A 110,805-nucleotide genomic window follows, 5' to 3' on the forward strand; every position below is an offset into this window, starting at 1 on the left:
CCCACAGTGTGTGTGTGATCCACAGGAGTGCACTGAAGAGTAAACTCATAGCACAGCTCTCTGCACTGAGAAAAACCTTAACGGTGCAGTGCCCTGGAGGGAGCTTGATCCTTTTTTAAACAGGTATGTGACATGTTTAAGAGCAAAGAAAGGACAGGACATCAAACACTTTAGAGCCTGAGCCTGCCATGGAATAGATTCCTGCAAAATACTGGGTGAGCTCCAGTCACTGATGAGTGTGAAAGCCAAGGATTTTAGCACATAACAAGATCAGCTCCTTAATAAAAGTAGTGTGATATGAGTAGAGCAAAATTCCCCTTCCTGAGCCAATAAAGAAAGGAAACATCTTCTCCAGGCATCTCTTGCACTCTGAGACACTCATTCTGTGTTTCTTTAGGCTCCTACTTTGATCCTCTGGACAAGAAGCTTCCGTCTTAAAAATCCTGAGCCTCTGTTCCCAGTCTGGTTGCTTCCAAAACGCTCCTTCCTCTCAGGCTGCTCAGTGGAGTGGCTTTTCTGATCACTCATTTCCTGGGACTGTGCCAGCCCTTTAAAGAGTCCACGTTCAATTGCTCCTCTGTGCCACTTTCTGGTCACCAAGGAAATGCCTCCAGCCATCAAGGAGGCAGTGCAGCTGATGAGGATGGTTCCAGCCAAATCCCTCAGCAGGAGGGTGAAAAGACACAGAAACTGCTCAGAAAGCCATGCTCAAAGTAAGAAGTGGTCACTTTAGGAGTATCCATTCACAGCTCCCCTCCAGCTTGCCTCTAGATCATAACATCCTTTAAAATAAATTTAAAGGATGCTGCTATTATGGTTTGGGGAATCTGGAAATAGGGGAAACTCTAGAGAAAAAATAAATCTAAATATACCTGTGAACCCCACAGGATATTTTCATATGTAGCTTGCAAAGATGTTGTATGAATGGCATAGTTGATATTGTGCCATTGATTAGCTGGGCACTGACTGAACCATCCACCCCACCCTATGGGGATGAAGGGCTGAATATTTTTGTTGTCATTATCATAATTCTGGCTTTCAGTTCCATGGACAAGGGCCAGAACTGGAACTCCAGCTCCAGCCACCCCAAACATGGGTGGTGTGAGGAAGCTGACCCACAACTGAGTTCCAAGCTTAGCAAATCTTTATCATGGCAGAAAACCCCAGGTGTGACCAACCTGGGGTCAGTCTCAGGCCTCACTTGAATCAGTGGGGTTTTGTCAGTGGCTAGATTTGGAGACAGGAGTGCTGGTTTGTGAATTTCAAGCCAGGATTGTATTTACAACTTGATTGTACCTTAAATTGGATACCTCGGTGTTCCTCAGTTTGTACCCTCTCCTAAGGACTTAGGTAGAAGCCAGCTACTTAAAAATGTTAAGTGTCTTGTTCTCAGCCATTGGGGAAAATGTTATGATCTTGTGCCCCATCTTCCACCCCTGTGGGATACACAACTCCATTATTAGATGTTCTCACTGCAAATGGTTTAGCAGGTTAGCCCCTCACTTCTGGAAGCACATAATGAATTTTGTGCTCTGAAGGATATTTACCCCTCTGACAGCAGCCTTTCACTCATTGGGAAATGAGTGAGGTGAGGGTGGAAGTCCTTAATGGGAATGTGTTATGAGGAGTTCTGCAGAGCCAGTGTTGTCTGTAGCTGGTTGTAGTCTATCTAATCTGGCAACCTTGTCCTCCCCAGGGACAGCTGAGGTTTCTCTGTCTGAAGATGACCCTTGTATTAAGGTGATGATTTTATTTGTGTCAGTACACAGAGGTTGGAGGTGGACAGAAAAAAGAGCTGCTACTTACAACCACCTCTGCTCCTTTTGCACTTGCACTGTGGCCAAACTTGAGTGGCTGTCAGCCACACACATGCCAAAGCACACTGAGTGCTGTGCTGGGGGGTGAAGGGAGCCAGAGCCAGCTGTGCAGCAGCTGCTGCCCTGGGGTGGGCTGTGTGCCTGCTCTGTGACACTGCCCAGTGTGTGCCTGCTCTGTGACACTGCTCAGGGTGTGACACTGCCTGCTGTGTGACACTGCTCAGTGTGTGCCTGCTGTGTGTGATACTGCTCAATGTGTGACACTGCTCAGGGTGTGACACTGCTTGGTGTGTGACACTGCTTGGTGTGTGACACTGCTCAGTGTGTCCCTGCTGTGTGACACTGCTCAGTGTGTGCCTGCTCTGTGACACTGCTCAGGGTGTGACACTGCTCAGTGTGTGCCTGCTGTGTGTGACACTGCCTGCTGTGTGACACTGCCCAGTGTGTGACACTGCCCAGTGTGTGCCTGCTGTGTGACACTGCTCAGGGTGTGACACTGCCTGCTGTATGACACTTCTTGGTGTGTGACACTGCTTGGTGTGTGACACTGCTTGGTGTGTCCCTGCTGTGTGACACTGCTCAGTGTGTGCCTGCCCAGTGACACTGCTTGGTGTGTGCCTGCTCAGTGACACTGCTTGGTGTGTGCCTGCTCAGTGACACTGCTGGCTGTGACCCCAGCACAGGGCTCTGACACCCATCCTGCTCTCTCCAACACTGAACCACGTTACTCTGCCCCTCTCCAGCTTTGCTTTCCATTTCCAAAGGCTTTAATCTTCTGATGAGTTTTGTGCTTGAGGATTCATTTCTTTGGGCATAGGTAGAGGAGAAGGAACACACTGAAAAATGAGCTTGTTATGAAGGTGTTTGGACTGCTCGTGCAGAGGATGGGTTGCCAGGAGGCAGAGGCAGACATTAGTGAACTTTCTGCTGCCTGGGACAGGGCAGGATATTGGGCAGATACTGGCAATTGAAACAGCTGTGTGGCAAGGAAGAGTAAGTGATGTATATTTTACTCTGGGGAACTCTACCAAGCCATATCAGTGTATCTCATCATGGGCTTTACTTTTTCCTTGCTCTGAAAGGATCACATTGTCAGCATCAGGAAAGGAATGCTAAACACTTGTGTTCCCGTGTCTCCTTGCACAGAACCCATTGCCATGTGCAAAAGATGCAGTGAGCTGAGGCACTTAGCATGAACTTTGAGGATTAAGGCTGTAATGTGGGAAAATGTTGGGCAGGTTTCCCTTGAGAGGCTCTCACAGTGTTCCTGCAATGCAAACCTCCTGCATGGCTGCAGGGCTGAGATAAGCAGTTCTGCCAAAAGAGTAGTTAACCAGATGAGAAGAAATCCACCTCAGTCTACAGGCAAGAGCCCCAAAGCCACTTGGATCTTGTGTTCACTGTAGTCTGAGCAAAAAGCCTTCCCCCTTGTCCTTGTTTAACCAAAACCAGCACATCCATGTACAAGCAGAGAGGTGGGCAGTGTTACTAGGCTTTGTTTACTGCTGAAGATTTCTTCCAAAACTCATCTTGTTTGTTTACTTTAAAATTCAGTGTTTAAGGCAGATTCCTTCTGTAGCCAGCAGAGAACAATGAGCACTTTTACTGGGTCCCATCTGAAGAGACATGTTTAAGATGGATTTGATGATTTGCTCCCTGGCTCTCTAGCCTTCCTAATGTTTAATGGGTATGATCCAGCCTGTTTCAATTTTGACATATTCAGTCAGGGGGTCTAGGCATTACTCATCTGGGTTAACAGTTCTCTCAGCTTACATTTTCCCCCTTATCTATGAAAAGCAAAGATTTATGTAGCTCAGCTGATGTGCAGTAGCTGAGTAAACCAGAGCAGCTCAGTTGAGTGTCTGAGAATGAGACACATTTAACTGCAATTTATAAAATACCAAAGGATGTACCTCTAGTTGCTTACACTTCATTACCTTCAGAAAGTGGGTAGTTGATGTTTATCATAGCTAATTAACAAACTGTGCAGTGGGAAGGCAACTCTAAAAGCCTTCTCATCCATCCTCTGCTGCAGCTACCTGTGCATAGATGTTTATGCCTGTAAAGATGTCAGTTGTTGGAGACATGCTGGCCCAATGCTTCATTATCTCAGTAGTCTGAAAGCTCTTCCTAAGCTGAAGCCCAATTTACCATGTCTTCGTGGGTGCTTGTTAGCATTTCAACATAGGTAATTAAACTAATGTATTCATGAACTACCAAATAAAGCAAAATATCCCAAAGGATGTTTAAGTGGACAAGGGAGAAGGGAGGTTGCAGTACATCTGCAGACATAACTAGATTCTGACAGTGTGAAGATGTGACTGTCCATAGTGTTAAAGAGATGCTTTAGGAAGTACTCTGTTTGTGGAAGGTTGGAACATTTACCTTTTTTTTAAGTCACTTTCCTTGGAAAAACTGCAAGTGACTTTGAGGGCTCTTCCAGTTCAAGTTAATGAATATTTAATTATAGAGCAATTTGAAAAGTAAGGAGAGCTTCAGCAAGGTGCTTTTTGCACCTGTACACCAGACTCTCTCTGGTCCTTGTGATGTGGTATTTGTTCAGTTAGAGTGATAGTCCCTTGGTGTTATAGATGGGAAGGAAGTTGTTTTAAAGCTCATTCCCAGGCAGAGCTTGCTGGAAGGGTGCAAATTCTTCAAAAGCTCATTAAATTATTACCTTCATCCTGGAGTGCACACTGCAAAACATTTGCCCCTGGTTCTTAATGCCACCATCCATTCAGACTTATCATTACAGGGCAGGTGATGGGATGTAATGTACTGCTGACAGTGCTGCCACAGGCTCCACACACCCCACAAATGTGGGAAGCTCAGGGCTCACATTCTTATGGCTCCCATTACTCCAAACCACTTTGCTGCCAGGTCAGAGCTTCCAGGCAGGGCAAGCAGTGTCCATTCAGCAGGGTCTGTCTCTTGAGGCACAGCAGAACATTAAACACATGGTGCTCAGCAGATTGGGTCTCCTCAGCAGCTTGGCTCTCCACACAGAGAAACCTGTTTGTCTGTCATTTCAAGGACTCTGGCTTTTTGCTTAGCACACAGAGACATAAATAGATCTTGTCTTAAGATATCAAAGCTGCTTTGGGTCCTATTTGTGGCAGAAGCTAACTGCTAATGGAATGAAAATCCATAAATGTTGTGGGCAGCTTTTATCACCCAAATGTTTAAAGAAGCTGTACCACAGACTGTGCTCAGTTGTTAACTGTAATTATCCTGGTAGCAGACATGAGAAGACTGAGAACAGGAGACTAAAATGCTGCTCAAACCAGCAGCACATGCAGATATAAGTTTTTCTTTGCCTCCTCCAAAGCTGCTTTCTAACAGCTGGGCTGTGCTGCCTCTGAAGTGCCCAGCACTGCCAGAATCCTTCAGAATCATATCAAAGCTTTTGGTAAACAGATTGAAGAGCTACTTAGCATACAGCATGTGCTATGGCTGCTCATTGTTTCTGAACCAGAAGGGCTCTGCATTTAATACAAACCTCTCACTGCTGATAAAGGCAAGCAATGGCTCTCTCTATGGCCAGGGGTGTGTAGGGGATTGAGTAATATTGCAGGTACAGGTTCTTGAGAAGCCAAGGCATGTGATGGCTGCTCCCAGCATGCTGGTTTGAGACCAGGAGGCAGCATGTGGGTTGTACACCCATGGTACAACCCTGCCCATGCACTTCTTGCATTCAGGAACTGAGAATTTCCCTGCACCAAATGAGTGGTGGCACACAAGAACATGAGGCCTTTTCCCTTTGCCCAGGCTGCAAATGAAAAGAAAAAACCAAGATTTCCTAGAATTATGTTTGTCTCTGGTGATTACATACACACTTGCATGCAATCAGAATTCTAAGCTACTTTGAGAAAGTATCTGGGCTTGCCATATCAGGATGAGATCTCTCTGCGTGGTGGGGTATATGAACACTCCAGATTAGAGTCTGAGTCTGGAAAGATGTTCCTCATTATTAGGGAGAAGAGGTGAGAGAATAATAAAAGTGATACAATCTAGAGGTTACAGAGTCTTTTTGTACTTGGAGTCTTCTCCAGACACGTCTGTAGCTTTGTGTGAGTTAATTAGAGCTCCTTGTGTCTGAGTTTCCTTAATGCACCACAAGAGAAATGCAGCCTAAGCTGGAAAGGGAGATCTATGTGTATGTTTTAGCCAAGTATCTCCAAAGTCTCTCACTCAAATAGAAAGTCAGTTTCAAAACAAGCTCAGCTGGACAGGGTAGAATGAAAGGCACAGAAATAGTGTCTCTGCTCCTGGAATGTACCCATGTCTGGGACTGAATGTTACAGCAGGGCTTTTTTCACAGCCTGGCACAGCAGCTCACAGTAGGGTAGAGGGATCATGCACTGCATACCTTTGAAGAAGAAATGGTGATGCAAATTTGAAGAATGTAATCTACCCATGCTGGAACTCAGAGATTACCTGCATAAGGAACTTCTTTCCTTCAGTTTGCACCCATGTTTGAGAGCCTTTCTCAAGTGTCTTTTGCCTCTGTGCTGTGGTGGCAGGAGACTGATTGCAGAGGGCTGTGAGGTGTTGGCAGGGCAGCTCCAGAAGCCTCTGTGGGTGAGTGTCTGCCTGCATCCAGCTGTGTTCTGCCCACTGCAGCTACTGCATCACCTCACTGCATGGAGGCATGGAGAAATACCTGCTCACACTTCCTTTGAAGTGGGCATCCCTCCAGAAAATCTGATGCAGTGTTTCTAAACTTGCTCTTTAGGTGGGAGCATGCCCTTGAATTTGGCCTCAAAAGGCAGAAGGGATCTTGCTACAAGATCACAGGACAGGGGCTCATGTGGTACCGATGGCTGCGGCACAAAGCATCAAGTGTATTCTAACACCAATTCTCTTTTTCAAGTACAAAATAAGAACTCAGAAAAACCTTGAAAATTGCTGTCTTCCCTTCCTCTTGACAGTACAATTCTAAGTCTGGATCTTCTGGCAGGTTGAGAATAAACTATCCCCTCTCTAAGCAGTAAACAATTATGCTATGGGACTGGAAATATGATAAGTATAGTAGCTAATGCTCAAATGGAACCAAACAAGTCCCCAAACCTAATATTACCAGGGTTAATCAGTTGGGAACACTTTCTATTAAATATAGAAACCACTTTTCCATCTCACAAGCCAGTTATAAATAAATACCTTTTCCCTTGTCTTTTTTTTTTTCTTTCAGGAAAGCCTGGCAGAGCCCCAGTGAGCCTGATCAGCCTCTGCTGTGGAGCTGAGTAAAGGCAGCTGCAAACAAACCAAATCCATGAGCAGGCTGACATGCTGCAGCCCAGCTGCAGGGCTGGGACACAAGTTTTCCCCCTCATTTCTCTCTGCCTGGGGGTGACAGGCCCTGAACAGGGCTGCAGTGGCCAAGGATGAGCAACATCCCTTTCTCCTGCCCATGGAGAGCACAGCGACGGGGAAAAGGAACTGGGAGCTTTGCTTGGTGTTTGGGAGAAAAAGGAGAAAAGTCATGGCTGAAACAGAACTGGAAAAGTTGTTGTTGCTGTTGGTTTTCAGTGAGGAGAGTTTGCTAGATTAGGACTGGCACAAATAAATGACACCATGAGCAAGAGTTTGCAGGTGTGCAAGGGAAGCCCCGTGTGAGTGCGTGGTAACTGATGGGGAGACACCCTCAGTATCTGCACTTTGAAGGGGAGTCTGGGTTCCATAATCTGCCTTTTTGTGCCTAATAACAGCAGCATCAGGACATTTATGTTACATTTATCAACTTTCAGAATACTACTTCAGTAAATCTTCCTGAGGAAGCTCGTAAATTGCTCAAGGATCTTTGGAGGAAATCTGACTCTGTTATTTTCCTGCTGCTAAAATGTCTTCCCTGCCACCCAGGCCACAGGCAGGTCCTGCTCTTAGAAGGGGATCTGTGACATTTGTGTGTGCCTGCTCCACGACAGGGGTAGGACACTGGGCCCCCAGGTGACCAAGGGCAGGCTGGGCAAAGAGCACAGTCTGAGGGTGGTCAGAGGTGTGTGCCAGACCTTGGTGCCTCCCACGGTTCCCAAAAGGTCCAAGTGCTGTCCTGTGGGAGTTCTTGCACTGAGATATCTGGGGATTAAAATACATTTGTAGAATAACCACGTGCAAGTCTTGAGACAGGGTACACAAAATGCACCTGCCTTGTTAGACAATTCCTTTGAAAAGGTGTTCCTGAAATCCTCTAACTATGCTTTTTAAAAGCCTAATTTTGGTAATGAATGTGTCCATGCTCAGACTCCATAGTCCTCTTTAAGCCCTGAGTTTTCTGCTAAGACTGCCAAGCCTGAGGCCATTTCTTACAGTGATCCTTGGGACACTTTGAGGGCATATTTTGTTTTGCTAAACAATATTGTTTGGTCTTCCCAGATCCTTTCTCAAGAAACCTTCAGCTTTTCTGGAAAGAGTTCACAGAGGAAAGTTTGTTGCTATTTGCAGCAGCAAACAGCTAAGAAATCAAAGGCAACAATTCATAACACAGATCAGCAAAAGGTAAGAATGGAACTGTTTCCTGAGGAAATATCCTGACAAACCAGAACGACATTTCAAAATGATATTTTTTAAGTCACTTAATAATATTCATTTCAGTACATCTGTGCCCTAAGGAATAAGTGTCTATATTTAATTCCTCTTAAGCAAGAGTCATTTGTCTGTAGGGAAAGGTTGCTTTGTTCATCTTCCTTGGGGGCAGTGACACAGCTCCAAAAACATTCAGTAGTATCCAAGTTTCTGCAAAACTGAGTGGTTTTGAAAGATGGTTTATTTTAAGAGCTATAAAAAAAAAATGAGTAGAAGGATCACTGGCTTACTTTGAGTATCAGTTCCAGGCAGAACTGAATGGAAGAAATTATGCTCTTGTTACCTACGTTGGGAGCTGCTGCATCCCAGCAGAAAGATTTCCTACTGCCACTTCCATCCTACTCAAGCACCTAAAAATCCTATTATGAGTGTCCTACACCAGGGCACTGCAAGTGTAAGTATTCTTGAATGGTTCTGCAAGGTATCTTGAAGTGATCACTGCAAACTGGGAAACTGAGAAACACTGAGTTCAGCTTTTACCTCATACAGGGAACTAATTGTAGGGCTTAGCATAAATACAGCCATCTTGTTTCTTAGCAAAGGTGCAGTTGTGCTAAATTAAACATGCTGAGATGACTAAGAATAATTATTCATCATGGTATCTTACAGAATTTTCAGGGGTCAGGAAGATGACTCCCTTTTTAATACTAAAAATAGCATTAGCTGAACAGAGCATATTTGATGTAGTCATGAGTAAACTTGGGAGATGAAGCAGAGTGAGTAACTGCCTGTTGGTAACTAGAAAAAAAAACTCTGCCCATGGCAAGGGTGTTGGAAATAGATGATCTTAATAATTCCTTCCAACTGTGATTCTGTGAAAACACTGATTTTATTTTTTTTCTCTCCTTCTTACTCAGTAGCCTGAGCTGTTGGTGGTGGTGAGAAATGTGCCCTGCAGAGGCAGCAAAGCACAGGTATGTTCCAGGAGAATGGAAAAAAGGCTGTGCTGTGTGTCACTGCTTGTGACAGTGTTATTAGTCAAAATAATGGAAGAGCTCAGAGGTGACTCATGAATGAAAATAACTGGGTAATTAACACCAGAGAACATTTATTTGGGAAAAAATGGGTCCCTTCAAATTAATCCAGTTAGGCTGACAGGTTACAGGCAGAGATCTATTACTGATGGGCTGAAGTGACACTGTTACACACTGGCAGCCTCCTGCTGCACAGGCAGACAACCAGAACTTCAGGTATGAAAATCCATGGGCCACTGTGCCAGGCTTTAAAGGTCTAACAGGGCTAAAATTGTCACTAGTTTGACAAAAAAAGTGTGATGCCATAGGGCAGATAGTTTGGTTCTCTCTGGATCCAGCACTACTGACCAGTACTGTGCTGTGTGAAAATCCACTCTCCCAATAGTGGTTTTTCACACTATTTGGAAAGTTTGTTAAGTGGAAGTTTTGGGGAGACCCACACAAGGAAGTGGAAGCTAATCTACTTGTCCTAATGTGAGGGACTCAAGGAGAATGACAAGAAGGGAAAGGCCAGCTTGGAAATGAGCTTATGCAGTCATAAAGATGTAACTAATTTCAGGGGCTGAAAGCTGAAATGGGTAAAATTTAGCCTCATAAAGCCTAAACAGAATATTCTAACATTCAGACATTCTAACAGAACATTCTAACAGAATTTCCAACAGAAATGCTCCAGTCAACCAGGAGCTAGTCTAAAGACTTGTGTGCTTTGAGTCACACAGGACAAGGGTCCTCCCTTGCCTTGCAGGATACCAACCATGGATGTGCTGAAACCACAGGGTTCCACTCTGGGATCTGAGCCTTGTAATAAGATTGGTGAGGTTTGCATTAAATAAAATATAAAATGAATACATTATAATCTGTTTCCTCCCATTTTGCTTCAGGGGCACTAACGGTGGGAAAATCACAAAGTGCTTGAATTGTTCCCAAGCTTGGGCAGTAGCCCACATCTCAGAGGCAAGAGGGCACATGAAACATTTCCTGTTTCCAAGCATTTCCTGTAGGGCCACCAGGTGCCTCTTTCCTGCAGTCCTGTGAGCTGTGCTGGTAACTCAGCATGGAGCTGGGTGAGGAAGGACAGACTCCCTAATGCATTTCTGTGCTTTTACTGTACTGTTCATGGTACTTGAGAGAGCCCAGTGATGTAAACACACCCAGATGTGAGAAACATGCCCTAGGCCTCTCTGCCATGCTGCTCTGGGAGTGCTGTGGAGCATTTCCATTCTGGGTTACCAGTTTCTGTGGGAAGGGGGCTGTTTGGACAATACTACCCACGTGTGCAGCAGGCCTGGCTGTGTGTCCTTAAAATAAAACAGCTGGATCCCATCCCTGGCTCACACTGGCATTTTCTGTTGTGTGGTGGCACTGGCACCATGAAATGTCAGCTCTCAAAATGGAAATGGCTGGCATTGTTTAGGACTGATTCCAGCAAATGCCTTTTGGATAGAAGCACTCTTTTGCTGCCCCTTCTCCCGTTACCTCGTGAGGAGAAGTATCTCAAATAGGTCATTGTTATGCATGGAGAGAGCCCTGTTCCCTAAGCTCCCTCGGTTTCCAAGTAAACGAGCTTTGGAGGTAAGTTAGCAAAAGAGGCTGATTCATTAGCAGCAGGGGAAATCTGGAGAGTGCTGGAGGGGAGCCCAGCTGCCCAGAGGGATTTACGTAGTGACATGCTTCTCAAATCTTCACAGAACAAGCTGAGTGATACACACACAGGCTTGAACTGTATCACAATCACATGCTTGCTAGGCTCAGTTCTTATCTCATGGGTTTCTCTGGAGAGTATCAGTTGCTCCAGTCCTTCACAGGGCTTTAAAATTGTAAGGGAAGAAGTCACAGTGAGGTGTCCTTTAATGTGAGAAAATTCTGTATCTGTTTTCTTTTCCAAATTAGGTCACCTTGTAAGGCAGTTCTGGATGGGGTTTGTCCCTGCAGTTCTGGAGGCTGTAAATAACATAGGTATTACAACATGCTTGACAGGGTTTCATTGCGCCATCACTACTCTGTCCGAATATCATATCTCAAATTAATAACAAATTAATTTTATCTGCTGAAAGACCCCAACTGTCACCCTGCTGCCCGGAATGAGATCATTCTGGGCAGCTACTCTCTTAGAGGAGGAATGGGGCCAGCACATTCTTCTGGCATCATTGCCGAGGGCAGCACAGGGATGAGTGCTCCCCTTTGTCCAAGCATCCGGAGCTCAGGGAGGAGAATTCATCTCTTTGGAGCATCTTCCACCTCTTGGTTGGCGTGTCAAGCACTGGTGCCAATTGGTGCCAGTGATGAGAAGGGCACTCCTCCACGAGATCAGAAGCAGAAACGCACAAACTGCTCTCACAGGGGACGCTGAGCAGCTGTGGGATTACAAAGATGGCTGGCCCCTCCTGACCCGGGCCAGATTTGAACCATTGACCTAGAAGTGAAAAGCTTGAAATCCCTGCACAAGCCACGGGATAAACAGGACTTGCAGAGCCCCATTCGCATTCAGTTGCTGCCATCTAATGGCAGATGGAGAGTGGAAAGGCCTCGAGCAATAGAAAGCAACATGAATATCACCCTTGGGACTCGGGTAGGTGGTAAAACCTGCGCAGATGGTTCTCATCAGAGTGCTGGGGAAGCGAGGGGAATTAGGCTGGTTTTATTCCTCTGAAGAATAGTTTGACAAAGGACTGCTGTGCTGCAGCTCAACACAGAAGTGTCCCACTACATACACCAGGTCTTCACACTGCTTGTGCTCTTCTCTGCTGGGTTGTTTGCGTACAGGAAACCTGAGGGAGAATCTGTTATTGTAGCCCGGCTTAACAACTGCCCCAAAGGTGATGGCAACTGAGAGCTGAGTGCCTACAACAAGGGGAGGCAATGGGAAGAAGAAGGTAGGAGATGGCACTTTTAATTTTTCTTAGTAACACTGGTGCACACAAAACACCTGGACTTTCCAGAACTTTGTATCAGAAGGAGAAGGAGGTAGAGATTAGAACAAAATTAACACAACTAACTAAAATTTATTTGGCCTGGCCTAGCAGACAATAAAGCTCACTTTCCTTCAAATATTACATAAAGGAAAACCAAAAAGATATTGTCTCCTTCTGCCCCTTTACCAGCTCCTGGAAGTTCCTGCTGTTTTCTCCCTCTAAACCCTCAGATTTATAATGTAAAAGGCATTGATCATGCACCAGTTTTGCACTGCCTGTGTCTGTCTATGCACATATCTCCAAATAATTCTTTTAAGCCATGCTAGCTAACACTGTCTCACAGAGGAGAAAGTCTAGAGAATGCATACTCCTCTATGCATCCCTGTGGGTATCCAGAGGCATGTCCCATGATGGGAATGCAGCCTGATGAGCCATGCAGCAGTCTCCAGCAGCCTCAACACAGCCCCACTGGTGACATGGGAGCTTGCAAGGCCCAGGAGTCCAACTGAATCTGTGACCAGGGCTAACTGAAATCATAAATCAAGATTTATATTTGAGAAATGTCTCCAGTAGTCCCTGGTCACCCAAGAAATGCTATTTCATAGGGGAAAACTGGGAAGGAAATTAAAAAAATCACATCTTCAGACAGAATACTGAAGAAAGCTGTAAAATTCCACTCTTCTTGGCTGAGGGAATAATTGCTGGAGAGAAAGTCCAGTTGTGAAGCAACACGGAGGTGACAATGGGAATACTAATGTTATTCTTTTTTCCCTGCTGAAGGAAACAGCCTTCAAAAGCCCTGTGGGGAGAAACAGAAATGAGGGTATTGAACCCTCCCCTTGTGACTGCTGGTGCTACCTGCAGCTCTGTGAGAGAGCAGAGGAAAGCAGCACATGTGCATTGCAACTCAGGGGGGAGATGATAAAACATTTTAGCGTGAGGTGGCTGAGCTTTGTGCCAACAGGCACTTCCCAGGCTGCAAGGAGCAGCTGAGCTGTCCTATCCAAAGGGTCACTGCAGCTCTGTTTGCAATCAAGGTCCAGCCACTGCTCCCTTACGTCAAAGCCAGGATCTGTCCAAACAGCATTGCTGCGCTTCCGAGAAAGTGCAGCTTTGTGCTGCTGCTGCTGCTGAAAGGCAGCCTACCCAAATATACCCCTGGGGATGCTCCAGGGACTGCAGCCTGGCACATCAGGTCATGGCACACGGCTCTGGCAGGGCTGGGAGCTCTCCTTGTGGCTGCAGCTCAGAGCCAGGTGTGAGATCCGTGCAGAACGCTCACATTCCCGGGCTGGAAGCGCTACCCAAGGGCCCTTGTCGATCAAGTTCCACCAGGAGACTTTGTGCTTGCTCTGTAGATATTTTAATTCGGAGCTCATTGGTAAAATGATAGGAGAATACACTTAACAGGTCTAAAACTGTCTTAGCAACGTTGTTACTTTTTAAAACCGCGTTCCTTCCCCTCTTGTTTCTCACACCAAGACGCCGTCTTCTGACCACTCTCAGGGAAGCATCAGTTGCAAAGTAAAGACGTAAAATTACACCAAGTGAGCTGAAATTTAAAGCCTTGCCCTTACAGAGTGACGTTCGGCAGGCACGGTGCACCCTCGACACGCAGCAGCTGCAGGGCTTCGTTACTGCCTCTCACAAAAACCTTCAACTCCTTTTGGTGTGCCCTGCTTTGAGCCAGGGGCACCATTTTATCTGTAAGAGCCCTTTAGCATAGCATGACATCTGAGAGACTTCAGCAGGATATGATTTTGCTCTGGTACTGAGGTATGATTTAATATCCTCAATTGTTCTGGAAATTTGAGCTGCATGATTCAGGAGACTTGCATGAGTATGGTCACTCCAGTGCTTAATGAGACTTATGTGCTTAAATGTGATGGACGCTGTAATCACATTTCTAACGCGCTGATTCAGACCGGGAGGGGGAGAAAACCCGAACCAAGGGGAGCTGTGCCCTGCCGGTGCCGGAGGCTTTCGCACAGGAAGCTCGCAACACGAACTCTGGCAAACGCCAAAACGAGGAGGGAAAAAACCCCGCCAACCAACCCAACAAAAAACACCCCGAAGAACCCAAACAGAGGAAGCGTCTTTCCGCAGCTCTCAATTGCCGCCTCCTGTTTACGCTGCCCACGCTGGAAGCTGTCACCCTTCCCCTACCACCCTGCCCGGGCCCCGGGGGGAGAGCGGGGAGCGCTCCGAGAGCGACACCCGGGGCACCGGGGGGCACCGGGGGGCACCAGTGGTACCGGCAGGGCCCGGAGCTGCTGCCGGCGTGGCGGGCGTGCGGCAGCGGCGCTGCGGGCTCGGCGCCGGGGCAGGACCGGCGGCTGCCACTCACGGCGCCGCCTCCGCCTCCCTCCGCGGGCGGGGGCCGGGCTCGAACCCGCGGCCGCCGCCGCCGCCGCCGCGCCCCGATGTGGCGGGAGCCGCCCGCGCTCGCAGCGCCCCGGCCGCGCCCGCGGGGACAGCCCCGGCCCCGGCAGCGCCCCCGCAGCACAGCCAGCCGGTAAGAGCACGGACGGACGGGCGCGGATCCCCCGCCCGCACTGCCGGACTGTCCTCCCCATCTTCCTGCCCATCCTCCCTCCCTCCCTCCCTCCACGCCCCAGCGGCTATTGGGGCCTCCCAGCTGTTCCCTCCGCTCTCCAGATGTTGGGGCTGGTCCTACCTGGGATAGCGCGGGGCCTCGGGGTGTTTCATCCTGAAAATGAGAGCATCGGGGAACATCTGGCGGAGGTTAATCCCGATGAGGGCTGGCAGGAGGTGATGGGTGAAAGACTTGGGGCGCTGCCTGGGCCAGCAGTATGAGTGACAGTTCCATCAAGAAAGGAGATTTGATGGCAGCAAAAGGGCTACTGGTTAGGATTTTGCATGTTTATTTTTTTCTTGTAAGATGCTGTGGGGTCATGGCAACTTCTCTGTAGATGGATGAGTCATGTAGTGCATGTGTGTCAACTAAGGCACAAAAGGAAGGAAAAGTATCCAGAGTAGCATGAAGACCAAAGAATTGTCTTGTTATTGAGGAGCTATGCTAAGAAGTAAGCATAGTCTCTAGTCACACAGTCACACACCTGGGTGCTAGTCCTTTGCTGGGCTGTGGGATGCTAGGATATAAGGAAGTCAGCTGCTCCCATTTCTTGGCTGGGGTCAGGTCCTGGAAAGGATTGCATTCTGCTGGGCTCATAAGTTCCTTGTGACTCCCAGTGTGAGAGCTGGCGGGTCAAGAGTTCAGGCCATGTGCAGCACTATTCTTCTGGGCATTCTCAGGGGAGCAGCCAGGATGCACAGCAAGCACTACAGCGTGAACACAGGCCTAGGAAGAGATGCTACTACAGAAAGGGAAATTGGTTCCACACTATACAAAGTTGAAGGCAAACTAAGTACTGGTATTGAGGCCAGCAGAGCATCCTGGGTTTGGGGAGAACGTGGTAGTTTGCCTTCAGTACCAAAGAATTTCCTGTCTCTCACCCACCTGATACTTCTTTTTATCTCATTGTTTCTGACTTTGTTTTTCAGAAAATCTGTGATCCAAGAAAGCCACCATGAAAGGTGAGGAAGCTCGGCAGAGGAGGAAAGAGGGCAGGCCCAGGAATGGAGAGCGACCCCGGCACAGAGGAAAGAGCAAGGGTAAACACAGGGAGAGCAGGCTGGGCAGCCAGGAGCCAGAGGATGCCTCTCTGCAGGCCCAGCAGAAGCTGCTGGCTGAGGAGAAAGCAGCCATGGCAAAGTCACAGGAAGAGTCAGCAATCTCAATTTGCCTGCAAGTGCTCCTGCCCTACCTCCTGGCTGGGCTTGGCATGGTCTTGGCAGGCATGGTTTTGGATTATGTTCAGGTAAGGGGAAGAAACTCACCTGACATACCTGCTGTGGGATAAGTGGGGGACTTCTCTTCACAGGCAGGGGATTTGCTCTGGGAATGGCATAGTAAGGGAGGATTTGCAGCAGTTTCCTATGCCAGCATGTCCCTCAAAGTCAGCTGTTATGTACTGTGCAGCTCTCAAGAGACATGTGGTGCTTTTCTGGTGCCTTTCCTCCTCTGGATAAAAAAGAGAACACGGCATTAAAGAGTACATAAGAATGATTAGGAATGTGGACTCCTAATTGATTAGTGATTAGGAATATGCAGAGGTCTCCCCTTGGTCCTGGGAAGAGGATGGGTGAGCACAGCCTGGGGTGGCACAGTGCTGTCCTGCAGCAGGCACAGAGGTGACATCACTCAGGGATGTAGCTCTGGACAGTCCTGCACCTGCTGCTTCCGTGCACAAGGCATCAGCCAGCCCAGCACTGTTAACATTTCCTACAACAGCTCAGCCCTGCCTGTGCACCATGCCCTTTTCTAAGGCCTCACAGCAGAAGACTTGAATTCCTTAAGTCCCATTTCTGACTCTGTGGGGATCAGGATGAGACCTTTCCTCCTATGGTGCACCAATACAGACCTTTAAGGCAATAATCAGCACCTAATTTTAGACAGTTTAAAGCTGATTATAAATTGCCATGCCTTTGCACTCTGGGTTCCTCTAACAGCATGCCTTTTTGTTAACCTTGTTATTTGACTAACTAGTGAGGTCAAACTACCCTGACCTATCTGATACAGGGACACAGAAGCTTCAGTGCTTACATTGACAACTTTCACGAATGTGGAGCTGTGTTCCTTTGTCATTAACCCAGGGCTGATCTCCTTGAGCTAGAAGAGCTAAAAAGGCTTAGTTAGGAGTGACACAGTATCCTTAACTGACCTCAGCTTGTACTTGATACCCAGCAGAATGTCTAGTCAGATCACAGAGCACCAGGCAAATGCACAACTTAGTGTCAAACTACTTTTTGTCTCCTTAGACATTATTCCCAAGAGTCTTGAACACTGAGCAGACACTTCTGTTTTTATTTTTTAGACTTTCTAGAGCTGCCTGTTCCAAAGGATCTCTGACATTAAATGTATGTTTCTTCCTACTGTGAGTTATTAATGTGTGAAATGGATTGCAGATGGGCTTATGATGTTGGAGGAGGACTTTTCCTTCAGTGTTTCTTCCTTGGGAGTTTTTTTTCCTAGGAGGAACTGAGCCACTAATATGAACAGAATGTGAGGCAGACCTCATTCTCCTCTGAAACTGCAAAAGTCTGTTTTCTGTTTTTGCAAATAGAGAGCTCACTAAAAGCCATCATAGCAGTGCTTAAAGTATGGGAAATCAACCCATGCAAAATGTCATAGGAAATGTGGCTTTTGGCAATGAGCACAGTGGCTGTTTGTGCATGACCATGGACTGTCTGAGCACATCTCAGCAAGGACTTGCTGCTGCCCTTCCTTCCTGAGCCAGTCCTGGCCTTTGCCTGGCTGCTGCTGTTGTTTCTGAGAGTCCCTGGGCCCCAGGCACTCTCCATCTGCCTGCTTCCATCTCCCCACAACAGTCCTCTTCTCTGCCCTTTGCTGAAGTGGGGAGGAGAAGAGCAAGGTTAGAAACAAAAATTCAGTGCTTGGTGTAGCAGAGAGCTCCCAGAGTCAGGAGTGGTGGTGCTGGAGCAGCTGGGATGTGCAGTCCCTGGAAAGCACCATCGGGTTCTCCTGTGAGCCTGTGGTGTTGGCAGCCCTGGCACGTTGTGAGAGCATTCTGGCATTTCTGTGTCTCCTTTGCAGGGATCACAAGGTAGGTATGAAACTCTGCTCTCTGACACTTGCTGTCTTTTTGTTCTGATTTTTGTGCTGTGCCAGTGGATGGGGGATCTAGATCAGGGTCAGGACTCACCCAAGAGGCTGTTTCTGCTTTTGCTCCTCTATGGCAGTGCTGCTTGTTGACTAGCTGACAACAGGAGGATGTATCTGTGTGCAGAGCAGGGCAGCAGTGCACCTCTCCAGGTTTTGCCATCTTGAGTGGCACAGCCATGAGCTGTTGGGTTTTTTTTTAGTTTTTTTTCACTAGCTAGTTACAACTGTTTCCCACTCTTGGGCAATGCTCTCTTTCTTCTCAAACCTGATGTATGTTTTCTGGACAAATAAAGTATATTTCTTTGCCAGGAAAATGTGATACATCTCTCTGCTGATAAATATGGTGTGGGTCTTTATCAGAGGCTCCTTAAATGCATAATAAAATGGCCCAGTGTACACACATGGGTCACCTGAACCAATTACCTCTCTGCATACTGATTTATCGGTTGAGGGCTTTTTATGGTGCTTGCTTAGAAGGAGAGAGATGGAGCGTGATAAACTCATAAACCCTGTCAGGCTGATGCTTTAGTACAGGATGTGTTGCTGCTGTGTGTTTTTTAATGTCATTTGAGTCATTCAGTCTCATTGATATTTCCTTTGCATTAATGCTTCTGCCTGTCATCAATCCAGTTAGCTGTTACAGTGACATATGGGACTAGGTAGGCACATTATTAGAACTGGAAAACCTATGGTTTTGTCCAGAAGTTTTGTCCAGAAATTGTCTTTTATTTCCTTGAAGCCTCTGTGAATGACTAACTAGAACTGGGCCTGCATACTGTCATTTCTCTCTTCCCAGCTGGTGTAAAGAGGTTGGGTCATGTGTGGTTATTACAGGATTTTTACTAACCTGGCTCTTCCAGATATCGTGGGATTTTTTTTCCAGTTAGATTAGCTGAGATGTGCTCTCCTGTTAGCTTTCAGCTAACTGGACCATACAGTGGTGGAGACACTGTATACACCAAGGCAGCTGGGAGGGGAGAAGGTTTTAGGGGCTGTACCAAAATAACAGCCTAGAAAGCAGCGAAGGACGGAGCCTCCGCAGCTCCCATTTGTTTTCTGCCTTGCTTCCAGGGACATCTGCTCTGTCACCTCAGCTGGTGTGAGCTCAGACCAAAGAAACACTGTCTGAATGGCCAAGAGCTTCCTCAGTTCCCAATTTAGCTGCGAGCATGTCATGTTCTCTCCAACTCCCCCGCAGTGCTGGGGACCCTGCCACAAGGACAGAGTCCACAAGCCATTAGCCTTTTCCTCTCTGCAAGGAATGTGAGGGAAGGGCTTGGTCCATCCTAAAAGGTGGTTTTTAAAGCTTTTTGACCCTCTGATTCAATTAGTTTCCCCAAAATAATTATTAGAAAGGAGCCCAGGCATAATACCATGACTCTCTTCCCTACATGCCTGACTTTGAGCTGAAGCCTTTACGGAGCAGGATACAAATTTTTTTTGCCGTATGTAGCCATGGTGCAACTCTGATTTTTGACGTTGTATAGGCTCCTTAACCATGGAGCTCTGGGGTGAGACCCCTCTCTCAAAGACAGTACTTCCCAGGAGCATGCAGGAGCAGCAGGTTTCACTTTAGAGTAGGAAGGGTGACCAGCTCACAGCGTGCCCTTTCTCTCCCTTGCCTGTTGTGCAGAGAGATTATGGAGCTACCTTAAATGAGCTGGGCTAGGACTCTTATCTCGGCCTTTACAAACTAGCAGAAAGTTGAAGTGATGACAGCAGATAAGGGTGCTCGCTTTTGAAGCTTATTGGCTGGTTCTCTGAACATTTTTCCCCCTGAGAGCCAGTCATTCAGAAGTGCAGCTGGCACAGCCTGATTGTTCTGTCCCACGGAGACCATGGAGCCGACACGAGGGGCCGGAGTCTAGGAGGGCAGATCCTGTGTCACCAGCCGGCTCAGCTGTGTCACCTGCCTGGGGCTGGGGTCTAGGAGGGCAGATCCTGTGTCACCAGCCGGCTCAGCTGTGTCACCTGCCTGGGGCTGGGGTCTAGGAGGGCAGATCCTGTGTCACCAGCCGGCTCAGCTGTGTCACCTGCCTGGGGCTGGGGTCTAGGAGGGCAGATCCTGTGTCACCAGCCGGCTCAGCTGTGTCACCTGCCTGGGGCTGGGGTCTAGGAGGGCAGATCCTGTGTCACCAGCCGGCTCAGCTGTGTCACCTGCCTGGGGTTGGGGTCTAGGAGGGCAGATCCTGTGTCACCAGCCGGCTCAGCTGTGTCACCTGCCTGGGGACAGGACCTGCGTAACGCCGCCGTCAGCTGAGAGAAACGTGGGCTCCTGCTCTGCTTGACCTTTCGTCACCTTGGAGAAGTGCAAAATGGATCGTGGTTGGTAATTCCCCACCTCCTCGGCCTCGGGACAGTGAGGAAAGTTCAGCAGTGCCTGTGGTGGGGGCGAGGAGCCGGGCTGGTTGGCAGCAGCTTACACATTAAACCCTCGCAGCGAACGCGCGCCGCGCTCTGACAAGAAATGTAACCCGAGGAGAAAGGACACCAGTGTGTTTGAGCACACTGAGGGATTCTTGTGTGACTTGTTACTCTTTCAGTGCTGTAGCCTGAGCAGGTCTTACTGGTTTTTACCGAAGTGGTGGGAGCTGAATGGGGTGTGGGCTCGTTTCTATTCGTCCACAAGCATCTCTACAATCTTCTCTTCTCTTTTTAAATTCCCCCCTGGATATAAATCAGAGAAATTGTGTCCATCGAGTTTGCTGCCACCTGGGCTCAACCCAGCTGAACCAATTTTGGAGGATACCCTTGCTGCAATCGTCTGGACGTGCTCCTAGGAGGAGAAGAAACTAAAGGAATTTGGCATCGTTGCTGTAGTTTGAGGAAAAACATTCCTTCTGGCTTTGGAGAGAGCTGCAAAGAGGATCTGTGTCATGTCCTGATCTCCCTCCATTTTCCTGCTGAGCATGGGGTAGCAGTGTGTGACCATGGTGGTCACCCAGTTACAGCTGGAACTGTGCTTCCATGGCAAGAAGCTGAGAGGTTTCACCTGCAAGTTGACCAGGTCAGCTAGTGGATTTCTCCCAGAGACTTCCTTCTCCATTGCCTCCCAGATTTTTGTGCCATTCCTCCTGGCTGGCTTGGGAATGGTAGCTGCTGGCCTCTTGATGGATGTTGTTCAAGTAGGTACCTGTAATTAGGGAACTTGCAGTGAGAGGGTGGGCTAAGGCTCTGACCTTGAGCATTTGAGCTTGTTTGTTTGTAATGAGTGTGGTCCTAGCAGCCACTCAGCAGTATGGCTGTAGGCTTTTTCTGTGCTGGAGGGACACCATCCACCTCCTTTAGATCAGTAGCTGGGTTCCTGGATCTGCTTAGATCCTTTAGTAGCTGGGTTCCTTGTGGTGTGGGATACTGGTTGTCAGAGGTCTCCCTAGCACTGCTCTGGGTGTGTTAGACAGGGTGCTCCCTTTTCTCTATGGAGCTGAACACTTTGGTAGTGACTCCTGTGAATCAGGCTGCAGCATATTCCCCTGTTGCATGATATCATTTCTTTCCTTCAAAAACTGCTGATAAGGAGATCTAGGTCAGGGTTGTTATTAACTACCTGTTTTACTTAGAGGCAAGTTCATGCTTTCAGTTCTTTGCAAACAACCTAATACAATCTTTGGTCTAGAAAGCGTTTAGATAGTGTGATGAGAGGCATGCCACCATAAAATGATTAGCCTTGCCTACAAACAGTGCTTCTTGGGCAGTTCCTGAGGTGGGTATAAATTTAGAATGACTTCCCCTGGCTGCCAGGGAGTGCTGCAGCATTTACACCATTGTGCCCCCCAACCAGGATCTGTCCCATCCGTGTCTCCTTTGTGCTGGTGGCACAAATAGAAATGCAAAATTTGATCTTGTTTGAGCATTTAATGCTGGTGGATTTACAAATCAAAAGGCTGGCAGAGTTTCCCAAGGATATATCCTACACTCTGAGCTCACTGGAATACATTGGATTCTCTGGCATTAATACCACAGGAGGAGCTAAATATGGATACTTGAATGTTTGGAAAGACAATACCTTGCTTGTTTTTTTCTTCCACTGGAAGAAACAAAGAAGGCAGAGAGGTTGAACTAAAGGGAGCATAAGGAATATCAAAGAAGGGTTAACTGGAGTGGCACAGGCTCTTTCTGGGCTGTTTTTGTCATCTCCACCTTGTGCTGTGCTTAGGCACAGACCTGTCGTGCAGCATTACAGAAGTTCTCAAACTACCCAAGATGTTATGTTGATAGTTAGCATTTGTCTCAAAGAAGGAGAAAGACACAGCACATACCCACTCTGTACCTTGGAGTGAGCAGGTCTTTGTCCAGAAGAAATCAATTCACTTGCTAAGAACTGAGCTGTGTTCAAAAATGTAACTGTATCCAGACTGATGGGAAACACAGGCCGTGTATGCATACCTTGCACCTGTCCTTTAAATGACAATGTGCAACCTAGTTTGTGTGTTTGCTCACTTGACTCATAGAAATGGGGTCAGGTGTAAACCACAACCACAGGAAGTGTATATTTTGGTGAAGTATGTTGAAATAGAAATGGTCAGTCCATGGGTTCAGCTCCCAGAGGAGGGAGCCCAGTGCATTGATGGCACAGGAGAGATGTTAGTGAGGTGAGCTGCCATGGTAGCAACAACCCCACAGCTAAAAACAAAACCAGTAGCTGGGAAAATGCAGAGATCTTAGTTTTTAAATGTTTAGGATATTGGTCTGTGCTTCTTTGTCTTTGAGCTGTTGATTTTCAACTTCCTGCAAGTGTGAGAGATAGAAACTCACAGTCCTGTCCAACTAAAACCTGACACCAAGTTTGTTTGCTTGAGGCCAGGTACCATGAGACTCATTGCCAGGCATGAGGGCTCACATACTGAAACTACAGGTTTTTCAAGTCCAGGAGTCTCAGGTTTGCCCATTTTCTAGTGGTTCTTCTGGCTGAGGAATGTTTTACCCTAGTGACTGCAAAACATTCTTAGGAAACTCTGTTTGCCTTGGACAGGGAGATATATGGGCAAGCTTAAGGATGGTATCTAGAGCATAGATAATACTGAGTTTAATCCTGCTGCCCTTCTTTTATTACATTCAAAATATCTTGAAATAACTTGGTTCTGTGTTGTGAGTCCAGCTGATGCTGTCTTTTGCAGGGCTTATATTGCTGTAAAGAGAACAAAGTGTAAATTGCTCATTTGTATCCTACCAAACTTGTCAGGATTTTGGCAGATTCTGATCTGCTCTGGGATGAAACCAAGAACTGTTCATATTCGTGTTTAAGAGAAAAATCAACAGAAGAGATTTATCTAGCCCAGTTGACTCTAAGGCTCAGACCTGGGTCTCCCATGCTGTAGGAAAAGGATGCCCAAAGAAGAAGATGTTTGCCATTTTCCCTTCCTGTGTGTGCAGGTGATTCAGTCTCTCTGCAGGGCTGATAGCAAGGCACAGGTTTTTTTCCTTCTGGACATTTCTGCCCCTGTTCCAGTGGTCCTTGGCTGCTGGTCCATCTGGATTCTGGGCTGGCTGGCATTGCTGGAGACCTTGCAGGGCCCTGCCAGTGTTTGGCCCACTTTTTTACAGTAAGGTGAAGAATCATATTGAAGCTGGCTGATCAGATTTCCAACCAGAGAATTCAGGAGGAAAGCTTCCCTTTCATTTTCCCTTTCCACGCCACTGGAGTGGGACACGGTCCAAATAAAAGTCACAGATATAAGATATCTCTGTCCTTTGTTGACAAAGGCCCATGAGATGATTAGCTTTGAAAAGGATTTTGAATTGGCTTGCATTTTGTACTCTAGGATATTTTGATCTTTTGGTTGACTTGTTCAGAGCCATGGAAAACCTCTGAGGCTTCTGAGCTGCTGCCATGGGAGATGGATGTCCTGGGGAGGTTACAGGACAGGCTGGGTCTGTGAGGACAGTGTGGGGAGCTGCAGCAGGGCTGCACTGGGGCTGGGGGCTGCACTGGGGCTGGGGGGCTGCACTGGGGCTGGGGGCTGCACTGGGGCTGGGGCTGTGACGGTGTTCACAGGGGTCCGAGGATGAGGGAAGAGAAGAGGATCTGACTCCATGTTTCAGAAGGCTTGATTTATTATTTTATGATATATATTATATTAAAACTATACTAAAAGAATAGAAGAAAGGATTTCATCAGAAGGCTAGCAAGGAATAGAAAAAGAATGAATAACAAAGACTTGTAGCTCGGACTCTCTGTCTCACAGCTGACTGTGATTGGCCATTAATTAGAAACAACCACATGAGACCAATCCCAGATGCACCTGTTGCATTCCACAGCAGCAGATAACCATTTCTTGCATTTTGTTCCTGAGGCCTCTCAGCTTCTCAGGAGGAAAAATCCTAAAGAAAGGATTTTCCATAAAAGATGTCTGTGGCACAGGGGGGCTGCACTGGGGCTGGCTCAGTGCATCCATGGTGAATAACCTCTCTTCCTCTGAGGGACCCCATAAGCAGATCCAGCTGCTTTGGGTAGAACATGGAATTTTTTATTAACCCATTATTAACCAAGCTTCTTCAGAGCTGAGTTTTAGGGCTGAAACTCCATTATGAAAATGTGAAATGGGAAAGAGTCTCTTTCTGGCGCTGTGTCTGCCTGTGTGGGTTTCCATGGAATGGTTTTGTTCTTTCTAGGCCAGCTTTTGTCTCAAGGGACAGACATTTCCTAGGCTTTGTCCAGGTGTCTTCATTCAGGCAGTTCCCTGCCTGCATGCTCCAAACTGCCCCCCTCAGCCACGCCTCCAGCTGACAGTCCTGCAAGGTGATGGCACAGGCATCATCTGTTTATTCTGTATTTCTGCAGTCACTAACACAATGGAGCCCTGGCTGCTGTGGTATAAATCATTAAGAATCTTTCCTTAGGCTCTCAGTGAGTCACTAATGAGACTCAAATAGAGGCAATTAAGTCAGCTTTTTTTTTATTAGCTCAGTTGTGTGATTATTAATTGTTCAGAGCTTTCAGGTGTAATTATATTTAAGGCAGAGTCCCAAAAAGTCATACCTCATATGCTGAAACTTCTGTTCTGATGGCCTGAGACCTGCAAAATCTATTATGTCACAAGGATTGGAGCTTACCTAGATATATCAAAGTTATATCTCCCAAAGGTGGCATGCACAGAAAATACAGACAGTTGAGTTTTTCTGTTGCTTTCTGTTTATGTCTTTTTATGTGCAAAATATGCAAGGTCTTAAGTATGAATTTCTGCATGCCTGTGCTTTAAATGATTGGGAGTTCTACATTGTGACTGTGAAGTCTGTGTTTTCTCCTCTTTCTTTTGAAGGTGTCAAAGATGTGTTTGGATCTTTATTCTTAATTAAAGAGAGAGGAGAGAGGGGGATGTGAATCTCTAAAAGAAATGTCCACCCCTAGCTTTTCTCAGGTACTTAAGTTCCATGTTAACAAATTTAAACAAAACTGTAATGTGCCAAATAAGGGGACAATTTTTGTGCAGTTGGTTGTTTATGCAACAGTAACATACCTTGAACATTTTTAAATGTGCCTGTTCCAGCACTGCCAGGAGAAGTGCCTTTTTTATATTGATAATAACGTTTTGCTGTTATCTGCACTTCTGAGGTGCCTTGCACCACATGCTCAGGACTGGCTCAGCCCCAATTTCATCCATCCATCCATCCTGACTGAGAAGGAAGCTGTGAGTTCTTCCCAGCAGAGAGACACCACCACCTTCCCACAGCTTCCCATGGCACAGCCAGAGAAAAACACCTCGATACAGGTGTTTATTATTACCCCCTGTATGTATTTCCTAGCAGGCTGGCAGCTGAATGTGTCACCATTTGCTGGGTCTGTCCAACCACCTGGGTATTCAGGTTTATAGAATCCCAGTGGATGTGAAAAAGGTGGGTAGGGATGTGCTGGTTTGTTTTGTCCTCCAGTGCCAGAATTCAGGACCACCATGGGTACCAGCCAGTGGCAAGTTGGAAAGAATGAACAAATTTATCTTCATGTGATGTGCAGCTAAACTGGGGAAATCTGTGCTACATGATGGCACATGGCTTGGAGGGGGGAGTTTGGATGAGGACCTGACAGAGAAAACCTTTCAGCACTGGGAAATGTGCAGAAAACCCCCAGCAGCTCAGTACCCTGTGGAGATAGTCAGAGTCTGGAAAATACACAGGAGAGTTTTCCCATTTGCTTGTTGTTTTTGTAGATTCTTGTTTTACACACCCAAATTGGATTCTTGGCAGAGCTAAGGATGGACCTTTGAAGTGACTCATTGCAGCCACCCTTTTTTCCTTGTATTCTGCTCTTAGATGTTGGGCTCGTTGCTTTTCCTTCATGCTGAGTGGCCCCATTCTGTGATTCCATCCTGATTTAAACCTCTCTGGCCACAGCAGGGCTTTGCCAACAGCCTTGAATGCACAGAGGAGGGATGAATTCTATTCCAAGGCACTGTGTGGTACAAAAATTAGGGAAGACATGTCAGTCAACTAAGTTTGTTATGTTTTCACATTGTCTCTGGTGTTGCAGCTGGTTCAGCAGCTTTGTACAGTTCAGCTTCAGAGGAGCAACAACAACCAAGATATTGGCCCAGCAGTTTGGCTTATGAGATATCTTAATTCAAAACCTTTTTCCTGCTGTAACTGGAAAAAGGTAACAGGAAGATTTAGGAACTGCTTGGTGGAGAAGAGATGCAAAAATCTCATTCCCTCCCCCCACCAGTCTTAGATGCTTGAGTAGAAGTTTGGTAAGAAAAGACAGACACAACTTCTTGTGAGATCATTTTCTACATCTTTGGTTTTGTTCTTATGAGTTTGGATGGCGGTAGAGGTTCCTGTTTCTGGTGTCAGTGCAAGGGATGGAGAACATGCTCCATTTAATTTGGTTTGTGAACTTTAATTATTTTTAATACTGGTCTTGGCTGATGCTAAAGAGCTTTTAATTGATGGGTTTCCAAAATGTAAAGGTTTTAGTTTATGGGTTTCCAAAATCTTCTGTTGCCCCTAGAAGGAAAGATCCTTCCCCATTAGGGCAGTGCTTTGTTGTGCACGAGATGAGGAAGAATACTGCAAGCTGAAAATTCCTTCCTTCCTTCCCTCCCAAAATGCAAAACATGGAATGCATCAGGGCAGCATCTGCCCCTGTGTGCACAGGACACCTGGAGGTGCTGAGACAAGACCCTGGGCTGCAGCAGCCCTGGCCTGGGCAGCATCACAGGCTGAGGTCCCTGCCTCTGTTTCCTTGCAGCACTGGGACGTGTTCCGGACCATTACAGAAGTTTTCATCCTGGTTCCTGCCCTGGTTGGCCTGAAGGGAAATCTGGAGATGACACTGGCATCCAGGCTCTCCACTGCTGTGAGTGTTAACAGGCTGGGTAATTTTAGGAGGGGGGTGATTAGCAGGAGACATCAGGAGATTCTTCATTTATATAATCATGCTGTGTATGAGAGATGCCCTTTCTGCTAACTAGAAACTAGTGGGGTGTGAGCATTAAAATAATGTGTTTGCCCTCATTTTGTAACTGGAACAGAGAATTTCCATCTGCGCTTCGAAGGTGAATGAATCCCTGGGTGGCCACTTGCTGATATTTGGGGCCCTGTGACACATGAAGGACACAGAGCCAGGGCTCCACAGCTGCCAGCTCCAGTGCTGGATTGCCTTTCTATGGGTACTGATCCCTGAGGGCTTCCCAGCTCTCCTACCTTGGGGGGAGCAGACTGAGGCTTCTTGGAACCTGCAGCAGCTTTTGCTGCTCTGTATTTGATCTCTTCTATCTCCCTAAGCAATTTTGTTTACTTTGGTCTTTTTTTTTTTATTATACCTCAGGAGAAATTGTAGCTTACCAGAGCAATTTAGGGGGAACAAAGGACAAAAAATGGTTTCATTTGTTCAGCTTTTTCACTTCACTTTTAGCTGGGTGCCCTGCAACACCTCTGCAGCTCCAGTGGGAGCCTCTGATGCCCCTGGGACACTGGGCTGGTGGAAAAGTGTCAAGAAGGAAGTGCAGGGAAGGCTGGGAGATGTTCCCCTGTATTTGCCTCTCTGACAGGCCCTTTCCCCCAGGGACCAGGTGAAGCTGCCTTCAGCAGCCACCTGTACCACAGGAACAGCTTTTCAGGGTATCTCTCTTGACTCCTAGGCTAACACTGGACAGATGGATGATGCCCAGAAGCAATGGAAAATGGCCACCTGCAATTTAGCCCTTATCCAGGTGAGTCACTTCAGCTGGGAGATGCAGAAGTCCCTTTTCTCTGGCTCTGTTGCAGACCAGCAGCATCTATTCCAGCAGTGCTGAATGCAGAGCTGGTGATTTGGGGCAGCTATCCTCAACACAGCCAAGCAGAGCCAGAACTTGACCTCCAATAAAGCTCTGTGTGGCCCCAGAGCTTGTAGTTTAGCTGTAAAGCACATCTGGACATTCATTGCCTTTGTGGACAAACTGAGCTAATAAAATCTCCTTTTGCAGCAGGAGCTGTGGCACAATCCCTGTGTCACAGCAGCCCCTGGATAAAGCCTGTCATTCACTGGCACTGTTTGGGAATCAGCCTTGGGCAGAGGGGAGAGATGGGAGAAATTGCCTCCTGTAAAGGCAATTCTTCTGCTTGTTAAAACCCAGGAGCCAGCCCAGAGTTTGCACATGGCAAGACCTCAGGCTGGCAGCATGTGTCTGTGTGCTTTCCCTTATCTCCCTGCACAGCTCCAAGCCTCCCAGGAGTGCAGAGCTGATGGGGAGCCCATTTTTGTCTTGACCATGGCTGGACTCTGTGTCCTTAGCTGAAGTGTTATCTGTCCTTTGCAGACCCCCAGAGATTTTCTGCAAACTTTGTCAGGATTTCTTTTTTTGATCTAGTGGAGCCTTGCAGGGATGCTGTTCAAATACTCAGACATTCAGCACCAGTGCCAGGCTCTGCCCTTCAGGCTGTGGCAGTGCTGCAGCCATGGGGCCAGGGCTGCCAGCAGCAGATGTGGCTGAGTTCTCACCAGCTGTCCTTTGGTCCCCAGGTCCAGGCCACTGTGGTGGGGCTGCTGGCTGCTGTGGCTGCTGTGATCCTGGGAGCCATCTCCAAGGGCTCTGTGGAGCTGAGCCAGGCTGCTGTGCTGTGTGCCAGCAGTGTCACCACGGCCTTCATAGCTGCACTGTCCCTTGGTGAGTGCTTCTGCTTCCTCAGATCCACCATGCAGCACTCAGGAGGGGCATGAGCTGTCCCTGTCCCACCAGGGAGGCCCAGCTGGCGTCCCTCTGGCCTGGCAGAGGGAGGAGGGGTGCAGGGAGCTGTGGCTGCTGCTTTCATCCTCTCTGCATCCTGCCTGTGCTCCTCTTCCCCCATGGTCTGCAGCATCCACAGGCAGCAATCAAAATGTGCTTCCCCTGACACATGAAAAGTGCCCCAAGCTGTGCTTGGCTGTACAAACACCCCCCACTCTGTGTCTCTGGGGTGTCACACGAGCCATCTACACTGTCCCTTTCCCAGGGGACAGTGCAATAATGTCACCAGGGATTGAGGGTCTGTTAGCTGACAAATCCACACCACACTCCAGATGGGTCACCCCACACCTATGGGCAGCCCTGCAGTTTGCCTGCTGTGAGCTGGGAACCAGGCAGCTCTGTCCCCTGGCTCTTCCCCTTCCAGGGGAATGTGATGGGCTGGGCAGAGGAGCTGAGGCCTGAAGATCTCCAGTTTGTGGGTCTGCCATACGAGGGCAGCATGATACCCTGAATAGAGCAGCTGGCACAAAGGATGCTGCAAGTTTTCTAAATGAAAGGGACAAGTTAGAACAACTGCATATCCTGAAGCTGGAGTCAAAGGGTGATTGGAGATGCCTTTGATGGAAAACGTGGGCTGAGGCAGTTGTTAAAAACCAGCAGCTCAGCTTTCATTACTCTTCCCTACAATCTCCCTGCTTGGTGGGGTACAGAGAGGCTTTGCTGCTGTACTCTCTCAGGTTTGACATCAGTTTTTTCCCTGGACATGTCACAGGCAGCCTGTGTGTGGGTGCACAAGGGAAAGCTGCTGTTTTTATGGCCAGGGAGGGGAGCAGCATGAACTGTGCTGAGGGGAGGGGAGTGTGGGTGTCTGGGAGGGCTGCTGTGGAAATGTCACCTTGTGTGGGGATGTGTTTTTGTGTTAGGGATGTTGTATCAGGGAAGATGCATATGTAGCATTTCTTGGGGTAGAACTGATGCTCCTGTGAATGCTCAGCTTTGGGGGGGCTGTGTAGACAGGCACAGAGAGGCTGTGAGCTGGAGGGAATCACCATTTCTTGAGCTTCCTTTGGTGCAGGCTGTCAGCCACAGAGAGACTTTGAAGGGATGTCTTATGTCTTGTCTCAAGGCTGCCTTTGCTAGTTAGCTTATTCCAGGTGCTTCTTCCACATCCCTGTGAGAGATCTGATAGCTGAGGTGTAGCCATGATATTTTCTGAAAAATCCTTTCCTTAGGATTTTTCCTCCTGAGAGGCCTCAGGAACAAAATGTAAACAATGATTATCTGCTGCTGTGGAGTGCAACAGGTGCATCTGGGATTGGTCTCATGTGGTTGTTTATAATTAATGGCCAATCACAGCCCAGCTGGCTCGGACTCTGTCTGAGACACAAGCTTTTGTTATTCATTCTTTTTTTTTCTATTCTTAGCTGGCCTTCTGATGAAATCCTTTCTTCTATTCTTTTAGTATAGTTTTAATATAATATATATTATAAAATAATAAATCAAGCCTGCTGAAACATGGAGTCAGATCCTCATCTCTTCCCTCATCCTCGAACCCCTGTGCACACAATCACACTGAGGGATTCCCACATGTTCACCAGGGTTTGGGGTTTGTGCTCCTAAACTTGGGCAAGCAAAACCTCTCTTCTCCCCAGAAATGCTGAAAAGCAGCTCAATATTCCAGGTGCACCTCAGAGGACAAGGGAAGAGACCATAACCCCTTGACACTGGAGCTGCTCACAGCATCAATATCCCCCCAGTGCAAATTAAAGCAGCCCCAAAGGCTCTGGGACACGAGGGCCCAGTCTGATGGCTGGGCTGAAAAGCTGAAGCAGGCTACTGTAAGGAAGCTCATTGCTCCTTGGTGATTCAAACTTTGAGACATTTCAGTCTGATGTGGAAAATATCTTTGTGCTGTGGAATCCAGAGGAGGGGATGGCACCAAGAGGCTGCTGCATGCCTGCTGTGTGCTTATCTATGAGTGTGCTTCGTGCCTGCTCCTGCTTCAAGGCAGCAAAGATTAGGCTGCTCAGGAGGGGAGCTTCTACATTTGGGCTGCCTGCTGGTATCTGCTTTGATCCCTGGAATTTGCTTGTGTGCCTCTGGGCCCTTGGTGCAGTTCATAAGGACAGAGTCATGCACTTCAGGTTGGTGAAAACAAAAGGACGAGTTCCTGGGGGTGCCCAGTCTCCAGCTGCACGGTGCTGTTGTGGGTAACATGCTTCTTGCTTCTCTCAGACCCCCACATCCTGAACCAGAGCAGCAGCTCTGGGCTCAAACACAGCCAAATGCTCTCTCTGATGCCTGCTCTGTGTCTTCTCTAGGTCTGGTGATGATTGGTGTGATCATTGGAGCCAGGAAAGTTGGGATCAATCCAGACAATGTCGCCACACCCATAGCAGCGAGCCTGGGAGATTTGATAACCCTTTCCCTCCTGGCAGGAATCAGCAGCACACTCTTCAAATACATAGGTACAGTGTTCAGCAGGGAGCTGCAGCTCAGCAAGGGGGCTCACAAATCCTTCTGAAATTACTGCAGGCTGCCTCAGCATTTCTGGCATGATTCAGAATGGAGGCTGTCATGCCACTGGGGTAAAAAAACGACCAAAGAGGCTTTTTCCAGACTGTCTTTTAGTAACAAACTGGAAGGCAGAGCCTAATAAACACAAGTGGGATTTGTCAAAGAAATGACCAACATGTATTGTGCAGCTTTGGAACAGGAGGCTGGCATATGTGACACTGAGCCTGTTCCTCGATCTGTCACTGGCCAGCAGAACTCCTTCCTGTGCATGGCTAACAGCAGCTCCTTCTTCACAAGGCAATTCCAGGGGTTTGGCACTAGTAAAATATTCTTGTATCCTCTCACATGGAGAGTCATGGATGAACAAGATATTCAGTTGGAGGGAAGTAGTCTGCAGTGTTTTGTGCCTGCAGGACTCTGAGTAGGAGTTGTGGTTTGGGGTTAGCTGTGCTGCTGCTTGCCAAAGGCTTGGGCACCTGATGACCCTCAGGAGTTCAAAACATTGGTGATATGTGTCTGTTGCTTTTAAAGTGTTAGGCTATTTACTGTGAGCCTAAGCTAGAACAGAAATGGGAAAATAAAAAGATCCAGCAAACTCAATTCCATTTGAAACCCAAACTGTTGCTCCAGACTGAGCAGAACAGCGAGGCAGCTGTTCTCAGTTTGCATAACTCATTCCATGTGCAAGCACAAGTGAGGGAGGGAAGGAGCCCACACTGCAGGGAGAGGCCTATGGATTGCTTCCATCCTGTCCTCCTTGAGCTTCAGAGGTGCTTTTTTTTTAATAGGATTTTTCCATGATGCCATTGCACCTGCCTCTGTAAAGCTAATCTATCTTTCAGTTGCTGAGCCTCAGATAATATCTCCCAGGGAGCACAGGGCAGAACAACATGATAACCTCTGTGGCTGTGACCAGAGAGCATTTCTGGGGTTGCCAGAGTAGTTTAAAGAGCCTCTTGAGATGGAAAATAGTCAGCATGCAGACACCAAGTCATTGGGAGCATGAAGTGAAGCAGGTAGAAGGATGGCACTGCTGATGGTGCTTGAACAAATCCATTTCCCTGCCCAGTGTGTAATAAGGTGCAGGTCACACTCTAAAAACTTCTGGGTCCTACCAAAATGTGTGTATGTATCCTTCAAAAATACTGATGAGCCTGTAAAGTTTGAAGTACTGTGTGTCACCTGATGCAGCACCTTCTCCTTCTGCAGAATATTCTTGCCAGAGAAGATTCTCAATTTTTTTTTTTAAATTTCCTCTGGTCCTTCTCAGTCCTGCATAAAGGAGATACAAACTGTGCCAAAGGGTTTCAGCTTGCTTATGGGCTGCCTGTGAGAGAATGTGGCAGAACTGGAATGTGGAGCCTGAACACCATTCATCCCACCAGGAGCCTTTCTGTGGGCTCTGATAAGGTTTGATCAACTCCAGTACTCTGCCTGCATTATTTAAGAAGGAATTAATTGGTCAAAAGAGCACGTGGTGTGGGTAAGAGACCCAGTTCAGCAGCTGAGTCTGTCATACAACCCACCTGTCCTGGATGACTCCAGAGGGTAAAATGCACTGACAAAACTCTAAACTCCCAGGAGGAGATGCATTTCAGTGTCCACTGAAGCCTCTCACGAGGAGTTGCACCTCTTTGTGTGAGAGCCTTTCACTCCCAGAAGATGCCATCACGTCGGTGCTGTCTCACCCAGGTAGCCCAAGGCCCTGGCAGTGGTGTTTTTAAAAATGCACACTTGGAGCTGCTTCATCTCCCAGATTACCTGCAAAGCCAGCATTACATCCCACTGCCTTTGGCCCCAGCTCAGAGACCAGATGGAGAGCTTTGTTGAAGGAGCATTTTTGTATCAAAAGGGCTGGCATCAGCCCCATTGCTCGAAGGTGTTTCTCATGCTTCTGAGTCATGTTTATTTTCTTTTAGTGCTGCACATCTTAGTTTTTAATTTCTTTGTTTCTAAAGATCCAAGGCTATGCCTCTGCAGAATGGAAAAAGCACCTCATGGAAACACATGCAAGCTAGCACAAAAGAAAGCCCAGATCTGAACTGGCTGATATGTGCCAGAGAACATTTGTTCCTATAGAGCAGACCAGCTGCTCAGCAATTCTGCTAGCTCGCCTCCTAAAGTGCTTCTTACCTCTTGTTTTAGGTGAAGGTATGAGGTGTCTGCCCTGAGTAGGATACAGCTTCCACACTGGAGCTTCCCCCTTGCCCTGCTGTTTGATTTGCACCCTGAAGCCAGAAATTTTGCAACTTTTTATCTTTCTTAGTCGGAGATGAAATTGGAGAGTTGTTCGTCTTCAAATATAACTTGCTTTGAATCCTGCTGATTTTCAAACAGCATCCTCTAGCAGTGAATTTCAGGGATTAATTATGAATTTCTGTGGTGGAATGAGGTGGTTTTGTGGGGACTATCATGCTTCATGTGATTTTTCCTCTAACATACCTCAGTTGGAGCAAGAATCCTGCTGCATTTCTTCCCATCCTTGTGCATTACGATTTTGGCAACCGATGAAGCTACGGATATTTAATTCAACATTTCTTTTCCTTGCCAGATGTGAAGTACCTCTCTCCTCTGATCTGTGCTGTGTTCATTGTCATGATCCCTCTCTGGGTTGCTATTGCCAAGCAAAGCCCATCCCTGGCCGAAGTCCTGAAGTCTGGCTGGCAGCCGGTCATTGTTGCCATGAGCATCAGCAGGTAAGGGAGGCACAGCCCCAGCCCTGGGTCGCCCTGCACACACACCCTGGGCTCACTCAGGGGGACACCAAGGGTGACACTGCCAGGGACAGCAGCAGGGGATTTGCCCAGGGCTCCTCAGCCACTGGTGACTCTCCAACAGGCTCTCTTCTGAGTCTGTAAAGGTTGAAGTACTGTGTGCCACCTGCAGCACCTTCTCCTGCTGCAGAATATCCTCTTTGTGGGGGTACCAGTCGTCAGTTTTCCTGGGTCTGGATTGAAGACACTTGAGACAGTAATTTGTGTTGGGACTCAGGTGTTTATTTCTTATCAGTAAAACAGTCTCACTACTGTGAGTTCAGCAGCTTTTCATTAGAAGGCACAAAATGGCCAACAGTCTTTTGTTACAAGGTCTTTTAAGACTAAACCTATCCAATTAAGAACTGACACCCAGATTATTTTCCCTTTTAACCCAATAACTGATCCCACAGAGCCCACAATGCAGACTTTTCTGCCCAATTACAAAATGCCATCCAAACCTATGAAGAAGAAGGAAGAAGAAGCATGAAGAAGAAACCCAGGACAGCACCCTGTGCCCTCCATCTTGCTTCCATCCACAACATACTAAAAATCCCAAAACCTCAATTTCTCACCAAGTGATACACCTACACTGCTCTCTATAATCTATTTCACACTTTTGTGGATTCCAGTCTATCTGAAGTCTAGGAAACTTTCTCCATGAATGAGGGTGAGAGTCAGTGCTGCCCTGGGGGTCAGGACACCCCAGAGCAGACAGAGAAATATTCCCTGTGCCCTGGGTTTCCACACCTCTTGCCAGAGAAGATTCTCAATTTTATTTTTTTTTTAAATTGCCTCTGGTCCTTCTCAGTCCTGCATAAAGGAGATACAAACTGTGCCAAAGGGTTTCAGTCTGTCTCTCTTATTTGTGAGACAGCTGATAAGGAGCCCCCAAAGGACTGGGAAAAGCAAATCATTCTGAGTCTCACTCACACATCCAGGCACCACATGGGTGAAAGCCAGGAAGCTGAAAGCACAGATGATGATCATCACAAATTGTCAGGCTTCAACCTCATTCTTATCCAGCTGTAAAGAGAAAATACTGGTAAATGTAGAGCCAGGTAGTTCCTTCTTCCTGTGCTACAAGCTGAGATCTGGAAGAGAATTAAAAAAAACTGCTAAGTCCAGTATAGAAGTGTAACAAAACTCTGTGGGAGGATGATAATGCTTTCCTAACTACCTCCAGTTTTTCTTGGGGGTGGGCAAGGAGATCCTTCTGAGCTCATTATGCCATTAACAAAATCTGTAATGCTCTCTGTTGGTGGAAGCTGAGCTGTGGAAGGAGTGCATGGTGAACAGTCCAGTCTGGCAGGGGGGAAGATGCAGTAACCCATGGCAGGGTGCTATTTTCAGTGTAGGAATTGCCCTGGAAAAGACTGCTCCAACCTCATTTGCATCCTTTTCTTAACAGCATTGGTGGGCTCATCCTGGACAAAACTGTAACTGACCCAAACTTTGAAGGCATGGCAGTTTTCACACCTGTGATTAATGGTAGGTTGGCCATGGGGGTTCTATGCATGCTTTGATTTATGCCTCCCCTTCCTCCCAAGGCTTCTGGCATCCCCCATTGCCCTTACATAGAGATCAGTGTTCAATTCCCTGCTCCCATCATGAGTGGAAGTGAAGCCACTGGTCCCCATCATGTTCCTGCTTATGTTTTGAAGTGTCTCTGGAGCAAAACAGCAGTGAGGACAGAGCTGTGCAAGAAGGTTAACAGCATCTCTGAGAGCTACAGTGACACTTTTCATAAAATCAAACCTACTGGCATGTCACAATAAATCCATTTTCCCTTGTTTCCTTCTCTCCACTCAGTGATTTGTACAGTGCAATCATCCCCTATAAAGAATGTTGATAACTAGTAATATAATTAGATTATACATGTGTATTTATCTGAGAGATTATATGCATGGATTGGATATAAGTGGATTTATATATATATATATATATATATATATATATATATATATATATATAAACATATTTTGTGTTTATATTTATATGTATATTTGTATTTATATTTATAATTTTTATGTGCATGAGATAAATATATATCTTTATATATAAAGATTATTATTATATTTTTGCATGTAAAGATTATATGCATGGATTGGATATAATTGGATTTTTATGTATATATATTTTAACATATTCTGTGCATATTTATATTTATATTTATATTTATATTTATATTTATATTTATATTTATTTACAGTACTTTTATGCACACACCTAACAGTACAATCTGTGATGTTTTGTTGTCTTTTAAACAATAATGTTTCTCTGAGTGAGTAAATCCAAGAAGTGGCCATGAGCAGCATCTGCCCTGCTTTCCCCAGGTGTTGCTCACAGACTGTGTCCAGCCAGGTACAATTACATCATCTCCAGAGGCCACATCCAGTGCTGGGGAGAAAGGGAAAATGTTTTCAGCCAGCAGTCAGGAGATCACAATTACTGGAGCCTTTCTGATTTTTAGGAGCTGTTCCTGCAAAGTGAATAGTGTGGCACCCCTAGGGATGCAGGGATCAGGTTTTCTCTTTCTCTCACTGCTGCTCTCAGTGAATGCAGATTGACTCACCTTAGGCTGGGTTTTGGACTGATGTTTCTTGCTGTGGTGAAGGTGGTTTACAGGTTTTCTGTGTTTTTGTCCTCACAGGTGTTGGAGGGAATCTGGTTGCCATCCAAGCCAGCCGAATTTCTACATTCCTGCACTTCTGGAGCATGCCTGGAGTTTTGCCATACAAGATGAGGCAGAACTGGCCCAACCCATGCACCACATTCTTCTCATCAGGTAGACCCTGAGCCCTTGGTGTCCATGTCTCTCTGTCCTCCCAGGCAGCTCCTTTCCCAAGCCTGGCTGGTGAAGCACTGGCTGGGTTTCAAAGGCAGAATTTTCCCCTTCCTCAGAGAAAACTCAGATCAGAGAGGAAGCATTCTTGCAGTGGGCAGCATGAAAAAAAGGCTTAAGGCATATTTGCTCACTGGCATGCAAAGAAAGTGGCCTTCAGGGAGCACTAAAGAAAGTAATTGAAAAAGAATCTTAGATTTGATCTAACAGAAAGTCATTTTAATGGCCAGCCTACAGCCATCACCTGTGGACAGAGCAGTGAATAGACCATAATCTTGCTGAAAATCAGCAATTCCTCCATCTTCAGCACTGGAAATACTTTAAGCATCAGCAAAACTCAATTTTGTGTCTGTTGTCTTTATAGAGTTCCTCTTGATTTTCCCTGTTAGGCTGAGAGTTAGTGCTAGATCAAACTATAAACTGGGAAAATCTGTTGCAGTGAGGCAGAGCAGAAGTTGTGGGAGGCAGAGAGCAGCTGAGAGGAGTGTTTGCAAGAATCACAGTGGATCAGCACGGAGCACAAAGCCTTTGGCATGCAGTTTCAGTGCTAGACAAAGCTGCTGGGCTGATCCTGCAGACACTCCCTATGTTTGTGTGATCTAGAGAAAGCATTAGCAATGGGCTTGGTGGGAGGGGGCAGCCCCAGGCTTATGCCTTAAAATATTCCCTGTGTCCTGTCCTCCCCTGACCCTCCCCAGCTGCTGTTACCCCTGTTTCTGTCTCTGCTCTGCAGGGGTGAATTCCAAGTCAGCCCGGGTCCTGTTCCTGCTGGTCATCCCAGGGCACCTGGTGTTCCTCTACACCATCCACCTGCTGCAGGGAGGCCACACATCCCTGTCCTTCACCTTTGTGATGTTCTATCTGGCTGCTGCTTTGCTGCAGGTAAACCCCAAACTCTCACCTGAAAGGAATCTATCAGATAGCATAAAACCAGCATCCTCCAGGTTAAAAAGAAGGAGTCACAGTGAAACCTTCAGCAGCAGGCTCTGCTTCCTGTCATTTCAGGTGTGCTTCTGCCAAGAATCATGTACAGTCTGTAGCTCCAGTAATTCTTCACCCAAATTGCCAGGCTCTAGTTTCCCACATGAGCACAACTGTGCTTTAGGGTGAGAGAAGGAAAAACTCCTCAACATCCACTGAGCTGCAGTAAGTGTGCAAAGACACACTTAGCAAGAAGAGCCTTGCTTTAAAATGTTCACTCCTTGGGTCTCTAAACTCCAAATATTTCCAGGCTGCCACTAGTTACCCCAGCAAGGTGAGAAGCAGTGAGCAGCAGCCAGCAGGTTTCCCCACCCATTTTGGAAACCACTGTCACATTTTATGGTGAAAACCTAGGGAATCCCTCTGGGCAGGGCCATATGGGCAAAAAACAAAGGGAAAGCCAAGGCCCTGAGAAGTTCATCTTCAAAAGTAAAAGCTCCTGGTAGGCAATGAGCAGATCATCTGATTTGTTCTGCTTTTCCTGCCCTGTAAACTTTATTTTTCTCACTCAGAAATGCATGTGGCTGTTGCCTGAACTCACAGAGGCTCTGACTTCACTTGCCCTTTTAAATGAGTGATTCATTGATTTGCATGATGAGGTGGCTGACTCTCACTTTGCCTTACAAGCAGCCTTGTGTCTGAGGGTGAATTCCTTGTGTGTGTAAACAATCACTTTGCCTCGACCTTTGCACAGCCCTAAGCCCAGAAGCACAGCCACAGTTTAAAGGAAAATATTTATCCTCCTCTTTATGCATCGAGGTAACTCCTCAACCAAAGCCAGGCATGAAAATACAAGAATAAATGACAGCACAAAGAGCAGCATCCCAGCAACACCACTGACCCCAAAAGATTCCCATGGAGGCCAGTGGAGGAGGGGACACTCAGCCTGGCCCTTTTTCCCCTCTGTTTTACTTTATAAAGAAAGACAGAAAAAAAAAAGTGTTGGGGGGAAAGTTTGGGATTAACTATTCCAAAGTAGAGAGACTTGGGAAAAGTCTGGTTAACAGCCTTTAAACTGCCAAATTTCTGTAGGAAGGGACAGAATAACATTTGCTATGTGGTCATTAGGGGAGGAAACATGAAATCATGGATTTCAAATGGAAAGAGGCAGATTTATGTTAGGCCTTGGGAAAAACAAAAATGGGGGGAAAAAGCTGTGGGGCTGATTGCTCAGTGTGGCATCTGTGAGGGTTGCTCAGCACAAGTTCAACAAATTTTCCATCAGGAAAATGTGGATGTATTTGATCCTGAATTGAGGAAGACAAATGATCTGTGTAAAACACTTGAGTTTCCAGCCAGTTTTAGTTTCTGTGATTCTGTTATTTAATTTACTTCCCCCATCTCTCCTCCTCCCTTTCTCCCAGCCCAGCTTGCAGTTTTCACCTTTAGAAATGCTGCCTCAGGCTTTGGTTCCTGATGTGCTGTGGTCTCCCATGGAGGGACCACAGATGTGGGGTGCAAATTCTCTCTCCCTTCTTAATTCAATTAACTAGACAGTCTTTAATCTTTAACAAAAATATTTTTTTTCTGCCATCTGTTTATCAGAATTGGGAATGAAATAAGAATTAAAAGAAATCACAACAAAGATTTTTAAACTGTTGAGATGAAAAAAAAAAGATATTTTTTTTTATCATGTCAGTTCTGCTTGGGATGGCTTTGATGTAAAAACTGCCTCAAACTCCAGTTGTCCACTGAGACTTTTAGGAAAAACAAAGTAGACATGATCTGAATTTCTAATGGAAAAAAAGAAGGATGAAGAGAAAAAAGTCTGGCTACGAACTCATCCTTTGGGGTTGCTTGCATATTCACAGAAACCTTTATCTGGTGGAATGAGTGGAGCACTCCCACTCAAGGCACAGGGGTAGGAACTGTACCTTTGGCAGATGCTTTTGGTGTGGCCAGGCTCTGGTTTGGGCAGGCAGTGCTGGTGAGCATTCAAGCAGGGTCTCTGCAGTTGTGGCTGGCAGCAGAGGGCTGTGGCACTGTGGGTTATGTGATAGGGTAGGAGCCAGCTACACCCATGCTATCCCATCCCATCCCATCCCATCCCATCCCATCCCATCCCATCCCATCCCATCCCATCCCATCCCATCCCATCCCATTCCCATCCCATCCCATCCCATCCCATCCCATCCCATCCCATCCCATCCCATCCCATCCCATTCCCATCCCATCCCATTCCCATCCCATCCATCTCATCCCCTCCCCTCCCATCCCACCCCATTCCAGGGAGGAGCCCCAGCTCTCTGGGCAAGGTGTGAATGCTCAGTGGTGCAGTTGGCTCTGGTTCCCTGGCCATGGCCGCCTCCCTTTGGCTCTGAGCCCAGGGTTTGTGTTTCCTTCTCTCTGCCTCTCCCAGGTGGGGATCCTGCTCTACGTGGCCGACCTGATCGTGCGCCTGATGTGGAGGAAGGCTCTGGACCCAGACAATTTCTCCATCCCCTACCTCACTGCCCTGGGGGACCTGCTGGGCACTGGGTTCCTGGCCATCTGCTTCCGCCTGGTCTGGCTCATCCACGGCACAGACATGAACCTGGGCAACTGAGGGTGCCTGCGCTGCTCTCGTCCCTGCTGTGACACGGTGCTCCCCTCCAGTGGGTGCCTGGCACTCTGTGCTGGCTCACCTGGCTGGGCTGGGCCCCCCCTGCCACCCCCTGCCCTCCCCACTGTGCCTTACAGGAATCAGCACCCACAAACTCCTGCCCTGGCAGGGGAGCAAAGCGGGTTTAAGGAGCACCCCCTGCTCACACCTGCAAACAAGGCAACAAGGAGCAGTTGGGCCACTGGGGAGGAAGGCAGGAAGGAGCATTTGGGCCGTGGTGTCAATCCCCAGCACTGAGACAGCCCTGAGGCTGCTCCAGAGCCTGCCCAGGTCACTGTGTCTGATCCTGCCAGGGGATGCTGCTCCATCAGACTCTGACTTTCCACCAAGGGAAATTCTTTACTCACCCCACTTTCCTCCTGCTCCTGGAGTAGCAGAGCAACCAGAGGTTCAGGATCTGAGGCAGTGAGCTGCTGGCTCATGCCCAGTGGAGGTTATCTAGGGATACCACCTACCTGCCCTGCCAGCATCACTGGTGTCTGACCAAAAAGCTGGTTAGATTGCATTTCAGGGGCAGGAAGGTTTGTTATTACGGTTTATGAAATGTCCAGTAGTTAAAATGTTTATAGAAACACACACATAAATAAAGTGGGTAAAAAAAAAAAAAGAGTAATGCTGTGGATTTGAGAGTTGATTTTTCTTGCCACGACTCTGCCTGGTTTGAGTTCTTACTTGTCAGGTAGAACTTCTTGGTTTTTTTCTCATCCATTCAGGGTTGGACAACACAATTTTAATAGGGTTTCAGGAAAATCAGTGTTCCCTAACAAAGAATGTTTTGACACCCATATGTTTTAGGTCAGAATTAAAGCCTCTCCCACAGTCACCATCCACTCATTAACAACTGCTCTGGAATGAGTCCAGGACTGCCTGTGTTGGTCTGGGTGATGATCAGGCACAAGGCTGGGGCCAGTGACTCCTCAGGGTGGCAATCTGGTGCTACCAAGGACACATCAGGGAGGCTTTTGGGGCTGGAAGCAGCCAATTCTCACTGAAATTGAAGAAGCACTAGAGACCTCTAGATAATAAGATGCTGAAGAGTCAGGAGCTGAGGAGATGGATCAAACCTTTGAAAAAATGTCACTGGGCCTCACCTTTATTAATTATCTGCCTTCTTGTTGGAAAAGGGAAAAGGGGAGGTCAAGTCCCCCATGATATACAAGGACCTGGCCAGCTCTAAAACACTTGAACCTCAGCTGTGCTGAGTGCCTGCTGGCCTTGGCTGTTTCATTGCTCCCAGCTCTGCTCTGGTGCCACTGCAGAGCTGAGGCCCCTGCATGGGTTCCACACATGGCTGGGGGTCCTTAACAGTGAAAGCTGAGCAGCTCTGGGCTGCCAGGCATGGGAAAAGCACTCCCTGAATAAAAAAAACAAAACTCTTTTTTGGGGAGGGAAAGCCTCCCCTTTCCCTAAGTTTCCTCTTTTTTTTTTTTTTTTTTTTTTTTTTTTGTCATGAAGGACAAATTGCCTGGTGCTGCTGAGCTGCAGAGGCTGTGCACAGCAAGGAGGTTTCAGCACACCCTGCCCTGCCTTGGGTTCACTGCTTTATCCCCTGCTGCAGCCTGTGGGGAAAGCAAAGCATCTGACTGCCAGTCCCTCTTTGAGGGGCACCCTAGAGAATGTGTATGTATTTATTTTAATGATTTCAGCTTAGTGCTTTACTTTGTACAGCTTTATTGGCTCAAATTTGGCATGGGCTTGAGCAGTCCTGGCAAGTAACTCCTCCTGCCCCCACACCATGTTTCCTCCTCCTTGCTGCATCGTCCCCACCACCTCAGAGAGGTCCTCTCTGGAGCCTGGGGCTTGTGCTGCTCCTGTCAATCAGGTAAGGCTGGTGCTAAAGCCAAGCTGCTGGGGACACCCCAGCCCTCTGCAGGATCCTGAACATGTGAAACTCCTTCTGCTTTTCTCTTATTAGCACAGATTTGGCCCTGCTTCCTCCAATCCTGCAAAAGACCTAGACTGGAGCCAGTGACTGGTGCAAGAGACCCCATCACACTCCTCCAGCATCAAACCCCAGTGCCCAATGCACAGCTGCTTGTCTGCTGTGTGCTTGCAGCAAAGCCCTGGCACTGGCATGTCCCTCCACTGGGGGGTTTCTGGGCAGGACTCAGCTTAATCTGTTGTCACTGTTGACAGAGGACAGGGATGGGAACACCTAATGGAGGCCATCTGTGTCCTACTTGTGGCACTCAGCTGTGCCAAGGTGACCCATGCTGCACCTGGCCTGTGCTGGGACTGGGGGTTGCCCCTTGCAGGAGGCTCTGGGGCTCAGGGGTGCTCTGGGGCAATGACAGAGGGCACAGCACATGTGCTGCTCTCCAGGGCACCCCTTGGTGGGCAGCCAAGCTTCAGCCTTGTGCCTGTGGACTTAGTGCAGGGAAGGCACTTAAGACTTAAAATTGCTTCCAGCCTCAAGAGAAATGATATAACCAAAGGAAATGGTTTCAATAAAAAGGGATTTTTTCCTTTTTTTTTTTTTTTAATAAGGGCAGTGAGAGGCTAGTTATTTGGCTGCTCAGCCTGTTTACTCTTTCCTCTTTTTTTCTTGTCTGTGCAAATGAGAAAGGGTCTTTGCTAACAAAGCTGATATGTAACCCCAAAGCACAGCTTGGATCAGCATTCCTGTGACTCTGTCTGGACTTGCTCCTCTAAGAAAGCACCCCCAGCCCTCCCAGTGAGTGGGCAGTACTGCTCTGTCCCCTGGCACCAGTTGCCAGAAGCCCCTGAGTTGTCCAGGCATCCTCTCCCTTCCCTTAAAATCAGAAATTTGATGCTTAAATACCTGCAGGCTCCTCAGCTTCTAAGAATTTTCAGTACATCACAGCAGGCCCTACCTGGCTTTATGCTCCCTGTGGTGCTGTGTTGGAGCAATTTGGCCAGAGAAGATTTGGGGATGGGGTTGTTTGACTCCCTTTTCCTCCATAAATTTCAGTTTCAGAGCAGACTTGTGTGGGTAGGAGAGCCCAGACAGGGTGGGGACATTTCACTGGGATTTCTGTCTAACCCAGCAGGGAAATCCCTGCCAGCCTGGCTTCTCTGCTGCTGTGCCTGTGTCACTACTGAGCCCAGCTTGTCACTGGGCTGGACCCACCCTGCCAGAGACACCAGCACCTCAGTTTCAGCCAGCAGTGACTTTTATTTGCATTTAGTCCTCACAGCTCCCAGATAAGGAACAGCCTTAAAAAAGGAGGAGTTGGAAGAAGAGAGTTTCTTTGTGGTGCTCTTTGGTCCTTGGCTGCTGAGCTGCCCCTTTGGGCTCAGTGCTGGTCCTGGACTGAGACACCCACCCAGTGCTGTGAGAGGCTTGTGGAAGGCTTTCCTTGCTGTAATCTTTAGAGGGAATAAAGGAAAATGTGGAGAGTTGGCAGAGAATGAGATTAGCTGGTTTTGAACCCTGTGCAGCCATCAGGCAGCCAATTTAGACTCTAGTAGTGGGCAGTGAAAGAATAGATATAATTTTTTTAGTGTCCCATGGTTCTATTCCCTCTGTATTAGCAGTGCAGGCAGGTTCACTCCAGACCACGAGTTGTGCCCCAATTAAATCTCAGGTTCATGCCCCAATTAAATCTCAGGTTCATGTCAGGGTTGTGGGATGGGGCTGAGGAAGAGCACTGGAGTTTGGGAGGGGTGGGTGCCTGCCCTGGAGCACCCCAGGTGTTGGGGTGCTGGGGTGGCTGCTGGGGCCTTGGGGAGATCCCAGATGAACACTCTGGGGAGGAAGGGCAGGCAGGGGCTCCCCCATTCCTGGGTGCATGAGGGTTTTTCTTTGCAGGCAAAGGAGGGGCTGCCACCATCTGTAGATGAAGATGGTAACAGGGGTTTGTTTTCAGGGATAGTCAAATAATTTCTTTTTCTCCCCCCACTGCTTCCACTCACTGCCTCCATCCTAACACAGTAATTTTCCAGAAACTCCCTGTGAAATGGAGCTTCCTTACCAGGGACAAGCAAAGTGCCAGCCAGCAAACACAGTAAGTTTGAAAAGCCTCCTTCAAGGGAGACACTGCTTCCAAGGCATACTTGAATACAGTTGGGTTTTTTTTCTCTTCAATGACAGTCTCTTTAATCCTCCAGCTGGTAAACAACCCAATCTGTGGTGCACAGGAAAGTCTGGAAGGAAACCTCCTGATCACTGAAGCTCCATTTTGTTCCACTGGAAGGAGAAACTCAACAGCTTCACATGGGCCATGAGGGATGGGCCCAGGAGCTGCACAGCCCAGCAAACCCAGAGCACAGCAGAGTGCTCAGCACACTCACAGCTCCACAGCCCAGCAAACCCAGAGCACAGGCAGAGTGCTCAGCTCTCACCAGGCTGGAGCTGCTGGAGGCACTGGGAGGAAGGGGCTGGCTCTTCATTAACTCCTGAGCCATGCTGGGATGTGGCAAAGCTCAACAGTGCAGCAAGAGAAGATACTCTCTCTTTTATGCTGGGGAGTATATGAGTATTTATATAATAAGTGGGATGGTGCACATATTTGTCTACACATATGTAGACAAACATGAGCCAAATGTCTATTAAGTATTATGACCATATACAAATGCAATCAGTATATAATATGTAGATTCACCCAGCAGTAATTCTATTATACATTATAATATAATCACTATTTTCACTGTGTATTTGTGCACACATGAATGGATCAAAGTGAGGCTGTTCTTGTTTCTTGTGTCCCTGGGAGCTCCCCAGTAGCTCCCAAGCCTTGGGCCAGACTCCAGGTCCAACCTGACTCATTCAGAGGCTCTGCAGCCTGAGGCCAGGGTGGGAGCCTTTCAGGGGGCTGGGGGACATTACTGCCGTGGTCCTCTCTTCAGTGCCACATCCCCACCTCCAAGTGGAGGAGAAAACCAAATCCAGTCACACTTTAGAGACGGCTCAGGTCTCCTTGATGCTTTCTTCCTCTAAAAAGAAAAAGGGACGCAGTGAAACGGTATGAAAAGCCCAACCAACCGGGAGCCCTCAGAGAAATGGTTCCCAGCACCCGTACAGGGAATTTCACCGCCTGTAGTTGGGATCTCCGGTCACACGGGGTCCTCCTCGCTCCGTCCTGCTCCCGTCCTCCAGCGCTTTCCGTGGGACCGGGAAGGGTCGGACCGTGCCTGCGGCGAGGGCGGCGGCTGCCGGCCCCGGCCCCGCAGCATCCTGACCCTACAGCATCCTGATCCTACAGCATCCTGACCCTACAGCATCCTGACCCTACAGCATCCTGATCCCATAGCATCTTCACCTCACAGCATCCTGACCCTACAGCATCCTGATCCCATAGCATCTTAACCTCACAGCATCCTGACCCTACAGCATCCTGACCCTACAGCATCCTGATCCCATAGCATCTTAACCTCACAGCATCCTGACCCTACAGCATCCTGACCCTATAGCATCCTGACCCCACAGCATCCCAACACCATAGCATCTTAACCTCATAGCATCCTGACCCTACAGCATCCTGACCCTATAGCATCTTAACCTCACAGCATCCTGACCCTACAGCATCCCAACACCATAGCATCCTGACCCCACAGCATCTTAACCCCACAGCATTCTGGCCCCATCCCGCAGCATCCCGGTCCCAGCAATCCAGCTTTGGCACGGGCTGAGAGATTTCTGTCCCAAAAAGCTCCAGCCCAGGCTGAAAGTGTTTGCTTCAGAAATACAAAGTGCCCCTTTTCTGTTTGCATGGTTAGGTTTTCCTTTGGAAAGCTTTGGGTTTAGGCAGAGAGGAAGCCAAGGGTATGATCTAAATGGTTTGGACTGTGGATATTGTCTGTGGGGATTTTACAGAAACAGCCCAAAGGTGGGTATTTCTAAAGGTCCTACATGACCCAAGCACACCTTTACAGGGTCCTGCTTTCAGAAGCTCACAGCCAAGGCTGCAGGGCTGCATTTGGTCCATTGTGGCTGGGCTGTTGATTGGGTCAGTGGGTCAGGTCTGATGGGGATGCCAGGACAGGCTGCCAGTCAAACAGCCCCTCACAGCTGGGACCACCTCCCCATTGCCACTGTTGCAGGAAAGATTAGAAACCACCTGGCTGAAGAACAAAGCCCAGAGGCTTCTGTTCCCTCACTTTCACACCAAAGAAAGACCAAAGCAGCTCCCAGCCAGCCAGATATTGTCTAAACACCCACAGACAGCACAGCTGGGACTGAGCGTTTCTGTCCTTGCCACTCACTGTGCCATCAGCTCTTTAGAGGTACTGGCAGGGAACAGTATTTAGGAAAAATAAAAACAAAAAAACATCCAAAAATCCATCCATTTATGACCCTGCATCTGACCCCAAATTATGATTCATGACCACAAGCAATGAAAAGATCTTGCAGTGACTTGAACAATGATGTTTTCCAAGCAGAGGCAGCTCTAAGCAGGGAGCACAAGACTCCTGAGAAAGCAGGAGGAATGCACTCCAAGCCTGAATTCTGCAGATGAAATTTGTTGCATCATATAATCTGTTTTTGTGTTTTGTGTTTCAGCTAGACAGGGAGATACCAAGACAGCATGAGAAAGGACATTTCTTCAAGATCTCCAGTGCAGATTGGGAGAATCAGTCGCACTGCCAGCATCACCAACAGCTTCATTTACTTTTCTTTTTCATTGCTTTGCTAAAGCCAATCTCCAGTGGAGCAAGCAAGGAGGGAGTGTCAGCCAGTCAGAGGCAGAGAGGAAAAAGGTTAAGATATAACAGCTGAAAGTTGTTAGATGGAAACACCATTTTTTTACAGATACTGAGAGCACTGTGGTTTCATAAAACCTCCCATTGTATTGCACTAATAAGTCAAGTGTTTGCAGCCAAGCCAGCAGACACACTCCACAGCATCTATTACCAGTGTGTTTATTTACAAAGGCAGCCAGCAAGCCAAAGCCAAACAGAAAAGAGGAAAAAACTGAAATATGGACTGGCTTTAATTTAAAATCCTAGGGCTTGGTTTGTCATTTTCTTTTGTGTTTCACTCCCTCCTCCCTGTTTTTTTCTTCAAGGAATGATTATCTAAAGGCAACCAGGAAAAGGACTGTTTCCCTCTAGGTGTCTCTCTCCCTGTTTTTATCCTCAATTTTTTCCCTCTCTCTCTCTCTCTCTCTCACACACACACACACGGACTTTTCTGGCCTCGCAATCCAACATGACCTCTCCATTACCACAGCAATCTCCCACATCCCAGCCCAGTGTTCCCCCAAACACTTTATAACTTTTTTAAAGGGGCTGCACACAGGAGCAGCCCCTTTATGCTGTCCTGGGAAGAGAAGCCAGCGCTGCCAGCAGGGCCCTGCCTGACCAGCAGGGCCATGGGCAGGACACTGGGGATGGTGTGATTTCATCAGAGCAGACACCTGCACCCATACACTCTGTATGGCTTCACAACTGCTGTCACCTGCTTTCAAAAATGGGAGGTGTGGGGCCTGGGTTTAATGGATTTGACCAGAAATCCAGAGACATGCACACACAGGCACTCTGCTGTGGCAGTTCAGGGGAAAGCACTGAGGACCTGCTGCAAGCCTTTCCTCTCTATCTTTGGAGTATTTTGCACCCCAACTGAGAACACGTGGAAGGAGAGGAACAAAAATTCCCTCCAGGGATAAAAATGTGGTCAGAGTAACACACCTCTCTGTGTTATATCCTCCTCAGGAGGGATGGCATGAAGGACAAGAAGAGAACAAGACAAAAAGAAAAGGTGGGAGCAATTTTAAATAAAAGGGAAAAGTTACATTAAATTATTGCTTTATTTCTGGTTCTATGCAAGTCTCTGATACACTCCACTCTGACCCCTGAGACTCCATGTCTGCCCCCAAACAGCCCAGTAAGGAGGAGAAAGACTTGAAGGGATCCTGCCCGAAAAAGGAGCCTTCCCAAGATTTGGATCTACAGAGGAGTTTCTTAGTTACAAGAAAGTCCCCAACCAAGGCAAGAAGTGTCCAGTCCCACCACCATTCCCTGTAGATACTGAAGGCTGGGAGGGAAAGGGAAGGAAAAGCTCCAGCCCCAGTGTATTGAGAAGTGTTCTTCCTCCAGAACATGCACAAACAAGGCATCAGGAGGTGGAGCAGACCCTAACAAATGGGCACAGGGAAGAAGTCAACCAAGAGACGAGCTCAAGGCAGAAGGAGAGGAATTGTGGCAAGGTGAGAGTTATCCAGCTCTCCCTCACCTGCTTCCCCGCAGCCCCTGCCTCACCGGAGGCGGAGGTACGAGGGGATGGAGTAATTGAACAGCAAGTAGTCCATTTTGTATAAATTAAAGAGTCTCCTTTGGTAGAAGGGGCTAATGTCCTGGAAGAACTGGGCCGTCATGTCGTCCGTCGTCCTGGTGGTCTTGGACGAGGCCGGGAACTTGACGCTGGCGTCGGCCCCCACCAGCTGCAGGATGTACTCGGCATCTTCGGCCAAGGTCTCGTACTTGCCCACCACGTCGTAGTGGATGATGCAGGGGTGGCAGAGCGAGTGCACCCGCTCCCAGTGCTCGTTGAAGGGCTCCTCCTGCTGCGTGCGCGGGTCCAGCAGGTAGTAGACGAACTCCTCGAAGCGCACGTCGTCGCCGCGCTCCAGGGCGCGCTGGCTGGGCTGCGGCCGGTGCCGCCGCACGATCTTGGTGCCGTAGCGCTTGTGGAAGGCCGTGTTGTAGCTGAGCGTGAACTTGTTGCGGTAGGCCGAGACCAGGCGCTCCAAGGGCTCCCGCACGAAGACGAACTTGAGGTAGGTGCGCAGGCGGGCGTTGATCTCGGCGACGCTGTACTCGGACAGGGTGCGCAGGTTGGAGGGCACGTGGGCCTCGTGGGCGGGGATCTCCAGAGGGTCCCGGTACTTGCCTTGCCCCGTCAGGACCATCATCACCCGCTTCCAGTTGGTGCAGGCCACTTTGGGCACGTAGCAGTAGAGCAGCCCGTGGGTGTCGTCCACCACCAAGTGCCGCAGGTCGTCCGGCCGCAGGAGACGCCGCTTGCGGGTGTAACGGCTGCAGATGTTGCTCAACATTTCCCGTCTCTGCTGGTGAACTGCCTGCAGGGACGACTGCTCAAACTGGGGAGGAAAAACCCAACAGAGATGGTCACTGGCTTGCCCAAGCTGATTGTGGCCTACATGCAACGCTCGGCCCACAGTTGTCCCCACTGCCTCCCCTGTGGCCTACACACAACACGTGGCCCACAATTGTCCCCACTGCCTCCCCTTTGCTGGGTCAGTCAGTCACCCATGTGGGATTTTGGAGACAGCACTCGCTTTGAACACATCTTGGTTTGGTGCACTTAATCCTTGGACAGGATGGCATCAAAAGAAAGGACAAAATGTGATGAGGAGCTGGATGAGGAGAAAAATCGAAGGGGGTGAGGGAAGAAGGGGTGGTGCAGAGAGGGTCAGTAACAGAGCTTTTTTTTAAAAGCAGACACACACACTGGGCTAACGTGCCCTCCCTCACACCAGTCTGGGGGGATGCACAGCCCTAGGGGCAGAAAGCACAGCCTGATTGCTGGCACAGGGCCCTGCACACCTCCTGCTGCAATGAGGCATTGCTGCCCACACTGACACCCACACATGTGCTTGCTGTGAACACCCAGCCAAGGGCAGAAATGTGGCAGAACATTTGGGAATGCTGGATGGAAATGGCCTGGGTGTCCTGCCAAGGAGAGGCAAATGGAAATGGTCTCTAATGCTGATGATCAAAGCCTGGTGAGCAGGAGGGGAGCTGGAGATGAGGTGGGGTTGCAGGTATGATGGAGAGGAGAAAGGGGCTGAGTAGGTAGTGCTGGGGCCCTTCCTGAGGGCTTTGGGTTCCTTCTCCTGAGGGACTTCTTCCACACAGGCCAGCCCAACGCCTCAGCTCTGGTCACAGTTTCCTTTGGCCGCAGGGACGAGGAACCAACACATGGCCCTTTAACCCCTCTGACCCTCACATCAAGAGCTGGCAGCTGCTGCACTGGCTTACCAGAAGCCCAGAGTCCCTTAACCCCTGACCCAGCTAAAACCCCCTTACAGATCTGGGGGTGTGACCTCTCCTGTCATGGCTTTTCTCAAAAATCCCAAAATGTCATTAGAACATCTGGGGAAGGAAACTATTTCCAGGAAGTTAGAAGGGGAAGGTCCCCTCCTCCTCCTGCCCACTCTGTCCCAGCTCACAAGGGCTGGGAAATTTTGTGTTCCTCATTGCTGGGAACATCCAACAGCCTCGTCTGGGAACAGCAGCACCAAGCACCCGCCAGCCTGGGGTGGCCCTGACCTCACAGGGCTGCGGCTTTCATGCCAGGCAGTGACCACCACCTCCCAACATCAGAGTGGCTCCCACTTTGGGATTGTAAAGACAGCCCTGCCAGTGCCAGAGGGTGCCACAGCAAACAGCTCTGCAGTTGTACAGCTGTGGTGACTCCAGATGAAGGGCGAGGGCAGGCCTTGCTGCCTGCATGGCTGCTGAGAGCTGCCACTGCCCAGGGATGCTGAAGGACACCCTTGGCCAGGCTCCAGGTGCTCCTTCATTGCTCCCTGGGGGCTAAGGAGGTGTTTGGAGGGACAGCTGTAAGGGCTTGTAAAGCTCCTGCCAGGAGTTGGGACACTAAAGCAAACTGTCCATCCTGTAGGTGATCCAGCAGACCTGTCATCCTCAGAGAGACACTAACACCTGGGCAAACAGCTCCTTCTGCAAGGGATGAACCACACTCAGGACTCTTTTGGATCTCATTTCCACAAACAAATAACCTTGTCCAGGTCACCTTAGTGACCACTTTCTCCAGGAACCTGTATGGGCAGTAATGTGAGACAGGGACAGGAGAAAGCATCCCATCCTTACTCCTTCCAACAGGGATATGATAAGGGAAAATGCCAAAACAAAGGAAATTCAGGTGAACAGATGCTAACTGCCAGCAAGGTATGACTCTGATGTTGTTGGCTACTAGGTTACAAAGAAAATACAGCACCTAGGGAGGTGATAACCACAGCTGAAGAAGCATTCTCATGCTGCCTTGCAACACAGCCAAACCTTTCAGTAGAAATTTCTTTTGTTTGGAGCTTCCCTGTCAGCTTTTAGAATTGGAAAACCTTTTTTGCAAGGGCTTAGAAAAAGAGGCATTTTAATAATGTGATTTTTTCAGGTGTTTTTCCCTGCACCTGCATAATTCAAAATTATTGGACCAGAGAGACAGACAGACAGACACTGTCTGCAGGCATGGCAACAAATAAATGTGACTACTTTTCAGCAGCCGCCCACTGGAATAAATGCGTGTCTTGCAGTTATTTCAGAGCAAAATTGCTCCCTTCATTTCCTTCTCTTTAAAAGCCAGGGAAATTAAGTATCACTTTTAAGGAAATAGCACCACGACATTCCAACAGCACCAGGCTTTGCTGGCATCACGGCCAAGGGAGTCCATATTTGTAATTTTTCAGAGAGCAAATGTACTTTGGCTGCTTACAGACATAAGAGCATCAACCTCAACACAAAGCAGCACTTATGGGAAGAGCTGACTCTGGCTGCATGGGGCACTGGGGAGGCAGCAGGGGTGGCAGCCCACTGAGGGGCCAGCAGCACTGCCCTCTGCTCCTGGGGGCTGCAGCAGAAGACAGCCCCATGGACACAGGGGGATGCAGGGCACGATTGGTGGCTGGGCACGTGGCATGGCACCCGTTGGAGGGTGGTTTCCCACAGGGCTTCCTGCAGGGAAGCTGTGGGTGATGATCCCTCTGAAAAGGGAAGTGGGGCTGAATTAGGGGAAAACTGCCTGCCCAGGGGGAAATGCAGCAGAAAGGAACAAAGAGTTTTTACAGCTCCGACCGTAAGCTGCACTGTGAGGGGTAAGCAGGACACCTTCCCTGATTCCTGCACAGGGAGGGACCCACTGAGCCCACCTGGAGGGGAGTGATCCTTTGCCCAGGCTGTGCCTGGCTGCTCATTTCTCAGCAGGTGTAGCTGGCACAGCTCAGTGATGGAGAGGCCTGAGATGTTCCAGGATTATAAATCCCCCATGGCTGAGTCCAGCTATATTTATGTAGACATATATATGTGCAGATTCCTATGTGTGTGCATATATACATATAGCAGCTAACACAGAAACATCTGCCAATTATTAGCTCAGGAAGGGCAGCAATGAAGCTCTTGCCCAGCTATGATGGCACAGAGTTGGCTTTGAAATGTTCAGATGGCAAAGTCTCCCAGGTTTGCCCAGCTATGGCTCATCCCACTGGTAATTAAAACATTTACCCAAGTACCAGCCAGGGCCATAAGCAGTGTTTATCAAGCTACACCCCCAAGCAGTGTGGTCTTGTCTTTTAGACACAGCCAGAGGTTCAGCTCCAAGGACCCTGGGGGTGGCTGGACCTGGCACAGTGCCCCACACACCAGAGGAGTAGAAGAAAGGGTCAGCACTCAGTGCTCCACTCAAACTTCACCCCAGCACTTCTCTGTCCCTGTGCCCTTACCTGGTCACTCTCATACAGGGCCTGGAGTGGGCTGCGACCAGCCTTGCCTTGCCAGGTGGATCTCAGATCTTCAGAGGCTGAAAAAGGAGTGAGGAAAATCAGAGGGGCTGGAAGGGTCTGCTTCTCTTGCCTTCTCTTGAGATACCCAAGGTGGGATAAGAAAACCTCTCCCAAGAAGAGACAAACCCATTCTGCTCTGGAAGTGATGCTCAAGCAATGCTCTTCCCTCCCCCTTTGTAACAAAATCTGCAGCTAGGATTCAAAAGGTCCAGACCTATTTTTTATCAAATAAAACACCATAAATAAAGGTAACAATTACAATTTCAAGAGCAACTAGGAAAAGTTTGATCCATCTGCTTTTGGGAAATGCCACTTTGTCCAGGCCGTATGTTTGAGGGAATGACCCAGAGGAGACAGGACCCTGCCAGCATTGCCACAGCCCTGTGAGGGGTGAGACAGCCTCTGTGCTTGGCAGAGATGAAGGGCAGATCCAACACTGGCAGCCCTGTGCTGAGCCCCCACGGGCTCAGAGCTTGCACTTCCAGGCTCAAAGACACAAACTGGTCAGGTGCTTTTTCTGACTGGTAAATCAATTGAAGTTCTTATTTGCTATTTATATTGTTTTCCATCCCTTCTAAACCAGCAGCATCTCCTCTGGTGTTTGAAGCTGCAGACAGCCACCCAGGCAGTCCTTGCCCCTCCCTGCCCTGCAGATCAGATATTTAATTTTGGAGGTCCATTTGTAGCAGCACCAAACCCAAGGCTGGATGTGGCCAGCCATAAGTGCAGAACCAGAAACCCAATCAGTGACAGCTGGCCAAGTTCTTGTGCTCATAAATTATTTAGGGATGCAACCAGCTTCCAGGCTAGGAAGCATCTGCCTCAGCTCAGCCTCTGAGGTCCCCTCAGGGACCTGTTTCCAGCACAGTGGGGGCAGAACCAGGTGGCCTGGATATCCCAAACCCAACACCTGGAGCCAGCCATGGCAGGGGCACAGGCTCTCCCTTGCAGCAACACTTCCAAGCAGCTCTTCCACCACTCACCCACCCTCTGCTGCTTGGCTCTGACTCTCTCCATTGGCAGAGATGCCACGACAATTTCCACATGACAAGGTTTGTAACCAGGGGGGTTGTGCAGCCCTGGAGTTGCCTTCAACAGAAGGAATCACACCATGAGTTTTAAAATGGAGAATTATGGTTTTTTCTGAAGGGGAAGATAGGACACATTGTTCAGAAGACTGTGGCCTGGGAGGCTCTTCCAGTCCTCCAAGTTCCTGGAAAAAGCATCTGCCACAAGACATTTCTGGCAACGTGAAGGTTTCTAACAGAAGCTTTTTGCATGACAGTTTGGGGCACTGGATCCTTTCATTCACTGACCGTCACCAAACAACCCCACATTTGTTATACAAGTCCCAGATGGCATCTGTATAACCAAAATAACCAGAAGGAAAAATCCAGACCCTGTGTTCATTTCGATGTGCTTGCATTTTGCTTAAATGAAAACTGCACCAAAGCACAGAGTCACCAGGGTCTCAGCTAAACATTATTCGTTCCTGGAGGTGTAATTAGGGAGGAAATGGCTGCCTGACCTCACAAAATTTCATCAGCAGTGCCTGTACGCTTGCACGTCAGTGGAAATGACACTTCCTGCAGCGCTGGATTGATCAAGATGTGACTCAACAGAAGAAGGTACAGTTTCTTCCTCAATCCTCTGTATCAGTAACCCCATAGGAGGGTGAAATAGCATCTGTGCCAGTGGGAGATAAGCAGAAAATCCAACATACAGTGCTGGGCTGAGATGCTCATCCCAGAGGAGCCCCGGTTCACATTTCCAGGCTCAGCCCTCTGCAAATGACAGGGAATGAGATGGACCTTGAAAACTCCACTCACTGCAGCTCACATCTGCAAACAGAGAGCATTGAACTTGAGCCCCTTTCCCCTTGGGCTGGGGCTGATAAACTCCTGTTGGATGTGACCCAGCTGAGGGCTGCTGGCAGTGCCTTGCTGCTCCTATATTTAGTACAGACAATGCGGAGGCGTTTGTTTTTGAGATTAACAAGTGCATCAGCCAGAACCTTTCTCATGGGGACAGAAGCAAACCCTGGGTGGTTCAGGCTGACTTGAGGCTGTTAGAAATGCAAATAGCTCATGCTGGTGCTGCACAGGGCAGCGTGGAAACGTCCCAGGGAAAGGTTTCAGTGCCTGTTGCAGTGTCAGGTCACAGCCTCGGAGGAGCACTGGCTTGGCAGGAGGCTCTTTGGGCTCAACAAAAGGCAAATCTGCAGCAAAGAGGGGAGGGAGCAGAGGTCAGGCAGGTCACAGCCATGCTCTGACCTCTTCAGTCCTCTTTTTTTCAGAGGGACCAGCCTGGCCAGTGGCTGCTGCACTTCGCAGGGCTCTTGCCAACAGCCCCAGCAGAAACGTTGCAGAATAGATTTCCTCCAGCCCTTCCCCAGAGCAAGATCTGGCAGAGAACAAGGCATCTTCTCTGGATAGCAGCAAACCCCCTGGGATCCCTGCTATGCTCGTACTGTACAGAGTTCCAGAAAAAAAGAGGAAGAGATTTAAAAAAATGGAAAAAAATTCCCTGCCAGGCTGCTCCCGTGCAGCTGGAGGAGGCTGGGAGTGCTGAGCTGGCAGGGGAAGGCACCAGCACTCGGCACTGGCTGCATCCTGAGGCTGTGAGCTCCAAAGTGGTGACACCATCCCTGCCCAGGCACTGCCAAACCCTCCACAGCAAGGCCTGGCCTGGCAGCAGGTTTTGGGTTTCTACAGGGCTCCACTGCAGGAAGTCTCCCTGCTCAGAAATGTCTGCTCACACAACACACGGCATCCCGAGGAGAAAAGCAGCTGGGATCCTGGCTGGGCCAGGATGGTGGCTTTGGAGCCAGGGTTAAGCCCTGGGGCAGATGCAGCAGGAGGAGGGCAGCATCTGCAGTGTCCCATGGGATGGAGTGTCCTCTCTCCATAAAGCTGGGTCAGAGCAGCTGCACTGTGTGAACAGAGACAAGTCCAGGCTGTCTGTGCCCAAAGCATCCCCAAACTATCTGGGATCACAGTGGCAGGCAGGCCAGGGCTGCTGCAACCCACTTGAGCCAGCAGCAGGCTGGAGACAGTGATTTAACAGAGTCCACCCCACTAAGATCAGCCTTTGACACCCAACACAGCCCTGCCCCACGACCCCAGGCTGTGGGCACCCCCTGCTCACCAGCCCCAGCACCTGCAGCATCACTGCTCACACACTCCTGCCCCAGCCCTCCCTGCTGCCAGATGCTGCCTGGAATTTACACATCCCTCCTATTCCACTCCTTCATGCTGAGAGAGTGCCAGGCATCCCATTCCCTGTACCACTGCTTTACCAATCTCTGGAATGCCCCTGGGACTCCCAAAAAGTTTGGGAAGGCCAAGGAATATTGAAATAAATGAGACTGTTGAGGAGGGAGTATCATGTGAGCGAGTTAATGGCTTGTGTTGCATTTTGGCAACATGGCCCTGAGTACAGCAGGATATTCCATTGTGGAGGAGCTGCCAAGATCTTCGCATCTTGGATTTTCTCCTGACTTTATAGCTTGTTACTGAGGTTCCCAGATTCCACCACATGCAGTGGTAATCCTTGGAAATTTAGCATTGCCACAATTGCATCTGAAAGCGGGGACATCACCCAGCCAAGGCATATCAGCTTTCTAAAGGGGAAAAAACACCAACCCTTGGCAACAGCAGGATCTCTGTTTGGGTGAGAAGTATCAACACAGTGCATGTCTGTGATCCAAATCTGAAGTGGTTTTCACTGACACAGGCAGAAGGAAGTATCACATTTGTCCTTTAAATCTTCAAAGTATGAGGCAAGGGAATAGGAGTGATGTGGATCAGGAGACCAAAACCTCTATGCTAAGGCAGAGACACTGACCAGAAATCACTGAGTAAGATGAGCCTGAGAGGAAGCTCAGGCACATTTTTGAGTCTCCTGTGCTACAAGGGCTCTCAGACTTTCTTTTGGAGCTTAAAAAGACACCACACTTTTTCCTTTCTTCCCTCCTGTACCCCAGATTTCAGTGCTGTCCCACCACAGCTGAAGACACTCTCTTGCAGTGTGACATCAACACCACAGCAGGATCTGGGGCTTCAATGTCTTGCCAGCTGTCCTTGGAAAAGGGAATAGATTTTAAAGCTGTGAATATTTAGGTGTACTAGCTGATTGCAAAGACAGCCAGACATGTGTGAGGTGAGGGAAAGACTGGATCATGCCTATTCCAGACTTCTGGAAGGAGAAGTGAAAGAATATGCTGCTTTGGCTGCACAGACTCTTAAAAAGGGAGGGAGGTTCTCTGCAACCACAACAGCAAATCCAGTGTGTGAATTGAAGAGTTTGGCTTGGAGACAAGATTCAGGCAGCAACAAGCCTGCTAGGCTGACATCAGCATTACCCAGGCTTTAGAAAACAGTCTGAAGAAAAGAAAGCAATTAAAACATGTGGGTGCAACTGGATAATAAATAACTTACAATGAAAATCAACACGGCACTAACCAGACACAGTTCATACCCATGCAAACTTGTCTGTAAATAAGTTGTTTCTGTACATCAAGCCTATGTGGTAGATCCTCACCCAGATACACACAGTGCTAGAGAGACAACACTGCACAGGAAACAAGAATTTCATCCTCTTCAGTCAGAGAGGATGAAATTTAGAAGGGGAACTGTAAAGGTCATGAGCAACAAGAAAGCAGGTGGCACTTAAATGAGAAATACTGGGCAGAAGGCAGATTTCTAGAAAAATATCTCCCAGATTAGCTTTGGGATTAATACATTGAGAAGGAGATGACAAAAACAGAGAGATACTGATGATGGACAAAGACTTGAGAAAGGCTGCCATGGCAGGGAAAGACAAACACCAACAGGGAAACCAAAGTTCATCCTGGATGAGGGGAGTGGAAACTTAATAGGATTTAATTTCACAATGTTGGAATTCAGCAGTTTCTGCTACTTTGCTGCTGGAAGTGGCAGGAGGTCCCAGATGCATTAGTTCTGGTCCATCAGCTGCCAGTGTGACAGTCATAAAAAAAGCAAGTGAAGCCCTGAAACAAATCAGGTGAGATATTTGCCATCACAGCAAAAGAAAGCATTATCCATATGGTATTATCCATAGCATTGGTGACCCTCACCTGCAGCACTGACAGCTCTGCTCTCCTGCACCAAGGCAGGTCCAGGGGTGCTGAGAAGGGCTGCCAGGTGAGCAGGTGACCCCAGGACTCCTGAGGTGCAGGGGCTGGATGTGTGCCTGAGCAGAGCTGGGATCCATCACCCCTGGGACCAGCCAGCAGAGAGGATGGCAGGGGGTCCTCGTGCAGGACAGCATCACTCCCACCTGCTCAGTGCCACACTGGAAGAGGTCTGGAAGCCCCACATCAGTGGGAGTGGGTGGCTGGGATGCAGCAGGAGAAATCCCAACTCATTTTGGGCTTGAGGATGAAGCTTTCAGATATTTTCCAGGCTGGACCCCGAGGCTACAAGAAGCCAAAACTCCACATGTGGTCTCCAGTATGAAACCCTGGAGAGAGCTAACACCTGGAGAGGATCAGTGGTCTCCAGACCAGGGAAGTGAAGAGACAGCACATGTACTTGCACATGAGCAGGCACCCCAGGGACCCTGAGGAGCTACTCCTGACCCCACCACTGCCTCCCCACTGCTGTCTCACAGCCCCAGCCTTGCTTCCTGTTGTGTCTATGCAAAACCTAAAAAAAGAGAAAAAAAAATAACTGCGGTGCATGAAATGATCAGTGTAAATTACAGCCTGCAAATGCCAGCAGGGCAGTGGGAGAGGTGCTGCTTTGTTCTGTAGGAAGAGTCAGTTCTCAGGGGAGAATTGAATTCCCTCTTGGAAGGGAATGCTCTGTCCCACACCAAAGAAAAAGTTCTGAAATTGAAGGTGATTTTCGATGGATTCTGACTTGAACAAAGGAAAAAGGACTGGAGACAGGAGCTGTTTGCTTGGCACACATGGCATGTGAGCAGCTGAAGTGCATTCATGGGAGAAGGATAAGTGTACAGAGGGAAACAAATAACTGTATTTCCAGAGGGGTTAACAATGCCCACAGCTCTACAGTGTACAGAGATTAGCACTTGGTTTAAGTCATCACTGGAAGGGCCAGAAATTAGGACCTGGATCTCTTTGTGGGCACAGCAATGAGCTTCTCCAGACCTTGCAGCTCCTCTCCAGGACGTGCCAGGGGCAATGAGTGAGTGCTTCAGCCTCAGCAGTGACGGCTCACTCACCCCTGACCACAAAGACAGGCTCCTCACTACTGAAATAATGCACCCAGAAGGATTCTGCCACAGAATTTCTGAGAGGATACTGTGACTGTGTTAGTCAAAGCCAAACCCTGGCTAAATCTGTCCAATTTTCGATTTTAACATCCAAGCAGGACAAAAAAAAAACAAAAAAAAAAAAAAAAAAAAAAAAAGAAAATGGAGCTTGGCAGCAGCAGCGATGGACCCAGACAGTTATTGCAGTCAGAGCTCAGCTTTCCCTCCTGGTTGGATAGCAAAGACTGAGACATGCAGCTAGACACACAGACTGCATGAGGATGGTCCAGGACATGGAGGCCAAGAAATCCCACATGGAAGCACCAGCTGAACCCCTGGGCAGTGTTCAATGGTCCATGTGAGAGCCCTGCCTGGAAGGATCAGAGCTAAAGGGTCAGTGCTGTCTCTAGAAAGAAGTTTAATTCTAGGAAGCTCTGACTTTTATGTTTGGGCTCTTATTGGTGGAGAATGCATTTCCTTAATTTCTGCCTAAACACAAAAGCTGATTGTTGTTTGTTGTTGTGGATTTTTTTAAAGACAGATATTTTTCCAAACTATGGTGATGTGAGACTCCAACACCAGAATCCCACAGAGAACTCCAGGCTCACTTACTGCCTTAATGTTGTGAAAGGCAGTGACCTTTCTCTGATGGACAAGATGACCAAATAAGTGACTGTTGGCTTCCTCACATCATATCCCTGGCTGTGAAGAACTGTGTGGCAATTCTGGTGTTCACACAGCTAAGGCAGCACCTTTGGGAATTATTCCTATCTTAATTCTTTCTAAAAGGTTTTGATTTGGGAATGGGAATTTTTTGGCTCCAAAAGCAAATCAAATTTTTGGCTTCAAAGAGGCAATCAAATCTCCTTAGATTCTTGTGACTGCTCATTTTTACTGCATCTAGAAAGTCGAGGATGTAGACAACAGAGGCTTAATTAAAAAGCTTAGGAAAAGAAATCCAATAGAGCCACATGATTGATTTGCTTAAATGCATCCTTCATCTTTGTGAATTCAGACACAGCCACCTCTGCTGGGGAGCTGCAAGTGTAAGGAGGTGTAAGGGGCTGGGCTCATCCAGGTGTCTGCACCCAGCACACTCAGAGGGACTGGGCAGCATCCATGCCCCATTCTGGCAGGTAACTGGCAGCAGAGCACATGCACAAGAAAGAATTTTGGGGAGAGAGAACAGTCACAGCAATATTCAGACAAGCACAAGCAAATGGCAAAAAGCAACCAGAAGAGATGATTTCTGGTCTTTTCCTGGGTTTCTCCCAGGCACAGCACAGCTCCCCAAGAAGAGGAGAGCTCAGATATCAACCCATGACAGCCCACACCTTGCACAGCTTCCAGGTGGCAGTGAACAGATCCCTGTGGAGCAAATGCTGTACTTGACCTCTTTTGCTCCTCCTGGGGCTGTGCCAGTGCGTGGTGAGCAGGAGTGATGGAGGGGAGCTGGCAGCGACTCGCAAACTCTGCAACTCCGATATTTACAATACAAACATCCATTTCTTGTTCCAGACCAACATCCTCTGTAGCTCAGGAAATGCCTCTGTGGCCTTTCCCACCATTGCTTCTCTTTCCAAGGTGCTTTTCTCCCCAGTTATGCTTGTTCAGCCTGCTCTGCCCCATAACTGTCCCCTTGCAGAGGCTCAGCACTGACACAGGCGCTGCCACCTAACACAGCCCCACTCAGTGTGGGCACAGGCAGACCACCACTGGCTTCCTCCAGTGCTTTCCTTGCTGATGAACAAGCCAGAAGGTATAACCCAAGCTATTCCTGCCCTTGGCTGTGTGGGCCAGGCCCTGGGAAGGGCTGGCTGCCCTGCATGTCTCTCTGCTGAGGTACAGGCAGCAGGGAGTCTGCTGGGGATGTCTGTCTGAGCTCACTTGCTTGGGAACAGGAATAATTCTCCATCAGCCCTTCCCCTGCCAGCTCCCCTCCTGTTCCCTACAGGCAACTCACAATCTGGAGCATCCTGGGGAGCAGCAGAGCCTTCCCCATGCTTGTTCCAGGGCATTTTCAGACAGGAGAGCAGAGCCAAGGGCCAGGATGGTTGCACCCCTGCAGGGCTCCTGGAGCAGGTCCTTCCCAGATAAGCCAGCCAGGCTAATGTAGTGTATCAGAAGGGCAGGACCTCTGTGATTGTGGCTCCCTGAGCAGATCAGCAGGCAGGCACATCCCTGTGCCCTGCAAAGCCATCTCATGATTCACTCCTCCATGTCACCAGCTGAGCCACAACCCCCAGGCACTGGCATGGCACCAGGAAGCTGAGGTGTCCCTCTGAAACCACAGGCTAAGTGTCCTTCACCAGCACTGCACCCTAACTCTCAGGCTCAGAAATTGCCTCAAGTACCTTTTGGGCCATACAATTCTATTCTGAAGCACAGTCAGTGCCTGGGTGTTGGCAGCCTGGTTATCCTCATGGCAAAGGGGCTCCATTTGGTGGCTCCTGACTTAATGATATCTAATTTAGCAGAAATTAAACCAAGTGACTTGAACTTGGCTGGATCAGACAGAACTGAGTCCCAGCAACACAGGGGTGCTTGAAAGCTTAGCTCAGGCTTTTTTTCCCAGAGCTGCCCATTTTCTCCCATCCCCCCTAGTCCTCCTGAAACAGCCAAATCAAGTAACTAAACCCTCCTCCTCCCCTCACACCCAGCACTTGGAAATAGAGATACACTGGGAGCAGGTTACCCACAACACTGAGGGAAAACCACAAGGAAACACAAGGAAAGCAGCTCAGGGCCAACCTGAGCAGGGCAAGACAGGACCTGTGCATGAGAGGTTTGCACAGAGAACAGCCCACGTGCACTGAGCTGCAGCAGGGGATGACAAATCTGCTCTGCCATCAGCCCAGATGGGTGAACCCAGTCATGTCTGCATATGGGAGAGGGTGGGTTTGCATCTCCACAGGCACTGGACTCACACAGAAGTGATGTTTTAGCCACAGTGATAAATTACTATTGCAGGGCAAGATCAGGGGTAGGGTGCACAGTGGTCCATCGTCTTCCTCTTCTCCAGTACCTGGCTATAATATATTACATTCTTGTGGGGCCAATGGAGGGATCCTACCAGTCTCTATCACACACACACCTTCCTCCCCAAAATCTCCCCTTTTTGCACAAATGTCTCTCTTGTTTTCCTGGGAAGCTACTTAAGGCAAACTCCCAGCAGTCAGAGATGGCTCCTGAAGGGTGATGGGGCACCCCATCCCCAGGACACATTTTCATCCCATGTCTGCTGCTGAAGCACCCCAGTACCCCCTTCCCAGCCACAAGCCTCAGAGGAGGCTCCACAGGCACTGAACTGAGGTGACACAGGCACTTCTGAGGAGGCACAGCAGTACAAACCCCTTAGCCAAGAGGGAAAGGAGCATTTTGCAAACTCCTTCCACCAACTGCATATGCTCCACAGCCACCATCCTCCACTGCAGCATTTTCCACCCCAAACCACACAGTTCCTACACACATACATAGATGTGAAGGCATTGGGGGTCCCTGGACCTCACCATAACCAGGTGTACACAGGCAAGATGTCCAAGATTGCTTCCTTTGGGAAGGAGGTGTCACTCCCTAAAAAGAAGCCCTTGTTTTCAGCAATCCCCTCCTTGCAGCTTCTCCACAGGGCTGTGTGGCACAGCTGGGTGGTAATGGCAGCCAGGCTCCCTGGCACTGACAGCAGCCTTCCTCCAGCCAAGAAACACTCTCCAAAGAGGGGACAGTGAGTCACTGTTTTACATGGATAACTCAATGCACTGCACTGCCTTCAGCAGGAAAAGTCATTCACTCCTCCAGGGATGTGGCTGCAGGCTGGAAGGCAGCAGCCCATGGGCAAGAGAGGGACAAGGGGTGTCCTGCCTTCAGAAGTGATAATGAGGGTGTGGAAGAAGGTTCTGAGCTGTGATGGATGGGAAGAGCCATGCAGAGGGGTGGGTACATGTCCTGCTCTCATTCCAGCCAGACAGAACAGCCAGGCCTGCCAGAAGCAGCAGTGGTTGTGCTGAATGTCTGAGGGTGGAAACACACAGCCTCAGGGAACTGAGGTGGGACCAAAAATCCAAGCACACCTGCCTCCACTTGTGCCCAAGATCCCTGATATGTGTGCACAGTGATCTGCAGGCAGCATCCCTGTAAATGGGGCTCATGGGATTGGAATGCCTCTGGCATGCTGCAGTGGGGGATGGAGAGGCAGCAGAGCTGCATCACCTCTGTCTGGTATTGGGGCACTTGTCCCAGCCACACAGTGCAGATTACTCACAGCACAGACTCTCACACAGAAATCTGAGGGCTGACAGACATAGGGATAGCAAAGAAGCCCCAGACACATTAAATTAAAAAAACTCCCATGGTTTCCAGCCTGCAAGAGGCAGATGGATGCTCCCTGCTTCCTCAGTCTGGGGTTGCAGTGACCCATGCTCATGACTGTCACCTACCCACAACCATCTCCAGACTCAGTGACTCATGCCAGATGCAATAAATCCACAGACAGCAAACACGGGGCACGGGCCAGCAGCATAAGGTGTCACTGGCACCAAGTGCCACCAGGCTCCAGGTTTCTCCATCTGGATCCAGTTCAAGACAGACACATTGACTTCCATCAGAAAATGCCTCAGCCCAGCCTCTCAAGTGCTGTTGCAACCTTTGTGGGGCAGGGAGTGTCCCTGTGCCAAGAAGGGCACAGACGCCTCCTGAGCAGGTGCTGCAGCTGACCCGACCCCTCCCAGCCACGGGCTCCTCATGGCTGCCCCCCTGGCCACCAAAGGTCAGGATCTTCTCTTTTAGCTTGAACACATCCCAGCCATGCTCCTTGCCAGGAGTCACACCTGCACAGAGCCTTTTGACAGGTCACACATGGGGCTGGCACTGCCATCACTGCATAAACGTGACAGCTAAACCTTATTTCACATCACCACTCCTTCCTCCATTGAGAGGATCCAGAAACTGCCTCTCCAAGGGGCAATTTCTCCATTCCCACTCCCCAGGATCTGCTGTGCCTTTGGCACAGTTCATGGCTGGAAACAGGACTCTGGGTTGCTGGGTGAGATCAGCCCCTGCCACACCACAGCCTGCGTGTCCCACTCAGCACCACGTGGGATGTGGGATGGGAGGGAGGGAGGCAGTGGTCCAATGTTCAGAGCTACTTGGGTTTTGCTCCAAGCCACTAAAAAAAGAGAGATCTCTGCTGAAAGTGCTCCAAAGAAACACAGCAAGCACTGCTGACAGTATAATCTCCACTGTCCATTTCTATTAATGCTCTTACAGGTTTAGCAGAAACTGGAAATCCTGGAGCTGACTTTTCACTGCTCAAGGCTTGCAAGAACTCCCAGACAAGCAGAGCCAGTGTGACCCTGCGTGCAGCCCCCATCAGTGCCCTTTGGAGGGGCATTTGCCTGGCAAAAGAGACAATGGATTGTGTGTGTTTTGCTCCTCGTGCCTGGCTGACAAACCCAGCCCAGAGAGCTCCACATTTGCTGTGCACACTCAGCACTGTGCAGCTCAGCCAGGCCGAGGGACGGTGCAGCACTGAGGGGTTTGCAGCCAGCTCTGTGTCTCTGCCTTCCATCTGCTGTACACAAAGCTCAGGCAGCAGCCACAGAGGTGGCTCTGGGGTTTGAGGGGGTGTCATCTGATGGATGTTTTTTTAAGCTGCTACAAAAAGAGCATTAAACTCCTGACGTGAGACGGGGTCAGAACATCCTGCACTAGTTTAGATTTCTACTGCATGTCACATACATCGGGCAGGAAAATAATTATCTTTCTAACTTTACTTTTTTGCCTTTCTTTTTTTATTTTTTTTTCCTTAACAGGATGCTTCTCAGCTTTTAACTGCCTGGAAGAGACTCATAAATCTGAAATCCTTGGTCTGTCCAGGCCTCAGCCAGATGCCTACTGTTAAGGGAGTGCTGGCTGTACCCAGTGCAGGGACTGGCTGCCACTCATTCCAGAAGCAACTCTGATTCAGAGATCTGCCTTCTGGACATGCTTTAAAACCACTTGTGCATTACTCTTGACGTTCAAGATCCTGGAAAGTTTACTTAGGAAGAAGTTATTGCCATTAGGAAGATATTAAAATTACATGAAGAGCCTCCTTGTTTTCTATAAAGTTTCATGAAAGCGCTTTCCTCTTTTGGCTCCCACTTTCTTGCACAGCTTACTTTGCCCTTATGTTTCTAAAGATAATTTTTCTTCATTTTTCACTGACAGCTCTTGGACTATCACAGTGCCACCAGCCATACCCAGGCTCAGGGGCTGGCACAGCTGGGCCTTGGTTTTGTGGCTCCCTCCTCCCCAGAGGTGGGGATGGCTCAGGCTCTGTTTTACAAGAAAGGCCTCTAATTCCCATTTAGTCAAGTTGACTCAAGGATCAGCCAGGGAAACTCTAACCAAGTGATGGAAAATGGTGACAGTTATAGGGTTAGCTCACAATAAATCATGCAGAAAGGGAAAGAAGGAATCCAGCTGCTTCAAGGAGCTTGCCAAATGCCCCAGAATTGTCTGTGGGGATCATGTTAGGAACAGAGCCAATGGCAGCTGGTCTGGACACTCTGCCCCATTCAGTGCAGTTCCTAAACCTTCATGTCTCCTCAGCAGCAGGAGGCTCTGGTCACCTGGTACCAGCCTGAGGCAGATGCCAGGAAGGTTTTATAGAAAGATCACAGGCATTGTAGCTGGAGGGATGTATTTTGTTGGGGCAGAGTCCCCTGGTCTCTACTGTCACAAGGACTGTAATTAAGATCATTATAGGAAACAGAAAATTAACAATATCCAGCAGGAACACAGCCTCTGTGAGCAAATAAAGTATTTGTGTCTAAGTACCATGCAATCTTCTGTTTCCAAATGGTTAATTCCTCCCATAAGCCAAGCTAGAAGCTTTCCAAGAGCAATTTCTCTTCCCCATTACGCCTGTCATTCTCCTGGCCCCAGTTGGCTGCTTGCATTTACAATTCAAGCCTGAACTGCCAGCATTTCCATTCCTTGTCAATAAACTCCTCCTTTGCAGCCTGCTGCCCAAAGGAACTGCAGAAGAAGGGCTTGCACCAGCAAACAGCCCTTTGTCAGGTGGGCAGGGAGAGATTTTCCCTGGGCAAGGCTGCCCCAGAGATCCACTAAAAACCCTGCTGGTGTGGTGTCCCCAGCCCTGCAGGGCCCCTTCTCTGGGCAGGCTGGGGCAGCCCACAGCTGCTCACACAGCACCACGAGCTGCCAGCCAAGCCAAGGGACCATCTGCAGCAGCCTCTGCCTCCTGCTCAGCTGCTGGGGCCACGGCAGGCCAGCCTGCAGGGAACCAGGCTGGGCTTGCTCAGAACCTCAGAGCACTCAGCTCTGCTCTGGGCAGGTGCTGTTTGTGCCCTCTGCACACAGGCCACCTGCACAGGTACCACAATGGCAGAAGGCTCAGCCTGCCAGCTGAACGTGTCTCCAGCCATCTTCTCAGCTCTGTGCATCTGGGATTGATGAAAGCCTCAACAAGCTGATCTGAGGGAAAATGCCCACTCAGCAAACTCTTCCCAGGGCAGCACCTTGCATGCAGCCATCCCTCCCTGGCTGGGCTCCAAGGCTCTCATCCCCCTGCTCCCTGCAGAGCCAGCTGGGGGGCTGTGTCCTGCCTTTCTACATGACACAGCTCATTAACTGGTGAGACTCTCTGTCACAAGATACACAACAAGAGGCTTTACAAAGAGTTAAAGAGATGCATGAGCTCACAGAGGAGGAGAGGAGTGAAATACACCCTGCTGGAGACTTGGGAGAGCCATCTCTGAGAACCATCTCCAGCACATACAGTCCCACCACAGGGCCCCTTGTGCCTGCCTCTGCTGCATTTAGTAATGCCCACTGCCTGAGGCCACCAAAGAGCCCTGTCTGCTCAGCAGAGGACACAAACACCACTGCCATTGCAGTTCTGGGGCACAACAGATCACTGTAGCTGCTTGTCTGAGTGGCTGTTGGATTTAACCCTTCCTGACAGTGACTGCTGGCTCTGGGGACACCCCTTTCCTTTTCACAGGGAGTGAGCAAACTCTGGTGAGGATCTCAGGAAGAAGGGAACTTGGAGGCTTGTGTCTACACCACCCAGCAGCAGCTGTGGGCTACTGATGCAAAACTCCACCAGCATCAGTTCAGCCTCGTTTGGGTCTCACAGTGCCTGTGTCTGCTGATCCTATTAAACTAAAGGGAAATCAATCTCCCTGATACTGCCAGGAGAAAACTTGGAAGAGACTCAGCTATGAATATGCTACCCCTGCACCCTTGCCAAAAGGAAGGGCCTGGCTCTGTAGATATGTGCAGGACTGAACTCGCTGCCTTCTCCTGCCATGGGGAAATCTGCCTGTGCAGAGGCTCCTGTGGCAGGCAGAGCCCCAGTCTGCAGGGAAACACAGAACAAATGGGGTGGGGAGCTGCTGAGGAGTTTCTGACCTCCAGCTAGTTTGTGCTGGTTTCTCAGGTCCCTGCTTTGAAGAAAGCCCTCTAGAACAGGCAAGGCAGCCCCAGGGACACCCACCCTCGGCAGCTCTGAACAAACATCACCTTTGAACCCCATGTCAATATTACCCATCTTCCTGCCAGGTCAGTGAAGCAACATCTGGCCAGAGAGCAGGCTTGGGGTGGGTTCCACATGAGCAGTGAGGCTGCAGCTCACAGGGAGAGAGAGCACTGCAAGGGATGGCTCCAACCTGCTGCTGCTCCCTCCCTGGAAGAGCTGGGAAAGCAGCCAGGAGATGGAGGGCTATAAACCAAGTGGCATTTACATGGAGAAGGAAAAGCTGTGAGCACGTTGTGACTGGAGGCCAGGACTCATGGCCTCAGCATCCCTCTGTACCACAGGTGACAGGCTGATGGGAAGGGACCTACAGGCCCTGTGCACTGCTGTGAAGATCCAAAACTTTGATGGCACTTCTCCTTGCACAAGTATCATGAGTAGAGCCACCAGGACGTGCCCATCTGCCATGGCCAGGCTAGAGAATTCCTCATCTGTCACTCCAGCCACTGCAGAGGCAGCAACACCTTCAGATACATTCTCTGGGGAGAAAACAGCTTCAAGTCCAGTTGGATGCTGCTCTGAGGGAGTCTATGAAAATTAAGTCCACTTGTGAAAAAGCTGGGTCTCACCAGAATCAGTGCTTCCTCAGCACAGCAGGTCTCGCTCCTGTGCTCAGCACAATTTGTGTACACAGCCCTGTAACAGAGTCACACCACCACACACAAGCCTGGGGCATTGTGGTTTGCAGCATCTCACAGCTGCCAAAACAGCTTCACATGTGACAGCACCCCAGGGTTCAGTGACCAGGGCTGCAGCACTGCTGGGAGCACTGAACACCTCTGCCATTCCTTGCTCCAATGGATCACTGGTAAGGTGAAGGGGAGGTGGCACATGCAATAGGCAGGGAGGCAAGAAGGACCCCAAAAAGCCAGGCCAGGGCTGCTGACAGGGCTGGGGATGGCTGGTGCTTGGAGGGCCCTGCTGCAGGTCAGGAAGCACCCACCACAGCACAGGGAAGGACCTGAGGTGGCACGGGACAGCATCTTCAACTGGGACAGAAAAATCAGCAGACACGGAATCCACACACACTCACACCCTCAAAACCAGGTTCTCAACCATTTTCAACACCCAAGGGTGATTCTTCTCTCATCAGAGCTGCCAGAGGATGTGGCTTGTGTGGCCAGGCTTTCCTGCACTGGCAGACACTGAGGAGCCACCTCAGCTGAGGGTGTAGCTGCAGAACCCAGGGGTGGTGGAGCTGCTACAGCCCTGACCAGAGAGGAGAAACCCTGCTTGCTTCTCCCAGGAAAAACCAACTCCAAGCCCTTCCCAGCCAGATTCCCATCAATCTGCCTGCCCATAAATTTACAATTTAGCTTTGACTATTTATTTAGTCAAAGCTCATCCAAATATTAAGAGCTCAGGGGCACTGTAGGAAAACAGGAGCAGGCAGAGCAGGCAGGCTGCTCCTCCAACAGGCTGCAGGAATTCCCCACTGGCTGGTTCAAGGCTGGACAACTCCATGCCCTGAAGCTAAATGTGCTCAGTGCCAGCAAGCTGAAGGGAGCAGACTTGTGCAAGGATCTCTGAGGCAAGGATCACCAAGCCTAGAAACAAACCTGAGGCAGATCTTTGCCTCTGAGACTTCCAAGGTGGGAGGTGGAAAAGGTTACAAGGCAGGGACCTTCAAAAAGGTCCTAGAGACCCCAGACATCCCAGTAAGGATGCTGCAAAGGGTCTGGGAAAAAATGAAACTTGCTAAATAGCATTTAAAAGAAATGCTGGAAGAGAGCTCAGCTTCCCTCCCAGTTGCCCCTCCCTGTCCACCAGAAGCCAGCATCAAGATGTCCCCACATCAAGAACTGGCAGGTCACAAGGACAGCATCAGGTCCAAGATGGAGTTCCAGTGTCATGACTGTGGCCCTGATCCCATGTGGTGCCCTCACACAGCCTTTCATCAGCTCTTCAGACTGAAAATCCACACTTTAGGCTGCCCAGGGTGAGTCACAGCAAGTGTGGGGCTGATTCAGAGACCAATTTGCCAGTGGTAGGAGAGTGTGTGTGCACAGGGCAGTGTGTGTGTGTGTTTGCTTTTTGCAATCACTGTCCTGTCTGAGGGGCTCAGACTGAAAGCTCACTCAGGGCACTGCTGATCTCTGTCAGATTCAGCCCACCAAGAGGGGAGCAGAGATTTGTGGCTGTGAAGTGGTGGGGTGACAGTTCAGGCTGCCAGCACTGCAGGCTCCCCTGGCTGCTGGGTGTCAGCTCCCTGCAGAGGGGAACTGGCACTGCTGGCTGATGCCTTTGCAGTTCCTTGGCTTCTGGTACAGAGTCCTGGGAAAGACAGCTGTGTTTGCACTGGAATTAAGATGGAGGGTCTGTCATGCTCTCCTGCTTGCAGGAACCAAGGACCAAAAACTAAACCCAGCACATCAAAAATCCCAACACCCTCAGGAGAGCCCTGAGCACTGCACCAGCACTCATCTCTCAGCCTTGGACCTCACAGCCCTGCTCCAACACAGACAAAACCCTCCTGGTGCTGTTTTTGTGGAGTTCTTAGTGCAGCACATTGGAGTTTTGTGTGTGGGGACAAAATGCAGGTGCATGGTGCTGCCAGACAGAAACAGGCTGAGATGCCAGAGGAATGTGGGGCCAGGAGAGGCTGGATGCAGCCAGCAGAGCCACCAGGACACGAACCTCTCCTGCAGGGACAGAGTTAACTCCAGGTGTGCTGAGCCCACTCCTTTCCCCTCCAAAACCTCTTGCATGTAGCAGAGACTCTCAGGAAACTGTATAAAGCCAAGAAGGACTAGAGAAAGCATTCCTCATGGAAAGCCTGGCCCTCAGGAACACATGGGCTTCATTACTGCCCTGCTCTCAGCACTGGACTGCGTGGATTCTGCTACCCCGGCAGGTCACGGATGGAGTGCTTCATGTCTTTTCCAAAAACAGCAGACCTGAGGGCATCCAGCCTGTGTTTGCCAACATCTTGGCTGACAAATGTCACTGTACTTCAAGTACTGGCTCCTCAAAGGAAGGGGCTGCATCCTGGGCATCACGATACTATGACTGGGAAAATCAGCTGGGCAAAACTGCCCCATGAAGAAATGAAGTGAAATGAAATGAAATGAAATGAAATGAAATGAAATGAGAGAAGAGAAGGAGAGGAGAGGAGAGGAGAGGAGAGGAGAGGAGAGGAGAGGAGAGGAGAGGAGAGGAGAGGAAAGGAAAGGAAAGGAAAGGAAAGGAAAGGAAAGGAAAGGAAAGGAAAGGAAAGGAAAGGAAAGGAAAGGAAAAGAAAAGAAAAGAAAAGAAAAGAAAAGAAAAGAAAAGAAAAGAAAAGAAAAGAAAAGAAAAGAAAAGAAAAGAAAAGAAAAGAAAAGAAAAGAAAAGAAAAGAAAAGAAAAGAAAAGAAAAGAAAAGAAAATCAACAGTATCTGAGGGTGGCTAGATTTGTCATCCCTGCCTGTGCTGCAGCCTTAGCCAGGGTAAAAGCAGCATGTCCCTGGTTATCTGGAAGGCTGAGGACATGTGTCAGCCAGCTGCAGGCACGACCCAGGCTCGGAGCACTCGCTGGCCAAACCCTGTGCACATCCCAAGGCAGCGGCTGAATTTTAGCCTCCAAATACATTTAAACAATGAGGAGGAACTGAGGACTAAAACAGACTCTTTCCTGTTCTGAAAAAAAGATAAATCCCTTGTTTTCAAAGGTCTGCTAATATTAAGTTGTGTATTTATCTCCATTCACACCAGGTCTAGGTGCAGTTGTAGGTTCAGGGACCAGAGCTCTGCAGGTCAAATCACTTATCAACTCTCTAATTTCTGTAATAATTTGTATCCCTCTGAAGGGACCAATCTTTAGGCACAGAAATGGAGCTGACTGAGATCAATAAATTTGGAACAATGAGAAGCGAGAGTTTCTCCAAGCTCTGCTGGTCCTGAGGGTGTTGGGCTGGGCAATTAAAACCACCTGAGAAATGGCAGAGAGTGAGGGCAGTGGTGTCTTCCATACCCACCTTGGCACATCAGAGAGCTAACAAACACTCAGAGATGGTGAGGCAATTTCCTACCTGTGATACCTGCTACAGGTGTTGAGGTGGCTTCTGGCATTGCTGCTCATCCTCCTGCAGCACCCTAACCCCTCTCTCTCAGGCTGGTGAAGGGGTTGGAGAAGGTTTTGGTCTACCAGAGCTCAGAGGAGAGCTCTATAACCCAACTGGTTGATACAGGAGCAGATAAGGATGGAGAGAGAGCTCTTGCTGTTTCTCACTTGGAAAGCTTTCTGGAATAGGATCACAACCTTGGCACTTCTGGTATCTCTTGTTGTGAGAGTCAGACCACAGGCTGAGCACATCTCACCTGCAAGGCCCCGTGAGGTCCAACAGCTCGTGCCGACAGAAGGTTGTGAAACAACAGAAGCCAGCATAGGGCAAGTGCTGCTAAAAAGACCTAAGAAACAACAGCTGGATGCTGCAAATGGGCAGAACCAGAGCAGAAATAAAGGAGCACTTTGAGATGGAGAGCTTTTCCTTCTTTCTGATTGGAGAAAATCTGCCAGCTCTCCAGATGTCAGTACAGTCTGCCTACTCATAGTTGCCCCAAAGACATATCATGGAGTGGCCCCACAGTACTGCCCTGCAGAAACCTCAGACCAGATGAACACAAAGCCTTAGGACCTGCCACCTCCCTCACGTGTTGCCCCTTCCCTCTATCCCTCATCTGTACTACCAGAGTAATCCCACCTCCCCCAGTGTTGCTAAAATCAGTGTGGTCCCCCTGAGAACAGCAGTGACCAAAGCTCTGATGCAGACCAGGAATGGCAGCCTCCAGTATCTCCTGCTGTGCCAGCCTAGATGTGCTGCCAGCAGAGTGAGATGAAATACCAGCCTGGGAGCCCTGCTGTGTATCCTCACCCCCCTGCAGAAATTGTACAGCGTGCACAAGTCTGCACAGCTCACAGTGGGAAAAGCAGAGGAACATCAGCTCAGATGATGGATGATAATCATGCCAAGGCCAGACAGCATCTCCTGGATGGCTGTGGGGTGACACCAGTACAGCCAAGGACTCCTGGTGGCTCTCATCACCCCCTGAGCCCAACTGAGATAGCCTGAGGCTTGCCTGGGAGCTGAGCACACTTGCCCATGCCAGCCCAGGTGCAGGAGGTGCTGAAAGGTGGCTGCTCCAGGTACACCCCAGAACTACCCACTGTGGCATGGTGTGGAAGGTCCAGAGCCAGTGTGCTCAGCACCACCTCAGCACCTTCCTGCAATGCAGATGTCCTCCCTTGGCCATGCACCTGTGAGCCTGGAGCCACAGCTGATGGCCAACAGGACAGACAGGTCACAGGGGACAGCCCATGGCACAGCTCCACCCCAGGGCCAGGGCAGTGAGGGGCTACAGAGCCCGTGTCTGCTCACCAGCACAGCCAGCAGGAAGCAAAGGCAACAAAAACCAGCAGGGCCATGAAGTCAGGGCACACTGAGGCACACAAGGCCACCTCCCTGTGGAGCACCAAGCCCCGTCCCACCCCTCTGGCAAACACACTGAGCCCATTCCTGCCTCCAGGAGGGACAGCAGGGAATTCTGCCACTGCCTGCAGCACAGACTGACTCAGCCCACCACCAAAATAACCAACTCAGCGGCATTCAGGAGCAGAGTTATTTCAGCACAGGCTGGTGTGTGGGTGTTCCTGAGGCAGAACAAGAAAGCCTTATTCCAGCCCAGCCACGGAGCTCAGCACAAACCACTGCCTGCACAACTGTCCGGGTGGAGCTCTAAGTGGGCAAGGCAACCAGAGTGGATAATTCCTGCTCCCTGAGCTCAGGGAGCCCTGAGCACTCTCAAGCTTCAAGGTTTGTATCATCATTGTCCCCATTCCTTGTCCTGGTCACAGGAAGGTTTGGTCTCTATGTGCTATTAGCAAGGATTAATTTAGCATGCTCTGTGTAATGGACTGTGGGTGGCCCAGGGAAGGCAACCTGCTCAATCCTGCTAATGATGGAGAAAGGATCTGACTGCTCCTGGGGGAAACTCATAGCACTGCTTCCTTTTTTTCTAGCATTTTTCTTCATTATTATATAAAATCCAAATTACATCAGACAACCAGAACTCCAAATAACCCCCAGGCAGACATCACTTTAAAGATGACATTTTCATTTGCAAATTGTTTACCTATTATTGTAACTTATAACTTCTACAATTCTAGCAACTGGTCTCAGTTTGTTTTCATTTGGGATTAAAAAATGAAGTAATCTGTAGCTTGCTTCTTTTCTGTATATGGTAATGACCTTTCCTCTGCTAGTGTTTCTCACTGATTGGAAGAGGAAAGGAAAAACTGTAAACTGAAAAATAATAAGGAAAGAAATGGCACAAAAATGAAGGCTGGACCCAGGGAGACAACAGTGTGGCTAGAAAATAAGCTGGTGTTAGAGAATATGAATATTGCTTTAACTCACCTCTTTATTGAACCTAAAGGGGCAAATCTGCAGAGGGCATCCACATCCTCACAAATGGGTTCCCCCTGAGTGACAAACATTACTTGCTTCCAGCAGCTGGAGATCCCTACCTCAGACCTATCAGCATCTATGGGAACTTTCAAAAAACACACTTGCCCCATGTGAAAGAACAGATTTGCAGGGCATTGCATTAGCACTCCAGACCCAAATTCCCTCCAGTGCCTCGTGAGACACCACCACCATAACCATCACCTGGTTTGCTCTGACCTGACGGGAACTCTGCATGAGACTGGGTTGAGACCAGGTGAGGAATTAAAGTCAACTAAGCACAGAAAGTTCTGCTGACTCAGACCAGCAGAATCTCTTTTTTGAAAACCAGAGCCCTGAAAAGAGATATGTTTTCCAGTCAGATGCTAGAAAGCATATCCAGTGTAAAACACAATCATCTCCTCATTAGCACCCCTGGAGATTAAAGCTGATTCAGTGTTGCACTTTTTACTGAGCAACCCCAATACTAAAATATGGCGCATAAATAATTTCCTTAAGAAAAGAAAAAGTTACTAAGGAATACAACACTGATTATGGTCTTCTGGGATTTCTGAATTCATCTGACAAGCTTCACATGCTCGTCTAGAAATAACAAATGCTTGCTCGAAATCCAACTCCTTTTCAATCTTACTCAGCCAACAAGTTATGCCTTTTTTATTTTTAGGAAAAAAACACATTAAAGTGATGGAGCATCCCCCTCTAAAAAGAAAATCACATTTCATTTACTCTACACTGATAAAATTCCATTAACGTTTCAGTCAAGTCAGTCTTCTGAATTTTAAGATATAACTCTAAAGGCCCCATTGATGGATTGCTGCTGTACTCAGAAAACATTAGTACATTGTTAAAACGGCAGCAATTACCCAAAAACATCTCGTAGGAAAGAGGAACTAATTTCCCCAAAGGAGCAGAAAAGGCAGGGAAATAAATTATCCCCCCAGTAAAAAACGGTTCAGATTTTAGTTCAGAATTCTTTTCCAACTTGCGAGAAATTTCTAAGAGCACACACACGAGAAGTCCCTTGAGCCATTCAAAGTCTCCCGGGAACTTCAGTGACCGCGGCTCTGAATGGGCACAGGCGGGACGGAGCAGCTCCGCTCTCCCGCACCGACCCCGCTCCGCCTCGGCAGGGCTGCGAAGCTGCGCCCAGCTCCCCGATGGCACAGAGCTCACCGGGGCTCCGTGCCCCGCAGGGACAGCGAACGGGACAGCGACCCGGGGAAGGCGCCTTTGGCAAGGAGACGCGGCTGTCAGTCCCTGCGGAGCGGCGGCGCCGGGACGGGAGCGCCGCTCGCACCGCGCCCAACTTGGACGGGCTCAGCCGAGCGATGGGCAACGCCGGCGACTTCCCCGGCGGACACAACTTCAGCTCAGCGGGGACCGGCCGATACCCGAGGGGCTCCAGGAGCAGGGCAGGGCTGCCCGCCGTGCCCCGCTCCCCTCTCCGCCCGCCCGCCACCGCCGGGGGACCCTCCTGGAGCGCGGCGCCCGCGGACCCACCTGGGCTGAGGCTGCTCTGGAAGTAGAAGAGGACGAGCAGGAGCGAGCCGAGGCCGGCGGCCAGCGCCAGGCGCGGCGCCCGGCTCCGCCGCATCCTCGGCCGCGGCTGGCGGCGCAGCGCAGCGCCCGCGGCCCCGGCCCCGGCCCCGGCCCGCCGTGCCCCGCCGGGCGCCGCCGCCGCCCCGCCCCGCGCCCGCGGCCCCGCGCCCGCCCGCAGGAAGTGACACGGGGCGGCTCAGCCGCCGCCACGGGAACTTCGCCCCCCGAGAGCCCCGCGGCGCCGGCAGCGGCTCGGGCCGGCCGCGGGGGCGGGCGGGGGCCGGGGGGTTCCGCGGGCCGTGCCGTGTCCGCGCCCTGCCGGCGCTCGGCGGTGCGCGCTGCCCTGCCCGGCTCTGCCACGGCTCCGGGACTCCCCCAGGGGAAAAGGGAGTCGCTGGCGTGGTGGCAGGGTCGGGAGTTTCCTGGTGACTTTCCTCCGCGCGGTCAGGACTTCGCAAGCATCACAAAGTTTCGTGGCCTTAAAATACACGTGGCCTTAAAATACACCTCTTTTTTTATTTATTTTTTTTTAATATTCTTTTGGCTACCCCCGCCCCTGCAGTCTTTTACTGAAAGCAATAATGCTTCTGACTAATTCCACCTCAAGCAATAAATTTCTGTAGAGGGAGGACACAATTTTCTATGATTCTCGGCATGCTTTTGGAAAGTGAGAGCACCAAGTTCTCTTACTGCATCCTTTATCCCCCAGGCTCTGCAATCACAGGCAGAACCAGCCCAGAGCTTTCGTTGCCCCAGTTTTGAAATAGCAGCAATGCTTTCAACCCAGCTCTGTAAAACACTTGAGATCTACTCAAAGGCCACCTGCCAAATTAGCCAGACCGAGGGCTGGATTCTACTGACAGCACCCATTCACTGCTTCTCCTCAGCCCCAGCACACTTAGTTTTGAGAAAAAGAGGACAGCTCAAGGAGGAGCCACAAGGAGGGAATGACAAAGAAAGCCTGGGTATGTGCACATGCAGGGCTTCATTCTACCCTCATTTACGGCAGAGGAAACCAGGAGGAAAATCTCATTGCAGTGAAGGAAGCTGGAATGAAGTAAGAACACACACAGCACCTTGCAGGCTGTGTTCAGCTATGCCCATGGAATTAAACATCTCTTTGATGTCCCTGTTGGATGGTCTAGAGAAGGGCAACAGAAATGAGACTACAACTGGGACCCTAACACCCCTCCTTGCAAGGGCACCCCAGTGTGGAAGGAACCTTGGCTGCAGAGCCCTGTGCCTGTTTGATCCCTGCAGAGAGGGATCTGTGCAGGGAGGGATCTGTGATCTGTTTCTGTGACCTGCAGGGAGGGATCTGTGATCTGTTTCTGTGACCTGCAGGGAGGGATCTGTGATCTATTTCTGTGACCCCAGGCACCAGGGAGCAAGAGACAGAGCTTGGGAGTGCTGCTGGTGCCAATGGCTGTGCACATGCAGCCTCCTGCCTGTTGCAAATGGTGAAGTAATTCTGGCCCCTTGATGAGTGTGGAAACACTTGGGTTTTGCCTCACATGTAAAGATGGGCTGGTAGACCTCAGGGGCAGCAAAAGGGATGTCTGGTACTGCTGTCCTTGGGGCCAGAGGGAGTTCAATGACTGAAGACATGTCCAGCCTGTGGAGTGGGAACTCCATTGGAGTAGCTTTTCAGGAGCTGGAATGTGAACTCAAGACTGTTGGTGAATTTTTCATTATTTGCATCTTCCAGTACTGAAACACCAGAAAATCTAGCCCAAGGTTCCCAGAGGAGCTAGGGAAAATTATCACCCCTTTAGCCCAGCTTCCCTGGATTCAGCAGGAGGAATAAAAAGAGTAGAAATAAGCAAATTTCACCCATAGTTGGAAATTCCCATTAAAGAAAATACAGTAAATCATCCCAGTAGAAACTCAAGCACCAAGCAGGACCTGTTGAGTCCTGCTGTCTGTATTTCATCCCTGGGGGCAGGGCCAGGGCCATCTGTGAGCACATCACATATGCGAGGCTGGTCCTCAGCAGCCCGAGGTGAACATGCTGTTCAGATCCACGGGGCTAAACATGGAAGCACATCATGAGCATTTCCTAGGATTCCTATGTGTACTCAGCTGCAAATGCTTCCTTTTTTAAAGGACAAACCCCTTTCAGAAGGAGAAAATCCCTTTTAGAAGGACAAACCCATTTTCCAGAGGGAAGAGGTTATATTTTGATAAGAGCTGACTGCTGGCAGTGGCACCAGCTGCTGGGAGGTCAGGCCTTTGCTGTTGCCTGTTCCTGAGTGGTGACAGACCTCCCTGGTCACACAAGCTGCTCTCTTGTACCACCCCCCTTCCCCTGCAGCTCCACCATTCTGAAAAGAGCAACCCCAGCCCATTAAGGCAAAAAGTGACCAGTGCTTGCTTGAGAAGATCACTGCAGATATATAGAAGGGCACAAGATGAAGCTGTCAGAGTCTCAGATTATGATCCCAAGCCTATTTCTAATGGAATCATAAGAGTCAGTCTGCTTTGGAGGAGCCCTTCTCTCCCTCCCCAGGCCCCACTGGTGGCTGGAGAACAGCAGGTGCACAAAGCACACATGAAATTACAACTGCTCAGCAGCACACATGAAACAAATGTGGCAAGCACTGATGCCTGGTGTCTTAATCTGTTGATTTGCCAGGTCAATTGGAAGAACTGAGAAATGAGTATTTGCTGTAGAATGGCAATGGCTCCTTCCCTGACAGGCTGTGAACTCCTTGTGGAAGGGGCCCCCTGTTCCCTGTCTCCACAGTGCCTCCCACTGTGGGGTTCAGAGCATGGCTGAAGCTATTTATGACTATTAAACAATACTGGTAACCAAAAATAATGATCAAAAGGTGCTAAAAACATGCTGTGGAGGGAAATTATTTATTACTGCCAAGGTCTGAGCTGCAGCTGGCTTGTAGGTGAAGAGGAAGTGCAGTTTGCCTGCAGAATGATGCTGTGCCTTTGATGCAGTGCATGCTTGATTCCCTCCCTGCTCATTAGCAGTGCTCGTTACTGTCTTCTCAGCAGGTTTCTGCCACATGCTTTGCTTTTTCCCAGGACCTTGGTGCCACTGAGTGAGATTAACCCTGAGCTTTGGTCTGATGACCATGTTGAATAGAAATTAAACAGTGTCTAGTTGCTGCTGGAAACTGAGGAATCTGTTGTACTCCTCCCTGAGGCCCGGCTGTCCAGCCATTGTGAAAAAGCCTTTCTAGAGGATATTTTGACTTTGCACCCAGTTGTTTAATTCTGGAGCTGCAGAAGCAGTTTTCCCTGGCCTCCTGCCGGTGAGACTCCCATCTGCTGGTGGCCCTGATGCACTGGCAGTGCTGCTGGTGGCCCTGATGCACTGGCAGAGCTGCTGGTGGCCCTGGAGCACTGGCAGAGCTGCTGGTGGCCCTGGAGCAGTGACAGTGCTGCTGGTGGCCCTGATGCACTGGCAGTGCTGCTGGTGGCCCTGGAGCACTGGCAGAGCTGCTGGTGGCCCTGGAGCACTGGCAGAGCTGCCACTGTCAGTGTCACCAAGTGAAGGCTTGGGCAGAGGTGTGGGGAATGACACTGGTGCAGCACAGGCTTTCCTCAGCAGCTGGGAGATGCTGCAGGGGGGACCATGGGTCATCTCCTCTCTATTTCCTAAGAACTGCAGTAGACACCTCCCTGCCTCTGGGGCTCCCATGGACCCCTGTGTATCCTGACACTCAGTGCTGTGGTTTAAATTTTATGGCATCACTGTAACGTGCTGGCTGAGAGGGACTTTGCACAGCCTCAGCCTATCCCTTCTTGAGCTTGTTCTGCAAGTTTCCCCAAGATGGACACCAAAGATCTTGCCAAGCAATCCTTTCCAGATTTACAAAACCTCTAAAATTTTTCCTAGAACCTTATCTGAACCATTATCAGGGGCTTGGGACATTTAACCCTGAAAGATAAGCAGAGAGCCTTGTTCTGTCACTTTTATGTATTAAAAGGAAAAATCACTGCTGATGAGAGCACCGAGCTGGAATACTTGCTTTCTCAAGCAGTACATTGATTTTCCATAATTTCCTGTAGCCCTTTGTACCTGCAGAATGTGACTTTTCAAATATTATTCCATAAATGCACTAGTGTTTATGCTCACTCTGCACTGATACACAAGAGCCTTTCTTCACAGCAGCATGGAGCCATGCTGGGGTGGACTATTCACCATTGACTGCTGGACTAAATATTGGCAAAGTCAGTATAAGACACAGGTTGCATAAAAGGTAAAAATGACATCAAATACCTCTGGAGAGGTAACTGGAGGATTACTATTTACATAGAATGTAACAAGATGCTTTGTGCATCTTTTTAAAATCTGCAGCCAGATCAGTAGCACTGATCTGGCCTTGAGAAATCTCCTTGGTCTCAGAAGGACAGGGCAGGGAAACAACAGCAGCCAATCCCCAAAACACTCCACACCCTGAGGAATCCCACTGATGTGGTGGGCATGAGAGTGTACATTGCCTAAAGTTAATCAGCTTCTTATGCCTCATCAGAAAAAAAGTTCTGAGTTTTAAAATAGTGCATGTAGCACCTGATTCTCAGTAGTCAATGTTGTAGCCTGGCTAACTTCCACAGCTTCTCAACCTTTCTGTTACCCCCTCACCACATAAAAAAGAAAAAGCTAATGACTTCCCAGGGGCCCTTTTACAATTATCTCCTGATCTCCTCAGAAATCTTCCTAAAGACCAAGGAACTAAAAATGGGGCTGTCTCTTCTCATTTTGGCATGCTGGCCTCTGTCAAAATATATTTCAAGGAAACATTCCTTTAACTTTATTTCTGCCACAATTTAAAAATAAAGAAAAAGAAGCAGTTTTGTTCCTTTAAAAGCACCAGTGGTGAAGGAAGCAAACCAAATTACAGGCTCTAAGGACAACCCTCTGCCTGCATCTACTGGAAATGCTGTTGGTAGGATGGAAACTTTGCACAGAGCAGGGACTCTCACATTCAGTGCTTGTTCTTACAGCCCAATTATGGTGGCTGGGAATGAGGAATTGGAGCCTTTCAAGCACAAACAAAAACTCATGCATTTCAAGTATCCTCTGGAAGTGGGAATTTTTCCCTCTTTTTCCTTAAGCTGTTGCTCCCTCCAAGGAAGAGCTGGATCTGCCCTATCACAAGGACTCTGAAGCAAAGGATAAAAACTCCTGAAACAAGACCCATAGAATTTTACCTGGCTCACAAACACCCAGTTCAGACTAGCTATATTGTCAGGCTTTTTATAGGACCCAAATTACCTTCTCTTGCAGGTTTCTCAGTATTTGTGGTCACTGAGTATTCATTGTTTCATAAAAATATCTTATGTCCTATTCATACCTGGTACTGCAAATCTCAACAAATAACACCAAATCCTGTCTTGGGGAAAAAAAAAAAAAAAAATCCCTATAGTTATATACCCAAATTCCTCAGGGCAGGATGGTTTCTCAAGGGTCCAAGCCTGTAATTTTTGAATCAATGGAAAATCCTGACTGCATCCTATGCCATGCTGCTTCACCTCACAGTGTGACACAGCAGCATTTAAATCTCTGGGGGGATTATGAGAGCTGCACTACTGCCCAATTTTGGGGTTAAAAATAGGTCATGGCCAATCTTCTGCAAAGAAATGTTTCATTTGACTGCTCTCTGCATCTGGGGGGGATCACACTGCAGGGTCTGCGTTACTGGGTAGCCCTAAACCTCCCAGAAATTCACCATGACCTGGGAGGGGTCTTTGGGAATCCAGTGTTGGCAGCTCTGTTAAGCCTCTGTCTGCATTCAGGCACTCTTGGACCTTCCCAGCAGAGCCAGGTGAGATGGGCACAACATCTGCACCACCACAGGCTGACCTTGCTACCACAGTTCCAGCATGGCAGAACAAAAAATTCTCTCCTTGGAAGCACAGTTTTCATTCAAAATATTCCCAAAATGAGGAAAGAGAGGCTTGGAGATGCCATCAAGAAACCTCGCCATATTTCAGGGCAATTTGAGCACTGTGCTTTCTGCCATTTGGCTGAAGCTGGTGCTGGGGAAGCAAAAGGCAGAGCTTGCCCACGCAGACACGGTGCCTTGTGATGGATTTGGAGCCCAGGATTGTTAGATTGAAGCCTGTAATGGAGAGGCCAGATCTTTGTCTGCTCTAAGCATTTGCTCAGAGACTGTATTCAGTTCATCCCAGCTGAGGGGCCATGTCCAGGATACATGCATTTGATAGAAAGAAATTGATTAACAGCATGCTTTTATACTTTCGCAAAAGTTATAAACCAGATTATTCTAAACTGGGCTTTGTTTGCTTGAAAGCACATAACTCAGCAGCACAGACAAGCCTGCTATCTCAGGAGCAGAGCAGGTGGCAAAGACTGCTCAGAAATCTCTCTGGAGTGTTCTGTTTCCTGGACTTCAATTGATTTACATTGACTGTTCATGACCAGAATCCTGGGACCAAAGAATTTGGGATCTGCTGTATCCAACCAGCCACGGCCAAGAAACAGCATGAGAGAGACTTTAGTTTTAGTGCCTCATTTGGAGAGTCCCCTCCTGAGCCCAGCAGCATTGAGCACAAGATTGTGACCTGGGGTGTTGCATTCTGTCACTCCCCAGGTCTGAGCAAAGGCAGATTTATCCCTGAGAGTGGAGTGGGGGGGTGTTTTGTGGGGATAAATGCTTGTGGCCAAGGGAAGCATCTTCCCAGCCTGGTGGGCACTGCTAGCACTCACATTGCTACACAATGCACACATCCATCTGAACTGGCCCCAAAGGGAAGGGGAAAACACCCTCACTGGAAATAGCAACTGTAAATTGCCATCAGTTCTCAGAACAGCACTATAGAAATCTCCTCAACCACAGAAAGAACATGCTGAGAAACTTCTCTTTCTCCTTAAAACCCTGTGTTATAGGCAGGGACAGAGGTCCCATTTATTCTTGTCCCTCTCACATCAAGGAAGCTTGAGCAGGTCTGTCCTTTCTCCCCTCAGCACCCCATGTCCTGACAGCATAACCAGACCATCCTGAGATATTGACATTGCTGACTCTTTCTACAATGAAGCAAGCTGGCCCTGGGGAAAGAGAAGAATGAACAAAGAAAACAGTATGGAATGACATTTTCAAAGAAATCTGCGTGACTTGGGCAGTGTCCTCACTGACCATGCATGGCTGAGGTTGTAGGTTCCTAAATCCCTTTAGTACTGCTGATACATCCCCTCATGACTAAAAACAGATCTCTTGTTTACTGAAGGAGGTGCAGTTAAAATAATCATCATCATCATCAACTAAATACATTAGTGAGTACATACTGCCACAAAGTCAAACTCAGGTTTGTTACTGCAATTTTAAGCATAGAGAAGTAATTGCATATGTCTGAACATGACAGGGCTGGGCAAATCCAATTCAAACAGCTTCTATTTCATGGAAACCCTGGCTGAAAAGGCATATAAATATTCTTAGTCCAGCTCTTGTTCATGATACTCTGTGTTTTCACTATTCTAGGAAGGCTGAGATACTATTTTTATTTAGACTAAAAATAATAAAGGCTTTTCTCCAATCCTCTCTGGGTGCCCTATTTGAATTACATCTGCATTAGAAAATTCCAGCACTGCTAAAATCAGACAGCCACTGACCCACAATGTCTAGGAGGTCTATCAAGGAACCATGGTGTCTGCCTCCACCAGAAATTATATCCAGAGGTGTCTTTTGCAAGAAGTTTAGTCCTGGAGAGCTACCAAATCAGCTCAGTGTGGTGTGGAGAAAGCCCATTCCAAGCCTCTGAGCCACTGCAGAGAAAGCCAAGCCAGCTGGCTTCTCTCTTTGCTAAAGAAATCTTCCAAACAAGCTCCTCATCCCAGTGTCCACAGACAGAAGGGAACAGGGATTTGCAGCTGGAGCTTTTATTACTACCACAATCAATCCAGGAGAAGCAGCCCATGGAGCCCTGCAGATTGCAGGCCAAACCCTTCAGATCAAAGGTTTTCAGGGAGTGCCTTGGGCTCTTCTTGCAGAGATTGGCCATGGAAGGATGATTCATGAGCTTGTGTGTCACGGGCTTCCAGAAACTCAATTTGAGAGTCCCAGCTCCCAGGCGCAGCCTGTCCCCAACTTTGAGCACCCTGGAGGAGGCTCCAGCATCCAAGCAGGGAGTGTGGCTGCCTGAGTTGCTGCTGCTCTGCACTGCCCAGGGCATGGCCAGATCTCCTCTCAAAGCACCTGGCTTGTTGTGGTGGCACTGCTGACAGTGTTGGACAGTCTGGCTGCTACCAAATCTATACATTGATGGCAGCTAAATCATGTACTTTTTAAAGAGGTTGCTGTATTTCCAGCTGGTTGTAGTGGGACAGGCTCTACCCTTTTCAGTGTCATGAAAATAATCCACACAAACACCCATGAGCCTGACCTGCTCTGAAGTTTGCCATCAGTGAGAGGAGAAGAGAAAAAGCTACTTCATTTCTACAGATGTTCTCAGCAACAGAGTGATTTCAGCAAAGGCAGAGAGAATTCCAATTCCTCTCTCAGCTGAGGAAGACAGCACAGTCATATGCCTTGCCCAAACCCTCTTTCCAAAGAACAGTGCAGCCAGTGTCATCAGGGAAAAAAAATTTAAAAAAAGAAGGAAAAAAGTGAGTAGAGTGTTGGTGTTTTTTGGTTTTTTTTGGCTGCTATTTTGTGGTTACAGCTACAGCCAGAAGCAGGTTACAGTAGAAACTGAATATGCTACTGTGCAGAGGTTCAGTTCAGTGAACTGTGCAGATATAAATGGGCCTTTAAACTTCAGAAATTAATTTAAACAAAACACAATTGTCTCTTTCAATGAGGGCATGTCCAGAAAGCACCAGCTGGACACAGTACAAGGTAGCTCAGGCATATGTTGTTGTGTTTAAACCCCGAAGCAAAGAAAACTGCACTGAAGCTTGCTCTATTTGCATTTGGCATCCTGGAGTTAATGGAGTGAAGGAGCTTGAACAAAATGCCTCAGTCAGCCTCTCTGTGGCTGGTGCCCTGAGATGCCCCTGGCCAACAATTCTGCCCTGCAGTCCTCTTGTTCATGAGGGCTCTCCCAAATGCAAGATGGGGGACTACAGCCATCCCCAACCTCCTGGTTTGATCAAAGCAAGACAAGGAATACCTAATAATTAGAGAGGGATTAAAACCTCACTGCTCAAATTGCAGGGGCGGCAGAGAGGGACATGCTTGGAGTGAACTGTGCATCCATACTGTACTGCAACATGGATTTCATCCAAGCTTGCATGGAGTGTGCAGGCTGAGGCTCCCTGTGCAGAGCTCCTCAGAGCACCATGGGGCTGGGGAGAGCCAGGGGCTGCTGCTGGGCTCAGCCTGCTGCAGGAGGGGGGTCAAATCCCTCTGGGCTGAAAGCACCAGGCCCATGTCACATTTTAATGATGTCCACAGGCCATGTGGAAAAGTTTCCTGCTGCCCAGCAAAGCAGCTGAAACTGAGCTGTAAGATAATCAGTGACAGGGAATCATGGTTAAACATTATCTAGAAATAGGGCTGGCCCAGACTGTAAACTCTGGCTGCATGCTAGGAAAAGATTAGGAATTAGGGGAAAAAATGTACTAAAGGTCTGCTATTCTGACAGTTACCATCCCCACTGCAGGGCAGTATCTATGACTTTACTGCTGTCCTGTACTTTTTGTCCCCAGTTCTCTCCCAGTCATGTGTGTGTGTCTGAGAGTCTGTCAGGCAGCTGTGTGGTGTTTCACTGCCTGCTGGGTTAAACCACAACTACTGCCTTCTATTCTGCTCCTGTAGCTGTACTTTCTCTGGTCTTTGGTTTGTAGCCAGCCAAACTATTCCTGCAGAGCCCAGCAGAGACTCCTGGTGTTAAACCAGCCAAGCATGCAGTCAAGGCAAGTGCTAACTTTCCAGAGGCTCCTCTCAGGGTGTCCAGAGCTTGACAAAGTGGGCATGACTCCATGGATCTTGTGAGCCCCTGTCTAGGTACACAGGAATTTATAGTATGGGGTTGCTGCAGCTTCAGCTGAAGAAGAGATGTACTTAACTAGTTGTTTTCCAATGACATCTTCATTGAACAATGCAGAAGACGAGGAAAGACTTCATTCTCAGCTGAAGTCTCTCAAATGTATTCTTCAATCAGTCAGGACTGCAGAGGGAAACTTAATCCTAGACCCCACTCTTTGTGACCACTGTTAGGAGCAGCAGTGAATGACACAAAGCAAAATCCAACACCTGCCCTGGGTTTGAAGTCTGATCTGTGACTGCATGTTTCTGTTTGTGAGTGTGGCAATGCAACTTTAAAAATTGCTGTGAGAAGACTGTAGAGGAAAAGGTATCAATCAACAGCAGCATGGAACCTCTTCATATGCTTCCTTAATATGTTAAATAATGATTGAATAAAGTAAAAAATCTGTAACAGCTGAATGAAATATTAGACTGCACAGAAACACATGGCACTGCTCAAAATATCAGCTTTTCCTGCATGGAGAATTAGTGCTAGCTCTATATGGACTTAGCCATCACAACTTTCCATCCACTCCAGCTTTTGAAACAATTAATCTCATGGAAGCCAGAGCAGGAAATCCTGCTGGGGAACCAAATGCTTTTGGTGAGAGATCCAACAGCAATGAAAACAAATGCACCTGACTTTCTGGGCTGTGCTCAGAGAAAGTCCCCGTTAGTTATAGTGACAGATGTGAATATTTCTGTTTTCCTGCAGCAAATCTTTCTTGCCAACTTTAAATAATATTAAGTGATATTAAGTAAATATCATATTAACTAAGTGGGGGCAGAAGGGGGAGGAATCTTTTCTTAACTAGCTTCAGGTATCTGGTTTTCTCCAGGTCCAAAAAAACCTCTTCCACCCACCTACCCATAAGAATATTGGCTTTAAAATCAATCAGCTATCTGAAGAAACCAGAATAAACTCATGTAACACAAGCATTTCCCAGATGTTCAGTGTCCATACCCTCTCCAGACACAGAAAGTGCTGAGAAGTTCTATCAAGTGGGAAATGTTCACGTTGTCCAGACTCATACAACCAACTAAAATCAGCCTATTTGCTGTCTTCAGGGAGGGCAAAAATGTACATCTGAGCACTGGGAGAGATTTGTAAGGAGTGAGGGAAAGGAGGCCTGAAACCCAAGTGTATTTGATTGAAAGAGGGGACAGCAGAAAGCTACTCAGCTTGGATGGTGGGATTGAGGGCAGGAGCAGGGAAAGCAAGGTTTCCAGGAGACAGACTGTAACAGGAGGCAGGGAAATGGGCTGTGATTTTACCATTTGTTTCATAGAGGCTCTCAGGACAACCCTGCCTGACACCAGAAATCCCATCCAAGAAATGACAAGCTTAGAGTACAACAAATGTGGATGGTAGAATTTCTTTGATGGAAGGGATAAAAATCTCTACCATAACCAAAGTAGTAAGAACAACATCCAATATTGCATCTCTTTAACCTTGTCCAAAGAATAGTTGAAACATTTTTGCTGATATTTAAAGCAAATTAATCCATATGAAGCAGACATTCTCTGCTTAGGAAGTTTCAGCCCAAATAGTTACAATTTGGCAAAACAATGGCAGCTGAAATGAATTATTGTTGCTGGAAGTGCTGGTCCATTAGCAATGGGTGGTATACCTGCATTACTTGCCACATGCACAAAATTCAGTATTGCAAAGACAGAAATGAAGGCTGACACTGTTAATCACTAACATCTAAAGCATTGTAAGGAAATCAGGGAAAGCAGCTTTTTCCTTGGAGTTTAGAGGTGGTTATTTCACCTTCTCTTGCAGAGAAAACATTGGTTGCTAAATTTAAATTTTCACAGGCCAAAAATTTTTTTAAAAAGCCCTCCAGGTGGTTTCTAGCCCATGCAGTTAACTGAGCCTGTGAATTTTGAGACCCCTTCAGACAGAGATCTTATTTTCCAAAGCCTTTTGGAAAGCCTAATAAAGATGAAATGAGAAGCATTTTATTATCCATTCCAACACAGAGGACAGGAATGGGAACAACAGGGGACACTGCTGGACCCAGGGCCACAGGTGCTGTGTCTTCTCCACAGTAGAAGCTCGGGGGTGAAAATGGGGGCATAGTTTGTATAAGATATGGACCAAGCTGTGTAGTAGGACAGTGAGGATGAAGAGGGAGGTGATGGTAAGAAGTGTAGAAGGAGCACACAGTGAGTGCACCAGTCTGTGAGCTGGATTGAGAGTTGCATAAGAAGAGATCAGTACAATGATAGCATCCTGGGTCTTGAATATAAATTCTTCAGCCAGATTCTAGGGGAATATTTTTGCTATTATCTAAGCAACACTGGTGAATTGTCCAAGTAAATTCAAACACAAAAAATCCCAAGGACTCACTAGGATGAGTGTTTGCTGGGCAATACCCTTTGGGATCAGAATTGTACTAAAGCACATCAAAAGGATGTGCAGAAGAACACAAGTGTCTCATTAAGTATCCCTCAAAAGCCCCACCCAAAGACAAGCCCTGTTCCCAGTTTACCACCCTGCATGTGTCCTGTGTGAAAGCAATGGGAAGCAGCTGGGGAATGCAGAGCTCTGCTCACGAGCTCTGCAGAGCTTCCCACAGCTGGCACAGGCAGAAGGAAAGTCCACAGGCCCAGGGGTGTCAGCAGTTCCCCCCCACATTTCTGTTCTGGAAAGGGGATACTCAGTGATTCACAGCAAGCTGCAGCCCTGTTTGTGTGGTGCCACTATAGAAATACTTGGCTCAGAAGAGGCTGTGGTGCCAAACAAGTTAATGCCATGGGGAACATGACACATTTATAGCTCTTTGTGGCAAAAAGTGGGCAGCCAAGAGTACAATGAGTCTTGAAATCATTGTAGGAGCCCCATAATAGTTTTTGTGGGCTGATGGGGTGAGAACATGGAGCTCTATTGCCCTACCAGCCACAGGTTCCTTTCCATTTTACTCACTCTTTAACCAATTACACCTTCACTAGTTTTAAACTATCTACTGCATGCTTGGGTCTTTAACAAGAACTTCTAATCCATAGTACCCTGTTCTAAACTTTAAAGGCATATCTCCAGATCAAAGGAACATGGACAAAGCAGAAAGTGAACACAGCCATTACCAGAAAAGCATGGAACAGACCTCCCCTGGATACCTGTCCCTTCAGTCCTTGTGTCAAGATGAAGTGACTTGCCTGTGATGGAAGAACCAGTCAGTGGCAGAGCAAAACAGAACTGAGGTAACTTGATTCATACTAGTTTACTCCAAAAAAGTTAATCCCTCCTAATGCACATCTAAAGGAGTTTCTGTGAGGGACATCCAGGTTTGTTACAACCACCCTCCCTCTCCTGCCTCTGTGAAGGCTGGTGGTGCAGCAAGCCATGTGCTCAGTGCTGAAGGTGTCTGAGGAAGAGCAGGTATCACTTCTTGAGACAGTTGGTGTTGTGAGGTGATATTTGCCTGTCCTGCACTGCTGGGGCACCAGTGGCCAGATGCTGCAGGAAGACAAAAGGTTTCAAACACATGGTACAAAAGCAGCCCATGTTGTGACAGAGGATCCCTCCAAAATGGAACCCATAGTGAAATCCCCATGCCACAAGCTGGAATGCTGCCATCAAAAGAAAAGGGCTCCTGGCTTGTACTGAACACCCACATTATGTGAGTATCAGGGACCTGGAGGAGTTTTCTGGCTGTTTTTCTGACCTTTCAGTATTAATCCAATGTTTTCTTTTGTTCGTTTACATTCACATTCAGTGTATAAGTTCGTTTACATTCACATTCAGTGTATAAGTTCACTTTCAGTTCATTTCCACAGTAAAAGGTAAACCTGTCACTTTGCTCCAGCTTGCCCCAGGAATTGTTATATTATCAGTGCAGCCAAACACCAGCACAGAGACACAGCCTGTGTTTTTCTCATTTCAGCAGGTTCTCCCTTGTGCACATGCACAATTCAGCCCAAACAAGCTCTCCTCTCCCCAGCAGTGCTGCTCTGCCAGGAGCCTCTCCCAGCCTCATGAGCAACCATCAGTGTCCTGGTGCCTTGGGCTGGGCTCAATCCCAGCCAGCTCAGAGGAGCCACATCCAAGGATGTGCAGCTGAAACCAGCCAGCAGTAACAATCATCCATGGGGAATGTTCTCTGGAGCTCATCAGTCCCTGGGTCACACAGCCTGTGACTGTCAGCCACGCTGGGCAGCCTGGCCTGGCTCTTGCAGGGCACTTCCCCCTGGCTTTTGACCTGGCTGAGCATTCACACAACAGAAACAGTTTTGGTATTTATTTCCCAATGCTCTCTTGGGTATTTGAAAGTGTCCACTGTGCCTATTTGGGTAATCTTGCTGCTGCCACTGCAGAGGAAAGGCTGGCTCTCCTGGCAGTGGCCAGCATGGTATCCAGATACTCTTCCAGCTTGGGCAATCCTCAGGGGCAGCCCATGGATTTCTCAGGTGTATCTGTTATTCACCAGGCCTTACACAGAAACTGGTGGCTCTTGGCTCATTCTGATTCCCATCCCCTGTGCATATCATGGACATGGAGGGGTTTTCTTGCTCTTCTGCTGACCTCTAAAAGAGTCTGGAGAGGGTAAGGAGTCCTCCTGCAGCACAATGCAAGCATGGGAAGGGCTGCAAGACTGCCTGGAGCAGCCAAGCAGGCTGCTCTTCTTGTCCCAAGGTTGTTTTCAGAAGACAGCAGGTGTTGCTCTGAAGCAAAAGAAGGAAAAGAGGCACAGAGAAGTCAGGTGTCTGACTGAACTTACACAGGCACATAGGGTAACACTGATCTCCACGTCTCTGAGGGGAATGGAAAACAGTCAGCCTTCTACTAAATTCTCTTTATTTGCAGATTTGTTTTATTTATTGAGGGTCTCTCACAGTTCAGGAGTATAAAGAAGAGTTTATTTAATTTACTGTCAAGTGCCACACTATGGTATGAAGTGTTTCATGCACAGGCAGGATTAAAAGGTTTCACTGAACTGAAAAGCAGAGTTGCATTTGATCACCTTCAAAGGGGCTAAAAAATAAGAGAATGGGAGGAAAATAATTTTCCATAGGTTGAAAGGAGATGGAAGTTAATGATCCCTCAAGGTTAACTTACAGCCTCCTATTCGTTCTGAGTGTTAATGTTAAGTCAGCTTCACTCCTGCCAATTTATCTCCTGCAAGACACCTTTAACAACTAATCCAATGTTTTCTTTGTTCCTTTCAAGTTCTTTTACTTTCACAGTCAGAGTCTAAGTTCACTTTCAGTTCACCTCCCTAGTAGAGGGTAAACCTGTCACTTTGCTCCAGCTTGCTCCAGGAATTGTTATGTTATCAGTGCAGCCAAACACTGGCGCAGAGACATAGTGTGGGTTTTTATCATTTCAGCAGGTTCTCCCTTGTGCACATGCACAATTCAGTGCAAACAAGCTCTCACAGGGATTTAGTTCCCCACTGCAGCACACAGGCCAGCCTCTGTGGATAGGATTTGGGCATCCCAAATTCAATGTGACTGAGAAACTGGCTGGATTTCAGCAGATGAGGCATTTCTCCCTGGGGGCCACACCTTCACCAGGAGAGCTGGAGCATTTTGAAGGGGTGCACTGAGCTTTCTCCCCATCCTGGGAACACTCAGAGCTCAAAAGGCACCCTTTCTCCAGGATGCCCACTGCAGCAGGGGGCCAAGCTGGGTGCAGGTCAAGGCCAGGCTGTTCAACCTGGGTGTTCATATCCAAACCTGCTCAGGATGCTGCAGAAGGACAGAGGCAATAATGTCACTCCCAGTGCAAAGGCAACCTCTCTCTGCAGAGAGGTTTTGCTGCTCTTCCAAGAGCAGCCAAGAGCAGAGTGTGCTCTGCAGTGCCCGGCCCCAGGAGCAGCAGGAGCCTGTCCCAGGGAGTGCCTTGTGCCTGCAGAGGGGCTGAGCCCCAGCAGCTGTGCCTGTGGCACTGCCAAGGCTGCTCACATCCACAAAGGCCCCACTGCTCTGGGAGCAGCCCCTGCACGTGGCTCTAATTCTGTCTGCATTCACCCTTGAACCCTGGGGGCTCTGCAGGCTCCCCCTGTCACCCCTCCACGGGGCTGTGCAGACAAACCCCTCTTCATTGCATTCAGGGCAGGGAATACAGAAATAAAAGCTGCAATACAGAGGAGCACACAGCCCTGGCTGTGCATGAGGAGCATCTGCTGGAGAGGAGCCAAGTGGCTACTGAGCCCTTGAAGTAAAAACAACAACCGGTTTTTATGAAGAATTACAAATCAAGACTGAAAGAGATTTGAATGAAATTAAATTCCAAAGAGAAGCAGCACAGCTCCAGCACAGCCCCCATCCTTGGGAGGAAGAGGGCTTCTCCCCAGCAGTGCTGCTCTGCCAGGAGCCTCTCTCATCTTCCTCTTGGCTTTTTGACCTGTCTGAGCATTCACACAACCTAAATATTTATAGTATTTATTTCCCAGTGCTCTCTTGGATCTTTGGAAATGTGCAGTGTCTCTTGTTTGGGTCATCTCAGTGCTGCTGCAGAGGAAGGGCTGGCTCTCCCGGCAGAGATTGATATGGTATCCAGATCCTTCCTTCCAGCCTGAGCAATCTTGGGGGTAGCCTATGGATTTCTCAAGTCTATCCCTTACACTTTCTGATAGAATTTTTGGTTTTGGCTTTTTCCCCTTCTCTGGACGTGTTAGAAGAAGTCACTGGCAGAGCAGGCTGTTGCACAGCCTTTGGGCTGTCACTGACCCTGTAAGACCAGCAGACCCTTTTGTTCTGAGCCCTGTAAGTGGGAGAATAATGGCACAGCTTTGACGTAAAGGTGCTTGTTCTTTTGGGGTTTTTTTACGTTTTTTTCCTCTTGCGAACACCAAATCTTCTGGACCAGACAGGCCTTGCTCAGGGCAGTGTTCCTAGAAACAAGACTGGTTTATCTTTAACCTCCAACTGCACCCTGAGCAGGAACAGGCCGTGGGTGCAGATGGACAGAAATTCCTCTGGCTCAGTTTTTTGCTGGCCAGATGCAGGTGGCTCCTGGCCAGGAGCCGTGGGGCTGCATGAGCAATGCCCTGGGCCTGGCACAGGGGGCAGAGCCCCCTACACTCAAACCCAGGGGTGGGAATTGACTCCCCACTGTCCATCTGAGACTCCCTGGGCAGGGCAGGGCAGGGTGCCAACATCTGGCTGGGGTTTGTCTGCTTGGCACAGCTGCTTCTGACCCAGGCAGGAGCGTCACGCCCGCCTGCGGACGCAGAGCTGGGCATTTTTATACTTCTTTTTTTTTCTTTTAATTTGAATCTCTTGCAGTTTTACTCGCAAACCCTTGGTGACCAAGGGAATTGTGATTTACAGTGAGTTACTTGCAACACCATCCGATCAGGGGAAACCCCACCAGAAAAAGAAATCAGCAAAATTTGTGGGGTCTCTTGTAGCATCTGCCACATGACCCCAGCTGGGGAGGAGGTGGCTCACCCCTTTATCACCCTGCCTGGATGCCAGGGAAGAACAGGGCAGCTGAGAAACTCCAAACGCTGTGTGAAGCAGGGTTTCATTAAAACAAAACACACCCAGCACATTGCATTGTATTGATTTGTAATTCTCACCAGTGGTTGCTTTCACAAAGTAATTGCAGATGCTCACTCTTGTTGCTTGCAAAGAGAGCAGTCAAAATTTTTGTCTTGCTTAACAGCCTCTGCATCAAAGACCTCATGAGAGGCTTGGACACTTTAAAAGGATCAGCAATTATTTGTGGTGCTGGCTTTGCATTCAGTTTCCTTGCATATTCATGCCAGTGATATTTTAACATGCACATAACAGGAGGAAGCAAAGACTGACAGTAGGGGATCCAGCTGAAGTGAAGCAGATGTCTTTTAAATTCAGAACACATACAGCACAGAAACACTGAGTGATCGAACACAAACTAGAAGCGAAACCAGAAAAAACAGATTTTATACTTAAAACTGAGCACTGCAGAAAGAACAAAGAGCCTGAGTGATGCAAAACAAACTTATATTAAAAAACTTCACTCTGAACACTCTACTGCATTGCCAAGGAGCACAGGTTAGGAATTTCAATAAACTTAGTTTTATGTTGACTGTGTCCCTTTAATTATTACTTTTTGGCACAGCATGTAGGACACCTCCAGGCCAAAACACAAGCGATGTTGAAAGTGCAACTGTTCCTTCCCTTTGGGAATGAAAGTTTTCTGATTATTATATAAAAATATTTGGATGTATTTTTTAGAGATTCACCCTATTAGCAGCTATATTATTAACAGTGAGTCAGAGAACGTTTTGCTGATGTTTTAAAACACGTAACTCAGGGTCAGAACTTAACTACACCAAGCAAGCAGGCCTGGTGTGAAACAGCCTTCTTCTCTCCAGTGGGATTGCTCTAATGAGCAAGGGTTGGCAGCATGTGATCTTAGATTTTGAACTCTACAGAGCAGCTTCGTTTTAATTGCAAGGCACTGGGCACATCCAGGCAGGAGCAAAGCGAAAGGATAAAAGAGCAAGTGTAGAGAGAGAGCAGATAATTATAAAATGAAAAAAGAACCAAAGGTGGAGAGTTTCTCTTTTTGCTGGTTAATGTGGGAAACTTATTCAACTGTGGCAACAACCAGTGGTCATTAGAGGAGCGCTGTGACACCAGGCAGTAAAAAAAGCTCAAATCTAGGCTTTTACAACAATCATAGACCTGAAGACCAACATTCAGCTTCCCTCTTCTAAAAGCAGACCTGAAATGTAACCCACATGCCTGAGGCTATCTTTGGTGCAGAAGCCCTTCTGGATAAAGCAATGTGATGAGCCCTTGGCAGTGGAGCAGAGTTACTTATAGCTCTGCTTGGTTTTTGCACAGCACAGTGAGGCCATGGGGAGACACTGGCAAGCTGGGGAGGCTCAGCAGCTTTGTTTTGCTGATACTCACTTAAGATTTTATGAAATTTTGATCCATACAGATTTGACAACTGCCTCCACTCCCACACTTTAATTTCACTTGAGTTTCAGGGAAAGTTAAAAAAATCTCCAAAAAACTCAGCTTAAAACACAGCTTCTGTTTTGGGCATGTGCCCACTGGCTTAAGTCACACTAGAGGGTTGGCTTCCCCCAGTATGGAGAGCATTCTAAAAGACTTTTCCCAAAAACCTTGTGTTTCCCTGGGACCTTGCACAGCCATGGGCTGGCTGTGAGGCAGAACCACACAGCATTCACACTGTTTTGCTTTTTGCCTGGGTATGTTTCTGTTAAATCTTCCCTGCCAGAACCACAAAGGATGAGGTGAAGAGGGAAAAAACACCAAGGCTGTCAGTGAAACCCTTCCTGAATTGGATGACATAAGTCTCGCATACAGGAGATTAAGCTTAATTTCTGAAAGGGGACAGCAGAAAGGCTGGTGGACTTCAAAATGAGCTACAACAGCTGTGTTTTGGTTGGCCAACAACAGCTCCTGCATTGGCTGGGGCTGGCTCGGCTCTGTGAACAAGTCAGATTATTAAAATACAGCGTTCAGCAATCCCATCCTTGGAGCACTTGACAGCGCTGCCTTCTCCTTTGTGTGTCGCTGCTTCGACTGAATGTGGTAACAAAGCAAAGTGGAGTAATAATGTGAGGTGCCCATGACAACAGAGTCAGTGATAATCCTATGGTGCTGTCCTTAGTTCAAAGCAAAAGATACCATTTACTGGCTAAAAGCACTGTCTTTTTGTTTCAAAAGTACCTTTTGGGTAGGGAAATGCATGTCTTTGTCTGGCTTAACTGCTGGGCTTAATTGGCCTTATTTTAGAGCATAATAGATAAATCAGCAAGACATGGCAGAATTCAGAATAAATCAAGCTAAAAAGCTTTTCATAACTCACCACAGAAGGAAACTGCCCATTTTCTACAGTAATAAGCTATACTACCGACCTGAACAGCAGTTTAAAATAATTAACAATACCAAAAAAGAAAGGGTGTGTGTATGAGTGGTTCTGCAGAGCCACTCCACCCAGTACAATGGAAAAAAATTAGCTGGGTGGACCTGCATTCCCGTGCCAGTTCAGAATGACTGCACTTTATATTTCTGTGCCTGGAGATATACATTTCTTGCACGTGATCACAAGCATTGAGGCAAAAGAGCTTGAAAAGCAAAGCAGGACAAAAAAGGACACTCAAGAAAAGAAATGGAAACAATTTCTACAATGAGATAAAAAACAACTCACAGTGAATTTTCAGGAATGCCTGTTTCCTTCTTCACAGCAATTATATCATTTATTAGGCAATGTTTCCTGTATGATATTTAGAATTATTGTGGGAGGATATCATAACATCTATGTTTATTAGTTAACTTTAGGGACCTTGCTGTGGGAGACTAAGAGAAAAGAATGAGAGGGATAAATTGTCTAAGAAAGATTGACTGCTCTGTTTGAATGGGAAGGGCACCACAGACTTAAGAGAGATAGGAAATAACTGTGCAGTGCCCTTTCTCCTGCAGATGTAAAATGTCATCTGGTATTCAGCTTTAACTCTGTATTTAGGACATGTCTCATGTTGACAATAATCATGAAAAAAAGGATGCAAGCCCTGCCAGTTCTGTCTGGGAAGGAAGAAGACCAAAGGAGAAGTGTATGTGCAGAAAGGCTGGGAGATCTGGGACAGGAGAAGACTGAAGGAAGGCAGGGTAACAAAAATAGCCTGTGCCACACACCAAAAAAGCCCACAGAGCAGCTAAGTGTATTTTTTACAGAGGGATTGCTCAAAAGGGCTTTCATTGCCAATGAAGGCTTCAGGATGATTCTATTCTGAGGCCTGGACACTTGAGGCTGATGAACAACTCCGCTGTTGATGGCAGCCTGGGGACCTCAGAGCTCTGTGCCACCACTTTGGGACAGGGCTGGACAGAGGGTCAGACAGAAAAGTGGGCTGGACTCTGACACAGATTCAAACAATGTTTGTTATAAGTTATGAGAGCTGGTCTGGTCTGGATCTGGTCACCATCACCTCTTTGTTGATAAGTTTGTTTCCTCAGGAGAGTCCAAGAATGAAAGCCAGCACCATTCACTCCACCTTCATGACAAATATATTGGACTAGTACTTACTTTAAAAAAAGAAAAAAAATGAAAGTCTAGTTTTTGTTTGGAAAAATAGAAGTAATTGTACCAGTTGTAGAGAGAAATATTCAAAGTATTCAGGTTTTGTCTCGAGTCAAATCAACTTGATTTCCTCTCCTTCAATGGGATGTCCCTTTGGTATTTGACATATTTTGTTTTTTGAAATTCCAATTTTATTGTTGTTAGTGAAATAGATTTTAAGGATCCTCCCAGAGTCCACTCATGAATAAATGCTGATTTATTAATATCCTAAAATCCTGTGTAATCTTTCTTGGGGTGACACAACTGCAGGTTTGTATGGGGGTCCCTGCTCTCAACCAGTACCTCTGTGGAGAACTGAAGATATTGCTGCTGCCAGCTCTGCCAGTAGATCTCAAACATCAGCATCACTGATCACTTGGCAGAAGCAGAATCTCCTTGGCAAACCTCAAGGAGGAGGAGGAGGAGGAGGAGGAGGAGGGGAGTTAAATCTAAACACCACAAGGAATGGAGGTACCAATCTCATCTGATGCCAGGAGCTTGGGCATTTTCTTCTCTTGCTCCACTCTGCTCTTTCTTGTCCCTGTTGTGTCAGATTCAAGCAGAGGGAGCTTGGTGAGAAGAACACAGACTCCAGGCACTCCTGTCCTCTGGAAGCTGAGCATGCAGGTCAGACAGTGGGAGCAGGGGGCGGGATGCAGCAGAGCACTTGGGGTGCTCAGGAGCATAAAAGCTGCACACAACTGGGTCTTTTTTGTGCAATTGCTCTTCACAGCCATGTCCAGTTTATGGAGCTGGGAAGCTTTTTCCTTGTTTTAAAAGTAAGCTTTATGGATCAGCCACAAAATGGTAAGGTGAGTCTTTACTGTAAAGTTTTTATTTACAGCAATGATGGAGCACAGAAAGAAAAACTTGGGATTTAGCTCTTCAGAGTTTGAAGTGACTGCAGTTAGAAATATCACCCTTTGACTTGTAGAAAGAGCACATTTGATCTGGGAATTGCTCAGACAAGGAAAATCAATATGGACTGGTATAATTTGTTTTTGACAAGAAGTTGTTCTACTCTTGACTGCTAAAGGCTTTACACCATTTAGTAACAGACATTTTTCAAATAGATGGCACTGAAGACTCTTAAGCCCACACACAGCTCTTCTCTTGGCTGCTGGTTGGAGTTTTTAGGTTCAAGTAGGATGTAAAACAGCCCAGAGGATGAGGCAGAGCTCTGCAAAGGAAAGGCTGAATATGGACTCTGTTGACATTAGCTCCTAGTTGGGGAAAGCTTTAAGTTCCACATGAAGGTCTGTGAATATCTAAATATGCCAGACTCTTCTGTCCACCTGGGTTTCTCCATGGCAGCATCATGTCCTGTCCCACAGAGCACCACAGAGCAACACAGGGCAAAAGAGAATAGTGCCAGGCTCTGCTCTGCAGCAGCATTTTAAAGCTGAAGGGAACCAGCAAAACCATCCAGCTTTGTTCTTTCAGGGATAAGAAATTGCTCTTTTATTTTCAAATTCTGAGTTTGTTCTGCACTGCTGCTAAGCTGGGAGTTCTGCCTTTTTTTTTAAATTTTGTCATCTGAGGAAATCTATATCTAGAGGAAAATAGCAAATTCATCTCACAAGATGAGTGCAAATGTAAACAGATATCTAAGCAAGCTCTGTCTCAATGCACAATTTGATTATTTCCTTTTCTTCCATCTCTATCTGCTGTCTGCATATAGCTACTCTGGCATTTCCATTGTCCCCAGTTAACACTTTCTGCTGGACTAATGCCTTCTGCCTTGTCATCATGCTGTCCCCATCATCTGAGCTGCAGGGCAAGGGTGGCATCCCAGTAGAGCAGCCATATAACCACTGGCTCTTTCCTGAGGCTCTCTGAAACTGCAGGAGTAATTTGGTCTGTGATGGTTCAATTTTCAGAGGGAGAATTGCACATGTGGATCTGGAGTCTTTGGGAACAATACTTCTGCAATAAAAACAAGACAGGTGATGGCAGTTTTCCTTATCGTAAAGCAGAGGAGTTCTTAAAAATTCTTTTGTCAAAATTAAACTCTTCCTCTTGGCCTAAAAAAGCACCATTTGTCTGTTTGAAGTGTACATTTGATATTTTGCTTTTTGATTAAATATCTCTGCTTTCTTAGGGAGACTGCTGTTGTTACTCAATTTCATAAATGTGGCACGCTGAGGTAGGGAGGGACTTCTTCACTTCTCTTTTCCCTGAGGCTCTATTTAGGACCAGCAAAAATTAACCTAAAAGTGAGTCTTACAGTGCAGTTGCTTTATATGTGCTGTGCCACCTCATCTGTAAATAATTATTTTTCATTTAAACAATTATATTAATGTCCATCAGTTCAGTCACTTTCATGGCCTTGGCAAGTCAATGTCCTCCTTGATAACAACTTCCCTGTTTGTTTTCAGCTACTTTCTCATGTAGTCCTCTAAGTGACCCCAAACAGTACAACATGGGAACACATATGGTCATCCCTCACACAAGCACACCAAGTTTCATTTTGGGTAAAAAAGCCTGAACAGCCTCCTTTTTAGAAGAAACCTTACCTTGGTGGATGGGTAGGACGCACTGTACTTGCACCATAAGTGTCTTTCTGAGTCACTTCCTTCACCACCCACCCCGGGGCACATTTCCCTGGGAGATTCCCTACAGGCAGGAGGTGATTCCATATGCAGCAGCCCACACTGCACCTTCTGACCTTACCCTGAACAACATTCAAGCAGTGTTGAGCAACCAACTGTGTCAGGGATGCCAGAGCTGGGAGCTGTGCAGAGTTACAGGGGAGACATCTCAGACTGGAGATACAGCAGGGATGAGGGATTAGTTACAAAATTAAGATGGAAAGGAGTGATTTGGAAACTTTACCCCTTCCCATAAGTACTGATTCAGTGAAGCGTTTTTATTCTGCACTGCAGTCATAGCCAGCAGCATATACAGAATAAGGATTGAAATATTTTGAAGTGCTGTCAAAGTGTGAATGATTTTCTTTAGAGCATAAAATCAGACTGCAAAGTTATTTTCTCTCTGCAGCAACACAAGAAGAATATGAATGTCATCATCTCTGGCCCTGGGCATACAGGAATGCAGAACTGGCCTTAAACAGATGCTCTTTTTCATTCTGAGTCCTTCTAAGAAATGTAAAATCCAAAACAAATTCTGAATCTGGCTAGATGTCTCATAAGAGGAACAGGATTTCTGCATAGCTGAAGCAGCATGACTTTGATTATTTGAAAACGCATGATTTAATCATTTCATTATGCATACCTTTTCTCAGCAGGCACCACAGCCTAAAACAGACAGGGACAAGCACTAGATAAAACAACATGCTTTGTAGCTGAAGAGATTGGAATCAAAGAGCTTAATCTTGCAAGGTGCTGGTATCCTCAATGCCTTTGGACTTGGCTGCAGACAGCAGGAGTGCTGCACACAGCTGAGCTGAGCCCTGGTAGAGTCCCCTGCTCAGAGGAAACATCCTGCAGCATGACTTTGATGTCTCCTCTCCCCAGTGCACATCTATCTGCCCGTGTCCCACACTCCCCCCATCACCAGCTCACCCCTGGAGTGAGGAGGTGCTGTCAGCATCCCAACACCCCCCACCAGCTCAGGCTGTTCTGAGTGCCCCCACTTCCCTGCTCTGCACCCATACAGATCTGTCCTGCCTGGGAAATCGTCATGGGAGAGACCTGGATCCCAGATCTGTCTCTGAAGGACCCTTTTTGCACCATATAGTCACTGTGCTCAGTGTCCTTGTCACAAGCCTCAGGGAGCTGCTCACTCAGAGTGCACACACCACACTCCAGTTAGCTGATAAGTCCATCATGTGGGGGTAGAGTGCAGACACACTATTTTCCCCACTTAGAACACCTGGTGTGTCCCTCTCTACAGTGCCAGATCCTTTTTCTCTAGGACAGTGGAAACAACAGGGCCAATGCTCTGCCTGATCGCAGAGGAAAGGCATTTCCCACTGCCCTTCCCTGCCTCCCCAAACACCAAAGAGGAAAGAGATGGGTTGCACAAAATAAAGTTTCTGCACAAAATTAAGTTTCTGCACAAAAGCAGGTTTTCACTCTTAGAGCATCCCAGACAGAGAGCCACAACTGCTGACACAGCCAAGCACAAGTCCCTCAAACCTCCTAAATGGCATGGGATGGGACCAGAGGCCATGCCTCACAGCTGGGGGTGGCTGAGGGTCCCTGAGGGGCAGAACAAGTTGATTATGATTGGGGAAACAGCCACCCATCCATTATCACAGTCTGGCTCAGTGGAGGCTGCTGGCTTCAACAGGGGCTGTGGGGCTGGGCCAAGGGGTCATGGTGGGCAGAGGGGGCAGCGCTGGCCTCCCTCAGGCACACACCAGGGTCCTGGGGCTCTGACAACTGGGTTTGGGGGTCCCCATCAGGGGATGGGACCATGCATGAGCAGGGTGAGCAGCAGGAGCCATCACCAAGTGGTGCCTCCCTGCCACAGACTCGTGGCTCGACCTCGGGCCTGCTGCATCTGCTCCTCTCTGCTCCCCAGGGAATGGGGTTCTGTGGGGTCTGGGACAAGCCTTGTAAGCTCAGGAAGGCCGGCCAAACCTGCCTGAAACCTCTGCAGAGGGCACCAGGGGTGTCCCCACCCTGCAGTCCGTGCTGATGTGTCCCAGCCAAAGTGCAGAGCCCCAGGAGGGAGAGCAGGGCCCGCAGACTCGGTGGTGAGGAGCCAGGGCACACGGCCCCCTCCCCGCTGGAAGGGAGGCTGGCAACACCAACCACCCTCCTGCAGACCCAAACTGGATTCATCCGGTGACCCACAGAGGAAAAGCTCAGTCCCAGGTCCTAAAATGTGGTCTCATGGCCAATTAAATGCTGTTCAAAGGGCAGCAGAGCATCAGGGAGTGCTTTGATCTCGGAGATGCCAGCCAGATGTGTAATATCTGCTCAGGTGTTTGCCAGGTATCAGTTTACAGTCCATGCACATCAGACAGACAGGTTTCTTCCTGGCTTTGCTAACAGAAGCAGCAGTTCCCAGAAATCACAGAGAACAGAAATAATCCCTACCTTTTTAAACATCAAAAACTGTAAAGCTTCACAGCTGCACAGCTCTGAAATTGAATTGAATGACTTGACTTGCCAAAACCAGAGATCAGAGTTCTAGGTCTTTCATGCCCCAGCTGAAAGCATCAATAGCACTCAAAGGAGGGCACAGAGCTGCCTTTCAAATACCAATTGTGACTTTAGAAGCATAATTTGGTCTCACCCTTCAAACACAGTAACCTCAGTTCAAAATGAATGTGGGAATAAAAAAACTGATTTTCAACATGAGCAGTTTATTATTTGAAGAACTGGTTTTCTTTTTTTTTTCTGAATTTATATCTAAAATTAGCCAAGGAATCTAAATTTTGAATAGGTTTTGAATTTAAAGTAAAAACATTTGAATCCATCTTTACATTGGAGGGCAGCAATGTGTTTTCTCTGCAAGCAGTGCAACATTTCAAAAGTAATACTGATGGAAACACAGACTTGATCCCACAGGGATCCAGAGAAAAAGACTTTTGGGATGAAGCATTCAATTCCCAGAAATTACTTTTCCCACTGATCCATAAGAATTCCAGGTCTGTTAACTTCTCCTCATGCTGTAGGACCCCATTGCTCAGCCTGAATATCTTTCTGCTCTAGCTACAAATCCCTTGCCTTCATATATTGTCCAAGCACCTGAAATACCAGCACAGCTCAATGTAAATAATGTATTTATCCTCCTAATGCCCCTTTGAGTTCTGGCACTGCTGCTACCTACATTTTACAGCAGGGCAAACCAAGGCAGAGGGAATCTAAATACCTGGTCACCAGAAGGGGTTTTTACTCATTGGTCACTGCATTATTCACTTAGGTTATTATAGAGAAACAAAATGTTATTAACAAATGAACAACTGATTCCAGCATTAAAACTAGAATTATTTTCTTTGCAAACACACAGAAGGGGATCAGCCATTGTTTTACTCACTACAATATCTCTTTTGATACTCTAAGGGAGGCATGAGTAGAAAACGCTATCATCATCTGGGGAAAACACCTGTGGGGCTCTGGCAGGCAAACACTAAATTCATACATATACACACGTACATATTTATACAAACCATACCTATATTTTTATGGTTTTATATTTACAAACCTTCTATGCATATATAAACATATATTTAGGTACGTAATTGACAGAAAGATGTAAAAATATAACATCCATAACTGCTGTAAAATTAACTATCTTCAAAGTAAAACATCCTGAACCCTGAAAACCTATTCTCTCTGACAAATACTTTCTCTTTTTTCCCTGTTTAGCACATCCCTGAGCTGCAAATCTCAGAACCACTTCCTGCCATGGCAGAGAAAAGAAAATAAGGCAGTAAAAGATTTAAAGTCAAAGACAATGAGAAGTTTCAAAGCTACCTTTGCTAATGCTATCAGCACTTTCTTGGTGAACGCTGGTGTGTGTGTTCCACCTAAAGCTCACCTAAAAAGCAGTGCTGATAATGCAAAACTCAGGGCCTGCTTAAAATGCTGAGTGGGGCATCTACAGAAGGGCATGAGCTGGTTATGCTGACATTGAACAAGAAGCATCCCAAAGCCCTGAGCTGTGAGCTTCTTGAACCAAAGCCTTGTATCAATTCTGCTGATGCCTGGTCCTTGTGCTCATAATGCCCCAGGTGTGAAGCTGCATCCCAGCTTCCCTGCACTTTTGCAGGGTTTGAAGAGCAGGATCCAAATTTTGCATCTTGGGACCCCATAGACAGTGAATGGTTTAAAAATAAACCAAAAGAAGCCCCCTAAACCTGCTGCATATTTTACATTCTCAAGCTTCTTTGAATCCAAATGTTAAGAACCAGTCAGACAACAGATGCATCAGGAAATTAGCTCATCTCTTCCAAGAACACACATTAAAATGAAGAAAGAGATGAAGATCAGGGGATCTGATGCCCTCCAGGAGCTACTGCTGGAAGCTTTGCCTCTAGGTGACAAAGGGGGAGATGGTTAATCCAAGGCAGACCGAGGAAGATAACATTTCTGTACTTGTACAATTCTGTACAACATTAGTCCAGACAGGAGTCTATTAACAGTGTCTGATGGAAGCAATTGTATTATTTATTAAACTGACAAGATCAATTGGCTGCTTTGTACCCATATAAAGAGAACTATTGTACTTTCATGTCCTTTTAAACACAGAGAATAAAGCACTCCCCAGGGTGCTTTCATGGGCTGCCTTCGATTAAGAGTTCTGAGAACATCTGATATTGTCAGAGATGGCTCTCCAGATCCCAACTGGATTCACAGTCCTCACAAAGAAGGAAGATGGTAGCAATTATAATTATCAGTGCACTGAGAAGGAAGGACCTTACCTGACTTAGAGGAGTGCTTTTACTCAGTCTTCCCAAAGATTAGGCTCTCAAAGCTGAGGGAGACTGACCTGCTTTGATAGCACCAGCAGCAAAGTCAGGACTAGTGCCATGGCACAGATAACTGCACATGGGATGATCATTCTCTTCTTCACCAGAAAAATGGGAGGAGTGAAGGAGATACAGTTCCTATGGCATGAGTAATTTTTAATGGGACCTAATTATGACAAGCTAAAGTGTTGTGTAAATTATCAGCAGGTTATGAGTTGTAACCAGCAATATATTTATATACTAACCCCATGCAGCCCTACAGGCTTGGGAAAGAGTGGCTGGAAAGCTGCCTGGTGGCAAAGGACTTGGGGGTGTTGGTTGGCAGCAGCTGAACATGAGCCCATTTGAGCCCAGGTGGCCAAGAAGGCCAGTGGCATCCTGGCTGTATCAGTGATAGTGTGGCCAGCAGGACCAGGGCAGTGATTGTCCCCCTGTTCTGGGCACTGCTGAGGCCACAGCTCAAATCCTGGGTTCAGTTTTGGGCCCCTCACTACACAAAGACATTGAGGGGCTGGAGTGTGTCCAGAGAAGGGCGAGGGAGCTGGGGAAGGGCTGGAGCACAAACCTCCTCGGGACTGGCTGGGGGTGTTTAGCTGGAGAAAAGAGGCTCAAAGGGGATGTTATGGCTCCTACAAGTCCCTGGGAGGAGGTTGTAGCCAGGTGAGGGCCAAGTTCTTCCTCTGGGGAAGAGCCCAAGGCCATTGTTATTTAGGACATGGTACTAACAACGTGTTAACACACACCTTTACCTGCAGAGTGCTTTGAGGAGCTCATCCAGAGGATGCAACTCTGTAAACTACAAGATAAGCACTTTCAGTCCATTCAGAGTGGATAAATATGCTTGATAAATTAATAGCCATGCTGTCTCAGAGCAGCTGTTCCTGGGAAGTTATGGAATTTTCCAAACATCTGAATGCACCTTTTACAATGTGCTCCTAAACAGGGATGTGCACTGACTGCTCCAAAGCTGGAAGCAGCCTAGGGAAGGAAAAATCTCTTTGTGGGTATCAATGCAGTGTTGTCTGAGTTTAATTGAATCACAATTATGTGCTTATCAACCTAGAACTAAAGGCTCCTGCAAGCTGCCAAGTACTGCTGTGACTCCTGGATGTGATGGAGCTCAGGCTGAGCTTCTCACAGCTTGTCCAGAGACTGGAGATGTCTCTGCTCACAATTACAGCAGAATAAACTCCTAACAACTCTGCTAGAGGACTTCTGTGGGTTTGATCTAAATTTACATCAATGTAAATGAACAAGTTTTGCCTTATATTCAAACTCAGCTTTTATATTGGATTTTGCCTGTTCATTTGCTGTGAACATAGAAAATGTATATATTTTAGGCTGAAATCTGTACAGTCAGTGTTCTCAGTTAATTACGGCCCCAAAGAGTTTCAGAAACAGTGGCAAATAGAGCTACATCATATTCCCCTTAGTTTCATTCCCTACTCTTCTATTTTTCCCTGTTCCCTACCTCTGCCACCTGGATTTGACAACATTTTCAGCAGTGCTAAGAGACCTCATGGCCAACCAGCTTCAGTGTTGAGAGTGGTATTAAAAATTCTCACTTTCTGCTTTTTCACTTATGCAATTTTAATCAGCAATCTGCTGCTACTTTGTCTTTTCTGAACCTTACAAGCCTCAGGATCGGTGTTCAGCATCGGTCCTGCCACCATCACCAGCCGGAAGCAGCAAAGCCCGTGCCCCACCTCCCGGCTGCTGGGCAGCACTGCGGGGATCCAGCTGCCAGAGCCTCTGCAAAAATCAGCACCTCAGCCCCAGCTGCTCCGACTTTACAAAACACTGACCTTTCTTGCGTGGGGAAGTACAAAGTGGCTAAAGAGAATATATATTTATGCATATACATATTAAAAATGCATGATATATATATTTATTTACATAAATTTATAACATACAAATGTATATAAATTTATAACATACAAATAGTATACAAAAATACAAAATTTGTATTTTTGTATACAAAAGAAAAAATTAGTATGTATATAAAATATAGAAAATTAGTATATGTAATAATAAATATAAACAATGATACAATAATTATATTAATATAATCATTATATTATATTATGGTATATTTATAAGTGTATTTATTCTAATTATGTTATATTAAAATATAATCAATAATAATTAGTATATTAATATTAATATAAAATTATATATACAAATATAATATTAATATAAAATTTATATATATATATATATATATATATATATATATATATATAATGCACGCACACACGTATACACACACACAGCAGCATCCTCTGCAAAGATCAGTATTGCAGGAAATTGTTTCTTGTTCCAAAATTTAACAAATCTGCACCACTATTTATTTCTTGGTTTTATTTATAAGCTTGTTTTCAAGGTACCTCAGTGTGGTGCTGTCATCAGAAAGTGTCACAAGTGGAGAGGAAGCTCAGATTCTCCTGATGTGGGGTACCTGCTCCTCTCAGCATGAGGTGATGTTGGGAAAGAGCTTTGTAGAGAAACTGGCAGTGGAAGAAAATGGCAAAGAATTACCCATGGAAATGAAGGAAGGAAGAGTAAGGTAAATATTCATGGCAGAGGAAGAGGACAAGGAACACAAGTGGTGTAATACACAAGCAAATATTCAGGCTTGCCCATCACACAACACCAGCCTGTGCCTATTTTCCCAGGTCTACAGCTTTCCTGGATTTTAGGACCTTTAGTGTAGACAGGCTTGTAGTGAGTTAATTACAAAACATTTCTTGTTCACATTTAAAACACCTACCAAGAGATGATTCATTAATTTTCTCACAAATTGCAATGAGAAAATGAATGCTTAACTCTACTAATTTGTGTGTAAATTTGACAAAGACAGCTGACCTTGCCTGCAGGAATAGCTGAATGTGCTCATAAGACAGTCTTGGTGCCTCGAACCATCCTGTGATCCCAGCCTGTACTCACAGAAAGATAAACATATTTCAAGGAAACAATTGTGTGAGCACACAGCATAATTTATCCTGCTATGGGTCATTAGAGTCCCAGCACAGTGACTAATGTGTCATTCCCTGTAAATTATACTGAGTGGGTAACAATTGTGGAAAGTACCTATTCTAGGATAGAATAGTCCATCTGGATCACAGGAACTTTCTTCTTATCCAAGCATTTCTCAGGAGTTTCCTATTTTCTGTAATCTTTCAGTATGGACAATTTCAGGAAGTCTGTAGGACTTGCTTTTAACATTAAAATACCAAACCTACAACGCACAAAAAACTCCCAAAACATACACAAACACCATTTTTTTCAAGAGCTATAAAATCAAAGCTCTCAAAGTCCTTTGCAGTGTGACTGCATTCCAAGAGACACATCCTAGGAAAGGAGCAGCTTAAGGTGAGTTTCTCTGTTTCATCATCATTCAGGAGTTTTCTTCAGCAATAACATTCTTTCATTGTCCTGCTGTGGTCTGAGGGCATCAGGGGCTTTTTCACATCCTACACAAGAGCAAACAGAGGAAACTGCTGTGGAAAACACCTTCAGTAACAGCAGTGAGTGCCTGGTGTCTGCCATTTGTGTCTTTCTGGGACCTGGTTTAGTAAACTTCCCTGAAATAATATTCTAAGCCATAATTAAAAGACAAGTTTAAGCATTTATATAATGAAATGACATTGTGAGCACAGCAACATCCAGCTTAACAGTCAGGAATACAGCTCTAGAGTACACATTTACAGAATCATATCTAACTTACTCACTGTTACAAAAGAGACCAAGTAGAATCTAAGAGGTCTTTTCATCCTGTGGGGTCTCAAAAATCCAAATCTGTGCTGATTTTTTTTTTCCTGCTCATTGCAAAGTCTTCAGTCAAGTCAATTTTGATGTCAGCTGTAAAATGCTTTCCCTTCCTCAAGGATCTCTAAACCACTGACTGAGCCATACAGTAACCCGAGGAAGTTTAGATGGGAAAGATGAGAAATGGACAAGCAGAGCACTTAACCCTGGTAAAGCCAAATCAGCTACAGGAAAGTGAAGGGAATTCAACCCCCCAAAGAGAAACCATTGTAGTTACAGTTAATTTTGCTTCTGAATTCATAGACCAAACTAAATATATTTACACTAATTATGTGGACAGGGAAATCATCTTTAAATCCCAATTTCTATCTTTTATGAACTCTGTGCCTTTTACAAATAGAATTTTCTGTCTGCCAAAAGGACTTCTAAAAAACCTAAAAAATCTGTTTTGGCTCTTTCTTAACTTCTAATTTCTTGTTCTTTGCTTGATGTATTCTGAAGGTGTCTCTAACAGGGGATTAATTTTCAGTGTCAGTAACTTTAAAAAAACCCATATAAGACAAGCCACTAGCAGAAAGAAAAGCCTGCTTTACACTTGTTTCCTAAAGCAACAGCCTGTGACATGCCAGGGCCAGAAAGCATTGATTATAAACAAAAAGGTGCCATCTCAGATTGCCACAGTGGACCTGGCTTTCAGAATCCTCTGACAGTGTGACACTTCCTACCAACAGCTCCTTTGTATGGGGAGAGCAGAACAAACAAACTGAACAAAACCACAGAAAAGCCTTGGAGGCAGCGACAGCATAATCCCACTTATTCATAGCTCAGCTGAAGTGCTGCCTGTAAAACCCTCTGCAGTGATTTATTTTGCTCTCATTTCAATATTGCCAAGAACCCTGCCTTCCTGCCACAAATCTGCCTCCCTTTGCCCACAGAATAACCCAAACAAATACACAAACGTTTACACTATAAATTCTGCTTTGGATTTAGGTGCCTGTGTTAAATTTGGTGTATATTTCCAAGCTCCCTCCTGAAAACACAGAGATCCTTCCACCAGTAGATGTCACCCGGAGCAGGGAAATGTCTGTGGCAGCCCTGGAGAATCCCGATTATTCCCACCTGTGTGTCAAAGGCACCCGGCTCCCACCTGGGGTTTGAGAAGGAACCCCAAGAGGAGGTGGCCAAAGCACGGACGGTTCATCAGCATCTCTGCCTTCTGCCCCGGGGGCACGGGGCTGGGGGGACACGGTGACACAGGGTGACACGTGGTGACGTTCAGTGACACAGGGTGACACATGGTGACGCTCAGTGACACATGGAGACAGTGACACACGGTGCACTCTGTACAGCCATCGCGATGGTTTCACGCAAACCTGTTCCTCAGGCTGCGCCTCCAAGCAAAGCCTGCTGAAGGAAGAGCACAGGGAGATTCCAAAGGTAGGAGTTCCCAGATCTCTGGCACCTGCAGCCCTTGGCCCCGGTGATTATTCAAATTTGTCTGTCACAATCACTCCTTTGGATAAGGAAAGGTAATCCCCGAGCTGATTTCACTCTTTGCTGCTGTGAGCTGAGCCCAGGATCACCATGGTGGTGGTTTCTGACGAGGCACTGATCAGGCTGTGCAGTGGCAATATGGAATTTCAGGATGATTAAAAATTCCTACAAGAATGGTGGCTATAAACCAACTCTAAATGCCTCTGAAACCCACCCCCACCTGCACCCAGAACCATGAGAATCCAGCCCACACACCTTCACCTCTGTGCTGCTCTACCAAAAACCAGTTCATGGCAGAAGAAATCTCACTGGAAAAATATTTTCTCCACCAGTGAGTAAAATTCAAATATGAAGTTTAGGTGAGACATAAATGCTACACAAGAAAGACCATCAGCTCTACCAAATAGTCTAATTAATATGTTGTGTTATACCTCTTTACATCAGAACAAGAAAAAAAAATTCAGACTAAAAATGCAAAGGTAAATCTCCAGGCTTTCAAGTTCCCTATGTACAAGGAAAGATACATATTTCATCTTGAGTACTGCTTTCACCCAAAGCATCCTTCTGAAAAAGTATTCTGAATCTTTTATTTTGCTAGATCTTGGTTATTTGTATCTGGTACTATGCAAGGTTTTCCTCCTGTAATTCTTGGGGGAAAAAAACAGAGGTGGTGACAAGTAAATGAAACCTCAAAGCTATAATTGATCAAAAAGTATTTGCTTCCACAAAAATGTCTCTTTAATATCTTCATCAGAATTTAAGCTTCAATGAACAACTTCAAATATGGATTCCTTTTTAAAAATGGAAGACTTATGACAAATACAGAAACAGCAGTGAACTCTCACAAAAACACCAACAAATTTGGTTTTGTGTGTTTAGTGAGTGAATGTAGAAGGAGCAGAGTACCAGGGAAATAGCTGGAAGGAGAATGGGGGAGAAATAGGTACAGGCTACTGTGTCTAGTCTTTGTAACAGAATTCTTTTCAGAAACCCAGCCTGCATCACATAAAGAAAACCCCTATTCAAAAGCCAGTTTGTTTGCACAGTCTAATTTGATAGAAGCATTTTGTGTGCATTTTTATTATGAAAGGTTTGCTTTTTTACAATGGGCAGCAATCTCTGCTTTGGAAGCAACTCCTGAC

The 110,805-nt window shown here is 47.7% G+C and overlaps 2 protein-coding genes across 6 annotated transcripts; one reads left to right on the plus strand and one right to left on the minus strand.

The window, feature by feature from the left end:
• The first annotated feature begins 13,924 nt into the window (after positions 1-13,924).
• SLC41A3 (solute carrier family 41 member 3) lies at positions 13,925-41,440 on the plus strand. 5 transcript variants are annotated; one of them, XM_071439641.1, is made up of 11 exons: positions 13,925-14,061; positions 15,811-16,127; positions 27,174-27,281; positions 28,066-28,137; positions 28,929-29,073; positions 31,455-31,601; positions 34,202-34,346; positions 35,815-35,894; positions 37,057-37,191; positions 37,982-38,130; positions 40,589-41,440. In XM_071439641.1, exons 2-11 carry the CDS (start codon positions 15,837-15,839, stop codon positions 40,772-40,774), a joined length of 1,458 nt encoding a protein of 485 aa, XP_071295742.1. In that variant the 5' UTR covers positions 13,925-14,061; positions 15,811-15,836; the 3' UTR covers positions 40,775-41,440. The 5 variants fall into 5 exon arrangements, with proteins under 5 accessions (XP_071295742.1, XP_071295741.1, XP_071295744.1 ...); XM_071439640.1 differs by lacking the exon at positions 13,925-14,061 and adding an exon at positions 14,656-14,800; XM_071439643.1 differs by lacking the exons at positions 13,925-14,061; positions 15,811-16,127 and adding an exon at positions 17,769-17,933.
• Positions 41,441-48,521: 7,081 nt separating this feature from the next.
• Positions 48,522-76,139, minus strand: CHST13 (carbohydrate sulfotransferase 13). The gene is made up of 3 exons (XM_071439645.1): positions 75,994-76,139; positions 53,212-53,288; positions 48,522-49,833 (listed from the first exon to the last, which is right to left on the minus strand). The coding sequence occupies exons 1-3, from the start codon at positions 76,085-76,087 to the stop codon at positions 48,988-48,990; spliced, it is 1,017 nt and encodes a 338-aa protein (XP_071295746.1). The 5' UTR covers positions 76,088-76,139; the 3' UTR covers positions 48,522-48,987.
• Between the last annotated feature and the right edge of the window lie 34,666 nt (positions 76,140-110,805).

This window comes from Agelaius tricolor, unplaced genomic scaffold (assembly GCF_023055355.1).
Source record: "Agelaius tricolor isolate 1412-34295 unplaced genomic scaffold, bAgeTri1.0.p SCAF_14, whole genome shotgun sequence".
NCBI classification, from domain to species: Eukaryota; Metazoa; Chordata; class Aves; order Passeriformes; family Icteridae; genus Agelaius; species Agelaius tricolor.

Coding starts and splice junctions, on each gene's coding strand:
- SLC41A3 (XM_071439641.1), top strand. CDS start 15,837: ATGAAAGGTGAGGAAGCTCGGCAGAGGAGGAAAGAGGGCAGGCCCAGG. Junction 28,138..28,928: donor GCAATTTAGCCCTTATCCAG/GTGAGTCACTTC, acceptor TTTGGTCCCCAG/GTCCAGGCCACTGTGGTGGG. Junction 31,602..34,201: donor CACACTCTTCAAATACATAG/GTACAGTGTTCA, acceptor TTTCCTTGCCAG/ATGTGAAGTACCTCTCTCCT.
- CHST13 (XM_071439645.1), bottom strand. CDS start 76,087: ATGCGGCGGAGCCGGGCGCCGCGCCTGGCGCTGGCCGCCGGCCTCGGC. Junction 53,289..75,993: donor CCAGAGCAGCCTCAGCCCAG/GTGGGTCCGCGG, acceptor CTCCTTTTTCAG/CCTCTGAAGATCTGAGATCC. Junction 49,834..53,211: donor CCCTGTATGAGAGTGACCAG/GTAAGGGCACAG, acceptor TTTCCTCCCCAG/TTTGAGCAGTCGTCCCTGCA.